The sequence below is a fragment of the Budorcas taxicolor genome, chromosome 11 (assembly GCF_023091745.1).
Source record: "Budorcas taxicolor isolate Tak-1 chromosome 11, Takin1.1, whole genome shotgun sequence".
Lineage (NCBI taxonomy): Eukaryota > Metazoa > Chordata > Mammalia > Artiodactyla > Bovidae > Budorcas > Budorcas taxicolor.
This window is the reverse complement of record NC_068920.1, coordinates 162,649,388-162,788,767: the sequence shown is the minus strand read 5'-3', so window position 1 is coordinate 162,788,767 and position 139,380 is coordinate 162,649,388. Positions and strand designations below refer to the sequence as shown.

At 58.0% G+C, this 139,380-nt stretch overlaps 2 protein-coding genes across 3 annotated transcripts; both read left to right on the top strand.

Annotated features, from left to right (window-relative positions):
* The first annotated feature begins 27,302 nt into the window (after window positions 1–27,302).
* On the top strand, window positions 27,303–31,429 carry TMEM250 (transmembrane protein 250). 2 transcript variants are annotated; one of them, XM_052648547.1, is made up of 2 exons: window positions 27,303–27,397; window positions 29,156–31,429. In XM_052648547.1, exon 2 carries the CDS (start codon window positions 29,274–29,276, stop codon window positions 29,691–29,693), a length of 420 nt encoding a protein of 139 aa, XP_052504507.1. In that variant the 5' UTR covers window positions 27,303–27,397; window positions 29,156–29,273; the 3' UTR covers window positions 29,694–31,429. The 2 variants fall into 2 exon arrangements, with proteins under 2 accessions (XP_052504507.1, XP_052504506.1); XM_052648546.1 differs by lacking the exon at window positions 27,303–27,397 and adding an exon at window positions 27,579–27,790.
* Window positions 31,430–48,261: 16,832 nt separating this feature from the next.
* NACC2 (NACC family member 2) lies at window positions 48,262–129,111 on the top strand. Its single transcript, XM_052648776.1, has 6 exons — window positions 48,262–48,350; window positions 90,501–91,443; window positions 120,180–120,344; window positions 122,529–122,634; window positions 122,911–123,008; window positions 124,177–129,111. The coding sequence occupies exons 2-6, from the start codon at window positions 90,561–90,563 to the stop codon at window positions 124,680–124,682; spliced, it is 1,758 nt and encodes a 585-aa protein (XP_052504736.1). The 5' UTR covers window positions 48,262–48,350; window positions 90,501–90,560; the 3' UTR covers window positions 124,683–129,111.
* The last annotated feature ends 10,269 nt before the right edge of the window (window positions 129,112–139,380 follow it).

The window sequence follows — 139,380 nt, the reverse complement described above, 5'->3', positions numbered from 1 at the left end:
GAGGAAGGCGCTGCCTCCCGTCATAAGCAGAGCTAGGCAGGGACCCCTCACGGTTGAAGGACAGTGGAGCTGAGTCCATGGGGCTCCAAGAGTGACCAGGGTGTCCAGAGAGTAGGTCCGGGTGCCCCCGGTCAGTCCTCACCCCTCAGTCCTCTCTCAGGGCCTCACGTGGTCAGGGCCCCCCTGCTGAGTCAGCTCCGGGGACAGCCCACTGCTCCACCCGAGACGGGGCCTGGCTGAGGACAGCTGCCCTGACCCTCAGGGGAGCCTGGTGGTGGTGGTGGTTTCAGCTGTCTCAGTCATGTCTGACTCTTTGTGACCCCACGGACTGTAACCCTCCAGGCTCCTCTGTCCACGGGATTCTCCAGGCAAGAATACTAGAGTAGCTATTACCTTTTTCAGGAAATTTTTCCGACCCCAGGATCGAACCCGGGTCTCTTACATCTCCTGCGTTGGCAGCCGGGTTCTTAACCACGAGTGCCACCTGGGACGCGTCAGGGGAGCCCCTGCCCCTCTAATCCAGACGTGCCGGGCCCTGAGCCCACGGGGTCTAGCATGGCTTTGGCCCCATGGAGGATGGACCAGGAGGCTGAGAGCAGCCCAGAAGGCAGGGGCCCTTCTGTCCCGACCTCCCAGGGGCCCTTCTGTCCTGACCTCCCAGGGGCCCTTCTGTCCCGACCTCCCAGGGTCCCTTCTGTCCCGACCTCCCAGAAGGGAGTCTCCTCCACGGCTCCCAGTGTGAGGGATGCGCTGTATGTTGGACGAGGGGGACTCTTGCATTCCAGATTCTTGGGGAAACGGGGAAGTCAGGGGATGATCCATCTGTCACCTTCACGGGGACTAAATTCCCCTTTCTCTGGAAGGCTGGGAAACCTCTAGTGTTTAAAAGAAAAATCAATAATAACTCCTGCTAAAACCCAGAGCAGGACAGAGATGCTGAAGGGAAGTGACGCGGGGCCCACGCTCGTCGCCTCCCTCAGACACTGTCTCTGCAGCTCCTCCTGGCGCGGGCATCCTGCGTGCCGCAATCTATTCCGAGTGCGCACTTGGAAATTAAATTCCCTTTAGCCGAGGCGAGCCTGGCTTCAATCAGCCCAGGCACGTTTTCCGTCCCCAGCCGGCCCCTCCCCACCCGTAGCATCTTTTAAGTATGCAAATAGGGACACCTTGCTAAATGGCCAGCAGATTGATCCTGCTGTTTCATCAGGGAAATGAAATTAAAGTGGAACCGGGAGGCTGCCGGGCCGCCCCACGCGCCCTGCCCTTCAGCGGCGCGGATATTCGTCTGGACATGGCTCTCAGAGACCCGCCTGGCCCCTGACCCCAGCTGCCCGCCGAAGGCGAGAGGGGAACGTGGTCGTCAGCAGATGGTCCTGACCTTGAGAACTTCCGCAGGGTGTAGGGTAGGGGGGCATGCCTGCTGCAGGGCCCCCCGCTGGGTCAATCCCACCAGCACCCCTGCCCTAGCATGGGAATGGAGGCCCCTTGAAGGGTCCCCTCCTGTGGCCCGTGGCCCCGATTGGACTGGCCGGTGAATGTGATAGGAATTCAGGCCCTAGATCCCAGGATGATCCTGGAATGGGGTAGGGGGATTCTGGGGGCCCAGTGCCCGCCCCCTGAGCATCCTTTCTAACCTACGCACCCATGTCATTCCGTGGACGCCCAGGGCTCCTGTCCAAGCCTGTACCCCACCCTGAGCCAACCAGATTGTGGCTTCCCCAAGAAAGGCCTCCAGGGAGGGTGGGGGGGACGGCTTCAGGACCCACCAGGATGGCTCTGAGGTGGGATTTCAGGCTGGGGAACCGGGGTGGGGGCACTTGAGGGCGAAGCTTCTGCCCAGGGGCCCTGCCAGCCACCCAGGGCTCAGGGCAGAGATGGCTCAGGACCCAGTGGCCACCGGTCCCAAGCCAGAGCAGGCCTCAGGGGTTCGTCTGGGGTCATGACCTCACGCCTCCCTGCATGGCCCGCCAGCCAGGGTGCAGCTGCTTCTGCAGGCTGGGGAAGAGGGTGGCTTCTGAGGACATGGCCAGCCTTTTCTGAGCCACTCTGGGTATCCCGTCCCCACTCAGGCCGCCTGGGGAGGCTAGACCGCACAGGCCCAGAGCCACCGGGGGGCCACAGCGACAAGGCCCCGAGATGAGAGGCAGAGGGTGGAGGTGCGGTGAGCCCGTGCTCGCTGGGGCTGGGCCAGGGGGCAGGATGATGGCGGCCCACCCCACAGGGCTCAGTGCAGCCAGCCTCTCAGCCCAGCCGCCCTGGCCTCCCTGGTGCCTCCCGTCTCCACCTCAGTGCCTTTGCACCCGTCACTTCCCTCCCCCGGGGCCTCGTGTGACACATTCCTTCCTGCCACTCAGGAATCAGCTCACAGGCTACTTCCCAGGTGGCGACAGGACCAGCTCCTTGGCCTCCATCACGACACCCCGGACTCTCCCAAGAGTGTTTTGCTTGTCTGCCTGCCCCACTGGATATCAGCTCTGTGAAGCCAGGACTTTGCTGAGAAGCTGCCTTTGTGTTTCTCAGACCCTCCCACCGGCCCCTTGGGCTCGCCCCACCCCCATCTCATTTCATAGGCCATCCCCTCTAGTAAGGGCTGAACTGGGCCCAAGGCCCGGCTCGCCAGCCCAGGGGATGGACTAAGGCATCTTGCTGCCTGAGGCCCCATTTCCCCCAAAAGGGACTCACGGGGAGACCGGGAGCCGAGTGCCGGGGGTTCTGGGTCTCCCAGGAGCCCCTCTGTGCCTCCCATGCCAGGGTGGGGAGCAGGAAGGTGCCCCCGTCTTTGATTTAGAGCTGTAATGTTAATTACGAAGCGTGATTCTCACCGCAATTAACCTGATTCATTCCCAACAATCAAGGCTACACTGCATAATATATTTAATTAGCCAGATTTCCTATGCACGTCGGCGGGACAGAACTGGCAAGTTCTCTGTGTAATACACTTAATTCTGAGATAAATCATTGTTTGGAGAGACGCTCGCACGGTCCACCCTACCCAGGGGACTGGGGGCATCTGGGGAGGGCTCGCCGGCCCAGAGGCTGGAGTGGTGGGCAATCTGGGGGCACACGGGGTCTGGAAGTCCTACCTGGAGGGTGTGGGTGCGGTGAGTGAGGGGGCGGGTCCTGGGGCCGGGGGCGGGGTGGAGGGGGCGGAGTGAGGCTGACAGACACCTGGCGACTCCTCTGAGGGGCTGTCATTTCAACAGACCTGAGAGCCGGAAGGGCCACCTTGGGACGTGGACAGACAGGCGTCTGGGGGAATATCTGAGCCCTATGACCTAGGAGCCCCCGCCATGGGCTCTGGCCTGAGACTCTGGGGACAAGGGTGCCCCTGCTGTCCTCGGGGACCATCCCTCCAGCACGCCCACCTCCCCTCTCCCTCTCCTGGGCAGCGCCTCCACTCCTGTAACCAGACGGACTTCCACGTTTGGAGTTTCAACGAAAGGCAGGTCTTGCCAGGCTCTAGGACAGCTGAGTGCGAGCCCCTGGCCCCAGGTCCTCTGGGCTCTGTGTCATCCCCTGCTGCAGCCCAGCCCTGGCTGCCCAGCTCAGGCCTGAGACCCCCCGGCCTCCCACCCGCTTCCCCATCAGAGCTCCGTGAGGACCAGGCCCCCACCCACCAGATCCACAGAGAGACTGGGGCTCAAAGACGCAGTGCCTGGGCACAGGCTGCTGGCTCTGTCCCTCACGGTGAGTTCCCAGGCGCCAGGCGCAGCCTGTGTGCCTCCCTTGCCCTCCGACAATCGCTCCCCCTTCCTGCCCCCGCCCCCCTGGCTCTGGTTACTGTGGGCACCTCCATCTGCCACTTGCAGGCCGGGCCTCGTGCATAATTCAGGCACCTTGGAGAGGCCCCAGCAAATGCGCGCAGAGGAGGCCCCGCCAGCCCGATCGGATGTCGACACTGGACACACGAGGAGCAGGACGACTGTCCTTTGCCCTGTTTGTGCCTCGGTGACCATGGGCAGGGAGCAGGGCCAGGGGTCTCTCAGGTGTGGGGGCTGTGCTGCTCCAGGGGCGGGCAGTGGTGGGCTCAGATCCCAGCCCCGCCCCTCCCCTGCTGGTGGCCTTGATTAGGTGACCACACCCCAGCCCTCAGGCCTCACTTTCTTCATCTATGAAATGGACCCAGGGCAGCACCTGCCATGTGGGGGTGGTGAGGCGTGAGGATGACCACCGAGTAAGGGCTGCCCCCAGGCAAGGCCAGCTGTGGCCCCTGGAGGCCCAGTGGCCAGCTCAGCTCGGGGCCGGAGTCCTGGAGACCGGGCCTGAACCTGGGCAGCTGCTGCAGCTCCGAGGATGTCCCCTCTACCTCCCAGGCAGTGCCTTCTTGCTCAATGAAACTGGAGACATGGTTCCCGCCTCTCACATCTGACTCCAAAATGAGATCTCAGACGTCGGTCTGCAGCACCCAGAACCCCTAACCCCTGACGTGGGCCACACAGCATCTCCAAGGGGCAGGCGGCTGCGGCCACCGAGCTGAGTCCCGAAGCCTGTGGGCTCCCCTGGAAGTCTGGGCTTCGGGGCTCTTCATCCCGGCCTTGCCAAGGGCCACTAGGGGACGGGCCAGCTCACTGCCTCCCTCTCCAGGGAGGATATGGGGCAGGGCTGACCCCCAAACGGCCTTCCCGGCCTGAAGCTCTGGTCTGATCACCTCAAGGAGCTCTAGGCCTGGACAGAGGGTCGGGTTGGGGCACGCTTGCTCCGCACGTCCCCCCATCTGCAGCTGGCCAATTCCAGCAGGACCTTGACCTGGCCACACGATCCCAGGACCCCCAGGCTACAGAGGTCCTCCAGGACCACAAAGCCGCCCTGATTGCATCCCCACTAGACACTCGGTCCCAGGGGAGCGCGGCCAAGCAGAGCAGAGGGAGAGAAGGGGGTTATTGTAGTGTGACCACCACCAGGACCCCTGCCCCCTATCTCTTGGCAGGGTTCCCCTTGGACAGACCTTGTGCGGGGGCTCACTCAGGACCCCAGGAAACCCTCCCAATCCTGCCTGGGGCCTGAGCAGCTATTCCTAGGACGCTGTGCCGCAACCCACCACCCGCACCCCCCTTCCCGGCCCCCCCGCACATCACAGCCCAGGGCTCAGCTCCTCCCAGGACTGCCCTAGGTAACCTGAGCCCGCTTTCTGCTGCTGCTGCTTTTTTAAGAAAAGAGGGAGCACTCTCCTTCAATAATTGATGCGAGGTGTTAACAATCGGCCTGGAGAGCATCTGGTAGGCGGAGGGCTTTTCACGCTGGTGGCTGCCGTGTCAGATTCAACTGACTTTGCAGAGGGAGGGGTGCCAGCCGGGTGGGGGCGGGCCCTGAGCTGTGCCCCCTCGCCGCCCCCACCTCGTCCCCACGACAGGGACAGCCCCTGTGCCACGTGGGGCTTCCTGGAGCAGGGGCATCCCTCAGTGAAGGGGGCTGCTGGGTGCCTGGGCTCAGACAGGTGCTAGTGCTGCCCACACTCCCACCCGCCCCACGTGCACACACTCCAGTGTCTCATACACACACGTGCACAGTCATACACGCAGACATACCCCGTGTACACTCATGCACCGTGCATAACACACACATGCACACTGGCACGCATGGGCACACACGTTCCGTGAGCACACTGCAGGGTGTGTGTGCACGAGCTTGCTTGCACACATGCGTGCACTTACCCCGAGGCACACGTACGTGTACCACAGACACGTGCATGGTTCCTCCTGAGGGCGACCTGCCACCTCGGCTGGCTCCGGGGGCGGCAGGGACCACTTCCAGCTCAAGGGGAAGGTTCTTCCTGACCCCAGCCTGGAGCTGGGAGAGGGGACCAGCGGTCCTGCTTGGGAAGCGGTCCTGGCAGACCCACCGGGCAGCCTCTTTCCTGCGGAGGGGACCACAGGAGCGGGTGGGTGGCTTGGACACAGCCCTGGGTTGGGGAGAGCTGGGGGGCCCGGTGGCTGCAGGCAGCCAGACCTCTGGGGCCTGGGAGTGGGGTTGCAGCCCTCTGGTACCCAGGGAGGGCTTCACTCTCTCAGACCCATCAGAGTCCAACGTGGGGGCACACTCAGAATCCCCTCCCCCTGAAGTGGCTGTTCTCAGGACAGAACGAGCTGGCACCTGAGCCCTTTCCTCTCATTTCCCTTCATTTAATCCTCATGACTTGGCATCATCAGCCGATTTTACAGCTGAGGAGACTGAGGCCTGGGGTGGGGAAGAACTTGCTCAGTGCTGCCCGGATTCAAGGGAAGAAGACCCTCGAGAGTCCCTGGGACAGCACAGAGACCAAACCAGTCCAACCTAAAGGGAATTAACCCTGAATGTTCATTCGCAGGACTGATGCTGAAGCTGAAGCTCCAATACTTTGGCCACCTGATGCAAAGAGCCGACTCATGAAAAGACCCTGATTCTAGGAAAGATTGAAGGCAGGAGAAGGGGACAACAGAGGATGAGACGGTTGGATGGCATCACTAACTCAATGGACATGAGTCTGAGCAAATTCCGGGAGTTGGTGATGGACAGGGAGGCATGGCATGCTGCAGTCCATGGAGTCACAAAGAGTCGGACATGCCTGAGTGACTGAACAGCAACAACCCGGCTCCATCCCCGTGCCCACGGAGCCCCGGTGCCCCGGTGCCCAGCTGCCTGAGTCCTCATTCTTACCCCCCACTGCAGGCCCCCACCAGGTCACATGGGCTCCAGACAGCCCAGATGGCTGGCCCACAGGGCCGGTCTCCGCGTCCGGGCCCCCATGGAGCTCAGAGCTGCTTTCCTCCTGAACTGGTGCCAATCCCCCTTGAACTCTGCCCAGAGCCCACGGGCAGGGGCGCACCTGTGGGCTGAGACTGAGGTGAAAGGGCAGCTCCAGAACTTCCTGGACTCAGGTCCTAGGTCTGAGATGGAAGCACCACCCCCAGACTCAGGCACTCCCCTTGTTTGGGGAGAAGGAAGAACTGGAGGGGCTGGCGGAGCCAATTTGCATCCTCAGCCCAGGGACCAGGAATGGGTGGCTAGGAAAAACAGGCCAACCCCAAGCGGGAGCCTCGGCTGGCACCTCCATATTCCTCGCCACCCCAGGCCCAGCCCCACCCGGGGGGCACCTCTGACCCTGGGCCCTGCAGGACTTGCCCTCTAGCGGTAGTGGCCCCGCCCGCCGGCCCCCAGCGAGCACCCACCTCCCCACTCCACTCGAGTCAATGATTTCCTCATTACGGAAACATCCCTTAATTGTCCCTAAGTTACTGGACTTCAGAGGACATCTCCAGTCGATGTTTCTGCCAACCTTGCCCCCGGGCGGCAGGGCTGTCCGAGTAAGGGGGCCAAGCTGGCCAGGCTTCCCAAGGAAGCTGCCCCCTCCCCCAGGAACTGACTGAAGCCCCCCCAGGCGTGCGTCAGGATGGGGGTCCCCGACCGCACACCCTCCCTGGGTGGGGCCTCGCTCTCAGCCTCACCGGCAGGGGCAGAGCCAGGACTCCCTGTCCCCGTGTGCGTGATGGGGCCGTGGTCCCCCAAAGCCGCTGACAGAGTGAAACACACGAAACCCCTCCGTCTCCCCTGGTCATTTCTAAGGCTCTCCGACCATGTGTGCCCCGGGAGGGGCTTTCAGGTGCCACCTGGTCAAGATCGCTGAAGGCCCGGCCTGTTTGGCAGAGGAGCGTCTGGTCTGGGAGCTGAGGCCACTTGCCTGCCCTCGTCCATGCGTTAGCTCAGGACTGGGGTCCGAGTGCCCAGCCAGGCTGGCCGAATCTGCCTGCTCATGAAGAGGCGTCTGGACTGTAGTTCTGTAACCCCACGAAAGGGCTTACGGCAGGAGGTCTGGCGGGGCAGGGTAAGCTTTCCAGGGTCTCCTAGGGTGGGCACTCTGCATCCATGTGGCCCCGCGCCCCCTTCCTCAGAGCAGAGGTCTGCAGACCATGGGGCTGGGTGGGGAGCAGTGCCCCCCGGTGAGCCCACCCCAGACGGGACCTGTGACCCAGGGGCATCTTGGAACTGCCCGCCACCTAGAAGGGGCGGGGTGGGCTTCTGTGGGGGAGGGCACCACTGCCAAGGCCTGAGAAAGAGCCTCCACTCATAAACGCTCCGGGTCCCCAGACAGAGACTGGTGTTTTTGTTTGAACTCATCACTGCCCACCCCAATGGGGCAATCAGTGGATGGGCTAGGATTGGTGGGCAAAGAGTAGATGAGCCCCTAGCCCTGCACCCGTGGAGGGGTTGAGGGGAGCTGCCCTGGGGGAGAGGGGGTCCAACCTGGCTCCACACATTCCACCAGCCTCACCTGGTTCAGGGACTCTGATTTCCCGCTAACTGGTCCCAGCTGGGCCACAGTCTTTCCAAGTGATGCTTATGTGCGGTGGCGGTGGGAGCCAGTCCCAAGAAAGTCCCTCAGGCCTTGACCCAGATCTCTGGTGGGGAGGGACGAGGAGGTGCCCCCCCTGGGCCCCAGACGTGGAACAGGCCTGGCTGGGAGACCTCAGGGCAGAAGGGGGTCCTACCAGTCTCCCTCTGGCAGGGTTGGGGCAGAGGGGAGGCGGGGCCACTTCCTGCCAGGGGCCGTCTCTTCTCCTGCCCCTGGGTCTACCCCTCTGGCCGGGCTCCCTGCACATCTAAAAGGACACAGAACTGCAGAAGGGCGTGCCCACAGGACTGGAGGCCTGGGTGGGGGCCTCACTCCCAGCCTCACCGGCAGGGGCAGAGCCAGGACTCCCTGTCCAGCAACCCCTTCCAGCTTCCCCTTTCCAAGATGGACTGGAGACCCTGGGGTCTGAAAGGCAGCCTGGCTGCCTCCAGTCCAGGGGAGGGAGCAGTGGGAGGGGCCAGACCCAGAGCTGCAGGACCGCCACCCCCTCTTGCCCGGCCCATCAGCAAGGGTGACCCTGGAGTTTTCGGGAGGGCTTCCACCTCTTGGTGGCTCAGATGGTAAAGCATCCACTTGCAAAGCCAGAGACCCGGGTTCGATCCCTTGGTCAGGAAGATCCCCTGGAGGAGGGCATGGCAACCTACTCCAGTATTCTTGCCTGGAGAATCCCATGGACTGAGGAGCCTGGTAGGCTCCAGTCCATGGGGTCACACAGAGTTGGACACACCTGGGTGACTAATCCTTCTCCTTTCACTTCTCCACATCTGCGTCCACATGCTAGGGTTGGGGTGCCGGGCGCTGGCGCCCAGCAGAGAAAAACAAGGGTTCCCACCCTGCTCGGCCCCAAGAGAGACATCACCAGGGCCCCTCTTCCTCGGTGGCTGGCAGGCAGCCTCTCCCCAGACCCGGCCCAGCAGCCGCCCCAGCGAACCAGACTCAGAAGAGGCCCTCTCCTCCCTGGGCATCTGTGGCCTGGCCTGGCCTGGGCCAACTCGGTCCTTGGCCAGCCTCCAAGGTCACTGGGGGTGGAGGCCGCCTGGGACTCGTGGAAACATGAATAACAAGTTTAGGTTTTTTTCCAGTTTTACAACCTGGAGATAGGCTTTCAAATGGCCTCACCGCACAGAGGAGGTGGGGGTCTGGCTTTATGAGGGGAGCAGGGCTTCCCCAGGCACGCACACACGCCCTGCCCTCTCCCCAGGACTCCCTCCCCGGGGAGCCTCTGGCCATGAGCGATGATGCCGGGAGGCCCAGGGTCTGTCCCTTCGGCTCATAGAATAGTGATTCTGGCCTCCCTCATTGATCTCCCTGAGATTTTAAAGCAAATTTTATTTGTTTGGGGTTTCTAGTCATTAAGTTAAAACCAGTAAAATAGAACAAAATCAATACCTGTAGGGCGCAGCACAGCCCGTCTACAGGACGACGTAAAAGAGGCGGAATAAATTGCAGCCGGGATTTGAGCTGGGGGAGGGCCCGGGCACATGGGTGGACGGCGCACGCCCTGCGGGATCTTCCCCGACCTCAAAGGGGACTCGTGGGGTTGGCGGGCTGGGCTGGGCTGCAAGGCTGGGTGTCCTCAAGCCCTCTACTCACCGAAAATTCAGAAGCTGTGGAGTGTGAGAGCGTGACTCAGCTCCTAGGAAGCACTGAGCTTTGCAGACGGTGCCAACCACACAGGCTGCCCACTGCCTGGGTCCCTGAGGAGGACCCAGCCGGGACATGGCCCCGCCCTGTGCTGGTCTGACCTGCTGTTCACTGGGCACCACCCTCCAGGGCTTTATCCACTCGGGCGCCTGCCCTCACACCCCTGGGAGGAGGGCACCAACTTGGCTAAGTGCCTTGAAGTGGGCGCTGGGAGCTTGGCCAGAGCCCTGCGGGGGCAGGACTAAGCGTCAGAGAACAGAGATGACCACATGGCTGCTCCCCGCGCTGCAGGGCAGGGGCTGAGGGTCTCAGACGCCACGTGGGGTGGGTGGGGCCAAGGATGGCTGATGAGCTGTGCCGGGGCGGGACGGGGGAACAGGACACGGGTCCCAGCAGGGAGGAAAGCGTCTCACCCAGAGCCACACGTGTGCGTCTGTCCATAGGAAGTGGCTACAAAGCCCACAGCCCCCAGGGTCTAAAGCTCAGCAGCTTGCAGGACAGGAGGGAAGGTGGGCAGGTGGCCTGGACCCAACCTCTACTCATAATTCACATGCCGTACAATTCGCCCAGCTGGAGCACACAGGTCAATGGTTTTTAGTATATTCACCAAAGTGAGCAACCATAGCGTTACGGCTAAGTCACTTCAGTCGTGTCCAGCTCTTTGCAACCCCATGGACTGTAGCCCGCCAGGCTCCTCCGTCCATGGGGATTCTCCAGGCAAGAAGACTGGAGTGGGTGGTCGTGCCCTCAGGGGATCTTCCCGATCCAGGGATCAAACCATCGTCTCTTGTGTCTCTGCAATGGTAGGCGGATTCTTCACCACTCGCCCCAACGGGAAGCCCGTGCCACCATCAACGAAGTCAATTAGTGAATGCTTTGAATCATCTTGAAAAGAAACCCTGGCGCGGGTTCCAACGAGGATGGGCCCGGCAGGCACTGTGCTGAGTGAAAAGGCCGATGTGAAAAGATCAGTCCTGCGGGACCCACCCCTGTGAGGGCCTAGAGGAGTCAAACCCAGGGAGAGAGGAAGGAGACGGGGGTGGGGTGGGGTGGGCAGCGGGAGGGGAGGGGAGCAAGTGACTAGTGCGGACAGGGCTCCAGTCTGGGAAGATGCGTGACCAGAGACGGACGTGGTGATGGCCGCACCACGGTGCGTGCGTGTCTGAGAACCCTGAGCTGCGCGCTCGGAAGTGGCTGTGGAGGCGGATCTTACGTCGTGTGTACTGTACGACAATGTGAAAAATGAAAGAAGGAAAGAAGCCTCGCACCCCTTAGCCCTCACCCCAGTACCCCTTCCCTCCCAGCCCCTGGCAATCACTGGCCCACATTTCACACGAATGGGATCCCACAACACGCGGCCTTTCGTGTCTGGCTCCTCTCGCTCAGCGTCGTGCTTCCGAGGTCCATCTGCGTTGTAGGTCGGGGCCTCATCCCATTTCATCACCCAGTAACGTTCCCCCAGTGGATGGACACCGTTCTGTTTGTATCCGCTCATCACATGATGGACATTTGGGTTGTTTCTGCTCTGACCTTTAGACATGAAGCCGTTGAGGTCACTCGTGTGCAGGCTCCAGCGTGGACATGTGTTTGCAGTTCTCTCAGCTGTGGGCCCGAGAGGAACTGTTGGGGCAAACGCTCCATCCGCGCTCTAGTGTTGGAGGAACCCCCAGACTCTTCCAAGCCCGACCTCTATTTTTTTTTTTGGCTGCGCTGTGTCTTTGTTGCTGCACAGGGGCTTTCTCTAGCTGTGGGAGCTGGGGCCACTCTCTGGCGGGGGCACAGGGGCCTCGCATTGCGGAGGCTTCTGTTGCTGTGGAGACAGGTTCTAGGCTTGTGGGCTCTGGCCACTGCAGCACGTGGGTTCCAGAGTGCAGGCTCAGTAGTTGCAGGCTGGGGCTTAGCCACTCCACCGCACGCGGAATCTTCCCAGACTAGGGACTGAACCCTTGTCCCCTGCATTGGTGGGCAGGTTCTTAAGCACTGGACCATCAGGGAAGCCCTCCAACCTCTGTTTTTAAAAGGCAGTTTCAGGATTCATCCTGATTAGGGGGGAGCATTTCCGTTTATAATTGTTCTCACTGCCAGGAGGGCCAATGCGTATTGGACAGGAAGGTGACCAGAACTTCGAGGTGTTTAGACATGAGAGACGGCAGCCCCACACCCTGCCCGGGACGGTCCAGGAGTCTAACCTCACAGGTGAGCTGGGGGCCCACCACTCCTGTCTTCTCTCAGACCATGAATGGAGGGTTTTTTGCTGCAACACGACTGGTTATCTTGCCTCCCCTGCTCCCCTTGGCCATCAAGCCCCAGAGCCGCTATCAGCTGGCACTCTGCCCTCTGGGGGGGGGGGGTGCGAATCCTCACCGTGGGGGGGTCCCTGCAGGGCAGGCCCACTCCTCTCTCTAGCACTGGGAGAAAGCCTGGGGCAGCCGCTCCACCCAACTCAAGGCCCCACTGAGTCAGAGCACGTGTTGTCGTCTTCCGGGACCTCTGATGGAGACGCCCGCCCACCCTCCAGGCGGGCATGCAGAGGCCAGGGCCCCTGCTGCAGGGCTTCTAGAAACCCCGCGGGGCAGTGGGTGCGGGAAGCCGGGAATGCCCATCTTTCCCATTAGGAAAACCGCCTGATTGAGGGGAGCCCCCAGCTTGGATGGGAATCTTCCACTGACAAAACCTAAGTTGCGTGTTGCAGGGTGGAAAGGGGTGGGAGGAGGGTGGAGGGAGGGGGCAGCTCTCCAGGATGCTTTTCCTTTTCATCCGTCCAATTCCAACCCACCCTCCTCCCCGGAATTCGGGAGTGCACAGGATGGAAGTTTGGCACTTGGATTCCACAGAAAATTAAATCAATTACCAAGTCTAATAACGAACCCCAGGTTTTTAATTAAAGGAAGCTTAATTAAAGGGCGAGCCCAGCTCTGTCAATGCTCTGATCCGGCCCAGGGGGGGCTGGGAGCATCTGAGGAGCCCACGTTGGTGCTGCTCAGGGAGGGGGAGATGGACAGGCTGCCCGCGGCAGGCTGGGGTGGGGGCGTGGTGCTTCAGGACATCAGGTGTGATGCTGGAATGGTGTCACCCTGCAGAGGGTCAATGTCTCCTGGCCCAGCTGGAAAGACCTTGGAGTCGCCTGGCCATTTGACAGAGGAGCCGAGGCCTCCGAGAGCCAGCGGCAGCTTGAGGTTGCAGGGCAACCTCAATGCTGGGCCCAGGGCCCCCGGCGGCCGAGTCCAGCCCCGCTTCTGGAGGTGGCAGCGTCTCCTGGGTCTCACGGGCACCCACATCCAGCCTGGTCCTCTATGCCTACAGCTCCCCGCAGAGCCCCAGGCAGGGGCCCCCTTAACCCACTCACCGTCCCCTGCCCATCTGGGCTCCTCATGCCCTCCTGGCCCTGAGCCCAGCATCTTAGCCATCAGCAGAAGCAAAGTCCTGGCCTGGTCAGAGCTGTCATGCGCCCATAGAAGGTCTGTGTCAGAGTCTGGATGCTGGGTACCAGCCCCACGGGGCCTCAGACCGCTCTCTGCCCCGGCCCAGGCACTGAACTCCACTGAGGGAGCGGGAAGGGGTGGCTGCCTAGGTGGCAGAGGGCCAGCGGAACAGGCCTGAGGGCTTTGCAGGGGTGCAAGTGGAAGCTTTACTTTGGAGGCTAGGGAAGGGCCCTCGAGGGTCCTGGGCGGGGAGTAAACAGACTTGCATCCGGTCCCAGCCATCACAGAACTGTGCTTGTGACCTTTCGTCTCTTCTGTACAGCAGAGGTTTACCAGTGGTGTTTCCTGAGGTGGCCGGGCAGATCGAAGATCATCCTGGGCAGGCAATGGACGGGAACTCAAATCAAAGCAGCCAAGTTAACTAAGAGGTCCCAGGAGCACCCTTCCAGACCCTTCAGTCCCCGCCTCCCGGGCTCATGACCTCAGGAGGCGCATGCTGTTTTTGGTGAATGCCCACCCGCCGTGCCGGGCAGCCCCAGGGCCCGGAGCAAGCCCCTCACTCTGCACCCTTAGCACCAGCGGTCTGATTCCAGCTCAGTCCCAGCTGAAACGTCTAGAGGGAACCCAACCTCTCGCCCTGATGGCTCTGTGCATCCAGCTGTGGGACCCCTGCAGGAGTGGCCAGGCCACCTGGGTCCCTCCGGCTTCTCCCTTCCCCCGTGCAGCTCCCTGCCCCCCTCCCTGCCCCGTCCCTGGGCTCAGGAGCACCTCCCCACACCCCGCCCAGGTGCCCAGAACCTGATCGATGCTGACTCTCTGAGCTGGAAACGTCCTACCCTGGGCGTCAAGAACTAAACAGCACAATAAAAAAAAAAAGAACCTTCACTGCGATTGTCTGATCTAAATTTATTTCATAACATGCAGAATTAATAAGATACCGGCTTTAAGGCAACCATGGCAACCGAATGCAGAAAAGCTTGTCCTGGCAAATAGATGAATTCATAAATAACCCTGAAGTGCTGATATCAACAGTCGCGGGACCCTGCGGCAATGTTAATGGAGTGCCTTGCCCCTGTGCCCGCGTCCAGCCAGGGCTGGGCGGCACGCCTCCACCCCAGGGGGACGGTTCCCCAACTGTTACCACGAGCTGGCAGGAGGGGGTGAGGGCTCTGTGGCTGGTCAGATGCAGGGGGGGGCCTTGGCGGAGCTCTGGCTCCCTCGGGGACCCTGTCTGCAGATAAGTGGCCCTGGGGCGGGGCGGGGGGCACAGGTGAGCCACGCTGTCTCCCCACGGCTCTGACAGCCAGCTGGTGCCGCCGCTGGTCCTGACCCCCAGGGCAGCCGTCGTCGCACAGGAGAAAGCATTTGTTCATGCATGGAATCATTCATGCGCTCGACAAAAGAAAGCGGGTACAGCAGCAAGCGAGGCCAGCGAGGCAGGTGCGCCAGGGGCGCCACTGGTCACAAAATGCAGTCTGCCCACCTCCGAGCGGCCCGCTCAGCACTGCGTGACCCCTGCTGTAGGCTCTCCCACCTTGACCGAGAGCCAGCCGGGCACCTTGCCTCCCAGTGGCCTACAGTTCTCCCTGTCCTGGTTCTTCCATTTGGCTTTTTACAACCAACAGCTAGGATGGCCACGATCCAGCCCCACGGAGGGGCCCCTGTGCTGCCTGGCTGGCCGGCCAAAGGACGTGGCTAAGCCTTACTTCCCAGGAGTGGGTCCTCCGCGTGGAGGCTGGTGCTGCCTTCGGCACTGCGTGCCGAGGCCAGTGGTCAGTCTGTGCCTGGCTGGCCCGTCCTGGGGGTTCGTGTTCCTTCATCCCCGAAGCCACGTCTCGTCATCCCAAGTGTGTGAATCCTGGACCCAGCCTGGCCAGACTCCCAAAAGAGACTCCAGAAGGAAAGGAGAAAGCCGGGGATCAGCCAGGGTAAGGGGAGGGCTGAACAGGAGGAGCAAGGGAACTTTATGGCAGCGAACCTGTTCCGTGTGCTGCTCCAATGGTGGACACAGGACGTCATACTTGTCCAAGCCCTTAGAACGCACAACTCTGAGAGTGGACTCCACGACACCGCGGACTTTGGGTGATGCTGACTGTCAACACGGGCTCGTCAACTGTAATCAATGGATCGCTCCGGCGGGAGATAACAGGGGAGGCCGTGCCCATGGTGGGGGGGGCATGTGGGCCATCTCTGTACCTCCCTCTCAATTTTTGCCATGACCCTGTAACTGCTCCAAAATGATGGTCTACATATACATACCTAAGTGACCCCATGAGGGGTCACCGTCATTTTTAACTGAAGTGCTTTGGCAGAACTATGTATGAGCAGCCTTTCTTAGCTGGTCCGGGGCTGCCCCAGACCTAATGGAGCTACCCTTCTCAGGCGCCAGGTCTGCAGGTCTCCCCTGTGCCTGGAAGACTCCTCTGCCCAAGAGATGTGTGTCTCACGCCCGAGGAGCTTTCCAGACACAGTGGGCAGAGGTGGCGCTGCCTGGGGTGGGGGCAGACGCAGGCTATGCCCCGAACTCCCAGAGGGAGCAGGAGTCACTTAACCCAAGCTGGGAGACCACTCACCAGACACCTGGGCCGGGATTTCTGTGGTGTGCTCCAGCAAGGCTGATGGCAAGGCTGATGGCCCCCACCCCTCAACATTCTCAGCAGCCCTACAACGTCCCCAGCCTCCAGTGCCCAGACTAGCGTGGGAGCAACGCCATTTGCCCCCTTTAATAGGGGGGCTCATAATGCCCATCCCCTGGAGGGGGGGCGCCTCCACCCTGGCAGGAGGGGACTAGTTGATCAGCTTCCTGGAGCCAGGACCCCAGCCCCGCCTTACCCGTCCTGGACCTGTGCAGTCAGGCTTCTTCCCTCGTCCCTTCTCTGCCTGTGCGTGTCTGTCTGTCTCTTCTCTCCGCACACAAGCCCAGGCCTCTGTTGGGGGTCACTCCCCATCAGGGGTGTCCCTGTCCCCACCCCCCACGCCCCACCTGATGACGGCTCATTCTGTTTCAGGAGGAAGGCCGCGGGGGTGGGAGGCTCTCCGCGCTGAAGGTGGGGCTGCGGCGCGAGCCCGCCCACCCCCGCTCCCGCGGATCCGGAGAACCAGGGGTCCCAGGAGCCGGTGGAAAGGGAGAGGCCGCCCCCTAGCGCCGCCGGAGGAGCGCGGTTCTCGGCGGGAGGGAGACACGCCTCCCCCTCTCCCCGCGTCGAGGGAGTGGGTCAGTCCAGGGAGGTCTCTCGGCCGGTCAGAAGAGCGGGTGGGGACCCCGGAGTGGGCGGGTCAGGACGCATAGCTCTCCTCTTGGCTCTGCCTCCGCCCCCCACCTCCGGGTGCCCCCCAACTTGCCCTGCACCCGGGGTCCTCATGTACGGGGGGATACGAGTTCCTCCTGGGATCAGCGCTCTGTTCACCGCCCCCCACCCCCACAAAGCCTGGGCTCCAGGTGCTGCTGCCCTCGACTCTCAGCAGCGCGTGCCTCCTCTAGCTGACGCCCTAGGGCCCGGGAAAGAGACCCGCAACGAGGAGCGCAAGCGACGCCCGGCGCCGGGGTTCGCCAGCGTGCTCCCGGGGCGCGCGGGGTGCGCAGGGGTCCCCGGGGCCCTCCGCGATCAGCGGTGGTGGGCAGGGGTGCCCGGCGCCCACGCGGTCTCGGGGAGACCTCGGCCGCCGCCCGAGCGCGCATCCCGGCCCCGGGGCGCTCCCTGCCGGCCGCCGCGCGCACCAGCCAGGCTGAGCCCGGGCAGCTGGGCTGGGGGCGCCTCTGCCCCTCGACCCCCGGGGTGGGCCAGGCTTCCTGTGCGGCAGCTCCATCACCCACGCCCTCCGGGCTGAGCTGCCTCACTGCGCAGGCGCGGAGGTGCGCCCCTGCTCCTTTGAGACGCTCACCTGTCCTTGTTCTCACCGGCAGGAGGGTGAGTGTTTGGCAGTATGTTTTCTTTCGCTGCCGGTTATAAAACGATGGTGGACCTCGGTTCACGCACTCTTAGGTCTGTAACAGTGGGTCGCTGCCCTGTAATGAGAGTTGATGCTATGATTGTCTCTATTAAATGAAGGGAACCAGCGCGGGGACCACCAGCCCATAAGGGAAAGGGCCCTTGCCAGCCACTTGCTCTTAACTCCTCCTGGGCGCGGGCAGGGAGGGCTGCGGGAGGCCGTCCCTTCAGACCCAGACCATGGGAGAGGGGAGCCCCGCTGAGTATGCCCGGCAGCAGCAACACACAAGGCGAGTGCAGAAGAGCCAGTTTGTGGCCACCTTCAGGACACGCTCGATCCAGCCACCTGCATCCTGGGCCTGAGACCCTGAGCATTCCCAGGCAGCTCGGCTCTCAGGGCCCTTGGACAGGGGGGTGGAGGTGATGGAGGGAGGTGCCCTGGTCCGCCTGTGTCAGCCTCCCCTGACGGAGGAGGGTGCTCCATGGGTGCTGAGACCCCAGAGATGCAGCCAGGACAGGAAGTCCCCGAGGGCGCTCTGGGCCCTCCAGTGCTTGGTGAATGGGCTCAGGAGTGTCCCTTCATGCGGGACACTGTTCCTGGGACCCAGGAGCAGCTTCTGGGTGGCGGGGGGCAGGAGGGGGGCACACAGCTTTTGTTGTTCTTCCCGGAGGGTCAACAGCCAGTCCCTAGGACCCTTTCACTGCTCACAGCGCCTCCATGCTGGAATGTGAGAGTCCAGGAGAATTGCGTCTCCACGGAGCAGGGACTCCACGAGAACCCTGGCCAGGTGAGCACCACCAGGCTGGGGCTGCTGTCTCTGCCAGCCAGGAAGCTGGATGGGGCCGGCATCCCCCAGCACAGGCCTGCCTCCAGGGGCAGGTGTTGACGGAAGTTTCTGTCCCTCCCCAGGTTCATTTTAGTTTATTTCCTTGCGCTAAACTCTCAAACCCCAGCAGGGCTGGAGGGTCTAGGACCCTTGACCAGGCTGGAGAGCAGAAAGAAGCTCAGAGTCCCAGCGGAGACAGCTGCAGGAGTGCGCTGGAAACGTCCGGAGGGATATCTGGTGTGATAGGGAGGGACAGGTCAGTTTCAAAGGCAATAACCCGGCAGGGATGCATGCACACATCGGTGGACATCCACACAAGGCCACCCACTCAGACTGTGTGAGGGCTGAGACGTCAGGCCTGAAGCCCGCCATCCACACAGGGACAGCCCCTGCAGCCTTTTTACTCTTCCCGTGCCTCTTAGGCAAACTCAAGCACTTAGAAATATATGGTTTTTATCCCCTCTGTTTTTCTTTTCCTTTTTATTGTGATAAAATATATACAACACAGGAGAATTCCCTAGCAGTCAAGTGGTTAGGACTCTGAGCTTCCGCTGCAGGGGGAGCCGGTTCAGTCCCTGGTTGGGCAACTAAGATCCCACATGCCCGAAAAACCCCCAAGGAAACCAGGACAAGGACATCCATCGCATAACATAGTTACTAACTGAAAAAAAAACCTAGATCCATATGGGATAAGTTAAATTATCAAAAATACATAAATTAAGATAAAAATTTATGATCTTAACCATTTTTTTAAGTGCACAGTTCAATGGCGTTAAGTCCATTCTCATTGTGTTCCACCATCACCACTGTCCATTTCCAGAATTTTCTCAAACTGACACTCTGTCCCTGTTATATCCTCACGGCCCCTCTCCTCCCCCAGCCCTGGCCCCGCCACCTACTTCTGTCTCTATCAGGTTTGACTCCTTGTGTGTGTGCCTGTGTGCTAAGTCAGTTCAGTCATGTCAGACTCTTTGTGACCCTATGGACTGTAGCCTGCCAGGCTCCTCGGTCCATGGGACCCTCCAGGCAAGAATCCTGGTGTGGGTTGCCGTGCCCTCCTCCAGAGATCTTTCCCAACCCAGGGACCAGTCCCAGTCTCATGACTCCTGCACTGGCAGGCCGATTCTTCGCCGCCTTGCCCTCCCACGAGTGGGATCACACAGACCTTGCCTGCCGTGCTGACTCATTCCACTGAGCGCAGTGTTCTCCAGGGTCCCCGTCTTTTGCTGAGTGAGTTCAGTGCCCTATGGGCAGACCGTCCAGGAGGCACCCTGTTCTTTGACCTCAGTGGCCCTCAGTGAATTTCCTGAGACCATCCTGAGCTCAGACACTGTGTTCCAAATAAGTGTCCCCCTCTGCTGTGTCTCAGACCACCACCCTTTGTGCTTCTACGGAAGCCCACTCCTCTGAAGCCCCCAGGACAAGCAGCTTGCAGCTTTCCCCCGAGGCATGGACACTCGGGGCTTTGTGGTAAAGAATCTGGCTGAAATGTAGGAGACTCAGATTCCATCCCTGGGTGGGAAAGACGCTCTGGAGAAGGTAATGGCAACCCCCTCCAGTATTCTGGCCTGGGAAATCCCATCAACAGAGGAGCCTGGCGGGCTTCAGTCCAGCAGGTCGCAGAGTCGGACACTACTGAGTGACTAGATAGCAACAAACATGACCCCATCCCCAGGGCCTGCGTCTGTATCGGCAAGGGCAGGTGAGGCGTGGCAAAGGCAGAACCTCAGGTGGGGAGCGCCCGCCAGCAGCCCAGAGCCTCGCCCCTCACTCTTCTGCGGCTGCAGAGACAGTAGGGGTCCAGCCACGACAATTGTCAGGGGCCCTAAGAAGTTGGCCAGCATCCGCGCTCCAGCCCAGGGGAAGATGAAATGGATGTGCACCCAGCTTTACATGCCAGGGTGTCCATCATGGAACCGTGTACGATACCAAAACACTGGGGTCAGTGCCCGTGTCCGGTCAGAGAGGAACGATGAGGTAAGTGACAGGACGTCATGTGCTGGAATACGCAGGGCCCCAGATCTGTGAAGAGTGGCCGCTGCCGTGGAACACGTTCCTTATGAAAGGCCAAGCGGGAGAGCTGTTGTCACTCTGTCGTGTCTGACTCTTTGCAGCCCCCATGGACGGCAGCATGCCAAGCTTCCTTGTCCTTCATCGTCTCCCAGAGTTGGTGATGCCATCCAGCCATCTCATCCTCTGTCATTCCCTTCTCCTCCTGCCTTCAATCTTTTCCAGCACCAGGGTCTTTTTTTAAGGAGTCAGTTCTTGGCATCATGTGGCCGAAGTATTGGAGCTTCAGCTTCAGCCTCAGTCCTGCCAATTCACATTCACTCGATTTCCTTTAGGACGGACTGGTAGCAGGATGCAAACCCAGGTATCCAACAGAATCCCACTTTTGAAAAATAAAATACTAGAGCACTTTGCCAGTGGAAAGCAGGTGCCAGGGAACATAGCGTGTCTTCCTGTGTCCCAGGGCAGAGCCAGGCTGGTCCCCAAGAAGTCCCCAAGAAACCGAACAGGGCAGCCAGGGAAGCAAGGAAGGCAGAGAGTGTGCTGATGGTTAAGAGAGGCCCTCTGCCAAAACGTGGGGCTCTGGGGTGAGGTGGGGGTCCCCAGGTGGGGTACCGAGATCCAGGCATCAGTCAGGAGCTCAGACTGAAGCCCCGAGTGGCCCACTCATCCCTGTTCAGCTCCACAGGTGCACACCAGCCTCCCTCTCTCTCCGTGTTTCTGTGTGCTTTCCTGTCTCATCTGCTAGAATTACACAAGAAGCAGGTGTGGTTCTTGTTGAAACAGACTCACCAGATTTTACAAGAAAGAAACAAAGACCCTCCACAAAGACACGGTCCTCCCTTAAAGCACAAAGCTTTGTGAAGGTCTCCTTGGTGACTTCTCCAGTCTGGATGGTCTTGTTGAATGAGACGGTCTCCTGCAGGGACCAGGAGAAATGGGCACACAGCTCCATCAGATGGGAAGCAAAGTGATGGGGAGACTGGACGGCCAGGGTCCGCTCTGCATGGCGCACTTGGCGAGCTCAGCTCCGTGCCTGCCTTGGGTCAGGCCTCGAGCAGAGGACACCTCCTCCCTCTCCAGGCCTTGGCCCAGGGCACAGGTTCACCCCCACCTGACGGCCTGCCGCCACCCTCCCCCACGAAATGGATGAAACATTTAATTCAAAAATCTTCATTTAATCAAGAATCAGAGGGAGGAATGGGCAGACCCTGAGAGAACCATTCCCAGTCCGTCCCACTTCCCTTTGTTCTAGTAAAGACCAAGAAGGAGCTGGCACCCACACTGATGACGTGAGCGCCAGGGCTTCTGGAGCCAGGCCAGACCAGAGTGGGCGTGGTTCCTGGTGCTGACTTCCAGGCCCGGCCATCCAGGTGACACATGTGAAGGCCACCACTGCAGCCCTAGGGCAGCAGCTAACGGGGGTGCGAGCAGAGGGCCTGGCTGACGGGCTTGGCCCCCAAGATGGGGGTGGGAAAGGCCGCCCAGTGGGAGAGGCGGGCCTTGACCTCCCAGTCCTGTCCAGGCTAGCTCTGCCCTGCTCCCCGGGGCGTGCCCGCACAGCCATCCATCATTTCTGGGCCTCCAGATTATTCTGGAGCTGATTAAATTAGCAAATGCAATCACAATCTGAAGCAAGTTAATTGAGAGAATTTATTTGGGCCTGACAGTTTTATGCATGTTTGATGAAGTATTATAAGGTTTATTTTTGATTTTGCATAATTTACCTTTAAATCCTGCACTGGGGGGCCCATCAACCATTAACGACCAAAATAAACCTCTTTGAAGATGCATCTATTTATGATTTATTTCTGAATGCAATATCCTCCAGATTTTTTTGGTGCTGTTGCCAAACTGACAAATATGTTAAAAGTAACATTTTGAGCCATTGCATTCACCCTATAAATCTTCTGGAATGTATACAATTCATTAAAAGTTTTGAACGAAGTACAAGTTAGCATTTATATTGCAACAAGTGACATATAAATGCCTGTGTTTGTCTTCCGGGCCCACCATAAAACATATCCACCCCGCTGGGGCTCCTCCGAGCCAGACAAATCGCCCACGCTCTGGGGGATGATAACTCTGCCACCAATCTTCCCTCCTGTCAGCACAAAACTGTTCAATCAACAGGAGTGTGAGCTGTGTCTTTTGTGAAATTAGCACAGGAGGAAATACAACCTGGGCCGGGGACTGGGGCCGTGGGTGCAGGAAGGGGCCACTGTGAGCGATGACCTTGAACACGCGCCTTCCCTGCCAGCTTATCGGCCTGAGTCTGGGTCTTAGGAGGGCACATCCGTGAGACGGCAAGCATGCTGCCCAGGAGGAAACCAAGGCCAAGACGCAGGGCTGTGTGGTCTCCTCCTTCCCATGGTGAGAGGCTGAGTCCCCCCAGTCTGGGAGCTCAGACCCTGGCAGCACCGCGTGGACTCTGCACCCTGAGGTCCTCACTTACAGCCACTGAGGATGAGACCTCCAGCTCACAGGTGGAGGCTGGACACCTAGGGAGGTTATGTAGATTAGCCCACCCACCGAGGAGCCTGGGGGAGGTGGGCAGGGGTGCTGGACACACTTCTGAAATCAGGGCAAGACTGTCACCGATAAACTATAATCCAGGCGCCGTTCCCGCCTGCCCCCTCGCCACCCCCAAGCCCGTAGCCAGTGTCCAGCTCGATCTGCTTTCCCTCCAATGCCCCTTACCCCTGCACTGGGCACCCAGGGGGGCCAGACTGGAGCTGGGCAAGCTGATGCCCATGGATGTCACTGGGCGATGCCAGGCTGAGGCCACTCCCCCCCACCTGTATCCCCAGTTCTGAATGCCCAGTACAGGGCAGGCACGTCATCAACCAACCAACCAACCAACCAACGCAAGCAGCCCTGGGCCTGTGGTGGGCCAGACACGGGCTACAGGGGGCGGAATGGGGGGTGGGCAAGGGAAGCCTCCCTGCCAGGCACCGCCATGCTGAGACCGAGTGGCCAGCTCATGCCAGCCTTGGACTTAGAAGAATGGAGGACAGCCAGCTGGTGGGGGAGTCAGGAGGAGGGGAGGCCAAGGCGGGAGAGGGTCCCTGCGCCCCTCCCCAGCTGCCTCAGAGACACAGGCCAGAGGCAAAGGGACAGAGGACTTTGCCCAGTTAGAAACTGGTGGACCAGAGCTGAAGCAGGCAGGATGGGGCCGCAGCAGCACACGATCTGACTCCACACTGCCCTCTGCAAATGCCGTCCACTGGGTCTGTGGCTCAGTGGTGAAAAAATCTGCCGGCCAATGCAGGAGACGCAGGTTCAATCCCTAGGTCGGGAAGATCCCCTGGAGAAGGGAATGGCAACCCCTTGTATTCTTGCCTGGAGAATCCCATGGACAGAAGAGCCTGGCGGGCTACAGTCCATGGGGTCGCAAAGAGTCACACGTAACTGAGGGCACACGCCTGCACACACGAGTCTGTGGTGACCTGTGGGGGCTCAGCTGGCTCTCATGACACACCGGCCAGAGTCCATCTGGAGGAGAGGGGTGTCCTCTCCGGGTTCACGGGGTTAAAGGAGGAGTCACATCAGGGATGAGAGATGCCACCCAGATAGGCTGGGATTCCGTAACCAAGGACCAGCAAGGGAGTGAGACCAGCGCCAATCAACAGTGATGTCTGCAGGGATTCTGGAGGAGATTGGCCACTACGCGTGCCACGTATTAGCCACGGGTGGTGTGGGTGGTGGGTTCACCCAGGTTTGGGAGTCAGGCCTGACTTGGACAAAAAACTCTCTTCCCTCATCTGTAAAAGTGGAGGCAAGACGACTTCCCTTGAAGGTGGTGATGAAGATTTGAAATGACATATTCGCTCAAACCACTGGGGGATGTGACCAACCTCCCTACCCTGATGCTGTAAAACAGCATCCGTTTCGTTGCACTCACAGGGCCCAGACAGGGCTTCCAGGCTCTGCACCACCTGGGGGCTCAGCTGGGCAGTCTCAAGTGGATGAGTGACCCAAAGGGCTGCGGTCAAAATCCCCCAGAGTCACCCACTCATGAGTCTGATGCCTGCGAGGGGATGCCCCAAGGCTGGGCTCGGCGGGGCCGCCCATCACAGGCTGGCCCGGGGACCCACGTGGACCTGCATCTCAGGGCGCCATGACTGGGGCTTCCAAGAGCATTCCCGAGGCTGAGGACGAGGCTGCACGGCCCTGGACTCACACAGTGTCACTTGACCTCAGGATCTATTCACTAAGGCAGCTCAGAGCCAAGGGGAGGGAATTAATCAACTCCAACTCTTTTTTTTTTTTTTTGGTCGTGGTGGTTTTTAGTTGTACTCCCTTGAGCACAAAATCATTTTCACACATTCTTTTCTTTTAATATTCTTTTTTAAAATATTCTGTTCCATGATGATTCATCATCGGATACTGACTACAGTTCTCCGTCCTGTACAGGAGGACCTTGCTGTCTAGCCACTCTCTATAGGAGCGTCCATCTGCTGGCCCCAAGCCCCGCTCCGGCCATCTCCCAACACCCTCCCCCTTGGCAACCGCCAGCCTGTTCCCTGTGCGGCTGAGTCCGCTCCTGTTTCACAGACAGGTTCGTTTGTGCCATATTTCAGCTTCCACATCTTCTGGTACTTGTTTCTCTGTCTGACCTTCAGTGTGATCATCTCTAGGTCCATCCACGTTGCTCCAAATGGCACGTCGTTCCTTTTTGTGGCCGAGTATATATACACCACGTTTTCCGTATCCATTCCTCTGTCGATGGACGTTTAGTTGTTTCCATGTCTCGGCTACTGTGAGTAGGGCTGCTATGAACACTGGCGTGCAGGTATCTTTTTGAATTAAGAGTTTTCTCTGCCCATATGCCCAGGAATGGCATTGCTGGGTCACATGGAAGTCCGTCTCTTGATGGCGAGGTGACTGTAGGACCGCTCACAAGGACTAAGCAATCGCTGAAGGCTAACATGCCTGACTACGCTGTTGAGACCCTCGTGAGGATTAAACCCACCGTCACAGGGTGGGAGGTCACACCGGCCCTGCCTGAGGACTGGACAGTTGGAACATGACTGCAGAGAGGTCAGTCCCTCCCCACACCCAAACCTGCAGGGCAGCCTGATGTCAGGGGTCACTCAGCCTCTACTGTCCTGGGTGGCAAAGAGTCATTCCATGTCTGGCCCCTGAAGCGACCGGATCCTTGCTCCCCAGCAAGCACAGGGACAGTGGAGGGTGGGGGTGGCTAAGACTGTCCCAACCTGGCGGTCTGCCCGTTTACCATTCTGTGAGCCATGTGATAAATGCTTGTTTAAAGCAGGGGTGAACTAGGTTTTTGCAAAGGCAGAGAGTAGAGGGTTTGCGGGCTAATGGGCCTCTGCAGCAGAGGCTACTCAGCTCCACTGTAGCTCCACAGACAACCAGGAGCTGCTGGGACTCGGCCCGCGGTGCCCTGGTTTACGGCTCAAAGCGCCAATGGACTCAGGCCCTTCTTGGACCCTTCACTCGTCTCAGGCCTGGCTCTGGGACACCTCGTGCACTGTTCCAGCAGGTGGCGCCCAGCCACCGCCCACATCACAGATGTCCTCCTGACGTGGGGGCGGGGGAGTGGGGAGAGAGGGGTGCCTGCGAGGATGGCAACATGAGGGAGCCCTCGCTGGACAGCGCCCCCCACCCCTGCCAGGGGCAGCCTGCAAAAAATCGCAGCACACGCCAGGGGTCTCCCCCGGCCCTGCCACTGAGCTGGCCCTGAGGACATAGCCTCGTCTTCGTCCTCGTGCCTCTGGACCTGGCGGTGGTCGGGCTGCAGATGTGGCTTCCAGCCCGTCTACTGAATGAAACAACAGAACATAGCAGAGTGTGTGGTCAGGAGAAGTGCAGTCTGTGAAGCTTCTGGAGTTGTTTAATCGTGTGCATGTATGGACTAGATCATGGTGTAGAGAGACATCTATCTTACCGTGTGGCCTGTGGTAAGGAAAACTGAGCCAGTGGGAGAGGCTGATCCGTCAACGGATCTTTGAGCTTTTGAGGTGGAGAAAGGGTATGGTTGAGATCAGTCAGAACCACTAACTCCCACCAAGGCGGGGGTGGCCAGGGAAGGGATGGCACACAGTTGGAGGCAGTCTCCTGGAGGTGGGCATAGTGACTGGGGTTTTAAAGGGTGACTAGGAGCTCACTGGGTGGAGGAGAGGCAGAGGGACAGAAAAAGCTAGTGTGAAGGGACAAGGACGGGAGCAACGGGGCCTCCTCACAGGGCTGAGGAGGGGGCCTGGATAGGGCGTCTCCAAGGGACAGGGCTGGATCCAGATCTGGGGAAGAAAACCAGCACCCTCGGTTAGGGTACAAAGCAGGGATCAACTGCAGAGGCCCAGCCACAAAGAAGATGCAGTTTAAGAATCCCTTCTTACAATACCCTTCTTCTCTCCCATCCTCTCCTGCGGCCCCCTGACCTGATCTGGGCCCCTTCCTCCCCTCTCCACCATGACGCGGTCAGACTCTCCTCACCAGCAGAGCAGCAGCTACAGGGATAGAACCACCATGCGTGTCCCCAAGCACCGCGCTCCACCCCTAGGACAGGGCGGGGCGAGGGCTGGCTGGGGTCAGGACGTGCACGCCTGGTGCTGGCAGGTAGGGGCTCCAGCCCTGGGGCGTCAGCCAAGGGGAGGTGAACGCCCAACTGTCTTCTGTAAAGGATGCCCGAGGAACTGGCCTCTACTAGAGCAACCGATGGGAAAAACAACGACCAAGTCCAGGACCCCAGGCACTGGGGGTGCAACCAGCTTCTTCCACGTGTGGGATTCTCCATACCCGACAGAACTCAGGTAGGTGGAACTTGCCAATTACATCCAAGGAGCGTTAAGTTTCCCCTACCCTGACCTCGACCGGATTAAAATACTTAAACACGTCTACACCGACGTCCTCTCTCCCAGGGCTCTGTGGATCCCTACATGGGATCTTGACATCTGCGGGTGGTGTCAACCAGTCCGTCCTGACTCCCTACATTTGGGGACCTTGGGTGGTGTCCCCAACCCGCTCCAGACTCGCCGGACGGCAGACACGCAGGACCGGGGCCGACACCAGCTGCACCACGATTGAGGGAGCTTTACAGACCGCAGGACGATCACTGAGCCAAGCGCGCGCGCCTGCGCACTGCCCACAGCCTGGGGCACAGAGGCGCATGCGCAGAGGAGCTGCCTGGGGGTGGGGGGGACGCCGTTGGGCAGATCCTCATCTGCGCCTGCGCAGGACGGGCCGAGGCGCCGACCGGGTACCTGTCCGGGGGTACGTCACGGGCCGCGCGCCGGGCGCGTACGCACGCACGCACGCACGCACTTACGCTCAGAGGGCAAGCGCCGAGTTCCGGGCGCTCCGGGTCTACGCCGAGAAGGGGGAAGGGAGGCGCTGTCCGTTTCGGCGCGGGCGGAGGGTGGGTGGGGGGGGGGGGTGTGAGGAAAGTCCTACGGTGGCCGCAGAGGGACGGCGCTACGGCTCCCACGCTGGGCCAAACGCCGCCGGCCGCCGGGCGCGGGAGACCCTGTCCCTTCGGGGCGGCCCCGGGCCGGGACGCTTGAGGGTCCGGGCTGCGCCGTCGGCACCATGCGGCCGCCCTGCTCCTGGAGTCCCGAGGGACAGGGGGCCGCGCGGCTCGGGACGCCGGCGCGGAGAGGGCAGCCGGTGAGCAGGCGGCGGTGCCCGGGCGGGGCGGGGCGGCTCCCAGGGGCGCCACGGGTCGGCCCTGCCTCTGGGGGTCGAGGGCCTAGCACTGAGCGGGCGGGGGTTGGGGGAGCGCGTGGGTGTCGCCCCGGCCCCCCACCGGGAAGCCCGTGGCGCAGACCCTTTGCCCGCGGCGAGGTGGGCAACGGGAGGATGGCTAGCAGCCCGCCCCCGGCTGCGACCCCGCAGGAGCACCAACGTCTAAGTGCCATCAGATGCTGTCAGACCTGGTTCTGGCCGCAGCCTGCGGGCAGGGCTGGGCCTATGAGCAGGGGAGGGTGGACGCGGCCGGCCTCCCCTTTCCTCCCGCTCTGGCCAGAGCAGCACGTGGGCGGCCGGAGTGGGAGCTAGCTAGCACCAGCCCCTCTGCAGGCCCCCGGCTGCACGCCACGTGACGGGAGGCCAATGCCCTAGGCAGCGCCTCCCCTGGGCCTGTCGTCAACTTTGCCGCTCCGATTTTACGCATCCTGTACTTCCAGTACTGTTTTCCATCCGCGACCCAGGCACAGCTATAAACGGCAGTTGCTAGGCAAAGCCACAGGGCCACTTGGTATTTTCTCCTCTCCGGTGGTCCAGTCCCATGACCTGCGATGACACCACTGGGCAGCCCTGGGCTGCCATCTCCTCCTCTGCCAGGCATGGGCAGCCTTTGCCCAGTAATGCTTGCTTCCTACAGCACCCATGGAAGCCCAGTGCTGCTGGCATCCCCATGGTGCAGAGCAGGAATAGTCTCTCAGAGGGTGAGGTGACCTGCCTAAGGTTACCCTCCTGGTGAAGGACAGCACCGGGGTTCAGGCACCACGGGGGGAGCCCAGAACCCTGCGCCAGCTGCCTGATCCCCAGCACTTGGCCTGTCAAGTTGCTAAAGAGAGTGACCTAGTCAGCTCAGTGGGCACACACTCCCTCTTCCTGTCCTGTGCTGGTTGCCACCCAGGGGCTTATTCTCCCTGGATAAAGCAGCCACAGAAGTGAAGGCAGCCTTGGGCATCCCAGTTAAAAGCCAGACGCTGAGTCCACTGCAGGGGACTCTCCAAGCCTCTGGGGAGGAGGAGGTTAGCCGGGGTTTCTCTTGACCCTTTCTCTCCTTTTAGCATTGACTGCACTGGGGGGGTGGGGGGCAGGTCTGCGCCCTCTGTCCTGACCCTTCTTCCTGGTGTCACTGATGGAATTTTGGTTCCCACGTGATTGTGGGTCCCTTCGGAGTGTCCTCAGCCTTTTGAAAACGATAACTCAGTGGCTCTCCAGTCCCAGATTCCGTCTCCCGGCAGCCCTAGGCTGGCGGTGTCCTGGCTGACCCGGCTCCCCTTCGTGTCCCTCTCCCTGCAGGCCCCAGCCTCCCCCGGTGCTCAGCCTCGGCCGCCCAGGCCCAGGCTCCCACGACGCCTATGCTGACCGCCGCCGGGACTCTGCCACCGCCTCGAGCTAGCGCCGCCGCCTGGACCCGATGCCGGTCATGCCCATCCCCCGGCGGGTGCGCTCCTTCCACGGCCCGCACACCACCTGCTTGCACGCCGCCTGCGGCCCGGCGCGCGCCTCCCGCCTGGCCCGCACCAAGTACAACAACTTCGACGTGTACGTCCGGGCGCGCTGGCTCTACGGCTTCATCCGCTTCCTGCTGTACTTCAGCTGCAGCCTCTTCACGGCCGCGCTGTGGGGCGCACTGGCCGCCCTCTTCTGCCTGCAGTATCTGGGCGTCCGCGTCCTGCTGCGCTTCCAGCTCAAGCTGTCGGCGCTGCTGCTGCTGCTGGGCCGCCGGCGCGTGGACTTCCGCCTCCTCAACGAGCTGCTGGTCTACGGCATCCACGTGACCATGCTGCTGGTCGGGGGCCTGGGCTGGTGCTTCATGGTCTTCGTGGACATGTGAGGGTGCCGCGGGCTCCTCTGGGGGCGGCTGATGGCGACCTGGCTGTAGCTGCACCTGCGAGGGGTGCTCTTCTTGCCGGGATCGGTCAGGGCCCCTTCTGCCCCGTCCCAGAGGAGCGACCTCCGGAGTGGAAAGAGCGGAGACTTTTCTGTGAAGGGGACGCTGGCGCCCTCGCTCCTGCTGGTCTTTGCTTCAGCCCTTCTCTGTGTGCTTTCGGTGCAGCATCCCCCAGGCCACCTGCTTGTGGTTCCACCTGCGCTTTCCCAGCAATTCCAGAGGGGACCCATCGGTCCAGTCTGTACTTGGAGAGCCCGAGTCCCTGTCCCTCTCCAGGACACCGGCATCACCAGTGTTGGTGTGAGAGGCCCCTGGGAAGGGTGTGGTATGCTGGTGCAGACCTGGAGGGGGCTTCTCCCAGCTGCCCTGTCCCCTCCTGTGCACCCCCAGCCCCTGCGCCAGCCTTAGGGAAGCGTCAGGCTCCACCAGCTGACGCCCTGCACTGCCACCAAGCTCTTCACTCCGCCCTGGGCCACCAAGTGCTGGCTCAACCCACAGACTGTCCTCCATATGTTACCCTGTGAGGTGTCCTGAGTTCCAGACCGGGCTTCCGTGTCACCTGGGTTCACTTGGCAGGTTGCTAGATCAGGAGAGGGCGTGCTGGTTCCAGGGCATGCCTGTCTTCCTCCTGGGCAGGTCTGCTGAGAATGTCGGCCAGATGACATCTCTTCAAGTGTGACTTTCTGAGGCGGGCACCTCAGTGTATTTGGGGCTTTGGGGGTGGGGGTGGGGGTTTCAGCCTCTTCCCTGGAGAGAACGTCCAGGATTGAGGCGTGTGTGTTGCGAGCAGATGTCAGAGGTGGACCGAGTGCTGCGCGTAAGAATCACCTCTTGCAGTCATGGGCACACCAGGCTGGGCCGCCAGGTGAGGGACTCGGTGGCCCTTGCTCCTGCCTCGGCGGCTGTTACAGCAGCTGGGAGTGCAGAGCAAGGGTGAATGTGGGCCAGGAAGGAACCAGTGGGCCAGAGTGGTTCTGATTGCAGAGAGGACATACCAAAGGGCTCAAGCCTCGCCCCTCCCCTCCCCCGCCTCCATCAGATGAGGTCAGGGTGGCCTTGGGCCTCGTAGGCAGGTGAGGGGCACTCTGATTCAGCTGGGACAACAGCCAGAGGCAGGACTTAGGGCTTCCGACGGGCGACTTGCAGGCTCATGCTGCTCCACCCCGAGTTGTCCCCACAGCCCCAGGCGCGGGCAGTGGCCCCTTCAGCCCGCTCTGTCCAGGCTGCCTAGTGGCCAGGGGGGCTGTCAGGGCAGTTGTGTGCCGCTGGAAGAAAAACCCAAATCAGGTAAAGAAAGCAAAAAATAACTTGGCTGCAAGCCATGCTTTTTTATCTGTAGCCAGCTTCTGTCAGGCGATTGTCCACTCAAGGTCAGCGGTGGGCTCCTCGGAGGGAGTGGGGAGCGAGTCCGAATTACCTGGACGGCAGGCGAGGACCCGATCAGCGTGGACCCCACTTCTCAGCGCTGCAGAGAATCTTTTGCACTAAGTCATGCTGTTTCCTGAAAGCTTTGTTTCGTGTCAGTTGACTCCTGTTAACTCTGAGGCCCCCCCTCCCCAGGTGGGCAAGTGCCCATGGGGCTGGGGGGGGTCACAGTGGTGCGGACACGCTGCTTGGTGTCCTCAGTGCCTGTGAAATTCTTTATGAAATGAGCCACCTGCATTAAACTTATTTTTTTAACATGTTGATGGCGTGACTGTTTAAGGCTCAGAAGGTTTATACCTTTTTGTAGAGGATATAACAAGCCAGAAACACCACAGATGCCGTTTTTTTCATAAGTACAGTGGGAAGCTTTTAAAAGCGGCCATTACCAAGCTGGAGAAGGAGTCACTGCTGGACCGTGGTGGGCCCTCTGTGCCCGGAGGCCAGGGGTTCCACTGCTGGCACTTGTCCTTGGGGTTTGGCAGGGGTGGCCGAGAGACTTGGTCAGTGCTGGGCGAGGAGAGCCAGTGAGGGTCGTGAGGCTGAATTCACCAACCAAGTGCATACGGTCCTTATAAGACAGGACGTGCCCTCTCAGGCCGGAATGGCCGTGTGCAAGCAGTGTGCACCCAGTTTCAGAGAAGACACCTGCAGGAGAAATGCTGGCGGAAAACCCAAGGTACGGTTCTTGTTTAGCCAAAAAACAATTGGAAAAATGAGACGCACGTTCTTATCTATCGGGTGAAGGCTTCCCTGACTCCCGTGATGAGGAGGGTCATGTCCTCTCCTGCAGCTGAGGTGGCCGGAAAGCGCCCCTGGAAGGGCAGCTGCAGGTCTGCAACAGGGCGGCCTCGCTGCTGACCCTGGAATTGTGTGGGGCTTGATGTATCAGTGGGAACCAACCCGAGTCCTCTAGGGGTTTAACTGCTTCTGATGGCAGAGTCGGTAGACTTCACAGAAGCCTTGGCCCTCGAAACATAACAGAGGACCCTCGGGAGGTGCAGTTTGTTGGATACAGCCTGGCTGAGGCTCGGGTGGGGCAATGCTCTCTGGCCAGGAGGGAGAACCCTCTTGGGCATGCCAGCTTCACAGGGAGCCAGTGCCAGTGGGCAGCACCGTCCCAGGTTCGTCCTCACCACACCCGAGCCTTGGGGAGGCCCACCTTCCGTGGCTTCCACAGGCCGCCGGGCCTGGCCTCCCTCCCTGCTTTCTGGGCAGGTTGGCCTGTTGGTGGTGGAGACGGTGGGCCTTGATTGTGGGAATCAGGGAGGCCTGAGGGGAGCAGGCAGGCACAGTGACCACGAAGAAGGAAGCTGGCCAGGGGAGGGGAGGAGCAGTGCCAGAGGGCGAGCTGGGGAGGGGCAGGGGCAGGGGGCGAGGCCTCCCAGGCAGCGGTCGGCGCCCAAGCGTGGGAGACTCCGGACACTGGGGGCCTGTGGCCTGCGAAGAGAGGGCAGTCAGATTCCGGGGCGGTGATCCCTGGGCAGGGAGGGCAGCAGGTCAAGGCTGGGGCAGAAGCCGGGGGAGGCGCTCCCCTGGAACACAGAGCAGGGCCTGAGGGCTGGGTGGTGGCCTCCCTGGCCAGGTGCTGGGGCTCTCTTGGCCGGCCACCCACGGAGCTGTCCCTCCGGGGAGTACCCCGGCCCGCAGGGTGGGAGGGGCTGCCTGTGGGAAGTGAGGCAACCAAGGAGAGGGGTCATGTCATGAAGGGAATTTCTAGAAACCAGAAGTTTATCTGAGGAAGTCAGCCCCCAGGTAAGGGGGCGGACGAGGCGCCCTCAGAGATGCCCTCTTGGCTCCAGAGTCGCTTCTGGCGGCCCCGGGAGGGAGACCACACTCAGACCGTCGTGTCCTCCCACCGCCCTGACCTCCTGAGCGCACAGCCCATGGGGAGGGACGCAGCCCCCGCCGGGAGGGTGGCTGGGGCACGTGGCCAACCCCCCCGCCCCGCTGCCCTGCTCTGGAGGAGCGTGCCCCCACTGTGGTGGTGGCGGAGGAAGGGCGGTCTACTGGGACGCCCGCGGGTATTGACGTCCGCTGACCTTGAGAGTCCCTGTCCCCTCCGGCGCCTGATTGGCAGAGAGAGGCCTGCTCGGTGCTGACTCAGCGCTTCCTTCCCGCCGCTCAGGCCGCTCGGTCGTCTCCCTTCTCCCTTTTTGGTGTTGTTTGGAAAGGGCCTGTCTTCCGGGAAGGCCCTTCCTCTCATTCCCACCCCATCCGCCCCCGCCGCCCCTCCAGGCCTGGCTCCTGCAGGAGCCATTTTCCAGAAAATCCCCAGCCATCTGACAGCTCCCCCCAACCTCACCAGCATCCCTGCCCGGGCGGGGACGCGACCACGCGGGGGCAGCTGACTCAGCACCCGTGGGCCTGCCCCTCCCCCAGCGCCGCCGGGCAGCGTGCCCAGGCAGGCTGGCAGCTGTGCCACATGGGGCCTCCGGCAGAGTTGCTGTGGCTCTCGCTGTGTGGCCCGCACTGCGCCTGAGGGGGTGGCAGACGGATGCCGGGAGGGCCTGAGCAGGCGGGTTGCCAGGCACCCCTAGTCCAGGCACGTCCACGGCCCGAGGCAGAAGAGGAGGGTGCTCAGGCACCGCCACCAGGGCCCCAGAGTCAGCTCGTCCTCCTAAGCCAAGAAATGGCAAGTGCACTTCCCCGGCCACAGGCAAGCTCACAGGAGTACCAGTTGGGCAGAGCTCTCCCACCCCGGCTGGCCCAATTGTGGGCACCTGCCACCCTGGCCCTAGTGACCCAGAGCCCTGGGGCAGGCACAAGCTGAAAGGGGCGGGTGCTGCCACCTGTGGGGACTGGCCCCGGGCCAGAGTGGGGCAGGGCTTAAGCCAGGACCCCCAAGGTCCCGGAGTGCCAGGCGGCCTGGCTAGATGCTAGGGCAGGCAGGTGTTGCTCTGTGGGTCCCAAAAGTGACACCAAAGATGCCGGGCCTTCCTCAGTATCCTCAGTACAGAGAGGGCCATGAATGCAGGGCGAGCATCCTGCGAAGAGGGGATGCGAGGCCTGAAGGGCCATGTGGTCAGAGTGGGAGGGGCCTGGGGCAGCCCCCACCTGTTGCCCTCTCTGGACCCTGTACTTCTGTGCTACCTGCCTGCCTGCAGTTGGTCGGTGGGTCGATTAGACAGCGTCTTCAGAAAAAGCCCCGGAGGCTGATGCAAGTGTCGGCGAGGCCCAGGCCACGTCCCCATCAGCGCGTGTGACCCCCGTTCACACAGGAGAACCCGAAGCGGCTCCATTTTGCTTTCTCGGAATATTAACGACTAGCCCTGGCTGAAATGCCACATGAATATTCATAGAGAATCAATGGTCCAGCAGAGGTGGCCAGGGGAGGGGACGGTGACATCGGCCCGGAGCCCAGGAGGCCAGGGCGGGGCTACCGAGCAGAGTTGGCTGTCCTGCTGTGGCGGCCCCCTCCCCAGGCAGTAAGCAGTGACCTTCCTGGCCTCACTGAGCTCAGGAGCCCGACACCAGCTGTCTGAGGCCGAGATGGTGAGACGGATGGTCTGGCCCAGGGCCGGGTGTAGCCAGGTGTGTGGGGAGCCCCCCAATACAATCTGGGGCCCCTGCTGGTAGGAATGGTGCTGCTCACCCTGACCACCGGCCGCCCCTGTGAATGGGGCTCACGTGACTAGAGAACGGGTTTCCAGATCTTTCCAGCAGCCCCCAGCACCCTCTCCCCTCTCTTTGCTGTGCTGCCCCCTGGGCTGGTGGCACTGGGTGTCTCTCTGACCTGGAGGATCCCTGCCCCCTCTGCCCACTGCCCAGCCCTGGGCTCCTCCAGGCCTGCACTGCTGCCCGATGCCCACCTGTGGACTTTGCTTTCCAGAACTAAGGGGGCCTCTGCTGCCTGTGGGGAGGGTGGTGGGTAGCTGCTCTTTGATGATATGCCCCTAGGTTTTAGGTGTGAATTCATCGTTTACAACACTGTGACATAATGGGAACATGAATTATTTGTATGCTTTTCAAATTGTACTTCCATGACCCTGTTTCCCCGGCTCCGTGCATGAAAGTGCCCCAACGAACACGATTATCCTCCCTAATCCACACCCTGGGGCTGACTCAGCCTGCGCTGGACACCCACCGGTGTCCCGAGCGGACGGGTCACTGAGGAACATTTCAGAGCGGCTGCAGCCCTGTGTGACCCCCCCCCCACCCCTCCCCCTTGCCATGCGGCTGACCGGCACACGCATGTGTGTGCACATGTGCACGCGATGCAGACATGTGTGCATACCAGTGTCCTCGGTTTGGAGCAGGGGCAGCTCCAAGCTGGGAGGCAAGCGTCCCGGCTCCGTTTGCCTTTCCGGCTTCCTCTGGCCGCTGTCTTCAGAGCTGGTTCGCGTGGGGATGGGTCTTAGTCCCGACCCTGTGCTGGGAGGAGGGGTCGCTTCTCTCTACCACTAGCTCCTCCTGCGAGAGAGGGGAGAGGAAATGGGTGGGGGGCAGTCTGGACTCACCACCCAGAGTGGATGGGTCTGCTGGACACAGCTCCTCCCAGGGGCTGGGAGGGGTGCTGGGGAGCGCAGCTCAAGGCCAGCATTTCCTTCTGGGTGGGGGCTGCAGGGAGGAGGGCGCAGCGGGCTCCAGTGGCCCTTGCAACCCAGAGGGACCAGGTCCCCTGCTCCAGGAAGCTGCTGGCAACCGGGGCGACAGCTGCAGGGCCTGCCTGGGGGCAGATCAGCCGCCCTGGTCTTGACCTCAGGGACACGACCTGAGGGAACAACCACTAGAAGGACCTTCTCAAGGAGACCTGGCCCTCTGTCGAATGATGAGCGAGTGAATGAACAGGACTGTCCTATCTCAGCCCTTTCGAGACAGAACATCACAGATCTGGTGGCCCATAAACAGCAAACATCTGCGTCTCCCGAAAAGTGAAAGTGCTAGTCACTTAGTCGTGTCCGACTCTTTGTGACCCCGTGGGCTGTAGCCCGCCAGGCTCCTCTGTTCATGGGATTTTCTAGGCAAGAATACTGGAGTGGGTAGCTATTCCCTTCTCCAGGGGATCTTCCTGTCTGTTTCTCCTAGTTGGGGCTGGAAGTCCAAGGTCTCGGGGCCAGCAGAGTGGGTATCTGGCAAGGGCAGCTTCCAGGATCCCAGACACCATGGAAAGGGTGGAAAGGGCATGAGGTCTCTGGGTCTTCGTCTATAATCCCATTCTTGAGGGTGGGGCTCCCCAAAGCCCCACCTCCTAATACCTTCTCCTGGAGTCTCGGATTTAACATGTAAACTGGGGGACAGGCACACACTCACCAGAGATGCCCCATGTCCCTGGAGCTGGCACTCAGTAGCCCCTCCGCCTTCTTAATGACTGTGTCCAGGGTCACTCAAGGCCTCCGTCCGCTGGGTCTCAGGGTCGGGAGGTCTCCCACCAGAAGTGCCCATGGGCATGGGTGCTTGCCTTTTGCTGAGTTATCCCTGGAAAATCAGCCCCACTCTTTAGGACCTGACCCCCAGAAGTCCTTCTGCTTGTCTCACCTGGGTGTCTCTAGCTGCAGCTGCCAAAACCTTTCCCAAGTCCTGTCTCCATCCTGTCTGTCTCCTCCCTGGGGAACCTGTGCCCAGCTCTCTCCTGCATCCCCAAGAGGTACTGACTGTCCCCTACGCTGCCATATCTACCCTGTCCAGACCCTGCTATCCCTCCTGGGAGAAGGTGAGTCATGCGGCCGCCTGGCCCCTTGGCCTTCTCAGGAGCAGGCAGAAGCAGCTGCTTAACAGCTGCACTAGATGTTGGAGGGAAATTTAGGACAAAAGAGGAAGCAGATTGAGCATCCAATTTAAACCGAGGGGAGGTATCCAGAAACCAAAACGGCGCTGCCCTAATTCACGTGCAGAGCAAGCCACGGGTTTGCAGCCTCTGACAAGAAACCGAAAGGCTCACCCAGTTTCCTTCTGTGCAAGGGATCCAAACTTGCCCAACAGGCGCCTGCAGATGGCCCCGGCCTCAGCACTTCAGGCCCCTTGCGCTGGCCGGTGTGTCTGCCCGGCAGGGCAGGCTGAGGCCAGGAGTAGGGGTGGTCAGGAGTCAGAAGGGCAGACAGCTACCCCAGGCCAGCTCCAGCCCAAGGCCACGCGGGCCCTGGAGACGGCGCCTCACACCCCAGCGGTGGCTGTGCTCTCAGACCCAGCTCCCAGCTGGAGAAGGTGGTCCAGTGGACGTGGGGGCTGCCCCCAGTGAAGGGCTTCTGGGAGGGGTCTGGGGCCAAGGGAGTAAGCCTCAATCCCAGAGCTGCCCTCATCATCCACCAACCCCTACGAATGAGGCCCCGCCCTCGGCGGAACCGCTAGGTGGCTGTGGGGCGGGCAGCGGGGGTGGGGGGTTGATCTGTATGAGAGCATGCGGGCAGGGGTGGGCCTCAGGCCCCCTTCCCCCCAGGGACCCAGCCCCGAGCTCAGGAGCCTCCAGTTCTCAAAGCCAGTGCTTGCCTAGGTCGGGAGCCAGGAGGGGGAACCCAAAGGGGCGGGCGTTCAGCCTGGTCCCTAAGGTGAAGGAACACCAGGAAATCAACACGCTCTGCCTGGGTTTGGAAGGGAAGTGGATTCTGTGATAAAAGGTGCTGCACCCGGCACCTGTTCAGCCCTCCAGCTGTGAGCAACACGCCCGGGACAGGAGCCCTCCCCTGGTGGAGATGAAAGAGAGGGCAGCCTGGTCGGTCATCAGGAAGAGAGACGCCATCCCCAGGTGTCGGGGCCTGCTGCCGCCCGCCCAGAGGCAGGTGACCCCCACCCAGGAGAAGCCCGCGGCTCACTCAGGTGGGTGGGGGTGGTGAGAGGAGCACGGCAGGTCCGCTGTGGATATGGGGCGCAGCAGCCATGCCCTGCACCCTCAGCCTCCGCCTGCTGTGGCACTCAGTCAGTCCGGCTCCTCCCTTCCCGATGCCCCTCTCATCGTTTGGTGTTCAGTTGTTAAGTCAAGTCCGACTCTCTGACCCCAGGGACTGCAGCACACCAGGCTTCCCTGTACTTGACTATCTCCCGGAGTTTGCTCAAACTCATGTCCATTGCGGAGAAGGCAATGGCACCCCACTCCAGTACTCTTGCCTGGAAAATCCCATGAATGGAGGTGCCTGGAAGGCTGCAGTCTATGGGGTCGCTGAGGGTCAGACACGACTGAGTGACTTCACTTTCACTTTTCACTTTCATGCATTGGAGAAGGAAATGGCAACCCACTCCAGTGTTATTGCCTGGAGAATCCCAGGGACGGGGGAGCCTGGTTGGCTGCCGTCTATGGGGCCGCACAGAGTCGGACACGACTGAAGCGACTTAGCAGCAGCAGCAGCAGGTCCACTGAGTCGGTGACGCCATCCAACCATCTCATCTTCTGTCGTCCCCTTCTCCTCCCGCCTTTAATCTTCCCCAGCATCAGGGTTTGTTTTTTTTTTTTCCCAATGAGTCGGCCCTTCGCATCAGGTGGCCAAAGTATTGGAGTTTCAGCTTCAGCATCAGTCCTTCTAATGAACATTCAGAACTGATTTCTTTTAGGATTGAATGGTTTGACCTCCCTGCTGCCCAAGGGACTCTCAAGAGTCTTCTCCAGCATCACAGTTCAAACCCTCCCATAGTTTGCAGGCACCTAATTCCCTGGATGGGCTCTTCCTGCACAGAAGTGCCCAGAGGACCTGTGTCCTGGACCCAGAGATGCCCAGCCTTGAGGTGGGAGCCCCCTGGTGAGGATTGGCCTCCAGGGGCGATGGGACCGCGGATGGATGGGGACATAGATGTTAGCACAAAGCCCAGGCCTGAGCTAAGGCCGCATCTGGTGACTAAAAGGCCCATTCTGTCCCTCCCTGGGCTGGGTGCCTCACTGGGGCAGCCTGGATCTGAGCCACCAGGTCCCTGCTCAGAACTTCCAGGGAAAAGAAAGATGACAAGGTGATGGCCAGGGCCAGCAGGGACCGGGGCTGCGGCACCAAAGGGCAGGGCTGGATTCGGTCCGCACTGCCGCCCCAGAGCCCCGGGCGTGGACTGCTGGAGCCACGGTGGGGTATTAGGAGCCTAGTGAAACCACCGCACCGGGGGTGGGGGGACCCTGCTGTGGCCGGAGATGGCCATGGGGCCTTCATCTGTTATCAAGCCCGACGACTCCCTATGGAGAAGGTGAGGGTGCCCTTGGGGAGGCCCAGGAGGTGCCAGGCCCACCTGTAGCCCCAGGCACGGGAGTGACGGTCCAGCAGGGCTGGGGGTCAAGAGGGCACAGCGATCACATCACTCGTCCCCCAAGGAGGCCCCAGGCTGGGGCAGCCTCCGGGTAGCTGGCCAGGAGAGGGCTGATGCCCGAGCTCCTGGGGTGTGAGCCCCGCCACTGCCGCGTGGGGAGGGCTCTGCTGACGGCCGCGCCCTGCGGGCCTCCCTTGGGTCACCGTGTAGACCCCGCCACTCCTGCAGAAGGGATGGTCTTTAGTTCCGTGTGCCGTGGACTCCAGGCACCTGTTGCTCCTCACAGGACCACCAGACCCGGGTCTGAGTCTGTGGGGCCCTTCCTGCTGACCTCAGTAGACACCCCCGGGATGTGAGAGCAGACCCCAGACTCGGTGTCCCTGCCTGCGGTCTGAGCTGCCAGAGCATTTCCTTACCGCCCCCCCAACATCCATCCCCAGGGTCCCCCGGGCCCCCAGCTGGCAGGGTCTGCGAGTCTCAGGCAGGAGCCTGGGTCCTGCAGGCAGAGGGCAGGCCGGGCCGGGCCGGGCCCGAGGACACTGCCCGCAGATCCCAGTGTGGACCAGCGCGCCAGTCACCGGGGCATCTGCACTCCGCAAGTTGTGCCTCAGAGCCTGGGGGTGGATCAGAGTGGGTGGCGCGGGGCGTAAGGGTCCCAGGACAGCAGTGTGGCTCGGGGGAGCCACTAGAAGGTGTTTGGAGGAGGACAGAGGGTCGGCTGTGTGGCCAGATGCTGAGAGGGGAGGATGAGACCAGGACAGACCGTGTGACCACTGCTGACAGCGAGCCCGCTACCCCCGAGCCTCTAACCCCAGCCGAGTCCGGTCTGACTCCCAGGGCCTTGACCCTGGAGCAGCAAGTGCCACTTGTCATTTCCCAGGGGGGCTTGATCCCCCAAACTGTGCCCCCACTGCCCCGTCTGAGGAAACGGCCCTCATGGACCACCATCCTAGCGACGGTCCAAATGCTGCCTCCCTGACCCTTTCATCCTCTGGGCTCACCATCCGGACCCAGTCCATGCCCCTCAGCCTTCCCTGGGCCCCAGGAGAGGCCCCAGCGTGTCTAACAGAACATTCTCCTCACCTCCACTGGGTCAGAACAAGGCAGCCCTGGCCCCGCCCCTTGCCACAGGCCCCACCCCCAAGCCTGGTCCTCCTGGCTCCAGGGCCCTCCTGGCTCCAGGGCCCTCCTGGCTCCAGGGCCCCTGCTCCCTCAGCCCTGCCCACCTGCCTCCTCTTCACCCCTAGGTCTCCCCTTGGCCAACAGCCTCCTCCTCTCAGTGCCCGGCATGGTACTTCGTTTTTCCTTGCAGAAAATATGAGTAACATAAAATCCACCATCTTAATCTTTTATTTGTTTGTGTTTGGCTGTGCTGGGTCTTTGTCGCTGCACAGGCTTTCTCTAGTTGCAGCAAGTGGGCTCAGCTGGTTAAAAAAAAATAATCTGCCTGCAATGCAGGAGGCCCCAGTTCGATTCCTGGGTCAGGAAGATCCCCTGGAGAAGGGCATGGCAACCCACAACAGCCGTTCATGGGTTTTCCTGGTGGCTCAGATGGTAAAAAACCCACCTGCATTGTGGGTGACCTGGGTTTGATCCCTGGGTTGGGAAGATCCCCTGGAGGAGGGCACGGCAACCCACTCCAGTTTTCTTGCCTGGAGAATCCCTGTGGACCGAAGAGCCCGGTGGGCTACAGTCCGTGGGGCTGCAAAGAGTCGGACGCGACCGAGCAACTAAGCACAGCACAGCAGTGCCGGGTTGTTGTCGCTGCACGGGCTTTCTCTAGTCGCAGCGAGCGGGGACTACCCTTGGCTGCGGTGCACGGGCGTCTTACTGCGCTGGCTTCTCTTGTTGCAGAGCGCAGGCTCTAGGGCCCACGGGCTCAGTAGCTGTGGTGCACAGGCTCAGCTGCCCCGTGGCATGTTGGATCTTCGCAGACCAGAGACTGAACCCGTGTCCCCCACATGGGCAGGGGGACTCTTATGCACTGGGCCACCAGGGAAGCCCCATCGTAACAAAAACACAGGGCAAGGGCATGAAGCTCACTCACATCGCTGTGCAAGCATCGGCACGCCCATCTCCAGGACGCTGTCGCCTTCCCAGCTTGACCCTCTGTCCCCACTAGTCGCTCACGCCCCTCCTCCAGCGCCGGGCCCTCACCTTCTATTTTCTGTCTCTCTGCGTTTGGCTCCTCGAGGGACCTCCTGTAAGTGGATCCTACAGGGTTTGTCCTGCGGTCTTGGGCTCATTTCACCAAGCACGATGTCCTCCAGGCTCATCTACGCCGCAGCCTGTGTCAGAATTTCCTTCCTTTTTAAGGCCGAACAACATACTATCGAACGTGTTCACTACATATTGTTCAACCCTCTGCAGACACCTGGGCTGTTTTCAGGTTTGACTGTTATGAACAGGTGCACACATTTCTGGTAGACCCTGTTTTCAGTTCTTTGAAGTGTACACCCAGGAGTGCGATTGCTGGATCGCACGGCAGTTCTACGTTTAATATTTTGAAGGACAGCACACTGTTCTCCGTGGCACCTCACCATTTACATTTCTATCAGCATTGCATGAGGGTGCCAATTTCCCCACATCCTCCACAGCACCGGTTATTTCCTGTTTTTTATCTTCTCGTCATCGTAATGGATGAAGTGGTATCTCCTTGTGTGCATGGCACTTTTCAGTCTGATTTTGTTTTTAACCATCTGTCTGGGACAGCAGCCCCAGGGGAGCAGCCCGGCCTGTCGTGTTCTCCACTGACCGCCGGGGCAGAGTCCCAGGCCTGGCACAGAGCAGGACTTCGAGCAGGACCTGATATCTGTAGCAAGCGTGCTGCCCGACCCCCCCACCCCGCCGAGCGTGGGGACTGCCTTACCTGCAGACTCCCCAGGCTGTTGCAGCCTCTGTCCGCAGTCCCCGCCTCTGAGCAAGACCTGTCTCCTCTTCCCGGGGCTTGATTAAACCATCTGCTCACAAGCGTAGAGCTCAGTTGTATGTGAGCCAAAAGGAGAGGGCCCAGCAGTGTGAGAGCCAGCGTGGGGAGGGGTCAGGATGGCTTCCCTTGAAAGCCCAAGTGGACGACCTCGGCCTGAAGGGTGAACCAACCAGAGCTCACTTGCCAGCATAGAGGAGGAGGTTTCCCAAGCAGGGCACTAGCAGGTGCAAAGGCCCTGTGGCAGCAGGGACGGGGGATGTGACCAGCACAGACAGGCAGCTTGGGTGCTTCAAGGACAGCATGGGTGGGTGGGGAGAGGACCGAGGCCAGCCCCTCAGTCCTGGGGGGACGTCACTGAATGAGGCCCTGCCAGCCCTTCTGGGCACGCCACCCACTCCTCCCCAACTCCACCCGCCCCTTCCCCACTCCCTGCACCTCGCCCTTGGGCATCACCCTAGTCCCCAGCTCACATGGCTACAGGATGGCCAGGCTTTCCCATCAGATGCTCAGAAGTTTCACAGTCCCCCCCAACATGGGGTCCAGCTGCCACTCACAGCGGCACGTGGGCTGGCTGGGGAGCTGGAGCCCTGCAGTCTGTCCCCAGATTCACTGCAGGGCAAGCTTGAGCCCAGGTCTGAGGTAGGTGGACGTCCCCTGGGCAGGCCTTGCAGGGGGTGACGGGCACCTGCCATGCAGAGCCAGGTGCCACTGGGCCCTGCAGGTCATGGTGGGCTTCGGAGCAAACTCAGCCACGACCACAGAAAGAGCCAGGAGTGCCCACGGGAGTGCCCCGTGGCCCAGCACGACCCTTGAGATGAGCGCGAGGTCATCTGGAGGGCGGAGGGGTGGCCCTTCCCTGTGGGAGGCAGGTCTCACTAACTCTCCAGTGAGAATACTGCCAGGAAAATAGCAGTGGCAGTGGGAGGAGGCGGCCAAGGGACCAGGAGGGTCTTGTCTCCAGGAGGCTGGCTGCCAGCCCCTTTGTGGGAGGGTCTGGGGTGGGTGGGCCTTGCAGACTCATCTCCCCACCATCCTGCCCAGCGCCCGGAAGCTGCAGGCAACGCACCCTGATAGGCGAAGGGGAACTCCAGGCTCTGCCGGGAACAAAGGCAGAGGCAGTCTCCTTGGAGGGCAGGCTGGGGTCTCCTGGGAGAGATGCCAGGCCGGAGGGCCTGTGCTGGGCTTTGGCTGGAGGGTGGCCTGGGCCCTGGGTGGCCAGGGAGGTAGGTCCCTACCCACTGTCCTAGGCTGTCGTCGCCCAGAGAGGCCGTGACAGTGAGCAGCCCCCTGCTGCCCTCCAGCCCTGGGCGGGAGCCACCCTGGGGGGCTGGCAGACTTCCCAGGGGGTGGGGGACTCGTCGGGTAGGCTGTAGGATTGGGAGGGGACTGTTCCAGTATTAAAAGTGGGGGTGAACTCGATGAACCCTGACCTTGGGACAAGGTGGGCACAAACCCAGCTAAACTGGAAGGCCTGACTTCTGCGGGTCTGGGGGAGGGCGGGGACCCTGCTCAAAGCCAGCCTGTGAGTGGCTGGCCTGGTTGGCACGGAGTGGGGGCCCAACAAAGAGGCACTTTGTGGACTGCTGGCACACGGCCGCTAACAGGGCGGCCAGGGCCCCGCTCGGAGCCGGAAAGGGAGCCGCACGGCTATCCTGACAGCCGCCTGGTCTGGGGAGGGGTCTTTGCTGCCTGTGCCTCCGCTGGGAATGCTGCTCTGAGAGTTGCAGGAAAACCCTCCACAGGCCCCTCCCTATGAAGGCCTGGGAAGCCCCTAGGTGGGGGCAGCTTCCAAGGAGGGACTGGACAGGAAGTCAGGTGGCCCCCCTGCCACAGACCTGGAGGCTCCCCTGAGAAGGCACACACTGGCCGTGCCAGCCGGGGCTCCTCCATGTCCTGCTGACAAAGGTCAGGCAGGAGGCAGATAGGCCTTTCTCCGCTCCCTGCCTGGCCTGGACCGGGCGCTGTCATGGCTGCGGCTCCCACGCAAGACAGCCGACAGGACCTGCTTCCTCACTCTGCTGATTACGATGCTGGAGTCTGTGCTCAGCCCCGCGGTTCCCAGCCAAAGGTCCGGCCTGGCGTCCCCGCCTGCTGCTTCCTTTGCTGCTGACTGGGTGCCCTGGACCCTCTGAGGACAGGAAAGCGGCGCCAAGAACTCAGGCAGGTGGCGGGGTGGGGGGGGGGTGTCCAGTCCCTCGTCAGCGAGCACAGAGCACCCCTCAGGCTCCCACACCTCACAGATGGCCTTGGGCACCTGGTCCGTGCCGGGTACCCCGCAGGTCAGGGCCAGGGCCGTGGACAAGACAGGGAGCCTGTGCCCAAGCGGGGAGACAGGGCCTCTGAACCTCAGAGTGGATTCGTACAGGGTCAGGTCAGGGAGAGCTGGCTGGCAAAGGCCCAACTGGCTGCTTCATACAGGAGGGTCAGGAGCACCCACGGTCCAGGGACATCCGGGCAGAGACCCAGAGGGAGCTGTAGCTCAAGCCTCAGAGACACTGGGGGAAGAAGGTGCAGGCAGTGGGAACAGCAGTTGCAAAGGCCCTGGGGCAGGAGGGTGCCAACATGAGGAGGCCCCACGCAGGAGCCAGTGTGGCTAGAACTGGAGAGCGACCGAGTTGAGGGGGTGTGGGGTGAGGAGCCAGGTCCCGGCCACTGCAAGGACTCAGGCTTGCGTTCTGAGCGAGAAGTGAGATGCGGGCACACAGGGAGCTGAGTAGGGGGTGCCGTGATCTGACCTGTGTAGAAGCATCTCCGTGCTGCCATGTGGGAGCAGAGGCTCAAGGCGGGGATGGGGGGGCCGGGCAAGGGCTCGAGGGGGAATGGGGGGGCCGGGCAGGGGCTCGAGGGGGGAATGGGGGGACGGGCAGAGGCTCGAGGGGGGGATGGGGGGCCGGGCAGGGGCTTGAGGGGCTGGGCGGGGAGGCCGGGCAGGGGGCTGCTGCAGGGACCTGAGGGGCGGGGCAGGGTAGATGGAGGGTGGGGAGCTGGAGCGGGAGGGGTAAGAGGCGGTCGGAGTTCTGACACAGCCCGGCGGCAGAGCTGTAAGCACTGGGCTCTGGACAGATGGAGCTTCTGGAAGGAAGCGCTGCCACGTGCTGAGGTGGGGGGGACAGGGCACAGAGATGGGCACAGTCAGGCCGCGTCACACCGAGATGTCCATCGGCCACCTGAGGGGACAGGGCAGGGAGGCGCCTGGCTGTCGGTCTCGGGCTTGATGTGCTTGATGGACCTTAATCTTCTTTGAGATGAGCCTTGATGGAGGACACAAGCCTCTTTCCAGAGCTGATGTGGCAATGCCTGCAGACCCGCCCATTAGTATTGGCTTTCAGGGGTCCCCAGGGCGGGGAGCCCCAGGCTGCACAGGGCCCAGGACAACAGCAGAGTGGGCAGAGGCCTCAGCTAACTGGGCTGGACTTGGGGAGCACGAGGGAGGAAGGCGTCCCTCCACTACGGGAGCCGGCTCCACCCCGCCGCCCGGCACTCGGCCACCTGCAGGACCACCGGAGCGGCACCTGGCCAGCTGCCAAACGTGTCCACTGTCCAGGGAAGGACAGTCAGCGGACAGGCCTTGCCCCCTAGTGCGCCCGGAGCCCCCACCCCTGAGACCCTGCTCATCAGTCTGTCTGTAGGTTCACCTCTGTGACTATTCTCTCTCCCCAGCCTGACACTTTCTGGATAAAAGGCAGGAAGCGAAGCTATAGACCAAGAAAGCTCAGGATGGGAGGCCAAGCCAGGCCTCCCTGAGCTGAGAAACCCCTTGCTGGCATCTCAGACGGACTGCGGCGCTAATCAGATCCCTCATGAGGGGACTGTGGCTGCCCAGCCTGCATATCAGCCAGCCCAGTTTGACCCTTCTTAAAGTCTACAAGTCCTAGTGATCAGACGGAGGGACCCCACCCCGCCCTGCCTGTTGGGGGACCGGGAGTGAGGAGGAATCCCAGGCTGGCTGCATTTTCTTCCTAAGCTGCCTTTTTCTCCTTAGTGAAACAGGACGAGAGAACCAGCTTTAAAGAACTGCTGTGAAAATCGAGTTAGACAACTCGTAGGACACGTAGCGCAGGCCTGGATTCTCACAGGTGTTCAGCCTTAGTGTTTAAAATGTGCAGGTGTGGATTGCACACACACACACCCCCACATGCACACAGAAGCTGCACCGAAGCTGCTCCTCACACCTGGAGACAGGCTTGTGGGTTATCTGTTGTCTTCTAAAAACTTTTCAATATTTTCCAAACGTCCGTTTTTAAAGAAGAATCTCTTTCATGTTTAGAAAATACAAGTGATAAAAACAACTGGAATGTTCAAAGGTGTGACCAGCTCCCTGGGTGAGTGACTGAAACAGCCAGCACCCCGCCCCATCTTTACCTGGGGCCCGTGATGTGGCCACACCTGTAGACCCCATCCACACAGCGACCCAAGCCACCGGCATGAGGTGGGGGGGCTTTGGAGCCTGGTGGATGGCTTCTCCCATCCTGACCCCTTGCCTGAAAGTGGCTATAGAGGTCCCTCTGGGCTCAGAGGTGTCGTCTGCAGAAGCCCCAGTTTCCCAGGGCCCTGGGGCGTTTGCACAGCTGAGGTTCTAATAACACTGAGGAGCCAGTGGCAAGCTGGGGCTGCAAAGCTGCTCTAGGCCAGGGCATGGCTTCCCTCCCCCGCCATACCCCGCCCCCCCAGCCTCTACCGGTCCTGTGCTGAGCAGGAGGCAGTTACCTGTCAGGACCACATGCCAAGCCACGTGACTGTGTCTCCAACTGATAAGAGTGCCCTCAGGACAGTCAGACTGCCCTGCAGGCAGTCTGCGCTGGGCTGGGAGGATGTGGGGCCTGGGACAAGCTTAGGTCTAAGTGGGGCTCTGGGGGTGTACCCAGAGCATCCTTAAGGCTTCATACCCATGCCCCCTGAGGCAAGGCAGGAGTGAGCTGATGGGAGGAGGCTTTCTCTGCAGACCTCGAGATGGGGTCATGGGTCAGTCCATGAACAAAGTCAAGGACTTATCATGAGACTGGGGACAGTACTCAGACCAGCTTCCGACCACTGTCCTAGGAATGACCTTGGCTAACTGTCCTGCAGGGCTTCAGCCCCAGGCTCTGACCCCCACGGGGCCCAGAATGTACTCTGGGGGTGAAACTGAGGGTGGGGACCCCGTTCTTCACACCAAGACCCTCCTCCCAGTGGCCCTCTGCTCAGGACCACTGACCTGGTGCCGCCCCATTTTTCTGCAAGGACCCCGCGGCGCTGAGCGAGCCAGGAGGTCTCTGGCCTAGCAGGGCTACATCAGCCTGTCCCGACCCCAGGCCTCAGGATAGTGTGGGGGCGACTGAGGGGGACTTTTGAGGGTTCTTTCAGCTTTGTGGCTGATTTTATTTGTCCGCCCTTGTTTTAAAACATCACCTCTGTCCACAGGAGGGGGGCCTCGAGCAAACCGGGAGCCGCTGGGGTCGGGAGGAGTCACTAACAGCCAGTGCGCCCGGATCACGCCGGGCCTGAAAGCAGACCCGGCCGCATCCACGCAGCGAGCAGTTACCCGGCTCAGCGCAGGAGGCGCCGGCCACCGCCGCTGCTTCCGCAGCCCGGCTCTCCGGCCTCCGGGCCGTCTGTAGCAGCCAAGGCCGCGCACCTGCTCCCGCTGGCGGCCCCACGCGGCGCGGCATCCTGGTGCTGGCGCGGCCGCCGCGGGGAGGGGGCGCCCCAGGACCGGGGGTTCCACACCTCCAGAGTGTGTGGGTCGGCGCCCCGGTCCTGCCCGCGCCCAGCCCCAGCTTCGGGCCCCGCGCAGGGTCCCAGGCCAGGAGCCGGGGAGGAGGCGCGCGGAGGGGGTGCGGGCCGGCCGCCCCCTGCCCCGGCAGCCGCCCCCGCTCCGTCCTCGCCCCTCCCCGGGCGCCCACCTGGCGCGGGGCGGCGCGCCCCGGGGCGGCGAGTGCGCGCACGCGGCCGGCGCGCTGTCCCTTTAAACGGCCCGCGGCGCCTCCCCCGCGCGCCCCGCCCGCCGCGGTGCGGCCCGGTGCTGGGCGCGGCCGGAGAAAGTCCATGCGAGCCGGAGCGCCGGACCGCCGGAGCACTTCCTGCCGCAGGCCGGACCGGGCCGGCGCCCGCAGGTACCCCAACTTCGCGCCGCCCGCGGGCCCCGCCGCCGCACTTCCCGCGAACTCCGCGGCGCGCCCGCCCTCGCCTGCCGCAGTGCCCAAGTTCGCGCCGCGCGCCGCCCGCCGCGCTGGCCGGCGGCGCCCGGGCCTGGGGAGGCGCTCGCCCCGGCCGGGCCGCACCCCGCCCGCCCCGCCGAGCGGGGACCCGGGCTCCGGGCGCCTCCTCTCCCGCCGGGCTTCTCGGGACACTCGGCCTCCCGCGACCGGACGGACGGATCCCAGCCCTTCGGGGCGGGAAACGCGCGCGGGCTCGGCGGGGGGACACGGCCCTGGGGACACGCCCCTCCCTCTGAGGCCGGGGTCCGAGGCCGGCCGCGCGGCTGCGCATCAGCCCGCCCTGCGTCTCCCTTCGCTGGACGCCCCCCCCCCCCCCCACGCCCTCCGGGCCATCACTGCCCTCTGGGCGCCCTCGTGCACCCCCTACCTGGGAGAGCCTGGGGGACGGCTGCACTGGGGCGCGGGAATCCCACCTGTCTTCGCTGCGTTGCCTGCGGTGCTGAGGTCTTGGGGCCCCGAGCCCCTTCTCCAAGAAGCTCAGAGGTGAGCTCTGAGCCTGCTGCCCTTCCCCACCTCCGCCAGGGCCGGGGTGGGGGTGCGGGGGGTGCGGTACTCAAGCCCTTCCGACGTAGACCTGGTTGGTGGGGGGGGGGGGTGGTCATGAGGTCAGAGGTCACCTCCGGGTCCCCTCTTCCAGGCTTCTCAGAAGTTTGGTCTTGGCACTGGTAATGGCCACCTCTCTGCTGGTGGCCCTTAAACCTGTGGATTTGCGGTGGGTCGGTCCTGGATCTGGGCAGTTGCCCACTATGATGGAGTCTTCCTCCTTCTCCAGACCTGGGTCTGAAAGGTTTTGCCCGTGGGAGCAGTTGGGCTCTTTCTTTCTAGTGGTTTTTCTGAGGACCGCTTGGGCACCCAGCTGTGAGTTCCCTGGCCATAGGTTCTAGCTGAGCCTGTGGTGGCTGGCGGGCGGGGGGAAAACAGGCTGCATGGGCTGGCCATCTGGCAGAGCTGGTCTTCTGAGCACTCTGAACACACACCGCTGTGCTCGCTGGGTCTGGTCTGGTCTGGTCTGGTCTGGGTCTCTCCAGGTCTCCACTTCCCCACCTTCCCTTCGTCCTCTCCACTGAACTCCGGGCCCCTCTCCCCTTCCTCCCTCGACAAAGGATGTGGGTCTGGTATTCAGCACAAGTGCTTCTCAGCGCTCCATGTGGAGTGTCGTCTAAGCCCCCCAAGGACCCTAGGGGAGGCATCTCTGAGGACCGGCTCCATTTTAGAGGCGAGGAGTGAAGGGTCAGCAGCCAGCGCTGTCGTCCACCTTCCAACACTCCCCTTCCCCTCCTCCCCGTGGCCCTCTGTGGTGCCCCCCCTCCCAGGAGGCCCACTGGCATCCTCCCGTTGGTCATGCCACCGTTGGGTGGCACCTCGGCTGGAGCCTGAGTGAAGGAGCTGGGAGGGGCGAGGCCCAGGGTGGCTGGCCCCCGCTGCTTCGGTGAGCTGGTGGGAAGGGGCATCGCAGGAGGACCGTGTCACTTCTCCGCTCGCAGTGGCAGAGGTGGGTGCTTGGTGGTCACACCTGGCGGGGTGGGCGCCGGCTGTGGCGTCTGATAGGCTGCTGACTCTGAGCCGGCTCCGTCCAGCCCCTGCGCTGCAGCCGTTCGAGGCGCCTGCAGAATCTTGGCCCAGGAGAAAACGCTTGTGCGTTTTCGGAGAGTGACACGGGCCACCCTGGCTGCCCGGGAGTGCCTCTGGGTTCCTTGTCAGGGATGTGGTGGGGCGCTCAGAAGGGCCTTTTCCGGGAGGTGGGCTCGTGGGTGACTTTTTACAGAGCCCTTAAAGCGCCCCTCTGTTTTCCAGCTAAAACGTGAGCTGCATTATTCATGTCAGAGAGACAGTGGTGATGGCAAGTGCTGAGCTGGCATTCACAGCCGGGGCTCCGCTGGCACCTCTGCCTCTAGCTAGGGCTTTGCGGGCCTGACTTGCAGCCTGGGCCAGGGTGGGCCTGGAACCCCTCCTGGGACAGAAGGTAGGCACTGTGACTTCCACCCTTTCAAGGGTGTTCCCAGGGCTCCACCCCACGCCCCTCCTCTGAGGACTGTGCTCCCGGGACTGCAGAGCCTGAATGGGCTGCAGCAGACAGGGTCTCCCTGCTGGCCCCGGGCCCTCCTGGTACGGCCCACAGCACTCACCCTCCGTGCAGCGGGAAGCCTCAGCCACCTGAGGTCTCATTCCTTCCACCTGGGGATGCGAGCCCGGCCTCCACAGCCCATCTGCCCCCTTCCGTGTCACCCTGTCCTGTCTCGCCTGGGCTCTGCTCCAGCCTGGTCCCCCCCTCCGCCCTGCCCCAAGTTCTCTTGTCCTGCTGGGGTGTGGGGGTCGGGTGAGCCCCTAGCTGGGGGCAGCGTGGTGAACGTCTGCTGAGCCCTTCGAGCGTAAACTGCAGCCCAGATGACAGCCTCTAGCTCCCAGTTCTCCGGCCTGGTTCTCCCGAGACCCGGTGCCTCCTGCAGACCCCTGAGTACAAGCGCACTTGGGAGCTTGACCCAGGCTGGGTTCTCGGGACGAGACAAGCCGCCTTCTAGCTGAGGATCTGTCGTGTTAGCTGACTGGGGCCTGGCTCCTTCGCGCGGCCAGGGTCCCCAAGGGATGCCCCAGGCCCAGGAACTTGGTCTTTCAGTCCAGTCTTTTGCCTGCAGTATGGTGGAGTTGGGGGGCACTTCCCTGCACAGGGAGGGGCCCCTCGGTCCCTGGCTGGACCCAGAGCTGTTCCTGGCTGTGGGCAGCCCCACTTTGGGAGCTGGGAGAGTCTGGTTGGGTCTGGGTCTGCCTGGGGGCTGGGGAGGGGCTTCAGGGCCTCTCACTGGCCCCAGCCAGGCCGGCCTGCACGTGTGCAAGGAGCACTGCTGACCACTCCGTGGTCTGGGCGCTGCCCCGGCCTTTGCCGGTGCCTCATCCGCGTCTGGCTCACTTGCCTGGACAACCCCTCGGTCCTCCCCGAGGCGAGCTGTCTGGCCCTCGGGTACTTCCAGGTGGGGCCCGAATTTAGGATTAGAGCCAGCATCTCCATTCATGTCTGCACCCCAATTCAAGACACGAACGTCTCCTCACCCTGTACCGCTGGCTGTGGCCCGTGTGTCCCCCACTGCCCTCCACCCCTCCTCACCCGGGCCCCCTCTCTGGGAAGCGTTCCCCCTTAGCAAGGCCCGAGGCTCCACTGCCACCCGCCCTGCCTCCCGAGCAGGCAGGGATCCTGGCGACCTCTGTTTCTCTTTTAGCAAATCCTTGCTCTCACCAGGCCTGGCTCTCAATGAGATCATTTGCAAAATATGCTTCCCGGCTGGCTGGGGGCCTCCACATTGTGTCACCTGCAGCTGCTTGGAGCTGAGAGCTGGGCTTCCTGTGCCCTGGCCTCTGGCCTTTGTCATTTAAAGTGCAGGTTTTGGAAGCAGGCGCTCCCCCCTCACATGGGCGAGGGTCTTGTGGGTGAGGATCTCAGCAGACCTCTGGCGTGGCAGGCGTGGAGCAAGTTGGGCTCCCTGGTGGCCGCCTTTGGGGTTGGCATCCTCAGAGCCCCCCCTGAGAACAAGGATGGTGGGGAGCACTCCCCCCTGCCCGGTCTGGGAGCAAGTCTGAGCAGGAGGAACCGAGGGGGGATCTGATGTGGCCCTGGACTCTCCGGGGCTGCCCCCAACTTCCACTGTCTGGACCTGAGTCCAGGCAAGGAGGCACGCGGGAGCAGGACCTCTCGGGCCTCTCACTGAGTCCCCGGCTGTGTGACCTGGGGTGGGTAACTTGTCCTCTCTGAGCCCCGCCCAGGCCAGTGTGTAGTGCTGCTCCTGCTGGGAGTCTGCAGGTGAGCAGGCCCAGCCTGAGGGCCGACTGGAGATGCCCCGTCCCTAGAGCCAGCAGGGCAGGGGGGGTGGTTCATGCCTCTTTAAGGAAAGCCTGCTTCTCTGTCTGCAGGGAGGGTCTGCGGGGAGGGTGGAGGCGTACTTTTCTCTGAGGTGTTGGTCTCTGTCCCATGGGGAGGAGAGGCTGGCTCCTTTGGGGCTCTGAAGAAATCTTCCCCCTCTCCCTCCCCCTTGGCCCTGGGCCCTGGCGTCCAGGAGGGCACATGGCCATGGATGGGCCCGAGCTCTCGGTGGGGCCCCGCCCCATGCCTGCCCGTGTGCCGGGGGAAGCAGGCAGGGCCGGGGGCGGGGACCGCCGGGGCCCAAAAGTGCCCATATATAGTCACCGGGGTGAGCAGTGAGCCTGGCTAGCGGGGCTGCATCCCAGGCCCAGGGCTGGCCCGGCCCCCCAGGTCCTTGAGGGTGGGCTGGCCCTGGAGCAGGAGGAGGAGGGGCTTGTGTGCTGAAAGCAGCTGGATTTGGAGCAAAGCGTCACATATAGCAGCAGGCACAGGTTTGGTGCTCTAGGAGTGTTTGTTGATTGACAACAAAAGTCTCAGGGACACTCAGTAGTCAGGGCCGAGTGTATTTCCTGAGACACCGCTTCTGAAAGTTGGAGGCTGTAACCTGGCTGCTCTCTTGGCCTGAGCCACCCAAGGGCCCCTGGCTGTGGGCTGGGGGCAGGGTGCCTGCAGCCTTCGCCCCAGAAAATGCCCCCCTTCATTCTGGTGACACCCCTAGTTGTCCCTACCCCATCCGCACAGTACCAGGAGCTTCTGCTCTGATGGATGGCATTTTCTGGAAGATGCGTGCCCCACTCCCCCCCCCCCCCCCCCCCCCGCCGTGCCCCGCCTCTCCCCCACCTCCTGGACGCTGCTTGGAGTTCAGCTGGTGGGGAGGGGGCAGCACTGCCCTCTGGCTGCTGGTGGTCTTTGCGGGAAGTCTGCTCCTGGACCGCTCGGGGCCTGCCCACCCTCACCCTCAGCGTCTGTCCCGAGGTCTCTGCGCCAAGAAGGGAGAAGCAGCCCGCCTCTGCTGCATTCCGACTGTAGCGCTGTTAAAAAATCAGTGTTAACACAGAGCGCTCCTTTAATTTAGTTTCCATTGCACTGCTAAGCGCCTTTGTTAAATTTTGTATATTAATACTTTTTGTTGTTGTCAGCAGTTTTTTTCTTCTTTTTTGGGGGGGATATAAAGCCATTAGGGTGAGAGAAGATTAAAAAGATACATTACAATTAAAATGTTAATGAAATCTGCATCATACAACTTTTGAAACCCTTTAGGCATTAATCTTGCCTGTGTCACGTCCATTAACTTGGGCTATTCTTATTCCACACTGACCCCTGCTGAGAGATTTGTGCTATAATTGGATTTTTTTTTTCTTAATAAAAAAGAAAAGAAAGCTTTTAAGAAAATAGAGATTGAGTGGTGGCCCCGGGTCCCACATGAAGAGAAAGGGAGGGAAGGGTCTCCCCTTGGGGGTGGCCGTGGGCCCCTCCTGGGCCGTCAGCCCTCTTTCCTGCCCCGTGGAAGGCCAGCAGTTCTGGACACGCGGGCTCAGCCCCTGCTGCTCCCCCAGGGGACCCGGCGTGGCCATGTGCTCAGACCCATGTCCTTGCCAGGCCCAGCTCACCTGTGGCAGGAGGGTGTCCCATGGCCGCAGTCAGGGTGCAAGTGTCCAGGGCTCAAGGATCTCACCTTCCAGGGGTGGGTCCCCAAGTCCGGGCGCTGGGTGAGTGGCTGCAAGGGGGATGTTCCGGAAGGACCGATGGTTTTGGTTTTGAGTTTTCAGGATCCCTCGTCCCCCAGGAGATGCGCACCTGGAAGTCTGGTGTCCTGGGCACTGGGGGCTCCAGCACAAGGCAGGGCTGGAGTTGGGGGGTGGGGAGCTCCCCCACTGTCTATGCCCAGGGGAGCCGGGACCCCCCCCACCGCCCCTGCCGAGGGTGGGACCCCCCTGGTGCTCCGTGAACTTGTCTGCACAGACTCACCCTTGACCGTGGCTGGAGCCTGTGGTGGTTCCCGTCCAGACAGCACCCCTGACTGGGGTGAGGCTCAGGCCGGGTGGGGACACGGGCCTAGCCTGGGGCGCCTGAGTCTAGCTGGCCCTGAGCAGTAGATGGTCACAGCCATGGCTCTGGGAAGCTGGTCAGGTGGTTGGCAGGGGGCTGCAACAGACAGATTTCGTGTCTGTGTGTTTTTGCAACACCTTTCTATAAAGGGAAACATAATTTAAAATATGATTACTTAGTGTTGTAACAGCCGCCTTAGCGCTCCATGCTATGCCGAGATCATTATCAGAGGCTGATATTAACTTGCAAAGAATATTATGCAAATTGCCCGCTGGCTCCTCCGGGAGCCCTCCCCCCAGGATGGAGATGTGCGTGGGGAGTGGGTGGGGAGCGGGCAGGTCCCTTTCCGGAGTTGGGGGAGGTGACAGCCCGCATCCCGGGCCCCCCAGCTGTCAGTTCCTGGCTGTGCCTGCGGACACCGGGCAGGGCCTGTCTCCTTTCTCCGTACCCGGCCTGGCTCCTGTGGGCAGGGTGAAGGCGGGATGCTCACGCCCCCAGGCTCACGCCCCGGGCTCTGTGCTGTCTGTGCAGTGAGTGCGGTCTCTGTGGCAGGCCCTGGGTGGCACCTGGCGGCCTTCATGAAGCGGCCAGTTCGCCCACTGGTAATGGTGGCCTGTGACTGGCTCTAGCAGCAGCTGGACCTGGGGGCCCACGAACCCCAAGTGCTTGTCGCTGCTGAAGGGATTGGAGTCGCAGATGGGGCACCCCCACCCCCGGGTGCAGCAGGCCTTCCTGTTGCCTGACTCAGCTGCGCTTGGTGTTCCCCAGGGGCTCAGGGCAGCCCCCAGGGGAAGGCGATGGGCGACTTGGCGTGTGGCTCCGACCATCCCCTCACACCTGCCTCCTCCTCGAGTCTGAAGGTGGCTCCCTGCCTTACCAGGGCCAGAGCATCCCTCACCCCGACTTTGTGAACACTGCTGTGGGGGTTCCCTGTGGGGTCTCCCAGCTCCAGGAGGGCAGTGATGCTTGTTTGCCTGTGGAGAGGGCACGTCGGAAGGGACGTGAGCCTCGCGGTCACCCTGGAGTGTAATTGGGGTCACTGGGTGGGGTAGGGTCACTTTCCTGGGCCCGGGTAGCAAATCGTCATAAACTTGGAGGCTTAAAGCAACAGAGACTTACTCTCTCCCAGTCTAGAGACACAGCGGCAGGATCAAGGAGCCGCCAGGGCTGGTTTCTCCTGGGGGCTCTGGGGAGAATCCTTGCCTCTTCCAGGGCCAGGGGTGCTGACAATCCTTGGGCCTATGGACACATCCCTCCCATCTCAGGATCTTACTAATTATGCCAGCAAAGACCCTGTTTGCAGACAAGGTCACATTCTGAGATTCTTAATGAACCCTAGTCAACCAGTGTGGCAGGCTGGCTGCAAAAACCCTTCAGTGCCTAGAGGAAAGGGGAGGGTCTGGCTAGCCCAATGGCTCAGCGCTGCGCTTGCCCAGGAGGGTGGGCGGGCGGCCAGACACACAGACAGTAGCCACCGCTCACATGAGCCACTGGATGTTGGGTGGGAAGGGCCAGCACACGCAGACTAGGAAGTCTGGAAGGACCTTTGGTTCAGGAGCTAAGCCCTAGTCGAGGGCGGGAAATGGGGCCACCGATGGAGGAGGGTTTTCCTGAGACAGTGTCTACGGTTATGTAAGTTTGGGGACAGGAGGCAGAATTTGTGTTAATTGTCATAACCCAGTTTAGTGGGCCAGTCCTTGTCCCGGGAAGCGGCCTGGAAAGGAGAGGGAGGGAGGTCTCCGTGGAGCCCTCGGGGCTGGACCCCGAGCTGCAGCGCAGACTCGGGCCCCGAGACCTTCCCGTCCCTTCCTTCGTGCATCTCTTCCATCCCTCGGAAGAAAACCAAGGTCGCGAAGTGGGAGTGAAATAGTGGAGAAGTCGAGGCAGACAGGCAAAGTAAGAGCAGAGATGCCGTGAGGACGTGGGGCCTGGGCGGGCCAGAGGGGACCCTGGTGTCCAGGCGGTGGGGCGGGGACCTGGGACTTTGGGCCCAGATGAGCCCAGACCCGGGGGCCCTGAGGTTCCTGGGCCTCAACCATGCCTTCAGGCAGCCGTGGAAGGCCTGGGAGTGGACACGTGATCCGAGGGCCTGTGGCAGAGCCTCAGGTCCTCTTCCTGCCTACCTCTCCAAGTCCAGAGCCCCAGGCTTTGTTCCAGTGCAGGTGACCACCTGGCCAGGTGAGGGCCTTGGAGGCTAGGAGGCTGCAGGCAGTTTGGGGCTGGGCCTTCCGTGTGATTCCTGATAACCCAGGAAAGTGGGAAGCACCCCCCTCCCCCACCAGCCGCATCCATAGGTGTCAGCCCCCAGCTCTACTTGGGAGGTCTCTGGGGTATCTGGGGGCTCCTGTCCCTTCCCCACCCCACCCCCAGCTGCCTGGCGGCGGGGTGGGGGGCTTCTCTCCCCAGAGGACACACTGCATGCTTCCTCAACTCAAGCTCAGAAGGAGGATTCTGGCCACAGTCAGAGGTGCTCTTCTGAGGGGATTTAGGATGTCTGGCCAGGACGTGGGGTGGACCCCGGCACGTGGGGGCTCCCAGGACCAGGCGCCCCTTCTCCAAGGCGGGGGCGTGCTGACTCGGCCTCCCCCGCCTCCTGGCCCCGCCGTGCCTGTCTCAGGTCTGAGCGTGGCGGGCAGGGCCCCCTGCCCCCACCCGGCCCCGGCCGCGGAGGACACTGGTCCTGGTGACTCAGGAGGGGGTGGAGGGTGAACAGTATTAAACTCACCGAGAAGCTGCACGTACTGAACGCAGAACTGTTTCTGAGTCAGCGACCCCTGCTGCAGTGCGACCCACTGAAACGAGAGCGGCCCGCTACCCCGCCTGGCCGAAGCCCCAGGGCCGCTGGAGAGTCTCCCCGGCCCCCAGCCCAGGCCCCTGTACAGCCAGAGGGTCTTTGTGGAATCGTGTTCCAGGCGGTCCCCAGCCCAGGCCCCTGTACAGCCAGAGGGTCTTTGTGGAATCACCGTTCCAGGCACCTGTCGGGTGTGCTTTTAAAATTTTAATTCGAAGCATTCTAGTTACTTATACATAAAATCTACCATCGTAACCACTTTTGAGTGTAGAGCTCGGGGGCATTAAGTTCATTCACATTGCTGTGACAGCCATCACCACGTCCATTTCCAGAACTTTCTCATCTTCCCAAACTGACACTCTGTCCCCATCCAACCCTCCCTCTCCCGGCCTCCGGCCCCACCGTCCACTTCCTGTCTCTGGGTTTGACTGCTCCGGGGCCTCATATGGGTGGAATTCACACGGCCTTTGTCCTCTGCCTCTGGCCTTTGGTCAGCAGCATGTCTTTAAGGCTCATCTGTGTGTGGCCTGTGTCGGGACCCCCTTCCTTTTTAAGGCTGAGCCTGGTCCACTGTGCGGATGGCCCTCCCTGGGTTTATCCGTGGTCTCTCCGAGGACGTGGCTGTCTCCATGGTCTCCAATCGTAAACATGTGATCGCGGGTGTGCTCATGTCTGTCCGAGCCTTGCTGTGTCTCTCAGGCTCCTTTGGTCCAGAAAACCTGAGGTCTTCTCTTGGCTTCTCATGACGTTGACCCCAGAGTCCAGGCCAGTTCTGCAGAATCGCCCCCAGTCTGGGTGCATCTCAGACCGTGTTAACTGGGGCCGTGCCACTGTCCTGCTGGCTGGAGGCGGCACGTGGCAGATTTTGTCCAGTTCCCTTGGGGAATTTGTCTGGTGTGTGTATTTCTAAAGCAACCCCAGCATTGGGGGAGAGGGGTCGCGGCCATGGGTATGTTAGGGGCAGGGTTGAGCAGCTGGCCACTCGCTGGACACGTGCTGGGGGAGGGAGAAGGGGATGGGTGGGGGGACGGAGTTGGGTCTTTGGAGGCTCTTGAGCGCGGAAGGGTGCCAGGTCCGCTCAGCACCAGCTGCTCTTGGAAAGGTAGGTCCCATCCGCCCAGTGTCCCCTGTGGACGAGCTCTGAGCCAGGCGCTGGGCGGCTGCTCTCTCAGCCCGGCCCTCTCTTCCTCTGGGCCGTGGGTCTGCGAGGAGGGGGTAGGAGGTGCACCGTGAGCCGAGTCGGGATGAGCAGCTCCCCAGCCCCGCTCACCAAGTGGCCTCCGTCTTCCGACCCAGAGCTGCTCTGCAGCTGCCTTGGTCCTTGGTGGACCTCGTCCCGGTTGAGCAGATCTGTCCGAAACCTGGAGGTCCTGTTCTCTCAGGTCCTGGGGCCGGGTCCTTGTTGCGGGGCCTGGGGGTCGTGAGTTTCCTTGTCGGGCTCCTGAACCTCAGCATCACAGACCTAGCCCCCTGAGCCTTCCGAGGCCAGAAGCCCCCCGGTGCCGGCGTGGCGGGGCAGGGCTCCCTGCTGCCTCTCGCAGCTCTGGGCCGCACGGCTTCTCTCTGTGTCCAGATTCCTCTCTTCCTGGGACACCAGTCATTGGCCTCAGGGCCCATCCTGGGTGCCCAAGACCTCATTTGACCAGTTGCACCTGCGGAGACCCTAGTTTGCTTACGGTCACATTCTGAGGTCCCAGGCAGACATGAATTTGGGGGACCCTGTTCAGCCCTGTAGAGGGGTCAAGGTCAAATTGTCCACGTGCCTCTGTGCCCACCTCTCCACCCCAGTCTTGGAAGGAATAGCCATCTTGTTCCCGTGTCTCCTGATCGTGGATTCCAGCCTGGCCCTCTGATCTCCTGTCCAGGCTTCTCTAGAACCCCCAGCCCAGCTGTTTTGGGCTCTGGCTCCTCTCTTTTGGGGGCAGGTGGGGTGCCCACCTGAGAGGCCTCCGGTCTGGCAGGATGGCCCCCTTTCTACAGCTGAGAGGCTCATGAGGTTTCCAGCTTGGTGCCAGAGTGGTTCCTTGCCCGCATAGAGGTCTCCGTCGGAGAGGGGGATGGGAGGTTTGGTCTGAAGGATTAGGAGTTCCTGCAGCCTCAAAACACACCGGATCACCCCTCTCGCTCCGGAGTTTAACAGAACTGAGGCTGTCGGCATGAAACCCTGGTCAGAAGTGGTCCACACGGGAAGGTTAAGTTACCAAAATAAAGTCACCTCTTATGGAAAGCATGTCTTTTTCATTTTGGGGAGAAGGATGGGAGCGAACCCCAGAGCTTGGGTGTGGCCAGTGGGGCTGTTCTGGCGGTGAGACGGCCTCACCTGTGGTGGCTGGCTGGCCACTGATGGGTGTTGGTTGGATGTGGCAGCTCAGGACCGCCCGCCCGCCTGTCTCTGGCGCTCTGGGCAGGGCCAGACCTTCCTCCCACCTGGGGCTGCAACAGGGGGTGGGGGGTGGGGGTCTGGTGCCAGCAGGGGCACCGTCTGGGGAGCAGGTGGGGTTTTGGCACCCACAGAAGGGTTGCTCCACAGGCTCCCTTTTGTGTTGCTGGGCGTGACCCCGAGGGCCCGCCCCGTGATTTATGGGCAAGGGCACACCCTGCCACCCAGGAAGAGGCAGGTTCAGCCGCTGGCTCAAGACCCCAAGGCAGAGCCTTGGGGTGACCTGTTGGCTGTTCCCTTTCATCAGAGCCCCCCACCAGCCCACCACCACTGCCCTCTTGGGGGAACCACACCCCACGCCCTGCAGGGAGCCCCTGGCAGGCATGGTCTTGCCTGGGTGATGAGCTGCCCAGAGCAGTTATCAGGTCACGTCAGGGCCAACGGGTCTTTGGAGAGTGTCTCATGCTTGCTTGTTTCATGGAAGGAAATGGACCCGGGGGTGAGTCAGAGCAGACCCAGGGGTGGAAAACTCTGCCCACTCTTGGGATTCTTAGGGGTCCAGGGTGCTGCCCTTGGCAGGCGGGGCGAGATAAAGTTACCTGGATTCCCCAGGGCAGCAGTGGCTACCTGGCCCAGGTCATCAGGTGGGCTGATCGTGGGTCAGGATGGCTGCACAGGGGACCAGTAGGAAGGGGCAAGCGTGTCCTTGTCCTGGGCGAGGGTGGGACCGCCACCCTCTGGGCTCTCGGATATTCCTCAAGGTTTCGGTTCCTCCTCACTATTTCTTAACTGCGATTTCGTAATAATTATAACCACACGGAGCCCCCGAGCGGGCTTGTTCCGAGCCCCGGCAGCTGTGATTACACTGCAGCCACTGATTTCCAAGAAACCTCACGAGGGAATTCATTAGAGCCGCAGTGGAAGCGGGCGCCGGGCACCGCCTCCCTGCATGGCCTGGTGCAGGGGGAGCGCCTGCCTGGCCTGACGAGAGGAGGGGCCGGGGCTGGCCTGTCGCCCTGGCCTGGCCGGCCCAGGCTGCCTGGGGAATGGTGCGTGCAGGGCGTTGGTTCACATGGTGGGCCAGGTTAGCCCGTGGGCAGCTGGCCAGCCTGTGTCCACCTGGCTGCCCTTCCCTCTGGGTTTTTCCAGTGGCCTGGGAGCCTGGCGGGTCCCATGGTGGCCCTCCCGGTTCCGAGTTTGGTTTGGTCTTTCTCCTTGGGAACTCATCCCCACGTCCCTCCTAAGTTCCAAAACATCTGAAGTTCACTTCATACGAACAGTTTCTTCTCCCTGAGACTAGGGGACATCCTTGGCCCTGGGCTGCTGTGTTTCTGGATCGGCTTCTTCCTCCGGCCCCCTGTCTCCTTAGGGCGGCTGGAGGGGCAGTGGGCAGGCTCCTGCCCCCGTTTGTGTGGAGGGGACCTTCCTGGGACCACGGTCAGGGCTGCTTGTGATGGAGACAGACCAGCAGATCCTCTGGTGCTGTCGTCACGGTGATGGACAGCACAGGTGTGGGTCCTGCTGCTGCTGCTGCTGCTGAGTCGCTTCAGTCATGTCCACCTCTGTGCGACCCCATAGACGGCAGCCCACCAGGCTCCCCCATCCCTGGGATTCTCCAGGCAAGAACACTGGAGTGGGTTGCCATTTCCTTCTCCAATGCATGAAAGTGAAAAGTGAAAGTGAAGTCACTCAGTTGACTCTTCTCGACCCCATGGACTGCAGCCTACCAGGCTCCTCCGCCCATGGGATTTTCCAGGCAAGAGTACTGGAGTGGGGTGCCATCGTTTATTAAATGTAAAGTCATCTTAACGCTCATGCTGGGAACTGGTCTGTTTCTCTCACTCACTGGCTTGGCGGGTCCCAGGCGGGGCTGGCCTGGGTCTGTGCCTCCCACAGGCCACCTGCTCAGACAGCGAGCTGGGGTCCTTTCCCTAGCCCTTCCTGCCTGGGGTATTGATGTTCACCCCCTACCAGGTGTCTGGAGAGGAGATTCTCCCCCCTGCCCCCGCCACCTATGGCACCTCCCAAAATAAGATGAGAGGGTGCCAGTATCCTTCGTTGGCTGTCTGCGTGCAGTCTGGGCCGAGCACCTCTGTGCTGTCTGGCATTAACAGCACTTCCCTGGTAACTCAGGCGGTAAAAGGTCTGCCCACAATGCGGGAGACTCAGGCTCAGTCCCCGGGTTGGGAAGATCCCCTGGAGAAGGGAATGGCAACCCACTCCAGTATTCTTGCCTAGAGAATTCCACGGACAGGGGAGCTGTGGTTGGCTATGGTCCATGGGGATCATGAAGAGTTGGATACAACTGAGCGACTAACACTTTCCCTAAGACCCCAGTCAGTGGGTTGACCCATGGGCCCCTGTAAAGAGCCTACAAGGCTGGAGACAGAGGCGACAAGGGGCGGACCTGGGGTCCCATGGTCACGGGCTGGGCCCTGCCTCCAGGCTGTGCTTAGACATAGTCAGGGACCGAGGAACCAGGGAGTTGGGCTCTCCCAAGGGTCCTGGGCTGCTGTGGGCCTGCAGACCCTGCCCACCTGCCTCAGGCCCCTTGCAGAGAGAGCGTCCTCTGCCTCGAAGCTGAGGGGCAGCCCCCCAGCCGATGCCGCTGGGCTGGGCCTCCGGGGCTCGGGTCCCCGCTGCAGCTCACATTTGGCGATTCGACGGGTGGGCCTCCCTCCTGCCCCCTTGGCCCCTGCATGTGCCAGGTCCCCCTTGCCCAGCCTGGGAGGCTCGGACACACGCATGAGTAGTTTTCAGGTTCTGTGCCCTAAATTAATATAGCGTGCACTTCGTTCTAAAAAGCCATGATTGAAGTCAAATTACCGTATTTACCTTCAGTGCTCCCAGGGGAGGCGTGAGGGAATTGCAGAGGTGCGGGGGTGGCTTCCGTGTGTGGCGACGTGACGGCTGTTGGCGGGTGGCACTCGGCTCTTGGGACCTCCTGGGGCAGGCGGGCCTCTCGAGCGCTGGCCCCCAGCCTCCCCTGCACCTCCCCCGACACGTGCAGGGGCCTTGGGCAGGGGTGGGGGCGGGGCACTTCTCCCTGGAGCAGGCAGAGGAGACTGGGCAGTGGGCTGTGCTATGGCCCCGAGGACTCAGACCCACTCACCCCACCCAGCTTGGCGGCTCTTTCCCCTGGGCTTTGCTCAGCCGCTGTGGGCAACACCCGGGGCCTGATCCTTGGCCTTCGGCCCAGGAGCATTTTGTCCCGAGTCTTGTCTGTGGATGCAGAGGCCTCATGTCCACTCCCAAGATCCAGGGTCCAGGTCTCAAGCCACGTGGGCAAGTTCCTTCCCCACTCAGAGCCACAGTTTCCCCATCTGTAAAATGGGGTGATGGTATTTCTCCTAACCTTGAATTCAAAGAGGACATAGGACCTGGGAATTTAGGCCGTTGAAACAAAGCCTGGGGTGGTTGAGGGAGCCTCTTGCACACACAGACACGTCTGCTTTTCTCGTGGAAACTGGGTACTGAGCTCAGAGGGCCTGAGGTTTGCTGGATTAGGGCTTGTGGGAGCCAGGGTCCTGGGGGGCCCCGGGCTGCCCCACTGCAGGGTGGGGTGTGCCTGGTCCGTGGGCCTGTGGACACATGATCTGCGGGCAGGCATTGCCCCCTCCCCAGCACTATATGTTTTAAAAGTTGTACATGGGTTTTTATTTGCAGTGCTGAAAGCTTTATGAGCAAAAAACTGTTAATAGAGTGATTGTATTTATCTGATTTTCTCCTTTAAAAAGCACACCTTCGTGTAATGAGTACAAAGCAATATTTAAGCTCCTCGTTCAGTTCTCAAACTGCTTCCACTCATCTTGTATTACCATTTACGTGGGTGTTTTATGCACACTTGGCCAGGCCGCCTAAGAAAGCACACCCATCTCAAGTGCACAGCGTGATGTGTTTTTATGCAGCCAGCACACCTGTGTGACGAGGATGATGGTGAAGCCTCAGCTCCCAGGCCCCCACCCAGACCTCGAACCTCTAGCACTCGGAAGAGCTTTGTTTGTCGTTCAGCTGCTAAGTCCTGTCTGATTCTTTGTGACCCATGGACTAAGCACTCTAGGCTCCTCTGTCATCCACTGTCTTCTGGAGTTTGCTCAGATTCATGTCCATTGAGTCGGTGATGCCATCCGACCATCTCATCCACTGCCGCCCCCTTCTCCTCTTGCCTTCGATCTTTCCTAGCATCAGGGTCTTTTCCAAGGAGTCAGCTCTTTGCATCACATGACGGGAGAGCTCACTGTTCTTGAACCTCCTGTAGAGAGAGGGCTCGGCTTCTGCTCAGCGTAAAGACTGAGACGTGTCCCTTGGGCACAGGTCTGGAGGGTTCCTGGTAGATGATGTCTCAGGGGGCTCGTCCACAATTTCAGTATCTAATCTCCTGAGAGCCCGGCATCTTTTTCGCTTCGGGGCTGTTATGGACACCCTCTGCTAGGGAGGTCCCAGGTGTGAGTGCTGGGTGAACACCTGGGGGGGGAGGGGAGGTGCCTGGACGCAGGTGTTTGTAGCTGACCCCGCCCAGCACAGGTGCGCAGCGCTGCCTGGGTCTGTTTGCACCCCTGAGAGAGGTGCCCTGCCCGCTTGCTGTGTTCTCTTTGTGAGCCCCATTCAGGTCTTTGCTTCCCTCCCCCTTCCTGAGCCTCCCTTTCTTTGATTGACTTACAGAATTTTTAGATATTCTGAGCACACAGCCTCTGTGTTAAAAGCATTGCAAATACCTCCTCCCTGTGGCCTTTTCGCTCTCAACGGTGGACCTTTTGAATTCTCGATTTGAATGAAATACAGTTTATCAACAGATTCCCTTCTTTTTTAAGTGAGAGTTAAGTGTTCGTTGCTCAGTCGTGTCTGACTCTGCAACCCCGTGGACTATAGCCTGCCAGGCTCCTCTGTCCATGGAATTGTCCAGGCAAAAATACTGGAGTGGGTAGCCATTCCCTTCTCCAGAGGATATTCCCGACCCAAGGATCGAACCTGGGTCCCCTTAAGGCGGAGTAATATTTCTTCATGGTTTGAGCAGGAAAGCTTGCCCAAAGAGCATTTGAGGAACTGTGTGTATTTATAGTCCCCGAGGAAAGAATATTGCACTCAGACTGTTCAGTTAGTTACGCAATTGCTGAGGGTCCCCCAGACAAGGACTCCCGCCCCTTGGGACTCTCTCTGCTCCTGGGCAGAGCTCACCAGCTGCGTGTCTCTGGGGCACCACCTTGTTGAAGAGTTAGCACGTCACAGGGTCTGGGATGCAGGCAGTGTGAGCTAGTAACCCGGCGGAGGGACCTCAGTCCCCTGGAGAATGAAATAAGCCTGGAGGCCTCCTGTGACATGGAAAGGTCACAGTCACTCTTTACCGCATTTCCAAGCTTTCGACAATTGTTCAGCCCCTGCTTTGTGATCATAATTTCCAAGTATAGTTTTTAGAAGTGGGTTTCGTGTTCTGATTCATAACACGCCGTGGTTAAGAGGAGCCGCAGAGCGGCTGGGCTCTGGGCAACCACTGAAGCTACTCGATTTCTCTGCGTTTCACAAGGAAGCTCTGATCCATTTTCAGGAACCTCACTCACTGCAGAGGTGGGTTTTTGTTCTTGCGATCGCCAGCAGCCCCCCATCCTGGAGCTCGGGAGCCCATCATGCATTTTGCCAGTGTGGCCTTCGGGTTAGGCTCAGCCGCCCAGCTCCATCAGGGAGTGAAAGAGGCCAGATTCCCATGGAACTGCTGCCAATAGCTACATTGCCATGAAAGGTAAAGGGACTCTGGAAAAGTATTTGTTTCTGAATTCTGAAGCCTCGGGGAGAGGGCACAGGGTGTCCAGAACGTTTTGTGTAGTCTGTAGAAGTGAATCTGCTGCGTGGAGGGCCCCAGCCGCATCGGGGCAGAAGAGGAGGGTTTTCTTCCCCGACATTCCCAGACCAGCCCCGCGTTAGAGCTCGCTCACTGTGGGTCTTGGTCAGCAGCCTGTCCCTTGTGGACCTCGTGGTGTCTGGAGACCTCCCGCTTCGCTGGTGGGGTGACGGCTGTCTAAGGGCAAGCAGTGCAGGGCGCCTCCGTGGGAGATGACTGCGGGCAAGCCTCATTTTGTGGACAACCCTCTTCTGGCCTGCAGCTTCCAGGGGGCAGAAGCTACCTGTGGATGACCGGAAGGGGTCAGCTCCTCTCATGGGGCAGCCAGCAGGGTCAGCCTGGGGGAAGGGACACTGCATGGCCACTGAGCGGAACCGTAGTATGAGGCTTTGATCGCTGTTTCCCTGAGTAAGAGCGTAAGTGGACGGTGAGGACAGATACTGGTGTCGAGCTCCTGGAAGGGAGCGTGAGGATTCTGTTCCCGTAGGTGCACCGGTTGGGCCAAGCTGAGCCCGGGATGATCGCTCTGGATTCGATGCCTCTTCTGTGCACTTCTTCCTGGGGATTGAGAATCCCAGGGCATACCACGTCAAACATTTCCCTGTTCATCGGCTAAAAACATGCTTGTGATGGACTCTGGGAAACTGCAGACGTAAAATCTGACTTCATTTATTTCGGGGTCCGATTTGGGGGAAATGAAGTTGGTTTCGTTATCAGAAGAGACGTGGACATTTGATCAAGTGGGTCAAGGCATGGCTTTAGCCTGGTTGCCTGTTAATCGAAAGGATGATACATTTAGAAAAATAATGTTAGAAATCAGTAACACCTTTATAAGGATCCCTAACTGCTTTGGGAGTGGAGATTGTTAATTTTAAAAAAATGTCGTGGCTGGTGCAAAGTACTGGCAGTTACGCTGGGGCGACTTGGACCAGCAGTCAGGGCGGTGGTGAACCCCCCTTCCCGGTCACCTCGTCTTGCAGGGTGGTGGATCCTAACACCAGCACCAGCTGCCAGCTTCACTCAACACCTAGGAATAAGCCCATCAAAGCCAAGCAAATCGTGCCCAGATTTTAACATCTCATGGCTTCTTTTCAGGCTCATCCTGTCCAGGTATTATGTGTGTGTTAGTCACTCAGTCGTGTCCGACTCTTTGCGACCCCATGGACGATAGCCCGCCAGGCTCCTCTGTCCATGGGATTTCCCAGGCAAGAATGCTGGAGGGTTGCCATTTCCTTCTCCAGGGGATCTTCCCAACCTAGAGACTGAACCCAGGTCTTCTGCCATTGCAGGCAGATTCTTTACCATCTGAGCCACCTGGGCATTCTAAATGCAGGAAATGCTATTCTCTGTGGATCTCCCACAGCGCTCCCTGTACTCATCTTTGTTTTTATCTGTCCCCTTTCACTTGCTGGAGCAACCAGACATTTCACTTTTGGGCAGAATGACACACCCTTCAATGTGCCCCCAGCTTCTTGGCCACGGCAGTGCCTGCTAATGAGGTCACTCAGTCATGTCCAACTCTTTGCAACCCCATGGACCATAGCCTACCAGGCTCCTCCGTCCATGGGGTTTTTCAGGCAAGAGTCCTGGAGTGAGTTACGGGATCTTCCCAACCCAGGGATCGAACCCGGGTCTCCCGCATTGCAGGCAGACACTTTACCATCTGAGCCACCAAGGAAGTGCCTGCAGGTAGCCCCCTTAAAAAAAAAAAGTTTAATTGTTTACTTATTTGACTGCCGGGGGTCTTAATTGCTGCAGGCAGACCCTTAGGTGTGGCAAATGGGCTCTAGTTCCCTGACCAGGGATGGAACCCAGGCCCCCTGCATGGGGAGCATGGAATCTCAGCCATTGGGCCACCAGGGGAGCCCCAAGTTGCACCTTTTAACTCTCTTCTTGATGGAGAGGACTGCAGGTGACGGGAGGGGCATGACGGGGACCTGTGTGTCTTGCACAAATGTCTTAGCACATTGGGCAAACCCAGAGCATGCCTGTCAGCACCCCCCAACACACACACACGCATACACACACACGTGTGCCTTTCACACCTTGTTAGAATGGCCAGATACGTGGGCAGGGGATCTGATGAACACACGTAAGAAGCAGAGTGTGTCTTAAAGCCCGGCTTATTGACCACGGTTTGGATCCTGTACTTACAAATTATCCCAACTATTGAATCATCAGTAGTTAATTCAATTTAATGTCAGTATGGGGTGTTCGCTGCTGGCTCGGCAGTAAAGAATCCACCTGCAATGCGGGGGTCCACAGGAGACACGTGTTCAGTCTCTGGGTCGGGATGATCCCCTGGAGGAGGGCATGGCAGCTCACTCCAGAATTCTTGCCTGGAGAATCCTGTGGACAGAGGAGCCTGGCAGACTGCAGTTCATGGGGTCGCAGAGAAACAGACATGCCTGAGCGACTAACACTCTCACTTTTCACTTTCATCCGTGACTTTAGCCAGTTTTTAATTTTTTTTCAGCACATGTGTATGTATTGTTGCTCTGTCGCGAAGCCCTGTCTGACTCTTTGTGACCCCGTGGACTGCAACATGGCAGGCTTCCCGGTCCTCCACCAGCTCCTAGAGTTTGCTCAAACTCATGTCCCGTGAGTCAGTGATGCCATCCAACCCCCTCATCCTCTGTCGCCCCCTTCTCCTTCTGCCCTCAGTCTTTCCCAGCATCAGGGTCTTTTCCAGTGAGTCGGCTCTTCGCATCAGGTGGCCAAAGTATTGCAGTTTCAGCTTCAGCATCAGTCCTTCCAATGAGTTTTCGGGGCTGATTTCCTTTAGGATGGACTGGTTGGATCTCCTAGCTGTCCAAGGTGTGTATATGTATACCATTTATTTTGAAAACTGCGTTCTGAGCACACATTTGGTTTTACACTTTGATGTCTTCACGTAACATACTTTTCTTTCATGTTATCAGTATTCTTCTGTGATTTTTCTTTAATTGAAGTATAAGTTGATTTATGATACTGTGCTAGGTCCTGATGTACAGCACAGTGTTACACATATTATTTTTCCACTGTGGTTTATTATAAGACACTGTAATACATTCTTTCCTCATATTCTCTTCCTTTACGGTTTATTATAAGATACTGGATATAGTTCCCTGTGCTATGCAGTAAGAACTTGGTGTTCATCTGTTTTGTATATAGTGATTTGTGCTCGCTGGTTCCATACTCCCAATCCAACCCTCCCCAGACCCCCTCCCTCCTGACATCCACCAGTATTTTCTTTCTGTTTTGAAAATAAGTTTATTTATTCCGAACATAAATATCATATTTTAGATTCCACGAGCGATGTCATATAACACTGTCTTCCCCTGAGTGCCTTACTTCAGTTTGATCAGCTCTAGGTCGATCCATGTTGCTGCACACAGCACTCCTTTCTTTCTTTCTGTGGCTGAGCCGTATTCCGTTGTGTGTGTGCACCACGTCTTCTTTATCCAGTCCTCTGTTGATGGACGTTTAGGTTGCTTCCATGTCTCGGCTGCTGTGAATAGTGCTTCTGTGAACATTGGAGTGCACGTATCTTTTCGAGTTAGAGTTTTGTCTGGGTATATGCCCAGGAGTGGGCTTGCTGGATCACGTGGAAACTCTTTTAGTTTTTTAAGAAACGTTCTTACTGTTTTCCATCATCGGCTATACCAGTTTATATTTGCACCAATGGTGTAAGGGGGTTTCCTTTTCTCCACACCCTCTCCAGATTTGTGTGTAGATTTTTTGATGATAGCCATTCTTACTGGAGACTAGTGGAGGGCAAGCATATCAAACCAGTCCCTCCTAAAGGAAATCAGTCCTGAATATTCATTGGAAGGACTGATGCTGAAGCTGAAACTCCAAAACTTTGGCCACCTGATGCGAAGAGCTGACTCACTGGAAAAGACCTTGATGCTGGGAAAGCCTGAGGGCAGAAGGAGAAGGGGGCAACAGAGGATGAGATGGTTGGATGGCATCACTGACTCGATGGACATGAGTTTGAGCAAGGTCCAGGAGTTGGTATGGACAGGGAAGCCTGGCGTGCTCCAGTCCATGGGGTTGCAAAGAGTCAGACATGACCGAGCAGCTGAACTGAACTGATTCTGACTGGTGTGAGGTGATACCTCCTTGTAGCTTTGACTTGCATTGCTCATAGTTAGTGATGTTGGGCATCTTTTCATGTGTCTGTTCGCCATCTGTATTTCTTCTTTGGAAAATGTCTACTTAGGTCCGCTACCCACTTTTTGATTGTTCTTTCTTGTTGTTGTTACTGAGTTGCAGGAACTGTTTGTATATTTTGGAACTTAACCCCTTGTAGGTAGCATCATTTGCAGATGTTTTCTCCCATTCTGTAGGTTGTCTTTCCATTTTGTTTATGGTTTCTTTTGCTGTGCAAAAGCTTTTGAATTTGATTAGGTCCCATTTGCTTATTTTTGCTATTATGGAGAGACTGACATAATAAAATATGGCTATGATTTATGTCAGAGAATGTTTTGCCTGTGTCCTCGTCTGTGTCTTATATTTTTGTATATGATGTGAGTATGTTCTAACTTCACTGACTTACATGTGGCTGTCCAGCTTTCTGGGCTTCCCAGGTGGCTCAGTGGTCAAGGATCCACCTGCAGTGCAGAAAACACAGGAGACCTGGGTTCAATCCCTGGGCCGGGAAGATCCCCTGGAGGAGAAAATGACAACCCACTCCAGTATTCTTGCCTGGAACACCTCATGGAAAGAGAAGCCTGGTGGGCTACAGTCCATGGGGTCACAAAGAGTCTGACATAACTGAGTGACTGAGCTTGCAAGCACATCCAGCTTTCCCAGCACCTCTTATTGAAGAGACTGTCTTTTTCTTATTTTACATTCTTTTTTTTCCCCATTGTCCATTCTTGTCTCCTTTGTCATAGGTTAATTGACTATGGTGGCTTAGTTGCTAAGTCATGTCCGACTCTTGCAATCCCATGGACTGTAGCCCGCCAGGCTCCTCTGTCCATGGGATTTTCCAGGCAAGAATCCTGGAGTAGGTTGCCATTTCCTTCTCCAGGGGAGTCTTCTGGACCCAGGAGTCAAACCTGGGTCTCCTGCATTGCAGACAGATTCTTTACCAGCTGAGCTTATTGATTATTTGATTACTATTTGAGCTTATTTGATTTCCTTGCTTTGTAGGATTGTCTGAAGTCTGTAACGGTTATGCCTCCAGCTTTGTTCTTTTTCCTCAGGACTGCTTTGGCAGTTCTGGGTCTTTTATGGTTCCATATAAATTGTAGGATTATTTCTTGTAGTTTCATGAAAAATATTATGGTTGATTTGATAGGAATCACATGAAGGCCGTAGATTGGAGAGTATGGCCATTTTAACAATATTAATTCTTCCAATCCAAGAGCGTGGGAGCGTGGGATATTTCCCCATCCCTGAATCATCTTTGATCTCCCTTATCAGTGTTTTACAGTTCTTAGCGAGTAAGTGTTTTACTTTCTTGGTCAGGTTTATTCCCAAGTAGTATTTTTTAGGTGCAATTTTTAAAGTGGTTCTGTTTTGTTTCTGTTTTTACTTTTTCTTTCTGATCTTACATTGTCAGTATAAAGAAATGCAAGAGATTTCTGTATTTTAATCTTATATCCGCCTGCCTTGCTGAATTTGTTAGTCATTTCTAGCACTTTTTTGTGTTGAGTCTTAGGATTTTCTGTATGGAAAACCACGTGTAGTATAATGTTGTCTGCGTATAGTGACAGTTTTGCTTCCTTCCTTCCAGTTTTGATGCCTTTTATTTCTCTTGTCCTGACTGCTGAGGCCAGGACTTCCAGTACCATGTTGAATAGAAGCAGTGAGAGTGTGCATCCTTGTCTTGGTCCATATTGTTGGTTTTTTGTTTTTTTTTTTAAACATTCTCGCAATGAGGGGTTCCAAGCAGAAGTTTTAAATTTGGGTCAGGTAGTCAAGTTTATCAGTTTTGCGTTACAGAAAAAGTATTTGCATTGTCCTGGATCCCAAAGATCCTCTCCTGTGCTCTCTTCTAGTTTTAAGTTATGCATTTAGGCTCTGATCTGTCCTGGATTAATTTTTGTGTCAGTATGAGGTTTAGGTTGAGGGTCACTTTTTTTTTTTTTTTTTTGGCCTCTGGTGAGGTGTTGCTCCACCACCACTTGCTGAGAGGTTGTCTGTCCTTCACTGATTGGTCTGAGTCTTTGTAAAACATCAGTGGGGCATGTTTGTGGGTCTGTCTTGGGGTTTCTCCATTCTGCTTGTTGGCCTATCTCGCCTCATACAGTCTTGATTGCTGTAGCTATATAGTAAGCCTTAAAATCAGATAGACTGATTCCTCCCACGTAATTCTTTTCCAAAATGGTCCTAGCTATTCCACCTCTGTTGCCTTTCTATATGACTTTTAGAATTATCTTGTCTATGGTTACAAAAAAATGTTACTCGGATTTTGAAAGGAATTGTGTTAAACCTGCATATCAGTTTGGGGAGAGCTGACATCTTTACTGTGTTGAGTCTTTCAATCCGTGAAAATGGTATGTCTCTCCGTGTATGTAGACCTAGGTTTCTTTCATCAGGAATTTGTGGTTTTCAGCGTGTAAGTCCTGTACGTGTTTTGTTAGATTTACATGTAGGCATATTTTTCTGTGTGTGATTGTAGGTGGTATTGCATTCTTAATTTTAGTGATTGCTGGTACGTGGACTTGCAGTTTATCCTGTATCCTGTGACTTCGATAGTCTCACTTATTTGTTCTAGGAGTTTTTGGTAGATTCCCTGGGGTTGTCTACCAAGACATCCCTGTCGTCTGCAAACAGGGCCAAGGCTATGTCTTCCTTCCAATCTGTGTGCATTTTCTGGCCTCATCTCACTGTGTCGAGTACGAGTGGCGAGCAGGCATCCTCGCTGTGTTCCCCGTCTTGAGGAGCAAGCGTTAACTGTAAGATTTTTGTAGATGTTCTGTGTCGAGTTCAGGAAGTTCTCTGAGAGATTTTATCATGGATGGATGCTGAGTATTTTCACAGCTTTCTTATGTATTGAATGATATTTTCATGTGGTTTCACTGATTTTCAGATATTGGAGCAGCTTGCATCCCACTTGATTGGGATATATAATGCCTCTCACATGTTGCTAATCTCTATTTGTTAATACTTGGTTGAGGAGGGCTTCCCTCATAGCCCAGTTGGTAAAGAATCCGCCTGCAGCGCGGGAGACCCCAGTTCTATTCTTGGGTCAGGGAGAGCCGCTGGAGAAGGGGTACACTGCCCACTCCAGCATTCTTGGGCTTCCCTGGTGCCTCAGCTGGTAAAGAATCCGTCTGCAATGTAGGAGGCCTGGTTTCGACCCCTGGGCTGGGAAGATCCCCAGGAGAAGGGAAAGGCCATCCACTCCAGTATTCTGACCTGGAGAATTCCATGGACTGTATGGTCCATGGGGTCGCGAAGAGTCACACACACCTGAGGACCTTCACTTTCACTTTGGAGCTGTATCATGAAGGACACTGGCCAGCAGTTTTCTCTCTTTGTACAGAGTTTGGTTTTGGTATCAGGGTAATTCATAAAATGAATTGGAAATCTCCTTTCTCTATTTTCTGGAAAAGATTGTATATATGATGCTAATTCTCCTTTAAATGCTTGGTAGAATTCTCCAGGGAATCTGGGCTTAGAGATTGCTTTTTTGAGAGTTTTTAAATTAAAATTTTGATTTTTCAAATAGTTACAGGCTATTTGCATGCTCTGTTTCATTGCGGTAGTTGCCCCAGCCCCCCTTAAGAATTGGCTCACTTAATTTAGATTGTCAAGTTTATGCGTTAAAGCTGTCCCTGTTATTACCTTATTATTCCTTTGACATCTCCACGGTCTGTAATGATATCACCTGAAACATTTCTTATATTGGTGATTTGTCTTTTTTCTCTTTTTTCTTTGTCAGTTTTGCTAGAGGCTTTTCAATTTGATTGATCTTTTCAGAGAACCAGCTCTTTATTTCATTGATTTTTTTTCTCCTCCCCTCTATTGATTTTCTGTTTTCAGTTTCATTGATTTCTATTTTTATCATTATTTTTCTTCCTTCTGCTTGTTTTGGGTTTGTTTTGTTCTTTTTTTGAGTTCTTGAGATGAGAGCTTATTGATTTCAAACTTTTCCTTCTTTCTAGTACATGAACTTAGTGCTATAAATTCTCCTCATAGCTCTTAAGTGGCGTCCCACAGGTTTGGGTATATTATATTTTCGTTTTCTTTTAATGTGATTTCCTTGAGAGTTCCTCTCTGACATCGGATGACTTGAGGGAATGTTGCTGCTTTCCAAGTGTATGGAGAGTTCCCTATTGCTTTTCTGTTACTGAGTTCCTGTTTGAGCCCATTGTAGTTGGAGAGCACATTCTGTATGGTTCCAGTTCTTTTCAGTTTCTTGAAGTTGTTTTTCCTGGCCCAGAATATGGACTATCTTGGTGTAAGTTTCATAGGTACTTGAAGAGAATGTGTATTCTGCTATTTTGGGGTGGATAGTTCTGTAAAGGTTGATTAGATCCTATTAGTTGATGTTTAGTTCTCTGTATCTTTGTGGATTAATCATCTAGGTCTATCATGGAGGAACCTAGCAGGCTCAGTCCATGGGGTTGCAAAGAGTCGGACACGACTGGGTGACTCTGCTGATCTGATGACGATCAGTTGTCCAAGCGAGTTTTGAAGTCCTCAACTCTCATTATGGATTTGTCCTTTTTTTTCCCCCCAGTTCTACCTGTTTGCACTTCATATATTTTGCTGTTGTGTTGTCTGGTACACAAGTAAGACTGCTATGTAATCTCAGAGATTAATAATCCCTTGACCACTGTGAAATGTCCCTTTATGGGTCTCTGATAATTTTCTTTGTTCTGGAATCTGTTTTATTGGGTATCGACATAGCACCTTTGGGAGGTGCACGGGGAGGCATGCCACGAAGTGTGTGGGATGTTAGCTCCCCAGTTAGGGATCAGACTGGTGCGCCCTGCAGTGGAAGCGCAGAGTCTTAACCCCTGGCCCACCAGGGGATTCCTGATCTTTGTTTTCTCTTAGGCTGGCATGATTTGTCTTTTTCTCTCCCTTTTTCTTTTTTAACATTCCGACTTGTGTTGAAAGCCAGGTGATCATCAGCGTTGCACTAGTTTCAGGTATACGGCAGAGTTATCTGCTTATTTTTGATGGTTCTGGGTCTTCGTGCTGTGCACGGACTACTTTCTAACTGCGACACGGGCTTCTCATTGCAGTGCTTTCTCTTGTGGAGCCCAGGCTCTCCAGCACGGGCTCAGCCATTGTGGCACGTGGGGGTCGTTGCCCCAGACGCGTGGGATCTTCCTGAACCGGGGATTGATTCTCCGCATTGGCAGGCGAATTCCTAACCACTGGACCACCAGGAAGTCCCTATATATGCTTTTCAAACTTGCCTTTATCATTATACTTGAAGTGAGTTTCTTGTTGACAGCATATTATTGAATCTAAAAAAAAAAAAGTCTGCTCAATCTCTGTCTTTTAATTGGTCTATTTAGGTCGTTTACATTTAATGGAATTACTGATATGTCAGGGCTTAAATCTGCTTTTTTATTTTTTGATTCTGTTTGTTTCTCTGTTTGATCCTGTTTGTTTCTTATTTCTCTGTTATTTCTCTTGCCTTCCAGTGGGTCACTTGAATGTTTTATAAAATTTTATATTGATGTATCTGTGTTTTAGTAACAGCTCTATTGAGATATAATTCCATACCGTGTAAAATTCAGTGGTTTCTAGTCTGTTAAGAGTTGTGTAACCATACCCACGATCAATTTTAGAACATTTTCATCACTCCAGAAAGAAACCTCATCCTTTCATCAGTCACTCGCATTTCCTCCATCTCTCTCTGACCTTTGCTGCTCCTAGTTCTTGGCAAACACTGGTCTACTTTATGTCTCTATAAACTGCCTGTTCTGGACACTTCATATAAATGGAATCGTATAACATGCAACCTTTTTTGTCTAGTTTTCTCACTTACCATCATCTTTTTAAGGTTCACCAGTGTTTCATGCGTTGGAGAAGGAAATGGCAACCCACTCGATTGTTCTTGCCTGGAGAATCCCAGGGACTGGGGAGCCTGGTGGGCTGCCGTCTGTGGGGCTGCACAGAGTCAGACACGACTGAAGCGACTTAGCAGCAGCAGCAGCAGCATGTTGTATCATGAATCAGTACTTCATTCTTTTCCATGGTGAGCAGTGTATCATGGTATTGGGAGACCACATTTTGTTTATCCGTTTTCCCATTGATGGACATTTTGTGGTGTTTGCAGTTTTGGGCTGTTGTGAATAATGGTGCTGTGAGCATTCATGCATAAGTTTTTGCATGAACATTTGTATTCACTTCTTCTGGGTAGATAGCTAGGAGTGAAATTGCTTGGTCACGTGTTAACTCTGTGTTCAACCTTTCGAAGAACTGGCAGACTGTTTTCTGGAAACGGCTGTGCCGTTTTACAATCCCAGCACATCATCACCAGTTTTCATCTGCCTTTTCTGTTGTAGCCGTTCCAGGGGGTGTGCGGTGCTATTTCATGTGGTTTTAATTTGCATTTCTGTAACGGCTAACGATGTTCAGTGCCTTTTCATGTGCATATTGGACGTTTATATATCTCTTTGGAGAAGTGTCTCTTTAGACGCTTTGCCCATTTTAAGATTCAGTTATCTGTCTCGTAATTGTCGAGCTGTCAGTTCTTTAGATATTCCAGATACAAGTCTCTGGCCAGAAATGTGACTTACTGATATCCCTTCCTGTTCTTTGTCTTTCCACTTTCTTGATGGGATTCTTTGAAGCACAAAATTGTTAAATGTTTATGAAATCTAATTTATCTCTTTTTTTCCCTTGGGCTTTTTGTGTCGTATCTCAGATTCCACTTGTCGCAGACATTTACCCCGGAATTTTCTTAAGTGTTTTATAGTTTTGGCTATACTTTGCCATTTAGGTCTTTGACTCCTTTTAAGTTTTGTATATGGTGTGAGGTAAGGGTCCAGCTTCATTCTTTTACATCTGACTATCCATGGGCCTTGCACTCTATTTTGAAACCGTCCCCCCTGCCCCGACAGTTGGCACCCTTGCTGGAAAGTCAGTTGGCCATAGATGCATGGGTTTATTTCTAGACTCTCAGACTCTAGTTCTGTTCCACTGATCTGTATGTCAATACCAATACGTGAACCGTGAACTCCCTGATGTTCAAGCTGGATTTAGAAAAGTCAGAGGAACCAGGGATCAAATTGCCAACATCCGCTGGATCATCGAAAAAGCAAGTGAGTTCTAGAAAAACATCTATTTCTGCTTTATTGACTATGCCAAAGCCTTTGACTGTGTGGATCACAATAAACTGTTGAAAATTCTGAAAGAGATGGGAATACCAGACCACCTGACCTGCCTCTTGAGAAACCTGTATGCAGGTCAGGAAGCAACAGTTAGAACTGAACATGGAACAACAGGCTGGTTCCAAATAGGAAAAGGAGTATATCAAGGCTATATCTCGTCACCCTGCTTATTTAACTTATATGCAAAGTGTATCATGAGAAACGCTGGGCTGGAAGAAACACAAGCTGGAATCAAGATTGCCGGGAGAAATATCAATAAGCTCAGATATGCAGATGACACCACCCTTATGGCAGAAAGTGAAGAGGAACTAAAAAGCCTCTTGATGAAAGTGAAAGAGGAGAGTGGAAAAGTTGGCTTAAAGCTCAATGTTCAGAAAACTAAGATGATGGCATCTGGTCCCATCACTTCATGGCAAATAGATGGGGAAACAGTGGAAACAGTGGCTGACTTTATTTTTCTGGGCTCCAAAATCACTGCAGGTGGTGATTGCAGCCATGAAGTTAAAAGACACTTACTCCTTGGAAGGAAAGTTATGACCAACCTAGACGGCATATTAAAAAGCAGAGACATTACTTTGCCAACAAAGGTCCATCTAATCAAGGCTATGGTTTTTCCAGTAGTCATGTATGGATGTGAGAGTTGGACTGTGAAGAAGGCTGAGCGCTGAAGAATTGATGCTTTTGAAGTGTGGTGTTGGAGAAGACTCTTGAGAGTCCCTTGGACTGCAAGGAGATCCAACCAGTCCATCCTAAAGGAGATCAGTCCTGGGTGTTCATTGGAAGGATTGATGTTGAAGCTGAAACTCCAGTACTTTGGCCACCTAATGCGAAGAGCTAACTCATTTGAAAAGACCCTGATGCTGGGAAAGATTGAGGGCAGGAGGAGAAGGGGACGACCGAGGATGAGATGGTTGGATGGCATCACCAAACTCAATGGACATGGGTTTGGGTGGCCTCCGGGAGTTGGTGTGCTGCGGTTCATGGGGTCGCAAAGAGTCGGACACAACTGAGCGACTGAACTGAACCAATATCACACTTCCTTGATTACTGTAGCTTTGTAGTAAGTTGTGAAATTGGGAGGTATGAGTGCTCTAACTTTGTTCCTCCTTTACAAGTTATTTTGGCTGTTCTGGGTCCCTTGCATTTCCATGTCAATTTTAGAATTAACTTGTCAGTTTCTACAGAGATGTCAGCTAGGATATTGATTAGGAGGGCATTGACTTTGTCGATCAATTGGGGGAGTATTGCCATCTTAGCAATGTTACATCTAATCCAGGAACTTGAATACCTTTCCATTTATTTAAATCTGTAGTTTCTTTCAAAGTTTTGCAGTTTTCAAAGTGTAAGTTTTATACTGAAGTGAAGTAAAGTGAAAGTTGGTCACTCATGTCCAGCTCTTTGCAACTCTTTCCAATTCTCTAGGCCAGAATACCAGAGCGGGTTGCTTTTCCCTTCTCCAGGGAACCTTTCCAACCCAGGGATTGAACCCAGGTCTCCCGCATTGCAGGTGGATTCTTTACCAGCTGAGCCACGAAGGAAGCCCAAGAATACTGGAGTGGGTAGCCTATCCCTTCTCTAGCGGATCTTCCTGACCTAGGAATTGAACCAGAGTCTCTTGCAGATTCTTCAGGCAGGCAGATTCTTTACCAACTGAGCTATGAGGGAAGTTTCATACTTCTTCTGTTGAATTTATTCTTAAATCATTTACGCTTTTGATATCATTATGTATGGCATTTCTTACTGAATTTCATTTCGAGATTGTTCACTGTAGATACATACAAATGCATTTGATTTTTTAGTCTATTGACCTTATATGCTGCAACCTTGCTGAACCTGTTTCTCAGTTCTGATAGTCTTTTGGTTGATTCCTTAGCATTGTCTTTGTAGAAGACCATGTTGTCTATGAACTGAGATAAGTTTTCTTTCCCCTTTCTAACTGTATGTCGGTCATTTCATCGTCTTGCCTGACTTCTCTCAGTTGGACGTGGAGCTTGTACAGTGTTGGCCTGCTTCCCTTGTTCTTATGTTAGGGGGGAGGATGCAGTGTTTCGCCTTGGGGTATGACGTCACCTTTAGGTTTTCCACGCATGTCCTCCATCAGATGGAGTGCCTCCCTTCCTAGCTGGTTGAATATTTTTCAGGTGCTGAGTGTTTTCACGTGTTGTTTATCTCTTAAGAGTTTTCAGATGACAGATGTTAGAATTGTCTGACAGAGGGTTTCTTTTTGTTTTGTTTTTGGGTTGTTATTGTTTTTATCTGTCAGAGGTTTTAAAGCAACACCGCAGTATTCCAGTATTACATATTCAAAACTAACATTGATGCCTGTTTGTCAGAATTCTGCAGTGTAGTTGACTTTATCACTTTAGGATTTTCGTGATCTTGAGTATCACGTAGAAGTGATGCTAGCTTCTCTGGTTGAAACAGTATATGGAGTTTAGGAAATTCAGAGTAACTACTTCTCTCATGAAAAAACATCCAGATCATGAAAGTGAAATATGCACTGGATTTATAAATCAGGACAAAGACATCGTGTCGTCTTTTTAACCCGTTATCAAAGCAGTCTAATTTTCCCAGGATTCCCCTTGATTGCAGAAATTTGGGGTATTACATGGAGATGCTTTTTGAGCTGTTGGTTTCTCTGAAAAGTGTCCCCTCCCCCTTACACGCTAGCCTCTTTAAAATATTAGAAGTTTCTTTATGTTCCAGGAATTCTGAAAACATTTGGCTTATAAAACTGCTCATTCTCTATTAGCAAGTAAGGATACAGCTCTTTAAGAGAGTCTGTAATTCTTGGATACCTTTCAGAGGTAGGAAAAAGTTCTGCCTTCAGTGTGAGGACAGGGCTTCCCTCGAGACTGGGGAGGCCACTGCTTCAGCCACAGAAGTAAACACTGTCCCCGATGCAGAAAAGGGACATGGCCCAAACCACACATTAGGACACCGGCAGACTGAGGGACTTTGCCAGCAACCCGCTCAACCTGCTTCTGCAGGTGAGTCCACCTGGGCACCTGTCACATGTAGCTGTTTAAAGACGGTAGACAGGATCCTTGTACAGATGCTGACTTGCTTCACAGTATGTGGGATCCCCCTGGTTCAGGGATAGAACCCGTGTGTCCTGCATCAGCAGGCGAATTCTTTACCACCGAGCCACCAGGGAAGCCCAGGGGTATCTTTCCTATGGAGAAAAGTCTTTGAAATCTTTCCTGGACAAAAAAATGAACGAGTGTGCGCATAGCTGGGCACAGCCTGGGAGGAATGCAAGCAGGCGGGTGATTCTCCTGGACGGTGGGGGTCCTTGTCCTGGGACAATCCCCTGGATGGCCCCTGTGATGGTGAAGGGTCAAGCATTCAACATTGTGCTTAATTTCGAAGCTTTTGATAATTCTCTGAACAGTCTGCCGTCCACTTGAAATTGATGTTCATGTATCCCCGTGGGCTCGCCCCTCACCCGCTGCCTGCCCGTCACGGGGCTGGCACAGCCTCACCATCTGGCCTTTCCTGACTGGGTGGCATTGGGGCCGGGGGCTGGGGTGGTCTTACAGGAGCAGGTGCGGCAGGGACTCTGCCCTTCCTGCTACCTCCAGCCTCTCCTGCAGGCTGAGGTGACACCTCCATGGCCTGCCCACCGCCCATGAATGTCAGCCTCTTGCTCTGTAGGGCGGATAAGATCGAGGGAGGCGAGCTCCCAGTAGCTGGGGATGTCAGCTGCAGGCCCTTCTGTGGTCCTGGAGATGGGGGGGGACACGTGGCCCACTCCAGTTCCAGCTGCCCGCCCCCACCCCTGCAGCAGGAGGCCGCCTGGCGTCGGGCAGGATGTGAGCGTGGCTTCCAGGGCCATCGGGGGCAGGCGGGGCTGGGGCGGGGCCGAGCCACTGGGGCCGCTTCCTCCCCCTGGCCCCCATGGGAGGGTCTGTCCCATCCCGGAACATGGTGGGACCGGCGGGCCTTTTCCCCACCGTGTGTCAGCTCAGAATGCACGGGGTGACCTCAGGCAGGGGGATCTGGGGATGTCTCTGTGTCTTTCTGCCTCTCTCACACTCATGCACACATACACACGCACACACATACATGTACTTACATGCCTGCACACACATTCACACATGCTTATGCACACACATGCACACAACACAAACACATGCACACTCGCTCACACACATGCATTACTCACACGCACACAGGCACATACACACACGTGCACACATACAATCACGTACTTGGCTTACACGTGTACTTGCATCACATACATGTGTGCACATATACACACATTCACACACACACGCGCGCACACGCACAGGCACACACCTCCCCATCCGCGGCTCCCCTTCCACCTGTGCAGACCCCCAGCCCCTAGTCTCTTGGCACCCACTGTATCAGGATGCAGAGGGGGAGGCTCTGGTGAAGGGCTGGCTGGAGAGCGGACACCTGGCCACCTGGCCGGTGGAGCGAGCAGGGGAGGGGGCCCCAGAGGCCTGCGGGCTGGGAGGACAGGCCCCGGGGCTCCTGGGGGTCTGCAGAGGCTTGGTGCCCAGCTGTGCCTTTGATGTGTTTTCCTCAGGAGCCGTCTAGCCGTGTGTCCTGACAACTTTAGGCGCGGATAAGCCAGTAAGCCTGCGGGACGACTCTCGACCTTGGAGGCCAGCAGGCCTGGGGCTCTCTGCCCCTCACCTCGGCCAGCCAGCTTGTCCTGGGGCCCTGGCCTCACCTCAGGGAGAGAACGTGCCGTCTTGACATGCTATCGGTCGTGACTGGTGATCTGCGTTCCCGGGCCATACAGTCGGGTATTTGTATTTGTTGCCTTTATTTTTCGTAGAGGTAATTGCCTTTTGCAGCCCTGCCCTGGGCTGCGGCCCGGGCCTGCAGCCCCAGGTGCGCTGGACTGCCCTCCTCACGCAGGATGCACCTGCATCCCCGGAGCACCTTGGGGAGATCTGGTTTGTGGTTGAGATTCTCATGCTGGAGTAGGAGGAGCTGGAGCTGACTGTTCAGCTTTTATTTGCCCCCCAGGATTCTGACTGCATTATCCGTATTTCCTTTAATTTGTGGGATTTCTAGTAAATGGGCTTAAAAATAGGTCTGGGCATGATGCCAGGCAGATGCGGGCAGCAGGCGTCTCTGCATCTCGCTAAAGGCAGTGGGGTAACCCCCGTGTCATCCGGGCCTGGGCGTCCTGCAGGCTCCTCGGGTGGCCTTCCCATCATGCTGCAGGATGGGCAGGGGTGCGCAGCCTGGGGCCCCGACTCCAGGCTGCCTTTTGGGGGCCCGGGACTGGGCTGAAGTTGTGCTGAGTGCCAGTCTGTCCCCTGGGGCTTCCCAGAAAGCTGGGGGCCAGGGTGAGGGGTGGGAGGCAGATGCCTGCCCTGATGGAGGCTGGGTCACCTGCCTCTGGCCCTGCTCCTCCTGGGCTCCCCCATCCAGGTGACCCTACTGTCCCAGTTGCAGAGACCCTGAGATCTGGTGTCAGGGCCACCCGTGGGGGTCCTGGACGCCCCTCTGGTGCCCACCCGTGGTGGCAGGGGCTGACAGGCTCTGAATGGCCCTGGGCATCTACTCTGAAGCCCTGCTCTGCGTCTCCCGCAGATGGGACTGGGCCCAGGGGGCAGCGCCACGGCCGCCCCAGGCCTCTCCTGCCCGTGCAGGGCTGGGGCCCCCCAGGGCTCAGGGGATCCGCTGTCCCCTCCAGCCCTGTCCCCATGCCCTTCCATGGCTTGATGCTCTGCCTGCGATTCCCGGCTGCCCAGTTCCGTTCCCCCGAGCAGGCCTCGCCCGGGGCCGGGACACACAGACTGACTCCTCTGCCACGGAGTCAGGTTTTTCTGTAGAGCTGGTAGGGTGTGGAGGCAGGGGGAGCCCGGGATTGAGGGGTCGTGGGCCCTGTGTGGGGTGTGGGGCCAGGGGGCCTCAGGTGTGGGGGTACAGGGAGGCTCGTTACCAGAACCCCTCAGTGGGACAGGCTGGCCGGCCTTGGGGCAGGGCTGGGGAGGGGGGGAGTCCCTAAGGTGCCACGGGCATGTCCCCGGCCCCCTCGCTGTCTCTCTGCTTTAGGGCCACGTGGGTGAGCCTGGCTCAGGAGTGGCCTTGGACGCCGCTGCCTAGCTCCAAGCCGGGGGCAGGCCTGGACCCCTGGTACCCCTGCAGCCACCCAGCCGGGAGGGTGGAGGTGGGGTGCATGCTCCGTGGCCCCCATCTCAGTGTAATTGCTGCCCCCTGCCCCCCACCAGTGGCTGATTTAGTATTTCTGTGTCGGTCTGATTTACATTAGATTTTTAAGCATGATTAGAAATGCAGGGGAGCTTTGTGTCTTACCTCGACTATTTATGGCATGATATGCAGATGAAGAGAGCCATGAATATTAAAGACCGGAGTGTGTATGGAGGCGCTGTTGTTAATGAGCTGGGCGACCGGCCGGCCTGGCGTGCTTGCCCCCCACCCGCCCGCCGCCCGCCACCCAGACCTGGCCGAGGGGACGTCGAGGTGCTGTGGGGACCATGGGGGGCGGCCACAGCCTGAGGCCCGGCTCCCCATGCCAGGCAGCCCTTGCTCTCAGTCCGCGCCACCCCTCCGACCCTGCCCTGTGCCCTCGAGCCTGGGCACCTGGGGAGACCCTGCTTCAGCCCACAAGGGAGGAGAAGGTGCCGTCTGCAGGCGCAGAGCCGGCTTTCTAAGTTATTAAACGATGCCCGAGGGGGACACTCTTCAAGCTTATGGTATTTAAATTACAAATACGGGTGGGAGAGATTGTCAGCTCTGTTCTAAACACTGCTTCATTCTTCACAAGCCTTCTGGACCCGTCGGTGGCTAGTGAGTGCTCGGTGGAACACAGGCGTCCAGGTGAGCTCCTGGCCAGGTGGCCCGCGTCCTCCTGCTGGGCGCCATTGCTGTTTCTTTAGGTTCACGCCCTGTTTGTTTGGCTCCCAACCCCCGACCTGCACCAAAGTCGAAATGTCCGGCGGAGGGTCAGAGGTTGGCCTGTTGGTGGCAGGAAGTCACCCTCCCAGTGGCATGTAGGATGGAGCTGGGCCACCAGACCCCTAGTCTGGACCCTGGTCAGAGCCCAGCGCATACGCCACCTGCTGTGTGGCGCAGGGCCCTGCGGCCCACCCAACGGTGCGTCCACCCCGTCCCTGCCTGGCCCCCGGGGTCCCACAGCCAGTGGGGCCGATGAGGCCCCGGCTGTGGGTGCCCAGTCCGGTGCCCTGGGCCCCCAGGGGACTAGGGATCATTCCGGAGGGCCGGCCAACTGCGCCTGCCCCTCTCTCTGAGGGCCGGCCCTGCCTCCTGGGGCGGCAGGGGAAGGGCTGGGAAGCACATTTCTGAATTTGCGGATTCTGGCAGGCTGCCCTTCTCTGTTTGAGAAAAAAAGCTTCCAGGCAAACATTTGTTAGTGCAGTTAAAACCGGCTTTTATGCTTGATGCCGGTCCAGGCTGTGGTCTGGGCGGAGGCTGCCCAGGTGCCTGGCGGAACCCAGGAGGCCTCTCGCCTCTGCCTATAGGGCTGGGGTGCGGTGACCTGGGGTGGGGGTGTGTTGGAGGTGGAGCCACAGCCGGGGACCCACATGAGTCTGAGGTTTTGGAGGCCTGTGCACCCCCTCCCCTGGGCACCGGGGACTCTCAGACTGCCAGGCACAGAGGCTGAGGTCAGAGTCTCTGCTCTGCAGCAGAGTCCTGGGGACTAGGGGCAAGTCCAGGCCTCGGTGCCGTCTCTGCCCAGCAGGGTCAGCCCCTTCCCACCCCTGCCCAATGACCTAAGTTGCCCAGGATGAGGGGTTTTGAAAGCAGACAGCTGGTGGGTGGGTGATCAAGTGTAGTCCTGGCCGGAGGCCTGGGCAGGAAGGTCACCCTTTGAGTGCCCCGGCTTCCTCACCCGCACCCACCTGGAGGAAATAGGGCTGGGAGCCGAGCACACAGGTGGAGACCAGGGGGAGAGGCTCCTGGCAGCTGACACCCCACCCGGAGCTTTGCTGCCCTGCCCCGGCCCTTCCATTAGCAGCCCCGTGGTGGCCCAGCCCTGCCTGGGGAGGTGTTAAAAGTTTAATGCAAACCTGAGGCTCACACTGAGTGGGCCCTCGCCCACCTCTTGGGGGGCTGGCATGCCTGACTGGGCAGCCTTGCTTCACCCGGGCACCTGGGCCTCCCAAGGGTCAGCCCCCAGGCCGCTTCCCCCTTGCCCCTCTGAGAAGCAGAGCATCAGCCAGGGACTGGAGCTGGAGTGTCAGAGAGCTGGCTGTCTGGAGACTGGGCTGCAACGGGGAAGCCAGGCCGTTGCTCCAATGCCAGCTGGCCGGGGGAGCCCTCCCCTGCCCCCCACGCTCTCCTGTGGCCTCTGAGTGGAGACCTGAGTGTATTCCTGGGGCCCTGATGTGCCCACGTGTGTTTGTGCTGACTTAGGAACCTGCCCACCGCCCTGCAGGACAGACGTGGTCCTGGCGGACATGGTCACTGGGGCCTGGCCCTGACTCTGCAGTGCCCTGCCTTCCGGTCGCCAGGCCGGCTGCCGCCGCACCCCCCGCCGAGGTCCTGAGGTGCAGGGCCTGGAGGCTGGGCAGTAGGGCTGCCAAGGGGATGGGCCCTGGGCTGGGGGCCGGAGGTGCTCCTTTTACTGCTTCCAGAATGTTCCTGGCACACCTGCCCCCCCCTCCCCTGCAGTGGGTGCCTTTAATGGCTGTGCATTTGCCAAGGTCCAGACCTCTGATTAGATTGGTAAAATTAAATCCTGCAAAATAATTTTTATTTAATGTAATTTATCTCGCCTCCCTTTCCCTCACTGGTAGCGATCCTGCAGAAATGAAACGGTGCGTTCCTCCACCGTGCCCCTGCTGCGGGAGGCTCTTTGGGATCTGGGGTGGGTGGACTCCGACACCCCCGCCCCTGGATACCCCTTCGGCCCCCGTGTGCGTGTGTGTCTGCACTCTTGGGGTCCGTACCCCCGCGTCCTTCTCTCGTCCATCTGGGGGCCTGCAGGGTGCCTGGTTGTGCTCTGGTGGACAAGCCGTCATCCCAGGCCCAGCTCTCAGCCGAACCTGAGGGAGGGCTCACAGAAGAGAATCCCCCCGCCCCCCGCTTCTTCCTTGGGAGCTCTTGGGGTCTGTGTGGAGTGGGACCGCCCCCCCAATACTGGCACAGCTGCATGGGCTGGACTCTGGCTCTGTGGTGTCAGCTGGGGTTTCCCAAAGCAAGTTCCATTCTGAAGGGCATTATGAGGGGGAGGGCTCCATGGCGCAGTGGCTTTGAGGGCGGCCGGGATGAGCGAAGTTAGGGGTCTCGGATGTTCCCTCCACGTCTTCAGAACCTTCTGTAAGTAGCCAGCCCAGGAGTCCGGCTGTGAAGGGAAGAGAAGAGGAGGGGAAGCTGAGGCTCAGAAGGAAGAGGCAGTCGCGTGAGGGTGGGAAGGGGAAGGCCGCCCGGGTCCCCCGCCTCTCTCTTTTCTGCCGCTGCCCGTGGGGTGGCCCTGAGCTCGTCCTGCTTTCTTGGCCTGGGTGTGTAAACCAAGCCATTATTTTATTCTTTTCTCCTAAAGTTCAGCTTTGTTCTCGCTCTGGCCGAGGCTTCTAAGAAAGCAACCTGAAACCAGCTCGGGCTGGGCTGTCTGTCCCGGGCTGGGCGGCTGGGGCAGCCGCCTCACCCTCGCAGGTGGCCTGAGGACACGGCAACAGCAGGGCTGGCTATCCCCGTCCCCGGGGACCAGGCGGCCTGTCACCTCACAGGGGAGAGCGGTGGCCCCTCTCTGGGCAAATGGTCTGGCCGCAGCCCCCGGGGGAGGCCCGCGCAGCAGGGCTGGGGTGGCGGGGGTGGTCCCAGCAGGGAGCATCACCAGATGGATTTTACACGTCGCTTGTGCCAGGCTCCAGCTGGGCACTTGCTAATAACGTCGTCTCCCTCGACCCCACGGCCGCCTTAGGAGGGTGATCCACCCCCAGCCCGGGTGGGCATCCTTTGCTAGATAGAGGCCACGGGACCTGCGTTCGAGGTGGCCGGGCCCACGGGGCAGTGCCCAGTGGAACCGGGACATGCCCTTGAAGGGGATAGCTCCTTAGGCTGCACCCCGGCGCCTGCTCTCAGCTGGGGATCTGGCTGCTCCCTGCCCAGCCCTGGGCAGTTGAGACCCTCTGGGGCTAGTGCCCACTGTGCCTCTGCAGCCTCTGCCCACCCCCGCCAGGCTAGGTCACCCCTCCCCTCTCACGGCACAAGAGCCCCATCTAGCTCAAGAGACCCCACCATGGTCTTTGGGAGTCTCCCAGCAGTGGGTGCAGGGGGCCATGTGGGGGGCCCGTCCCCACTGCGGTGTGTGTTCCTGGGCAGCACAGCCCGTCCCTTACTTAGCCCTCCCTGACCATTCCCAGCACGGGGTTAAATGCCCATCAGGTGTCGGGCAGACCCACCCCAGCGTCACCAAGCTCCTGTGTGGCACCTGGAGGACTTCCCTGGGGACGTGGCACCTGCAGGTGGCAGGGGAGAGCTCGTGGAGGGCGTGCCTCTCTGCGCTTCCCTGCCCATCACGGGTCCTGCTGTTCTTTGACCTGAGTTTCCCCCTGTTGCCCCAGGTTGGCTTCCTCTGTGCCCAGTCTGCCCCGCTATCTGTGGCTGGGTGGGTGCAGGGGGCCGTGCCTGTGACCCCTCACTTGAGGCCCCAGCCCTGTATCTTGGGGCCGGTGGACTTCACCTAGGCCGCAGCGAAGGGGGACCACCAGGAGGACACCGGGAGCCCAGTCCGGGGGCGCCTGGCGATGCTATGGGCGGGGGGACACGTGAGCGGAGGTGTGCAGACATGGGTGTCTGTGTGGACCCGCGATATGGCTGCGGCCCAGATGCAGAGGCCGCCAAGGGGGCTGACCGCGCGGGGAAGAAGGGTCCTCAATGCCTCGCCAGGATGCGGCCGCCCCACTTGAGCCTCGAGCTAGGGGAGGCCCGGCCGGACCCCGCTGTCCTCGGCCCACGTGGCCCCCAGGTCCCCAGAGCGCCAAGCGGGCGCCGTTTCTGTGAACGATGCCCACACGGGCCTGCGTCGCCCTCACCCTGGAGTTGTCACAGGCCTCACACAGGATGCACAAAGCCGCCTCTGCGGCCGCTGCTCCCTGGGCGGGCTCCCCGCACCTGGACTTCCTCCCGCTCTCCATTCGGCGGCTTTTCCTGCGGTCTTTCTCTCTTGGAAGCCGAGCCCCATGGTGTGTGAATGGAGAGGCGCCAGATGGCCGTCTCCTCCTCTCCGGATGCCGCGGAGGGGACCATGCGGGATGCCGCCCTGATGGCCGTGATGCTGGGCGCTGCGGGGACCAGGCCTGCCTTGGCCGTCTCCCGTCTCAGCGCAGCCCCTGCCTGCAGGCGGCCGCCCCGTGGGTGGCAGGCCAGTGGTCTGCCCCTGGGCCCACCAATCCAGCCATGCGGCGGGGTGGGCTGGGGGGCACTGTCCTCTCTTTAGCAGGGCAGGCAGCGTGCCAGGGACAGGCTTAGCAGTCTGTGGACAGTGTGGGGCCACACGGGTGACCTGCCGCCTCCCCGTGCCAAGTCCACCAGGGACCAGGGCAGGTTCTTCAGGGGGCTCCTGCCTGCTGTCCATAGCGGGCCTGGCCCCAGCTGCCAGCACAAAGTTGCACCACTCTAAGAGCTGTCCTGGCCAAGGCGGCGGGAGTTGGGGTGCCGAGTGCCTCCCTGGGTGGGTGAGTGGGATGGGGGTGTTGGGGCTGGACCATCACGGCTCCCGAGACCCCAGGAAGTGGGGAGGGGGGCACTGGGGGCCGCCGCCACCTCCTCCTGGCTCCTCTCTCTCTCTCCCCTTTCTGCTCTTTCCCTTCTTTCCCTCCCCTTCTGGGCTCCCCTCTCTCACCAGCTTCTGCTCTCTGTCGGACCCCCTGGCCTCCCTGCCCCCTTGGCCGCCCCAGACACCCCCCACCTCTTCCCAGGAGTCAGGCGGCTCTGCCAGCCCAGCAGACTGTTTGGAATAGTTTAAATGCTTTGACACTCTGGCTGTACTGGGTGGCAGGGTGGCAGTTTACTGGGTAATTCATATGCAAAACTGCACTATAAATTTCCAGGCTGTCTCAGTTGCCGTGGCACCACGAAGCGTCTCCCCGCGTACAGTACAGTATTTCTGCCATCTTTGTTTGCATTGCAGTGAGTCATCAAAAGTCTGTCTTGTACCAACACCCGGAGCCGTGCATTCCTCTGGCACCAGCACTCCACTGTTTTTTAAAGCCGGGGCTGGGAGCTGGCATTTACTTCGGCTCCCAAATCAAAGGCGGCTATTCATTCCCGAGAGCTGCCTGAATGTCCGTCTGCATCCGGCCTCTTCATTTGGATGCTGCGCGCTGCCCCGGAGAGCCGGGCTGGGTGCAGCTGAGCCGCGGCCCAGCCCCGCGCCGAGACTCGCGCCCCCCCGCCCCCCTCCTCCTCCTCCTCTCCCGGCTCCTCTCGCCTTCCCCACCCCAAGGGCTCCCGCTCCGTTTGCTGCATTCCCGGAGCAGCTGGTGGCTGCGGGCGGCCGGGCGTGCGGGCGAGCCTGCCCCTGCCAGGCTGAGTGGGCAGTGCTGGGGCCACGGCGGCAGCGGCCAAAGGTAGGTCTTCCCTGCCGCGGGTGCCACCGGCCGGGCCAGCAACTTCTCTGCAGCCGGGGGTGCGGTGGGGGCGGGGGGGGGAGGTACTGCGGGCTCTCCCTGCCGCCCCCCCAGCAGCCGCCCACCTGCCCAACTCCTGTCTCCGCGCTCCGCCCTCCTTCGCCGGATGCCCGCACTTTCCTCCCGCGGGACAGAGCGGCCCTTTGTACGGGCTCTGACTGCGCGGAGTTGGGCCGGCCCTTCTCCGGCCCATCGGGCCGGCGGAGTCTGGCTCCAGACCCCGGGGGCTGGCAGCACACCCCTGGCGGCATCTGAGCCCTGGCCGGGCCCTCCTCTGTCTCCCCCAGGACCCCTCTAGTCACCTGGGCTGGGAGCGAGCCAGCAGGGATTGGCTGGCAGCAGGAACCGGCGGGGTGGGGGTGGGGGGCCCGGGAGGGCACGCAGGTGGGGCTGCGACAGGCTCCCAACTCCTGCACTGGCCGCCCCGATCCCCAGGCAACTCGGGTCGGGGGAGCTGGGTCCCGGAGTCGGACTTGCAGCTCGGGTCGGGGAGCCCGCAGTCTCCTTTGCTCGGAGGGAAGCAGAGACGGCGGAGCGACTGAGTTCTCCCTGCCCCAGCTCCCTTCTCTGGGCGCCCCCCCACCCCTGCCTGCCTCTCCAGGGGGTTGAGGGGGGCTGCTTCTCACCCTGCAGGGGCAGGACTTCCCCCTCACCCCCGGCGGGCTCTCTGCATGGCTGCTCTAAGAGAAAAGGAAAGAGCAAACCGAAACCAAAGCCTCCGAGAGGACCCCCCCCACCCCCGATCGCCCGGTGCCGTGCTCTGGGTTCTGGCCCCTCCCTTTGCTGCTAACTTTCCTGGGAGAAGAGTTGTGCGGACAGACAGAGGCCCGCGCCCTTGCCCCTCCGGCGCTGTGGCTGGCCGGCCTGTCCTGCCCTTCTGTGTGCCCTGTCGTCTCTCTCCAGGCCTCTCCTCCTGGGCCCCGCCAGGACGGGGTGTCTCCGCACCTCAGGGGCTCTTGCGCTCTGCCCTGGGGTGGCATGGGGGCACCCACACAGACACCTGGCTGGGAACCCAGCTGGGCTCCTGGGCAGCGCTGAGAGCTCTGCCAGGGTCCTGCTGCTGCTGGGTCTGCGGCCAGACCTGGTCTGGCGCGTCGTGGCTGGGGCAAGGCTGGGGTGCCCCGGAGCAGGGGACAGGGGAGGCGGGCGCTGGGGCAGAGCCGGGTGGCGTGGAGCGTGGCCCGGCCGCTGGACGTCCCGGAGCCCGACCCTGACCCCCGCGTACATGCCCTGTCTCCCGCAGATGCGCCCCACCCGGCGGCTCCCCCGCTGAGAGTCTGAGGCCGCCCCCTCGCCTCCCGCCATGTCGCAGATGCTGCACATCGAGATCCCCAACTTCGGGAACACGGTGCTTGGCTGCCTCAACGAGCAGCGTCTGCTGGGCCTCTACTGCGATGTGTCCATCGTGGTCAAGGGCCAGGCCTTCAAGGCCCACCGGGCCGTCCTGGCCGCCAGCAGCCTCTACTTCCGCGACCTGTTCAGCGGCAACAGCAAGAGCGCCTTCGAGCTGCCGGGCACAGTGCCGCCCGCCTGCTTCCAGCAGATCCTGTCCTTCTGCTACACGGGCAGGCTGACCATGGCGGCCAGCGAGCAGCTCGTGGTCATGTACACGGCCGGCTTCCTGCAGATCCAGCACATCGTGGAGCGCGGCACCGACCTCATGTTCAAGGTGAGCTCGCCCCACTGCGACTCGCAGACCACCATGATCGAGGACGCCAGCTCCGAGCCCCAGAGCCCCTGCAACCAGCTGCAGCCGGCTGCCGCGCCTCCCTACGTCGTGTCCCCCTCCGTGCCCATCCCGCTGCTGACCCGCGTCAAGCACGAAGCCCTCGAGCTGCCTCTGGCCGCCGGCCCGGGCCTGGCCCCCAAGCGCCCTCTGGAGACGGGGCCCCGGGATGGCGCAGCGGTGGCCGCCGGCCCGGCAGTGGCTGCGGGCACGGCCCCTCTCAAGCTGCCCCGCGTCTCCTACTACGGGGTGCCCAGCCTGGCCACCCTCATCCCCAGCATCCAGCAGGCGCCGTACTCCCAGGGGGAGCGGACCAGCCCCGGGGCCAGCAGCCTGCCCACCACGGACAGCCCCACCTCCTACCACAACGAGGAGGATGAGGAGGACGACGAGGCCTACGACACCATGGTGGAGGAGCAGTACGGCCAGATGTACATCAAGGCCACGGGCAGCTATGCAGGTAACGCGTGGCGGGCCTGGCCCCCACCACCACTGTGGCCTCCCGCCCACGGGCATGGCCGGGGCCCTCCAGGCACCTCCCGTGTGGGCACTGAGGCTGACCAGGCCTTACCCGTGGCCTCACAGCCTGGCGGGGAGACGGGCACGTCCCAGGGCTGGGACACCTCAGGGCGGCCACTGTGCCTGAGGCGTGCAGGGGTCAGTCCCAGCTCAGACCGGACGAGCTGGCGGGAGCTGACCCTGAAGCACCAGCAGGAATTGGGTCCCTCTTGCAAGGCGTTAGCTGAGGACTTTGTATAAAGTCGACCCTGGGTGGGATGGGAGGCCCTGAAAAAGTTTAGCTGCAGCGGAGCTCGTGGGCCAGGACCCGGACTCTCTCTGGACAGATGAAAAAGACTCTGGGCCTTGGTGGACCAGGGACCTGCCCGAGGGCTCACAGGGCACCATACAGCCCTGCCTGGCCCCTCGCCTGATTGAGGCCTCAGTGGCCCTGTCAGTGAGGTGGCCCCCTCAGATCCATCTCTGTCACCTTTGACCTCCACCCTTTGCCCCTCCCACGTGCTTTCGCCTCGCAGTCGTGGCCAGCACCCCAGGGCAGGTCAGGAAGTGCCCCCTGAGTGCAACGAGTGCCTCCCCGCTCTTGTCTCGGAAGGACTCCCGCCTTTGGGATCATAAAGCCGGCACACCCTAACTTGAGACTCCTGTGCTGCCTGTAAACTCCTCACGGACCCTGGAGAGGGTTCAGGGTTCGTGGGTGGAGGGCCCCAACATCGAGGCCCTGGTGTGTCCCCCTCTGCCTTCCGCGTTCCCCGAAGACCGGCTGTGTGCCTGGCCCGCCGCCTGGCCTGATTTGCATGCGGGGCCCGAGTCCAGTGACTGGCTGGCCGGAAACTTGGTGCCAGTGGGGAGGCACCTCCCAGAGCTGGGCCCGGGGGCACTTTGGAGACTCTCTCCTCCCCTGAGACTGCCCGTGCCCTTGCGCCCCGATGGGGCCAATGCTGTCCGCTCCCCCTCCTCCCCGCCTGCCGCCTTCCACTCCTCCACCTCCAGGCAGGCGCAGGTCCGTCAGTCCTGGGGGAATGGGTTCGGGGAGCCAGGTGCGCCGGCCAACTCAGGCCCTTGGGACAGCCGGTCCTCAGCGGCCGAGGACGGGGTGGCTGGGTCTCGGCTCTGGTCTGGCCCACCTGGGCCCCTCCCGGGGTCTTTTTCAGAACTGCGGGGGTGGCGGTGCCCTGGACAGCTTCCGTGGGCTCGGGTGTCGTCTTTCCTGGAGGGCAGTACTTTATTTGAACACGTTTTTGTCACGTGTGTGTGAGTTCTGCAGGATCCAGCGCACAGACCACCTCTATCTGGACAGGGCTTTCCTCTTCGTGGTGGAGGGAAGGGCTTGGTGTTCCTGACCCCAGGAAACCCACAAGCTCAGGTGTGGGTCAGGCCTGGGCACCTCCCTCTGCCCACTCCCGCCCCAGCAGCCCCCAGGTGGTGCCCAGAGGGAGCTGGGGTGGCTCCCAAGCCCCTTCCCTGGGATGTGCAGCCTCTAAGGACCACAACACACACGCACACACACACCCCGCACACACCACACACACACACACCACACACACACACACACACACACCCCACACACACCCCGCACACACACACCCCGCACACACACACACACACACACCCCGCACACACCACACACACACACACACCACACACACACACACACACCCTGCACACACACACACACACCCCGCGCACGCACACACACACACACACACACACCCCGGCAGCAGGACAGGGCTCAGCAGAGGGGTCAGGGCCAAACCTGCTGAGGGCCCAGGGGCGAGGTTGCCCGCCTGTGGTCCTTGGAGGTGCGATGCCAAACCAACAAGGGCCCTGGTACAGCTGCCTCCCCAGGGTCTTCCCTGCTCAGCCCGCCCTGCTGTGCAGCCTCAGGCATTGACGAGTCGGAGACGGGGAGAGACGGGGCAGGGTGCTGAGGGTGGTGCTGGTGTGCGGGCAGGGCAGTAGCTCGTCTGGGGGCACCTGCTGCTCTGGGTGCACAAGCCTGGCCATCTCCTGTGATCTGGGATTTTCTGAGAGGCCAAGGGACAGTGGCCGTGGACAGCCCGGGGAGGGCTTGGGAGACCGAGCTGCCCCACAGCCTTGACTGTGCCTGGGCCCTCTCCCCAGCCCCTCTTCCCCTGAGACCACATGCCGAGTCCTCCGGGGCAGGCACGGCTCAGCAAGTCCTGCATGCCTGTGTTCCGCGGTCCCTGGATCCCCTTACCCCACGCCCCTGGGGTGTTGGAGGCGGACAGGGTGGTGATGGCAAGCTGGGAGACTGGAGGGACAGTGGGCCTGGGAGCGGCCCTGCCTCCAGCTGACCTGCGAGGCTCCGGTCTGGGTGTTCTCCTCAGTGAGCCCATAAGTGGGGCAGGGAGGGGAGGGTGTGATTTCTTGGTTAAAAATCTAGGTTATTGGCAGTGACGTGGCTGGCATTGCTGGGTGCCAGGTGTGCTGGGAAGAGGGTTGTGGGGCCGGGCAGGCGGAGAGGGCCCATCCCCAGTGGCGGGCTGCTCCTTGGGTGCTGGCTCCCCGGACCCCAGGCCCCCACTGTGCACTGGCTGAATCTGGGCGAGCGACGTCCTCACACCCTCCACGGGCCTCTCGATAGCCAGGTGCCCCTCTCCTGGCACCCGGACAAAGGCAGGGCAGGGCTCCAAGCTGGTGGAATCTGGAGTGTTTGAAGGTGGACTTCTGGAGCTTTTGGGCTCTCTGGAGTCCCTTCTCCTTCTTGGCCAAGGGAGAGGGTGTCCTGAGTGACCTTCAGGGGTCTTCTGACCAGCACCCTACGTGCAGGGCCGTGAAGGAGCCAGAGACCGAAGCCCCAGCCTCATCCCCTGAAGAGCCGCTGGCAGCCCCTGCTCGCTGGGCCCCTGCTTTTAGAAATCGAGGAATGGACCGTTACAGATGAGCAAATGCATCTCAGTTCCCCAACAGCCCCCTCTGGGTTCCTGTTCCCAGCCTGTGTGTCTCCTCCATTCCGGGCAGGTCCGGCACTGCCATCTATCAGGGAGATGCCCTGGTTGATTCATCCACATCCCCGTCGGACACGGAGGGGTCGGGGGATGAGCCACAGAGTGGGGACCCACGCTGCCCCGGGCCCCTCCCCTGTTCTCTGTGGTCTGACCACCTTCTGGCCTGCAGGCCTGCCCTGCCCTCACTGTGCAGGTGTTGGGTCAGCAGGCAGGTGTGCTCCCCGTGGGCATCTGAGACCTGGGCGCCTGGGTATTTACACACCAACCACATATTTCCATGTTAATCCTTTCCCGGGCAGGGACCGCCTCAGGGTGTCCTGCGGATGCGTGTGGACGCTGCTAGTGGCCCAGCATGGCTCTGCTCCTCCTCCGAGTCTGCCCGCCGTCCCCACACCTGGACGCAGGGTGGACTTGGCGGTGCTCAGGAGCAGGTGCTGGCACGCGGCTCCACGTCTGTTCCCAGGTTCCGCCCGCTCCGATCAGAGGCTGCACATGGTGTCTGCGTGCAGGAGGACCGAGCCCTGCCCCTGCCCAGCATGACCTGTGAGGTCAATGTGGCCGCTGACCCATCTTGACGGCTGGGGGGCCAAGCCTACAATATCTACCCCTCTACACAGCGGGGCGTCTCTCCAGCAGGCCCCCGGGCTGCCTGGCAATCACTGCTCCCACCCACAGCTCAGAGCCCACGGGAGCTCGCTTGGGGGTCCCGCTGAGAAGGGAGAAGATGGGGTTGGTTCTGCAGGCCCCCTGCCGACCCCCCACACTGCCTCCTGGCCTAGGGGCAGGGGTATTACCCCATGAGAGTGCAGCAAAAACCTCAGCTTGTCTAGGGTGGGGGGCCCTGCCTGGGTCAGGGGGTCCTCTCTCTTTTGAGGTAGCATCCTGGCAGCTCAGGTGAGAGAGGGGCCAGCACCAGGGGTCTGTCCTGTTGTGCGCCCCAAAGGCTGCCCCGAGGGCCAGCCAGCACCCCTGGTGTCATCTGAGACTGCCCCTGAGGGCCTCCAGGGGTGGCCTCCCCGGCCCCCTGCAGTGTCCCATTTAACCCTCACCACCCAATGCCCTGAGATTTCTTCTTAAGCCAGTTTTATTGAGGTGTGACTTACATACCCCAGTGACACGGGTATGAGATGTACCCATTTGAGACCAGCTGTGGAGCCGTTAGCACAGTCAGAGAGGACGTGTCTCTCACCCTGGGGACACTCACACCTCTTTGTGGGTACCGCCCCCCCGCCAGCTGCAGGCAGCCTGGGATCTGTTTTCTGTCCTCTGGGGACATTTGTCCGTCACCTAAACCGTCAGGCTGTCCGCACTCCAGTCTAGCTGTAGCATCAGCAGAGAGACTCTGAGACTTGCCTGTGCTGGGCGGGCAGTTCTGCCTTACACTTCCCACCTTCTGTTTATGTAAGTGTTTACACGGAATAAAACGTGCCCGTTTCGAGTGCACAGGTGATGAGGTTGGTCACTGTGATTCGGCAAGCAGCACAGTCAAGTTTACGCGACAGTTTGCTCCCCTCAAAGTTGTCCCGGATCGCCCCTACCCCAGCCCCGGCCAGCACACACCAGCTTCCGGTCACCGTCACCGCTGCGCAAGGGGGGCTGCACAGAATGGCATCTCTTGCTCTTGCCTCCTTTCCCTTGCTGTGTCTTGAGGTCTGTTCATCCCTGTGGTTCCGAGCGAGGGTGCTGGGCCTCGTAGCCGCTGGGTCGCTCTCCCGTGCCGTGGACCTGCCACCAGCGCTGGTTGAGCGTGGCTCTTGCCATCGCGCTGCCGTGGACGCCCTTGTATAAGTGGGACTACGCTTCTGTCCGTCTGTTGAAGTGGTTGGGTTTTCGCATTAACTTATTGATGTGGTATATTGCATCAGTTAATTTTTAGATGTTGAGCCACCCTTGTATTCTGGGGATAAACCCCACTTGGTCATTATGTGTTATCGTTTTGTATATTGCTGTGTTTAACTTGCTAGTATTTTCGTAAGGAATTTTGCGTTTATGAAGGCTAATTATCCGCAGTCTGCCTGCAGTGTCTTTGCTGGTTTTGTAGGATGATACACTACTGTCCTTTCTCGTTTATTTTCTGTAAGAGTTGAAGGTTGATGTTGTTTCTGTCCTAAGCGTTCTTTCACCAGTGAATGCACTTGGGCCTGCAGTTTTCATACTCAGTTGGTAAAGAATCTGCCTGCTATGCAGGAGACCCTGCTTTGATTGCTGGGTTGGGAAGACCCCCTGGAGAAGGGAAAGGCCACCCACTCCAGTATTCTGGCCTGAAGAATTCCATGGACAGTCCATGGGGTGGCAGAGTCAGACACGACTGAGCAACCTTCACTTTCACTTCGCTTCTGTTAGTTGAGGTATAGAACTATTCAGATTTCTCTTTCATCCCCTTCAAGCCACGGTAATTTGTATCTTTCATGGAACTTATCCATTTCTGATCTATGTAAATATTAAAATAGCCACGCCAGACCTCTCAGGTTTAGTCCTGCTGTTGGCTCTTTCCGTCTTTTTACTGTTAATCTGTTGTTCAGGCGTTAAGTCACATCCGACTCTTTTGAGACCCCATGGAATGCAGCACTCCAGGCTTCGCTTTCCTTCACTATCTCAGTAACTCAGTGAGACTATGAACCATGCTGTGCAGGACCACCCAAGACAGACGGGTCATGGTGGAGAGTTCTGACACAGTGTGGTCCGCTGGAGAAGAGAATGGCAAACCGTTTCTGTATTCTTGCCTTGAGGGCCCCATGAACAGTATGAGAAGGCAAAAAGATACGACACTGTTAGTCTGCCTGTGTCTTTCTCATTTCACGTAGGTAGCACGTGATGGTGGTGGTGGTTCTTCAGTCACCAGGTCGTGTCTGGCTGCGACCCCGTGCACACCAGCCCTTCCTGTCCTTCATTCTCTCCCAGAGTTTGCTCAAACTCATGTCTGTTGGTCAGTGATGCTATTTAACTGTCTCATCCTCTGTTACCCTCTTCTCCTCTTGCCTTCAATCTTTCCCAGAATCAGGATCTTTTCCAGTGAGTCGGTTCTTCACATCAGGTGACCAAAGTATTGGAACTTCAGCGTCAGTCCTTCCAATAAATATTCAAGGTTGATTTCCTTTAGGATTGACTGGTTTGATCTTACAGTCCAAGGGACTCTCAAGAGTCTTCTTCAACACCACAGTTCAAAAGCATCAATTCTTTGGCGCTCAGCTTTCTTTACAGTCCAGCTTTCACATCTGTACGTGACTACTAGAAAAACCATAGCTTTGACTAGATGGACCTTTATCAGCAAAGTAATGTCTCTGCTTTTTAATATGCTGTCTAGATTTGTGATAGCTTTTCTTCCAAGGAGCAAGCGTCTTTTAATTTCATGGCTGCAATCACCATCTGCAGTGATTTTGGAGCCAAGAAAATAAAATCTGCCGCTGCTTCCTCTTTTCCCCCCTTCTATTTGCCATGAAGTGATGGGACTGGATGGATGTGAGAGTTGGACTGTGAAGAAGGCTGAGCGCCGAAGAATTGATGCTTTTGAACTGTGGTGTTGGAGAAGACTCTTGAGAGTCCCTTGGACTGCAAGGAGATCCAACCAGTCCATTCTAAAGGAGATCAGCCGTGAGTGTTCTTTGGAAGGACTGATGCTAAAGCTGAAACTCCAGTACTTTGGACACCTCATGCAAAGAGTTGACTCATTGGAAAAGACTCTGATGCTGCGAGGGATTGGGGGCAGGAGGAGAAGGGGACGACAGAGGATGAGATGGCTGGATGGCATCACTGACTCGATAGACATGAGTTTGGGTGAATTCTGGGAGTTGGTGATGGACAGGGAGGCCTGGCATGCTGCACTTCATGGGGTTGCAAAGAGTCAGACACGACTGAGCAACTGAACTGAACTGAATTGAATGGGACTGGATGGCATTATTTTAGTTTTTTTAATGTTGAGTTTCAAGCCAGCTTTTTCACTCTCCTCTTTCATCCTTATCAAGAGGCTCTTTAGTTCCTCTTTACTTTCTGCCATTAGAGTGGTACCATCCACATATCTGAGGTTGTTGATATTTCTCCTGGCAATCTGGATTCCAGCTAGTGATTCACCTAGCCCAGTTATTTCGCATGATATACAAGCGCACGGTTGAGATCTGCTTTTTTTCCAGTCTTAGCATCTTTTATTGGGAGTCTTTAGACCATTTACATTTAATGTAATTTTCAAGGGGGTTAAGGTCAGATCTGTTATCTCATTAGTTTTTTATTAGCCGTATTTTCTTTTTTCCTCTTTTCACCACTTCCTGATTGAATTTTCCCAGACTTCCTCTTCAGCTCTACCGACAGGTGCCGTCACCTTCCACTCCCGCCGTGCTTTTTTTGCCTAGAGCTGCTACACAAATCTTTGACTTATCCCATCGGCCTTCTCAGGTGTGTTGCCCCCTCCCATGGGGATACAATGGCAATTCACAACTCAGACTGTCCGTGCGTTTTTACCTGCTCTAGTTCTTTGCGAAATTGTAAGATATTTTACTTCTTCCTAGGCTGTTTTGAATCTTATCTTGTGCTCAGTCATGTCTGACTCTTCGCTACCTTTTGGACTGTAGCCTGCCAGGCTCCTCTGTCCACGGGGTTTTTCAGGTAAGAGTACTGAAGTGGGTTGCCATGCCCTCCTCCAGGGGATCTTCCTGACCCAAGAATCGAACCCTAGTCTCCTCCGTCTCCTGTACTGCGGGCGGATTCTTCACCTGCTGAGCCATCAGGGAAGCTTTATTAACGTTATTGTTTTTACTTGAAACAACCAGTTGTGTTTTTTCTACTTTCAGTCACACTTACAGTTTAGAGTAGAATTTCTTCTCTTGGGCACATTATTCTCTGAGCTTAAACAAATGCATACAGTCACGTGATCCCCTCCATAATCAAGACCCAGAGCAGTGTGACCTCACACATGTCATCATCCCCTGTGACCTCACACGTCACCATCCCCTGTGACCTCACACATGTCACCATCCCCGTGACCTCACACATGTCACCATCCCCTGTGACCTCACACATGTCACCATCCCTTGTGACCTCACACATGTCACCATCCCCTGTGACCTCACACATGTCACCATCCCCTGTGACCTCACACATGTCACCATCCCCTGTGACCTCACACATGTCACCATCCCCGTGAGGCCCCGCTGTTGTCTCCTTCCTCTCCCCCAGCTCCTGCAACCACCAGCCTGTTTTTGTCCCATCAATAGAATCACATTGTACGGTCTTTCGAGTCCGAATGCATTTGAGATTCACTCTTTTTGTGTGCATTCTCGGTTCATTTGTTGTTTGACTGCTGAGTAGTACTCCCACAGTGGGTTTAACATCTTACAGAAAGACGCAAATGAACTTTTTGGCCAGCCCAGTATTCGCCAGTTGAAGGACCTGTGGTTTTTTTCTGGGTTTTAGTGGTGATGAATTGAGCTGCTGCCAACATGCAAAAAGAAAAAGGTTTTTGCACACACTTCAGTTTTCACTTCTATTTGGTAAATTAGCCTAGGAGTGACATCATAGGTGGTATGGTAAGACGTATTTAACTTCATAACAAACTGCCCAGACACTTGTCTGAAATAGTCCTGTCACTTTGCATCACAGCCGGCAGAGCAAGAGTTCCTGTTGCTCTGTGTTCGCATTGGTGCTTGGTTTTGTCTTGTCTTTTTTTTTAAAGCCGTCCTCAAGGACGTGACTGTGACGCCACTGTGACTTCCCCGGTGGCGCAGATGGCAAAGCGTCTGCCTACAATGCGGGAGACCTGGGTTCGATCCCTGGGTCGGGAAGATCTCCTGGAGAAGGAAATGGCAACCCACTCCAGTACTTTTGCCTGGAAAGTCCCATGGACAGAGGAGCGTGGTAGGCTACAGTCCATGGGGTCGCAAAGAGTCTGACACAACTGAGCGACTTCACTTTCACTTTCAAGGTCAGTAATGGTGTCTCCCTGCAGCTATAATTTGTATTTCTCTGCTGTCTAATGATGGGGAACGTCCTTTGTGTGTTTGTGTGCCTTCTGTATACCCATTCTGCTCAGGTGTCTTTTTGAGCCTTTGTCCTCTTTTTATTGGGTGGTTTGAATAGTGAGTATCGTTGATATTGTGTATTCTTCATACCTTCCAGAGGAAAATCCTGTGTTGGATATGTGATTTCTAAACATTTTCCACCAGACTGTAGTTTGTCTTTTCTTTCTCTTAATAATGTCTTTCGTAGACATTTAAAATTTTTGATGACGTTTAAGTAGTTAATCATTTATCTTACAGACCATGCTTTTGGTGTTGGGTTTGAGTCTTTACCTAACAAAATTATAAAAAATGTTCCCGCTGTTTCCTTCTAGATGTTTTAGTCTGTGGCCCATTTTGAGTTAATTTTTGTACAAAGTGAGAGATACGGTCAAGGTTCTGAATATTTTTTTCATGTGGATGTCTCATTTACTTTTGAAGAAATTTAAAATATGAAAAAAACTATTATATTTGCCCACATATTTACCTTGTCCAGTTCTTCACACTTCATATAGATTCGTTTCTATCTGGTGTCATCTTCCTTCTGCTTAAAGAATTTCCTTTAACATTTCTTACAGTCCTAGTGATGGACTAGTGATGAATCCTCGAAAATTTACAAAGAGGTTTTTATATCGCCTTTTTAAAAATCTGCCTTACTGAAGTATAATTTGTATACAGTGAGATTAACTTTCGCTATACAGTCGTCACCTTCGTTTTTAAAGGGTGTTTTTGCTGGATATAGAATTCTAGGTTGACTATTACTTTCTGCTTTCAGTAGACATTCTCTTGTTTTCTGAAATGCAGTTTTTCCCCCCTCAGGAAATCAACGTCATTTTTCTCTGTGCGTCTCTTTACAAGTTGTGTCTTTTCTTTTTAGGCTGCTTTTATCTCTGCTTACAGTTTGTTGAGCTTTTTGGACGTGTGCATTTATACCATTATTCCTTCAATTATCTTGTGCCCCTCCCTACATAACTCCAGTTAAACATGCTTTTGCCCCTGAGATCCCAAGGCTTTGTTTATTTATTAGTGTAGAGCCTTTTTTCTCTTTAGGCTTCAGATGGAGGAGTTTCCATTGCTATTTCTTCATGGTCTCTGATCTTTCTCGTGGTTCCATTTTGTTCTTATTTGTATGTTACATTTCTCCGCTCATGAGTTCGGGCTTTGACATTTTAAAACTATTTTCTGATTGTGTTTCTAGGTGGTTTAAAGTCTTTGCCTGTTCGTGCCCTCCTCTTTGTCACTTCTTTGTCTGTTTCTACCTACCGATTTTTCTCCTCCTTAGGATCTCCATTTTGTGGTTCGTTTTTCTCTCTTTCTTTCTTTTTTAACTTGGCTTTGCTGGGTCTTATCTGCAGCATGTGGAATCTAGTTCCCTGACCAGAGGTCAGACCTGGGCCCCCTGCGTTGGGAGTGTGGAGTCTTAGCCTCTGGAGCACCAGGCGAGTCCCTTTTTCGTGGTTCTTCATGCTTCTGTTAATTCTGTAACAGATGCTGGACATCGTGAATGTTGAGCGCTGGCAGGCAGTCTGTTGTCCCGAATCTCTTACAGTGAAGTGGAATTTCCGTAAAGAGTAATGACTTTGAGCACTTTCTCATGCTTTCAGCAGTTCGGCCGTCTTCCTCTGTGAAGGGCCCATTTAAACTTTCTTTCCCACACGTTTGCAGAGCGAGTTGTCTGTTCTTTTCCCGCAGCTTTTCGGGAGCTCTGTGTACTCCGGAGTGTCCTCTTTTCTCAGTTTGAAAGTTCTAAATAGCTTCTCCCACTCTACAGCTTGTCTTGTCATCTTCTTAATGTAATGTTGATGTAGTAAGTTTATTAATTTTTTCATTTTCAATGGCAATTTTGATTTCATGTTTAAAGAAGTCTTCCTTTACCTCGTGGTCATTGTGGTATTCTCTGTGTACTTGTAAAAAAATGTTTTTTCTGATTTGAAGTCATTTTAAATTTAACAGAGACGTTTCAAGAAAAGTACTAAGAACTCCTGTATACATTTTCCACAGACTCATTAGCTGGTAAGAATTTGACATATTTGCTTTATCATTCTTACTTTTTCAGTTCAGTTCAGTCACTCAGTCGTGTCTGACTCTTTGTGACTCCATGGACTGCAGAACGCCAGGCTTCCTTATCCATCACCAACTCCCAGAGCTTGCTCAAACTCATGTCCATTGAGTTGGTGATGCCATCCAACCATCTCATTCTCTGTCACCCCCTTCTCCTCCTGCCTTCAGTCTTTCCCAGCATGAGGGTCTTTTCTATTGAGTCAGTTTTTCACATCAGGTGGCCAAAGTATTGGAGCTTCAGCTTCAGCATCAATCCTTCCAATGAATATTCAGGACTGATTTCCTTTAGGATGGACTGGTTGGATCTCCTTGCAGTCCAAGGGACTCTCAAAAGTTTTCTCCAACACAACAGTTCAAAAGCATCAGTTCTTCAGCACTGAGCTTTATTTATGGTCCAACTCTTACATCCATTCATGACCGCTGGAAAAACCATAACTTTGACTAGACGGACCTTTGTCGGCAAAGTAATGTCTCTGCTTTTTAATATGCTATCTAGGTTTGTCATAGCTTTTCTTCCAAGGAACAAACAGCTTTTAATTTCATAGCTGCAGTCACCATCTGCAGTGATTTTGGAGCCCAAGAAAAGAAAGTCTGTCACTGTTTCCCTTATTTCCCCATCTATTTGTCATGAAGTGATGGGATCAGATGCCATGATCTTAGTTTTCTGAATGTTGAGTTTTAAGCTGACTTTTTCACCCTCCTCTTTCACTTTCATCAAGAGGCTCTTTAGTTCTTCTTTTTCTGCCATAAGGGTGGTGTCATCTGCATATCTGAGTATTGATATTTCTCCCATCAATCTTGATTCCAGCTTGTGCTTCGTCCAGCCCGGCATTTCCCATGATGTATTCTACAAATAAGTTAAATAAGCAGGGTGACGATATATAGCCTTGACAATACTCCCTTCCCAATTTGGAACATGTCTGGTTCTAACTATTGCTTCTTGACCTGCATACAGATTTCTCATGAGGCAGGTAAGGTGGTCTAGTATTCCCATCTCTTTCAGAATGTTCCACAGTTTGTTGTGATCCACACAGTCAAAGGCTTTGGTGTAGTCATTAAAGCAGAAGTAGATGTTTTTCTGGAACTTTCTTGCTTTTTCTATGATCCAGCAGATGTTGGCAATTTGATCTCTGGTTCTTCTGCCTTTTCTAAATCCAGCTTGAACATCTGGAAATTCTTGGTTCACGTTCTGTTGAAGCCTCGCTTGGAGAATTTTCAGTATTGCTTCGCTAGCGTGTGAGATACTCCAGGAGTTGGTAATGGACAGGGAGTCCTGGTGTGCTGTGGTCCATGGGGTCACAAAGAGTCGGACATGACTGAGCGACTGAACTGAACTGAGATGAGTGCAGTTGTGCGGTAGTTTGAGCATTCTTTGGCATTGCCTTTCTTTGGGATTGGAATGGAAACTGACTTTTTCCAGTCCTGTGACCACTGCTGAGTTTTCCAAATTTGCTGGCATATTGAGTGCAGCACTTTCACAGCATCATCTTTCAGGATTTGAAATAGCTCAACTAGAATTCCATCACCTCCACTAGCTTTGTTTGTAGTGATGTTTACTAAGGCCCACCTGACTTCGCATTCCAGGATGTCTGGCTCTGGGTGAGTGATCACACCATCATGATTATCTTGGTCATGAAGATCTTTTTGTACAGTTCTTCTGTGTATTCTTGCCACCTCTTCTTAATATCTTCTGCTTCTGTTAGGTGTATACCGTTTCTGTCCTTTATCGAGCCCATCTTTGCATGAAATGTTCCCTTGGTATCTCTAATTTTCTTGAAGAGATCTCTAGTCTTTCCCATTCTATTGTTCTCCTCTATTTCTTTGCATTGATCACTGAGGAAGGCTTTCTTATCTCTCTTTGCTATTCTTTGGAACTCTACATTCAGATGCTTGTATCTTTCCTTTTCTCCTTTGCCTATAGCTTCTCTTCTTTTCTCAGCTATTTGTAAGGCCTCGTCAGACAACCATTTTGCTTTTTTGCATTTCTTTTCCATGGGGATGGTCTTGATCACTGCCTCCTGTACAGTGTCAAGAACTTCCATCCCTAGTTCTTCAGGCACTCTGTGTATTAGATCTAGGCCCTTGAATCTGTTTGTCACTTCCACTGTATAATTGTAAGGGATTTGATTTAGGTCATACCTGGTCTAGTGGTTTTCCCTGTTTTCTTCAATTTAAGTCTGTCTTTGGCAATAAGGAGCTCATGATCTGAGCCACAGTCAGCTCCCGGTCTTGTATTTGCTGACTGTAAAGAGCTTCTTCATCTTTGGCTGCAAAGAATATAATCAGTCTGATTTTGGTGTTGACTATCTGGTGATGTCTATGTGAAGAATCTTCTCTTGTGTTGTTGGAAGAGGGTGTTTGCTATGACCAGTGCATTCTCGCAGCAAAATTCTATTAGCTTTTGCCCTGGTTCATTCTGTACTCCGAGGCCAAACTTGCCTGTTACTCCAGGTATCTCTTGACTTCCTGCTTTTGCATTCCAGTCCCCTATAATGAAAAGGACATCATTTTTTGGTGTTAGTTCTGGAAGGTCTTGTAGGTCTTCATAGAACCGTTCGGCTTGAGCTTCTTCGGTATCAGTGGTCGGGGCATAGACTTGGATTACTGTGACAATTGAATGGTTTGCCTTGGAAATGAACAGAGCTCATTCTTCCATTTTTGAGACTGCACCAAAGTACTGCATTTTGGACTCTCTTGTTGACTCTGATGGCTACTCCATTTCTTCTAAGGGAATCTTGCCCACAGTAGTAGATATAATGGTCATCTGAATTAAATTCTCCCGTTCTGGTCCATTTTAGCTCGCTGATTCCTCAGATGTCGACGTTCACTCTTGCCGTCTCCTGTTTGACCACTTCCAATTTGCCTTGATTCACGGGCCTGACATCGCAGGTCCCTGCGCAGTGCTGCTCTTCACAGGATCGGACCTTGCTTCCATCCGCAGTCGCATCCAGAGCTGGGTGTTGCTTTTGCCTTGGCTCCGTCCCTTCATTCTCTCTGCAGCTCTTTCTCCTCTTCTCCAGGAGCCTGCTGGGCGCCTCCCGACCTCGCTCCTCTTTCAGCCTCCTGTCTCTTCGCCTTTTCACGCTGTTCATGTTTCACTTTTTGTGTGTAGTTGTGTGTTTGTTTGTTTTTTTTGTCCTGAACTGTTTCAGAACTGTTGAAGATCCTATGCTCTTTTACTCCAAAATACTGAGCGTTGTTTATCCAGGAGATATTCTCTTGCATAAACACAACACAGTGTTCACAACTCAGGACATTCAGTTTTGACATAGCACTGCTGTATAATCAACGGTCCATGCTAAGTCAGGTGTCTCCACGTTGTAGTATATCTGGAATTGTGTGTGTGTGGTTTTTTCAATGTGGGTGACATGGGGCTGAAGATTTACTTTTTTCTCGTATCACTTGCTCGCCGATCTACCACTTTCTTTTGAGAAGACCACCTCTTCCGCACCGACGCGACAGTTCCCCTGTGTTGACCCCAGATGTCTGTAAAGTGTGCGAATTCCCTCTGAACTTGGCCTGTCTCTGCCAGGCCCCAGCCTCCTGATGTCTATATAGTATAAATCTCCCAGGTTTTTGCTCCTTACTGCTGCCCTGCTTTGGTTCTTTTTTGCATTTGTTTATCCTTTCAGGACCAGTTTGTCAAATGTTGCACAATTCCTCTTGGAAGCTGGTGGATTTCATTGACCTTCCAGAGTAGTCTAAGGTGAACCACTGTCTATAAGATTGGGTGCGTCCCTCCATTTATCTACATTTTTTTTCCATTTTTCTTGGGAATATTTTGTAGTTTTTCAGTCCATCTTTCATTAGACTTATTCCTAGGAATTCACTTTTTTGGTCTTATCCACATGGTATTTACGTTTCTCTCTCTCTGTCTTTTTTTTCATTATTTGTTACTAGTATCTAGAAACAAATTGGTTTTGTGTTTGTTTTTTTTTTTTAAATCTGGCCACCTAGCTAAATTCACTTATTTATTCTAACAGTTTGCTTGCAGATTCTTTTGGATTTTCTCTGTGTACAGTCATGTCATCTGCTAAAAATGACCACTTTATTTATTTATTCCTGTTCTTCCCCTTTTAATTTTCTTTCTTGCCTGACTGTACTGGCCAGGGTTTCTCATTCATTCTTGTCTCCTTTCCAAACTCTGGAGAAGCTATCAATATTTCATCGTTAAGTAGGATATTTGCTCAAGGCTTTTGTGTGTATATGATACACTTTATCAGATGAAGAAAGTTTTCTTTCCTAGGTTGAGTATTTTTTTTTTTTCATAAATAAGTGTCCATTTGAACAAAAGCTTTTCCAGACTTCCCTGGTGGCTCAGTTATTGAGACTCTCTGCTTCCGCTACAGGCGATGCAGGTTCAATTCCTGGTCTAGGAACTAAGATCCCACATGCTGTGCAGCATGGCCAAAAAAAAAAAAAAGATTTAAAAAGCCTTTTCTTTAAATATTGAAATGGTCATATAGTTTTCCTCTTCTGCTTTGTTAATGTTATGACTTGCTTTTGAATATTAAAAGAACTTGTGTTCCTGGAATAAGTTAAACCTTGTGACGTAGAATCCTTTTTCATTACCCCTGGATTCAAGTGCCTAATATTTTTGCCCCTTTGAGAGAGGTTTTCCAGACCTGGAACATCCTCCTCAGTGTTCATCTGCTAGAAGGATGCCGCAGGTAGGAGAGACAGGTGAGATGTCAGGTGTCTGCTGCTGCTGCTGCTAAGTCGCTTCAGTCATGTCCAACTCTGTGTGACCCCAGAGACGGCAGCCCGCCAGGCTCCCCCATCCCTGGGATTCTCCAGGCAAGAACACTGGAGTGGGTTGCCATTTCCTTCTCCAAGGCATGAAAGAGAAAAGTGAAAGTGAAGTCGCTCAGTCATGTCCCACTCTTCCTGACCACATGGACTGCAGCCCACCAGGCTCCTCCATCCACGGGATTTTCCAGGCAAGAGGACTGGAGTGGGGTGTCTAGCAGTTGCTAAATCAAGGGAGCCACCCCTCTGCAGCCAGACTCTGCACGTGGAGCCCCTGGCGTTGTGGAGGGTGCCCGCTGCCCCCTACAGTTGTCCCGTGCTCCAACCTGGAGCACTGGGAATCCTGTTAAATGCATACCCCCCACCCACACACAGCACAAGCACTGTGGGTGCTGGTGTGTGTGTGTGTGTGTGCGCGCACACGTGCACACGCTCAGTTGCTTCCGAGTCTGTGTGACCCCATGAACTGTAGCCCTCCAGTCTCCTCCGTCCATGGGATCCTCCAGGCAAGAATACTGGAGTAGGTTGCCATGCCCTCCTCCAGGGGCTCTTCCTGACCCAGGGATTGAACCCCTGTCTCTTGCATTGCAGGCGGATTCTTTTACCATCTGAGTCACCTGGGAAGCCCGGGTGCCAGTACAGGTTCCTCAAATCCACCTCAGAGGAGGCGAGAGTTTGGACCCAGTGCCTGGATCGCCAGCCATGTGGGACAAGCCCATGCTTTTCATATGGGCTCATATTTCCTTTAGGAGTTTTGTAACATATGGACAAGAGAAGAGGCCCTCTGATTTTCCTTTAAGGTCACGTTTTCCTTTTTGCTGGCAGAATTATCTGGCCTCATAAAATGAATTGAGAATCACCCCCGCCCCTTTTATAAAATGACCTGGCAGAGTCTGTATAAGATTAGCTGACTTCCTTCTTAAATATTTGAAGTAATACACAGGTGAAGCCGTGCAAGCCAGGAGGTTTTTGCAAGATGGTGTTTTTCAGACTCGTGTTTATTAGGTCCCGGCTCAGATTTCTGTCTCTTCTTGCGTCAGTGTTGGTTAAGTTACGTTTCTCTAGAAGCTTAAGGGCCTCATCTAATTTTCAAATTTATTGGCATGAATCTACTGCTAATATCCTCTTAACATCTTCCTAATGTTTGTGGAAGAAAGTGGCAAACTGGGACACAGACTGATCTGCCCCCTGGCCAGTGTAGCTACCGCCCCCACACAAAGGCTGCTGTTTATATTTTCAGAGAGAAGTTTAGAAGGAAAAAGGGGAAAACAAAGAAGGAGATGCAGCCGAAGGTAGCCCAAAAGACTGACCCTCTGACCCTCTGACCCTTTACAGTAAAAGTCTGCCAACCTCTGTTCTGTAGACTCTGCTGAGTCATGTTCATAGAACGGTAGCATTTAATATTGTTAATTAGGGTCTTTTCACCTCATTATCCTTCATTTAGGCTTGCTGGGGATTTTCCAACATATTAGTCATGAAAAAAAAAGTTAACGTGAATCATTTTTTAAAAGTCTTTATTGAATGTGTTACAGTACTGCTGCCGTTTAACGCTTTGGTTTTTTGGCCCCAAGGCACGTGGGATCTTGTTCCTCAAGCAGGGATCAAACCTGTACCCCCTGCACTGGAAGGTGAAGTCTTAACCCCTGGATCTCTAGGAAAGTTCCAACATACTAGTCTTTTCAAAGAGCCACCTTTTGGCTTTTTCTCTCTTAGGTATATGGTTGACCTTCAAACTGCATGGGTCCACTTATATATAGGTTCTTTGCAGTAAATGCAGTCCTTGTAAATAAATATGCATTTCTTTTCTACACTGTCTTTCCTTTTTTGATGTCTGGTACCATTGACATGTTAATACGTGCAGTGTTTCATGTCATATAGGACAATATAAATGAAGGTACTGACAAATAGGTGATTCACCTCGGAAACAGCGTAAACGTAAGGACATCAGTAAATACAGTCCAGTGCTGTAAATACATTCTCTTCCTTACGATTTTGTTAATAACGCTTACTTTTCTTCAGCTGAATTTAAGAATACAGTATAAATATATATAACATGCAAAATCTGTGTGAACTGACTAAGATGTAAGGCTTCTGGTCAACAGTAAATTATTAGTAGTTAGGTTTTGGGGAGACAAAAGTTTTACGTAGATTTTCAACTGCTCAGGGGGGTGGGTGCCCCAACCCTCACATTGTATAAGGGTCAACTGTGCTTTATATATATATAAAAACATATATAATTGTATATAAAATTTCAATTTATTATATGTGTTTTTATATATTCAATTATTAATTTTAAATTAAATATATATATATATATTTAATTTCAGTTTATTTCTGCTTTCTCTGAGTTAACCTGCTATTCTTGCCCTAGTTTTTGTGGTCAGTTGATTTCTCAGCCTTTTCAAATATAAACACTCAAGGACTGTCCATTTCCTGCTCATCATGGCTTCATTCTACTCAGCACATTTTGATATATTGTTATTTCCATTATTATTCAGTTAAAAATAAACCCCAGTGCTTTTGTTGCTTTTGGTGTTTTTTCTTGACCCTTGGGTTATCTAAGGGTGTCATGTGGGTTTAAAATTTCAATCCTGTTTTGGATTTCTGGTCATCCTTTTGTGGTTATCTCTGATTTGTTATTCCCCGTGGTCTCAGAGCCTCCTCCAAGCACTCCATTGCGCTGGCATCTGCCGAGACTCACTCTGTACCCCGGAACATGTTCTCCATGCACCGGCAAAAACTGCATCGTCCAGCCCGATAAACTGCACCGAAAGTGACATCGAGTCTTGCATACGCTTTCTGACTCGCTGTTTTCTTCTTACACGGGTTGGCTCCCCAGAGGGGCTGTCCGCGTCTCCAGGTATACGGTAGATGCGCCATTTCTCCTTTCAGCTCTGCCAGTTATGGTGAAGTTGTGATCTGGACCCCTGTTCTATCTTACCACTGGCTTGTTTTATCTTCTTGGCGAGCTGGCCTTCTTGGAAACACCCCGCAGCAGCAGGCAGGCGCCTTGCTTCGAAGTCTGCGTGGTCTCGCCTCGGCGCGGCTGCCCCGGGCCCTCCTCTTTGATGTTTACCTGCTCCATCTTGTCCCCGACCTTCTGCTTTCAGACTTTCTTTGGCCTTTTGTGTAAGGTTGTCTCCTGTTTTTTTTTTTGTTGTTGTGGTGGTTTGTTTATTTTTTCATGCAGTCTTTAACAGTTCTTCATTGGAGTGTTTAGTCCAACTACATTTCATGAACTGCTGGTGTTTGGGGGTTTCATCTCCTTTCTTTCCCCTGATCTACTGTGGTTTCTCCATTTTCCCTCTTTCGTTCAGGCCACTCAAGCACTTTAATCTGCTTATTTGCTTTTCTGTGTCTGTTTTAAATTTGCCTACTGGTCTCTTTAGCGCTTCCCTGGTGGCTCAATGTAAAGAATCCGCCTGCCAATGCAGGAAACAGAGCTATGATCCCTGGGTTGGAAAGATCCCCTGGAGAAGGAAATGACTGCCCACTGCAGTATTGTGCCTGCAGGATGCCCATGGACAGAGGAGTCTAATGGGCTGCAGTCCACACATGCGTGCTCAGCCGTGTCCGACTCTTTGCAGCCCTGTGCACTGTAGCCCGCCAGGCTCCTCTGTCCATGGGATTCTCCAGGCAAGAATACTGGAGTGGGTTGCCATCTCCTCTTTCAAGGGACCTTCCCAACTTCTGGGATTCAACCCATAGCTCCTGCCACGTGTCCAGCATTGGCAGGTGGGTTCTTTACCACTGAGCCACCTGGGAAATGCCATCACTTCATGGCAAATAGATGGGGAAACAGTGGAAACAGTGACAGACTTTCTTTTCTTGGGCTCCAGAATCACTGCAGATGGTGACTGCAGCCATGAAATTAAAAGACTTCTCCGTGGAAGGAAAGCTGTGACCAACCTAGACAGCATATTAAAAGGCAGAGACAGTACTTTGTTGACAAAGGTCTGTCTGATCAAAGCTATGGTTTTTCCAGTGGTCATGTATGGATATGAGAGTTGGACCATAAAGAAATCTGAACGCTGAAGAATGGATGCTTTTGGACTGTGGTGTTGGAGAAAACTCTTGAGAGTCCCTTGGACTGCAAGGAGATCCAACCAGTCAATCCTAGAGTAAATCAGTCCTGAATACTCATTGGAAGGACTGATGCTGAAGCTGAAACTCCAATACTTTGGCCACCTGATGTGAAGAACTGACTCACTGGAAAAGACCCTGATGCTGGGAAAGATAGAGGGCAGAAGGAGACGACAGAGGATGAGATGGTTGGATGGCATCACCGACTCGATGGATCTGAGTTTGAGTAAGCTCCTGGAGTTGGTGATGGACAGGGAGGCCTGGCGTGCTGCAGTCCACCGTCAGACACAACTGAGCAACTGAACTGAGCTGAACATCTGGGAAGTCCTTAGAGATTAGCAGACAGACTGCAGCCCATGGGGTCACAAAGAGTGAGGCGCAACTTAGCACATAAACAACAGCTGGTCTCTTAAGGGTTGGAGGTCATCTTGACTCAGAGCCTTCCTTCAGGGACCTTCCCCTCTAGTGCTTGCCAAGACCTCCACGACTTTAGCCTCCTTTGTGTCCCCCTGACGTACTGGGTAGGGGTGAGAGTGTTTGCATGTTTTTAGCTGCACCCTTTGTCGTTGTTTTAAATACCTGTGTTTATACTTATCTGCACATTTATTTTTTCCATGTCTTCCTGTGTTACCCTCTGTCTGGGATCAGTTTTTTTTGTTGTTGTTGTTGTTTTCTAATGTGGACCGTTTTTAAAAAGTCTTTATTGAATTTTTTACAACAGTGCTTCAGTTCTGTATTTTGGTTTTCTGACCGTGAGGCATGTGAGATCCTAGCTCCCCTGCCAGGGATTGAACCCCCGCTGCCTGCCCTGGAGGGTGAAGCCAACCGCTGGACCCCTGGGGAAGTTCCAAGGGTCACTGTCTTTCACGTGACTTCATGTCTTTGATCAGTTTGAAATTCTCGGTCACGGTACCTCCCCACATGCACCCACCCTCCTCCCGGGGCTCCCGGGACACGAGTGTCGTGCGTTCACCGCGTCCTGTGAATTCCACGTAACCTTTGTTCTGTTTCACGACTTTTCTATTCCTTTTTCCTGCTGCAGCTTCCATCTGGATGTTTTGGATTGAGTTACTTTCCAGCTCACCAATCTTCTCATCTGCCCTGTTTAATTTACTCCTGAACCAATCATCTTTCTAGCATTAGATTCTTTTTGCTGATTCTGGTTTTCTGGTGAAATTCTCTGTCTTGTCCATTCCTTGCACAAATGAAGAGAGGTTATTTGAAAGACAGAATCTGCCTGTATTCTGTTACAGATCGCCTGTGGGTCCGATCAGATGTCTTTTTCGTAGATGGTGAGTTTTTTCTTAATCACTCGTTTTTGACTGCGCCGGGTCTTTGTCGCCGCTCGTGGGCTTTCTCTAGTTGCAGTGGTGGCTTCTCAGGGGCTTCAGTAGTTGTGGCGCCGCAGCGTGTGGGATTTCTTGGATCAGAGATTGAACCTGCGTCTCCTGCATTGGCAGGCGGGATCTTAACCACTGGACCACCATGAAGTCCCCCTGGTGATTTTTTATTGAATGCTTCACGATGTGTGAATACATTTTGGAAGCTCTAAGCAGAGCTGCTCCTCAGAGGATGTGGGACCTGTCTTTAGAGTCCTTCGCGAGAGACCCTCGGGTTTGTCAGGAAGTGATGTGACCTGCTGGAGCAAGTCAGGCGGGGTGCTCCTGGCCGCGCTGCTCGTGGGCCCTGGCTGTCCCCGGGCCTTGGTGAAGTCCTTGGTGTTCCCCCGAGCACCGCCTTCTCTGCAGGCCCTCAGATCCGATGCTTGTCTAGCTCACACGTGGGACACCACATTCCCGGCTTAAGTTGTTTTTCCGTTTCTCGGCAACAGCTTTTCTGCCTCTGGTCCTGCACGCGTGCTACTTAGCGGTCGGCAGATACATCGAAGAGAACTTGGGAAGCTGTGTCCAGGTGCCGGCTCCCGGCCGGGACCCTGCAGGCTCTCGACCCCTCTGTCTGTCTGCCCGGCCCCCGCTGCTGGCCCCCTCCTTGGGCTTGCTGCTCCCAGCAGTTCCCCCCCACCCCACCCCGCAGGGCAGCCACTGTCCTCCGTCCGATTTGTAATGTTATGTCAGTTTCCAGTGCGCGGCTGAGTGATTCATTGCACAACACACGGGTGTCTGTTCTTTTTCAAAAGCTTTTCCCACTTTAGCTCATTACAGAACTCTGAGTAGAGTTCCCTCTCCTATGTAGTAGGTCCTGGTTGTTTATCTGCTTTGTATATAGAACTGTATATATGTTAATCCCAAACGCCTGATGTATCCCTCCCCTCTGTAACCACAAGCTTGTGTTCTGTGTCTGTGAGTCTGTTTATGTGTGTCAGTAAGTCCGTTTGTGTGGTTTTTTAAGATTCTGCGTGTAAATGATGTCATCTGATATCTGTCTTTGTCTGACTGACTTAGTGTGACCATCTCTACCAGGCAGCTTCCTCTGTGTGCTTCTTGGCCGTGCTGTGCGGCGTGCAGAATCTTAGTTCCCAATCAGGGATAGGACCCGGGCCCCCAGCACTGGGAGCCGCTGGACCACTGGGGGAGTGCCTGTGCTGGCTCCCTTGAGGAGGGCAGAACGGTCACGCAGTGGAAAGCCACCCACCCTCAGGGCCCTGCGCCTCCCACTGTGGTCCCCAGCAGCGTCCCCAGGCGGCCTGGCGTCCACGGGCGGGCAGCGGGCCTGCGAGCCTCTCTAGGTCAGCACTGGATGGAAGGATGGGGAACAGAAGAGGCACACGGTCACAGTGGTGATGGGAGAAGCTGCTGGACTCTCTCGGGGTGGGGTGGGAGGCCAGACGGGACCGCTGGGGTCTCCCAGGGCCAGACTCGGACACAGGGCGCAAAAAACAACAAACGGAACCCAGGTCTGAGGGGGGCGGGCCAAGTAGGGTGTGGAGCTGCCCAGGGGGAGTGTCAGGGTTCCGAGCTGTCCCAGAGGGGCCAGTCGCCAGGCCAGGGACAGGCCTCTGCAACCCCCACGTCTTCCCAGCAGCTGAGCCCAGAACTTCCTGAGCACAGGGCCCCCGAGACCCACATGGGTCCCTTTGTGACCCCGCTTCCGGGGGTCTGCTGGCCAGGGTTTGCACATAGGTCCTCCCCAGCCTTGGCCTCGAATTTCTGTTTCCACCTTTATTTTTCTTTCTTTCTAGACTCTTGCTACTTTTTTTTACCCCATGTGCCAAATTGCGCTGGTTCTTGGATGCATCCTCCCCCCGAAGTTTTAAATCCAAGAAATAAGATGCGTCTTACTGTCTGTGGTGCGTCACGGTTACGTAGGAGGCACGTAAAGGCAGGACGATGGCTGCGGATGGTCACCCACCTGCCCTGTTCCGAGGAGGCTGACAGGGCTGTCCAGCGCACAATGTCCATCACAGGTGTGGCCCTTTCAAAACTGCAGGTCTAGTTGGCACCGAGCTGGCAGCTGCAGGGACAAGCCAGATTGCCCACCTGTGGTGTGTTTGTCGTGAGTGGAAGCCACCTGGAGCTGAGCAGAGGGGGCTGGGCGGCCTCCTGGGCACCGGGTGGTGTGATCTGAGCGTCCACCACCCAGAAGAGCTCCGTCAACCAGCCTCCAGGGCCCCAGGGCTCGCCCACGCTGCTCTGATGACCACCCCGACCCCACGGCCTGGCAGCCCCTCTCCTCTGTTCACCCCGGTGTTGGCTGTGTCTTTGGCCGTGTCCTCCACGTGGACCCACCCTGGAGATAACCCTGGACACTGCTTCTCCACTGGGCGCAGCAAGCCTGGGATCCATCCAAACTGTGCACCCACCACTGGTACCTCGTGGCCCCGTGGTGACCGTCATGTGGACGGCTCCCCGGCTGCCCCTTCCCCTGATGCGGGATGTTGGGTGTTTCCAGTTGGCGTCTGTGGACAGAGCTGTGCGGGCATTACTGCACAGGCTTGCGCTCATCTCTCTCTCTTCTCCTGGGTAAACACCTGGAAGCGGAGTGCTGGCTCAGCACCGCACACGTCTAACTTTGTAGCAAATGGCTTCGTGGTTCCCCGCGGCCTGTGCCATCTTGTTCCCGTGGACGGGCAGGCGGGTGCGTGACTGTGCCAGGGGCCCTGGGTCCTTGCTGGGTGCGCTGTGCTTGGGTCCTGCCAAGCTGTCCGAACCTCGAGGAGTGTTGTCTCAGCGTGGCTTTAATTTCCGTTTTTCTAAGGGCTCGTGATGAGCGTCTTTTCTTGTGCTGATTTGCTGTCTGTGTGCTCTCTGCTAACGTATCTGTTCAGCTCTTCTGCCCGTTTTTAAACTTGGATTGTTCACCCTGCTCCGGTTGAGTTTCCCTTGTCTTCCCTAGGTTTTTCTCTGTCAGGCACGTGCTTTGCAGATCTTGCCTTGGTCATAGACAACAAGTTTTGTTTCATTGTAATGGTGTTTAGTTTCTTATTTAACTTCTTTTAGTGATTGTGCTTTTGGGGTTCTGTCTAGGCTTTTAGCTAAACCCAAGATCGCAGATTTGCTGCTGAAAGTTCTGTAGGTTTGTGTTTATGTTTAGGTCTGCAGCCCACTTGGGTTCAGCTTCACACATGGTGCTGGTTGGGCCTGTGGGCGTTCGGCTTGGCTTCGCCTGTGTGTGACTCGCGCGTGGCCCTTGTTGGGAGCCTGTCGCCTCCCCACCGGACCCCTGTGCACCGCTGTCACGGATTGGCTGAGCGCGCTCGCGTGGGTCTGGCTCTGGGCCACGCTGTGTCTGGCAGGCTTGGTCACCGCCAGCATAGTGTCATATAGGGCTGTGTTCTTTCCGTTTGGTTTTCAGCTGTATTTTTCTGTATCAGGAAGGACTAGGGGCTCAGTTTCTTATTCTGCCATCTGAACAAATGGCATACACTTTTGTGGAGCGGGCATCACCTTCTCTGCCCCCTCCCCACCCTGCCCCACCTCAACAAGGTCCCCAGTGGCGGGACCAGGGCAGCCTGGGCACCTGCCGGTGGTCACGGTGTTGGAGGGGCTCCGATGGTGACGCCCGGATGCACCCACGCTTGGGGACGAGAACGGGGCCCCGCTGAGCCTCCTGGACATGATGGCACCCTGGGGGCGGGCGCCTTGCTGTGTGTTGCCCGTGCAGAGGGCCCAGCGTGTGCTTCAGGTTCCATGCCCGTGACCCGCAGGAGGTGGAGGACGTTTGGGGCTGCGGGCAGCGTGACGCTCCCAGTTCCCTCCTTCCATTCATTCCTTTGAAACAGTGTCTTTATTGTGGTAGAGTGTACCTAAGAGGAGATTTACTGTTGGGACCACTTCTGAGTGCACAGAGCCAAGTGCGTTCACGTGTGTGACCATCGCCGCCTTCTTCACAAGCCAAAGCTCTGTCCCCACTGGACACCCACCCCTTCCCCTCCCTCAGCCCCAGGGCCTCACACGAGTGCGTCATGCAGGCTCTGCCGTCCGTGTCACCTCGCTCGCGTGACCTCTCTCCCCGCTTTGGGTTTAGGCAGTGTCCTGGGCAGGTGGGCAGCAGAGTCTTGAAGGCACCGCAGGGACCCCTCTTCCCCCCGCAGGGTCCCCCGCCCACCCCATGGACACACTGGTGTTCTCTCCAGCCCCAAGGCCTCGATTCTGCTGCCCGTTTGCCCAGGTGAGCTTCTGTTCCAGATCATTCCATCGAGACCTGTATGACCATGACTCACCCGCTCACCTCCCCATGCAAGTGGCTAATGGTTTTCACATGCTTCCCACCAGATTTCACAGGGCTAAATATTTGGAGCCCATGACCCTAGAAAGCAGCATCATAAAGGGGTGGACACGGGGCCACTGACGCTGCAGGCGGCTGCCCGGGTCTTGGGGCAGCAGGAGGCCGGCAGGTTCCCCCACCCCAGTGCAGGGGGAGCCTGGGTGTGACCCCTGCACACAGCCCACTGAGGCATCTCCCACTGCTGTTGCCAGTCAGGCACTGTATGACCCGCCAAAGGCCACCAGGGGTGCTCGAGGGGCCTCGTCACTGAGCCCCAGTGCACAGGCTCTCCTGGGTTCCTGGAGCCTCTCTGTGACTCGACACCCCCTCCCAGGACGGAGGCTGCTAGAGGCTCAGCTCCGACCCGGCAGAGGGTAGTTTAGGGCCAGGGGCGTGCGGAGCAATCGGAGCACCTTTCCAGATGCGCCGCCGCTCAGGGGGGTATTTTTAGCTGGCGCAGTATCCGGCACGTGCCAGAGCAGAAATAGAAGAGGCTCTTTTGGTTGTTCTGGATCTGACAGCCTCTGGCTCTTGGGGAGCCGGGCTGGGGTGGTGGGGGGGAGCGTGCGGAGCACAAACAACTTCTGCTGTTTGGAGAAACATCGAGGCCGAGGGTTGTGGATGGGATTATTTCTGCTGGCGAGCGCTCTTTATGTAAATGCCGCGGCGCCAGCGCTGGCACTCTGCTCCGAGTCTGTGAGCGTAATCACAGCGGGCTGGGGTGGGGGGTGGCGGGCTGAGTAATTATGTTTTAAAATATCATCCGGGTTGTTTTTCCTGTGCTCCCCGAGCCCCTGGGTAATTCCAGGTTTGGAAGATTCTGACGGCTCTCTGCCGTTCTGCCTGACACACCAAGCCCCGCCCCCCCCCCCACCCCGCCCAGCATTCCCCAAACATGCCAGGTGGGAGATGCTGCCCGACCCCCAGAGTGGCCACCCTTCTGGCTTCTGCCCTGATCTGAGCTCCTGGGAGGCTCCCTCCTTCGTCCTGGAGTTGGCCCCTTCCGGGCCGAAGGCACTGGGTACCATGCTCACCCTGTGCACGTTGTCAGGCGCCTCCCCAGGAAGGGCTGAGCTCTGTGGGGACAGGGTAGAGGGGCCCCCGGGGGACCCTGCTGGAAATGGAGGGTGACTCCAGCGCGAGTGATCCCAGACCCTGGGTGAGGCAGCGAGAGCAGCAGGTGGGTCCCAGCCCATCCTCAGGGGTGGGACTGACCACCCTACCTTACCCCGTGGGACTCGCCCTGTGGTTGGCAGAATGCTGGTTCCCCAGGGCCTGGGGCGCCCTGACCCTTCCCGCACGGGAGCTTGGTGCGGAGATGACCGGGGGCTCACGCACACTCACCTGCTCCAGCCCTGGGGCTGCCACCCTTCCTTGCCACCACCCCTCCCAAAGCCCCTTTACAGCAGCCCCCGTGTGGCTTCCAGGTCCTCCTCCCAGCCCCACTTGGTCTCCCCCCTCCCCAGGCTCAGGTGTCCATGCTGAATTGCCCTGTGACCCCAAGGGGGTGTCACAGTACAGAGGGCAGGGGGCACTGGCCAGCCCAAGGGGCTGCCTCTGACCCTCTGGGAGTGGTCGTCGCACCTCCCCAACAGACTCCGCCCCTGAGCCCCTACCTGGAGGAGAGCATCCAGCCAGGCCTCGCCCCCTAGTGTCCTTGACCCCCACCCCCCGGCTGTCCAAGTCCTGGTGGGTCTGAGAAGCTGTGTCCTCCTGCCCTGCCCAGGGCTCATCAAGGCTGCTGACGAGAGCCACTGCTCTCAGCAGGGAAGACCCACCCGGCGTCCATCAGAGCAGCCTGGGGCCCTGTCCAACCTGCAGACATTGTCTGGGTGCCGGGTGGGTGAGGGGTTGGGCCCTGGGCTCCCCTGCAGGCCGTGCTGCGTGGCCAGGTGTGTGGCGGCCCGCCCCAGAGCGGCTGGGGTTCTCACCCACACAGCTGCCGGGGCAGTGGCCCTCCCGGGAGTGACCGGGTGCACCCGTGTGCACAGACGAGGCAGGCACTGGCCCTGCCCTGTCTGGCCAGGGCAGCAGGGTGAAGAGGGTAGGCTGATGGCCGATTGCAAGCGTGAGCCGGGGTGAAGGTGCCAGTCTGCAGGTCTGGGTGGAGGCTTGCTGGGTACAGGCCTCTCACTGATCCTGCTGAGAGGCGTGGGCCTGCATTGCTGCGCGGGGGAATTGGTGCCAGGCAGGAAAATGGGGCAGGAGCATTGCAGAGAAGGGGGACATGGGGGAGAGGGGGACGGGCAGGGGGCAAGAACTGGGGGCCTGCTTGAAGGGTGCTGGGGCATGGAGCCTGGCGAGGGGGGGTCCTGTCCATAGTGGAGTCCTCCATGTGGGCTCTGCCCTCAGCCTCCCAAAACCTCGTGGGGCACAGGGGTGTGCTGGGTGCCCACCAAGTGCCTGAAGGACCCACTCCTCCATCCCGAGCACTAGAGGAAACCCCACCCAGGCCTCAGGAGACCCTGCAGGGGACGGGGGAGTAGGGGGTGGTTGGGAGGCTGGCCTGGCATGGGGGCAGGGCGTGCTTGAGCTCAGGGTGGGGTTCAAGCAGGGGAGCGTCGGGGGGCCTCCCCCACGCCTGCCGCCCCATCACGGCTGCAGTTCTGGCACAACTGGGGGTCCCTGAGTACCCCCCGAGTGGTGATCTGTCAGGAACATTCCCTGAAGGCTCAGAGGTTTGGAGCCGGCTGTGGAGACACGGCGTCTGCCCTGCCTGGCTCTGCCACCCCTGGCTTCGCTGCTGGATGGTACTGATGGAGCCACTCTTGGCCAGGAGTAGAGGGCGCAGTGCCCACTGGCAGAGGGGCTGTGTGGCATGGGGCTGCTGTGAGGAGCGGCTGGGTGGAGGGCTGACAGGACGAGGTCTGTCCCCTCCCCGAGCCTTTGCTCCCCCAGCAGAGGCGGCCGCTCCGCCTCAACTGGGCTGTCCCCCGAGGCCTGGTGGACACCCCCCTGGCCCGGAAGCCTCCTGGGCCGGACTGGGCATCCCCCCACCTGCTCTGTCTACTCTCTTGGGTTCTCCCGCAGGGGCAGCAGCTGGTGGGTGGGGAGGATGAGCGCAGAGCAGCCCTCACGCGGGCCTGGGTGGAGGAGGGCCGATCTCCCGGTCCGTGGCCCCAGGGCTCGGCCAGGACGCCCCTGACCGGGCGGTCCTGTGTCCACAGTGCAAGAGAAGCCGGAGCCGGTGCCGCTGGAGAGCCGCTCCTGCGTCCTGATCCGCCGCGACCTGGTGGCCCTGCCCGCCAGCCTCATCAGCCAGATCGGGTACCGCTGCCACCCCAAGCTCTACTCCGAGGGGGACCCTGGCGAGAAGCTGGAGCTGGTGGCAGGTGAGGCCCCGCCCCACCGCGTCTGTTGTGTGCAGAGGCCCTCCCCTTTTGTTTTTTCTTCGGAGCTGTGAACAATACTCATCACCAATCAGTCAAAAACAAACAAACAAAAAGAACATCTTAAATTTCCTCTTAATTTCCTTTTAGAAGACTGTGTCACGAAGAGGAGTTATTCAATTGAATTAATTTAGCATTTTAATTGAATCCCCTGGGCTGGTCGAGCTTCTGATTGGCAGGGGCCGCAATCGTGATTGTGTTTTAATTTAGGTCGTGGCTAAAACCAAGTCCCGTACAGTTTGCCACCCCCACCGTCCCCAGCTCCCCTGAGCGTCCAGATGCCATGTTCAAGGGGCAGAGTCGCCAGCTTCCATACAGCGGCTCCTAAATGGACTCGCTTCTTCTATAAAAACAAACAACACAGTGGGGTCCAAAGCCCATTAGGGCTGGTGCCTGTTGGAAATATTTATCTTCTCATTGTTGGAATTCACTGGGCCTCACAGCTCCTTGTAGATTCCACCGCCCCCCGCCCCCCGCCCCCGGCCAAGCCACAAGTCTTGTAGGATCTTAGTTTCCTGACTATGGAGCTCAGAGTCCTAACCAGTGGATGGCCAGGGACATCCCTCCTTGCAGATGTTTAAGGCTGTCCAGCAGAGATGAGAATTCATGGGCCACTGGGCCCCCACTCCTGTCCAGCACCCTGCCTGCCGCTCCTGGGCAGCTTTGTGGGGCTTTTCTGCCCGAGACGTCCTTACTGCTCGAACCCCAGCTCAGCAGGCCGCCTGGCCTTTTTAGCCGACAGGAGAGTCACCAGGAGGTGTTGGCTGGTCTGTACGGGCCTGGGTGGGGTGAGGGTGCCCCCGGCCATACCCCACGCGCCCTGCCCCCATGCCCATTGTTACCGTTCCAGCAAGGGCCCAGCTCCTGAGTTCCAGGACTGTCAGCATTGGACTGGGATGGATTCTGAGAGTGGGCAGGTTCCTCAGAGCCCTGGGGGTGGGCATGGTCCCCAGGGAGGCCTGTTTGGGCTGGGGAGGGGTGCGGGCCGCCACCTTCCCTGGCTGTGTCCCACCCCAGCCCCAAGCCTCCTGCTGGTCCCCTCTTTACAGATGTCCCTGCTGCGAGGCGGCTGTCCGGCCCATGTGGCTCAGGGTGACCCGTCTTGCTGTTGGGTTTGAGGCTCTGCAGACCTTGGGGGTGGTGAGGCCCTTGGGGACACTTGCTGTGTCTTGGCCTGGGCGCCCACTGGAGGTCTGCATGCAGCATCAGCCACATGCTTCTTGGCCCCGTGGCTGCGGGCGTCCCTGGAGACCTGGCTCGTAGTGGGGACAAAGCGTGAAGCCAGGGAAGGCCCCCCCACCCCCCGAGCTGGCGTGTCGCGTCTCCCCAGGGTGTCCTCGCGCCTTCCGCTCCACCCCCGCAGAAGGGAGTGCTGCCTTTTTCCTGCTTTTCACTAAGGTGCTTCAGTGCGTGCTCTGTAGAGTCAGATCGTAGACAAAGGCCCGAGGAGGCCCTGGAGGCTGCCTGCACCCCGTGCCCCGAGCTCCCCTGCCCTTCTGCGTTCTTCACACCTGCGGCTCCCAGCTGGGGACACTGCCTCTGACCTAAGCTCCTTTCTCCTCGGGCAGCATCCGGGGTGAACCATCCGGGGTGAACCATCCGGGGTGAACCCGGGCTCCGGCGGCCCGAGCCTGCACTCATCCCTGCCCTTCGGTGGCCGAGCCCTGGGCGGGCCCAGTCTGACCGGGCTCCGTGGGGCGAACAGCACGGCAGGGTGTGTGGTCCTGCCTCTGCGCTGGGCCGGGGGGAGGGTCAGTGCTGGGCCGGGGAGCCCCTCCCTGAGCTCCAAGACTCCACCTCCCACCCCTGCCCGCAGCTCTTTGATCGGGGAGCAACTGAGAGGTGAGACAGGGGTTTACCCAAACCCACACCCAGGGCAGTTCCCCTGAGGGCCGGAAGGCAGTTTGGGGACCGCCCCGTGGAAGCGAGTGACCAAGGCGGCCTCCTCCTGGAGACAGGGCCCCGAGGGAGCAGGGACAGCCTGGCGCACCCTGGGGTCCCCGAGCCTGGAGGGGGGTTGCTGTCAGTGTCGGGAGGGCCGCGCCCGCCCCCACCTGCCCCCTCAGCTGTGGCCTACAGCCCTGGGTCTGGGCTGAGGGCCTCTCTGTCTGTGCCCGCCGGCCGCAGGCTCTGGCGTCTACATCACGCGCGGGCAGCTGATGAACTGCCACCTGTGCGCGGGAGTGAAGCACAAGGTCCTCCTGCGCCGCCTCCTCGCCACCTTCTTCGACAGGTAGGCCCCACGGGCGGGCGGGCGCAGAAGCCTCATCCCGCTTGGCGCGGCTGTGCGCGGCCCTGCACCTTCCCAGCCCCATGCCAGTGTTAGCCCGGGGCCCGGGGAGGGCTTGTGGACCACCCCCCACGTGAAGAAGCATGCTGGCTGATGTCACGGGGACACCCCGACCCCCCGGGAAGATCAGCAGGCCGTGGGTGGGGCGTGCAGGCAGGTGGGCGGGTGTCCCCTCCCGCTGCCGCCTCATTCTGCCTCCCCTGCCCACCCCTCCGCCAGGAACACGCTGGCCAACAGCTGTGGCACAGGCATCCGTTCGTCCACCAGCGACCCGAGCCGCAAGCCGCTGGACAGCCGCGTCCTGAACGCTGTGAAACGTAAGAGGAGGGCTGGGGGTCACTGGGGGAATGCTGGGGGGTGGGGCGCATCTCCAGGAGGCGCCAGACCCCTGGATCTCAGCCTGGAAAAGGCAGTTTCTCCCAGAGGGAGCTGGTCTTGGGGTCGACGGGGAGAAAAGAACAGCTCGCAGGAGCCCGGGCTCGAGGTGTGAACGTTCTTGGTAGGTTTCCAAGCATGATGAATTCAGCTGCGAAACTATTTTAATATGTGAAATAGATCTAATTTTCCTTTTTGAACAAAACCCCTTATTTACATTTGGGGGTTATTTTGAGCCTTTGCCATCTGCTCGGCCTGCTTCTGCCTCCCGCTCCTGGGTGCGTGGGGGCGGAACCGGGTCCATCTTGGTGGCAGACCGCCGCCCCCCCATCCCCGAAACCCCCTACCCGCCCACTCACCCCTGCCCTGGGACAGGGAAGAAGCCACCCATGCTCGGCCCAGGCCAGACTAGCCGATCCCGTCTTCCAGAAACACTGTCTTAGTTTTCTTGCTTAAAAGAATCTCTCCCATGAGGCTAATTCTGTTTAGAGCAAAGAGGGGCCTTTGCAGCCCATAATTGCATCCCAGAGCGTGCGGTGCTGGCAGGGCTCTGAGAGGAGGCATGTGGGGTGGGGCTGGCCCGCCCCGCAGCGGGGCTCACAGTGGCGGGGGGCTCACTCTGGAGGACCCGCCTCCAAGTTCCCTGCTGTTTGTGGAGAGCTGGGTCTCCTGGCTTCTGGAGCAGAGAGGAGGAGAGGGCGGGTTGTTACTGTCAAACACGATGCTGCTGAAAGCAGACATGAGCCAGTCCCCTCATCACTCCATGCTGGCCCTTCAGTCCATCTCGGGCCCAGAGAGACCCACCCCACCCCCAGAGGAGTGGGACGGGGCCTCCAGCAGGAAGAAGGGTGACCGACCGACCGACCGCTGGTCTTCAAACTGCCCCAGGAGAGGCCTGAGTGGCCACGTGGCCTCCTTTGCTGGAGGGACAGGGTGGAGGAGGATACGCCCCCTCCACTGGCCCCAGAGTGGCTGCTCCAGCCCAGAGCACCGCCCCCACCCCCAAGGCGGGTCTCAGGCCCATGGCCCCTGTGGAGGCGGAGGGTGGGGTCCTGGGCTTCCTGCGGGTGGGTGGCCGCTCACGCCTGCCCCTACGCCCTGTCCTTGCAGTGTACTGTCAGAACTTCGCCCCCAGCTTCAAGGAGAGCGAGATGAACGTCATCGCCGCGGACATGTGTACCAACGCCCGCCGCGTGCGCAAGCGCTGGCTGCCCAAGATCAAGTCCATGCTGCCGGAGGGCGTGGAGATGTACCGCACGGTCATGGGTTCCTCGGCGGCCAGCGCGCCCCTGGACCCCGAGTTCCCGCCCGCCGCCGCGCACGTGTTCGAGCAGCGCATCTACGCCGAGCGGCGCGGCGAGGCCGCCGCCATCGTGGCCCTGAGAACTGACGCCGTGAGCGTCGACCTGGCCGCCTCCGCCAACCCCGCCTTCGAGGCCGGCGAGGAGGCCGACGGGGCCGGCTCGGTCATCCAGGAGGTGGCCGCGCCCGAGCCGCTGCCCGCCGACGGCCAGAGCCCCCCGCAGCCCTTCGAGCAGGGCAGCGCCAGCAGCAGCCGGCCCGCCACGCCGGCCCCGGGGAGGAGACCGGAAGGCCCGTACGCAGGGCCCTTGTAGGGAGGAGCCCCAGGCGGACCGGCGCCCAGGCGGGTACGGAAGCTGCTTGCATGCGTTACTAATACAGACAAATGTGATCAAGCCACTTACCTACTGAACTGCTACTGTTGCCTGAAAAAAATGTGATTTTTATTCTGCTTGTATTTAAAATTTATGAAGGAAACAAATGCATTCGTTATACTGTAAAACGATTAGGCCACTGGCGACCTAGTTGCGAGAAAGGTCCCAGGGGCTCCTTTTTGATATTCGAGAGGTTAGTCTCCAAGTTGTAGCTCCCCCTCTCCTGCGTGGGGAGGGGGCGAGAGGCCCCCAGGCCCCGGTGCCTGGCTCTGCTGGCCTCCCACCCCCCCGCCCCTCGCTCCCCCTGCCCGGGATGAGGCCGGGGGCCTGTGGGGCGGGAACACGCGCTTTGGGGTCCTTGGTCCTCACCCCTGGGGGCGGGGACCCACCCCCACCCCTCTGGGGCCACGGGCCAAGGCTGGGCCCCCAGGGGCCAAATCCTTGTTTTACCTTCTTCCTGAGACTCGGGGGTCAGGCCTGCCAGGTCCGCCGTGCATATGGGGTGTGGGTGTGTGTGTGCAGAGTGTGTGTGTGTGTGTGAGCGTGTGCAAGGGCGGTGGTGACGGCTTGGCAGTGGGCCGTGCCAGTCCGTGTGTGTGTGAGAGGAAGTGATCTTGGCTGTGTCTGCTCTCCTGCCCCGTGCCTGGGGGGTCCGCCTGACCCCCGTGGCTCCACGGACCCTCAGTCCACCTGGGACCCAGGGCCCAGGCCGCCCAGCACCCCCTGGTTCCCGCCTGGCCCCCTCCGCCTGGCCGCCCGCCGCCCCGTGGGGTGGGGCCACCACCCCTGGTGCAGCCCACGCAGCCCTCAGCCACGCTGGGTTTATGTTCGCTTGTTTATTCGTTTTCATCGTAATTCAGATCTATTTCATATTTGGTTTGGAAACTTTCAGCCCCAAAAGAGCAAAAAAAAATTGAGAGGCTGGGGTGTCCCTGCCCCGACCCACTACGGCTCTGTGGGGTCCATGTCCCAGACCCCAGGCTGGGCCCCACTCACCCCTGTGGAAGGGCAGTGAGGGTGAGCAGGAAGGGAACTGGGGGCCAGGCGGGCACTGGGCTCCCGACATGTGCACGGAGCCCTAGGGTGCGCGGGCCTCTGAGGCTGTGGGTAGGTGGGCGCTGGGCACAGGCCTGAGCAGAGGCGGTTTGCAGGCACAGAGGTTCTGGAATGCGTCAGGGCAGGGGGTGTTGATGGGGGTCAGGGGGCAAGGGCTTTGTTGGTTTGAGGCTGGAATGCTCACTGTGAAGTTTCATTGCTGTTTGAGGGAAGGGGCACATGCTGTCCCAAGTGCTCCCATCCAGATGCCAAGGGGCCGCCCCCCACCCAGTCCCAGGCGGCCCCCAGGCATGGCCAGAGGCCCCCACCCCAGCCCTACTCCCTGCAGTCTGCCTTCCCTTCCCCCCGACCCCCGCCGCGCAGGCGTGACCCACCCACACCGCCAACCCACAAAGCTGAGCCACCAGGTCCCAGCTGGGAGGGGGGCATTATGGGAGGGGGGCTTCGGCACTGACCCCCACCCCCCCAGGCTCCTCATCCTGCTGACTGCCGCGCTTCCTCGTGGAGGGCCCTTGGAGGAGACCTTGGTGGTGGGGGGGCGAGGGGTGCTTCTTCCAGCTAGGCCAGACAGGTGGCCTGCCCTCTGCAGAGGTCTGATGGCCACGGGCTGGGCTAGGAGGACCCTGGGTGGGCACATGAGAGCTGACCTCAGCCCCTTCACCTGCCTGTCCCTGCCCCAGGGGCTGCGGCTCCTTCCTGCTGGGGCTTCAGGCCTCTTCCGTCTCAGGCCCAGGGGGGCGAGCTGGCACAGCCCAGGGCCCACAGCCCACCAGGGACCAGGACCAAGTCTTCCTGGAGTTGGGAGGAGGCCACAGCCCCTAGGTGGGGGTGGGGGTGGGTGAGGCGGACCCCACCAGCTCCCCTGTGGAGCCCCCCTCGTCGGGGCCGACACCCCATGTTTGCACTTTTATCCGACTAGCCCCTGGGGACCCTCGGGGGCTGGCTGCCCACCCTGGCTGTGGACAGAAGGGCTTTGCTCTCTCCTCTTGACCCCCACTCCAACGTGGGCCCGGCGGCCCTCCCCGGCTCCGAGGCCAGGACACGGAGGGGCGCCGGCCTCCCAGAGAAGGCCTGACTGCGCTGCTCAGGCCAGCACAATGTTCCATGACCTCTGTCCTTTAATTGTTTATAGTCGCCGTCTGTTTCGTTGTTCTGGGTAAGGAAGGCTAGAGCTGCAGGTGAAACTTTAATAAGAATCTAATGTGAATGGCTGCTGAACTCTTCCTGCGCTCCGGACGGGCCAGGCCGAGCGTTTTGCACTAATGTGTCCCACGGTGGACGTGGGGCGGAGTGTTTGCAGACGGGCGTGGCTGATGATTGTATCTGCCGGGGTGCTCCCCCCCCTGCCGTGTCCGGAATGTTCCGCGGGGCGGGCGGCGGCGGGCCTGGGCTCAGGGGGGCCTTCCAGAGTGCCTTAGCATCTTTTGATCATTTTTCCCAAGGAAAACCAATTAGAACCAGACCCTCCCCTCCTCTGTTTACAAGATGACTAATTCCTGTCCCCTGAGCGTGACCCTCCACACCCGACCCCTGTAGACCGAGAGACAAGCCACTCAGTATTTATGAGATAACCGCACCTTTATCCCTAAGCTTGACTATTAGCAATACGCATATACTACATAGAGTCTACATAGAGCTAAGTCTATCGGCGCCTTTCGGAGAGAGAAGGACTGGGCCCGTCCCAGCGGCCGTGGCGGGCGGCCCGCCTGGGCTCCGCGGCCGCCCCCCACCCCTGCCCTCCCCGGTGGCCGGGCTGGGCCCCGGGAGGCAGTTGGGACGAGTGCAGAGGTCCAGGAGACGGGACCGCAATGTGACAGATACTGTGAGCTTGGTGGGGCTGCCTGCCCGGCCGGCCGGCCGGCCGGTGGCCTCCGTACTTGAAACCTGTCTTGCTTTCTGCACTGTCTGGTCTCACCCAGAGTTCTCTGTGGTTGCTTAACCTTGCACTTGATGCGATCGTCTTACCCTGCCCTTGAATGTGGACCAGAGGCAAGGGGAGAAGCCTCTGGGCGTGCGGCCTGCGGCCCCAAAACCGCTGTCCGGGTGCTGGGGCCCCGGGAGCCGGGCGTGTTTCTCCTCCATGAAAACTCATTCCTCGGCGGCCTTTCTGCTGGGAGGAAGGAGGAAAGCAGGGGCTCAGCCTGGGAGCGGCCTGCTCGGTTCCGGCCCTGATTCTGTCCCCATGTGATGGCCGGAACCTCCCAGCGTGGGCTGGGTGCATGCCACCCCCCTGCCGTGGATGGCTTAGATTCCCCTCCACCGGGTTATCTTTATGGAAATACTCTGCTGCAAGTCAAAAAAGGCCTATGGCCCATTAACCACCTGAAAACTCAGAGAAAACCTCTGCCTGCCTCTCTGCCAGCAGTAAATCCTAAACGCAGAATTGAGAGCTCAGAGCCGTCTTGAGCTTTAACTACTGTTTCTGAATGTTGCTGCTGCATACATTTGTGTTTATGTCAGCCAGCCAGCTCCGGGCGTGTCACCCGCCAGCGGCCAGAGGCCATGGGGGGGGTGGTGCAAGGTGTTTCTAACCTGGCAAGGGTTTTTGGTTTTTGTTTGTTTTGTTCTGTTTCTTTGAGAAAACAAAAAGGAATCTGAAGCAGCGCCCATCTAAAGCATTCAGGTTGGACAGCCCGCTTGGATTCTGATCGATGCTTCTTCGTTAGCGTTTCGCACATGGTTGTCATTTTTATGTCAAAAGAAGCCAAAACTTGCAATACTATTTTTAGCAGACAAAAAATAATAAAAACTAAATATAAACCGTATAAATATTTTTGACTTGAACATTTGAACGGCATTGGGTGCAAATAGACCATTCATCCTTTGGACGGACTGTTTTGGGGAAAGAAAAGAGACTTTTGAAAAGGAGATGGTTGTTGTTAAAGAGTCCGTGGAGGGGTTAAGTAGTACTGTAACTCACGACTGTTAAAAATCAATAAATAAATTGTCCTGTGCTGTATAGGAGGCCTGTTTCACAGTAACACTGAGTTCCATTTCAGCCTCAGAAGAGACTGGCTTTTTTTTTTCTTCTTTTTTTTTTTTAAAGAAGGAGGAAACCTCTGTTTGTTCCTCCTGCGCCTCCCTCTCTTTCGTGCTGCTACTTGGCAGAATTCAGACTGTTGCTTTTTCGCCACGGCTGACACCCTATCATAACTCAGAGGACACAACGTCCACCAGCGACCAGGAACCAGAAGGCTTGCAGTGTGCTCAGAGCCGATCCAGGAAGTGGAAATCCGTTACAAACAAAAGGATGTGATCGTTCATTGTAAAGCGCTTTGTAAAATTCACATTTACAGAATAATAAAGTCAGTTCAAACCCAGGTTGCCTGCACTTGGCTCCTCTGTGGGGTTGGGAGAAGCCAGGGAGGGCATGGGTTTGTTGGAGGCAGGGCGATCCACCGTCCCAGGAGGGGCCACCCTCAGGACCCGGGAGCCCTGGGTGGGAGAAGGGGCCCTCCCCAGGCTCGCTGCTCATTGTCCACACCTGGTCCGCTCACCTCTCCCTGCCCCCAGTGTCTTAGACGGGAAGGGGGCTGGTAGGCAGGATGTCGGTGGGGGGTCGGGGTGTCCCGTGCCTGGGGTGGGGAGGCACCTGAGCTCCCGGTGAATTGAGGGGGCTCTCCCTTTCATTGTCTGCAAACTGGGGCACCTGGCTCACCTGCCTGCCCCTCCAGGCGTGCAGCTGCCTCCCACCCCGCCCTTCCCTCCTCTGCTCCTGGGCCAGGTCCGCCCCCAGGTGGACAAGGCAGGAATTGCAAGTGGGCGGGGCAGGTCACTGGTCCAAGAGCCCCTGGCTCCATCCCCTGACCATCTCTGGAGACATCCCTCCAGGTTCCCCGGGGCTGGTTCACAGATTCAGACGAGGCAGCTCTGTCCGCCCTTGACTCCACTTCTGTACCCACAAGGACCTTTTTGGGCTCCAGCGGGCAAGGTTGTGCATCCGTTTGTCCCATGGACGTCAATCAGTTCTCAGGTTCTCACGTGGAACTCATGCTCAGACAGGGGGGCTCCTCACTTCCTCTGTCCTTGCAGGGTCTTGTCCAGAGGGGCCACGGCTGACTTTCTAAAGGCACCCCTGTCCTCTCCCCTTTCTCAGGCTTTGTAGCAATTGTTCTGCCCAAGCTGCTGCTGTTTCGCCACTCAGTCATGTCCAACTCTTTTCAACCCCAAGGACTGTAGCCCCCAGGCTCCTCTGCCCAGAGTGAGTTGCCATTTCCTCCTCCAGGGGATATTCTCCACGGATTAAACCTGCTTCTCTTGCATTGCAGGCAGATTCTTCACCACTGAGCCACCTGGGAAGCCCTGCCATGGTATTTACTCATCTGTTTATCTGGAAACTGACCCCCAACACAGGGTGGGGGTCGGAGAGTAGGGGTCTGGAGGAGGCAGGGGTCTGTAAGTCTACTTGGAGTGGCATTCCCCAAAGGGGGCGGGGTCCCCTGGAGCCATGGCCAGGGTGCAGCAGGCACAAGGTCTAACGTGGGTGGACGTGGTTCCCAGATGGGCCTCTCGGAGGGGCCACCCTGCAGCCCTCTCATCAATGCCCAGGAGCCTGGTCAGAGACAGGCCCAGGAGGAGCCGGCATGCCCGTCCCACCCCACACCCAGCCCTGGTGGGTGAGCCCTTCTGTGGGGTCTGGTTTTCAGCTCTGCTCACCCATCAGCTTGGCTGCCACAAGCCCCTGCCCCTCCTGCCCAAGACCTCAAAACTGAGGGATTGGCCAATTCCAGGTCACCCACCTGGGCTTGCTGACGGAGACACCTGATCTCTGGGCCACGGACTGCACCCCTCGAAGGCCCCCACTCGGGCAGCCCCAGGCCCCTGGTGGCAGGGACAGCGGAGACCAGGGCTGGGGGTGGTACTGTGAGAAAGGACTCTGCTCTGAACCCAGGAGTTCTGCCCTGCCCCGGGTGAGCCTCCAGGTTCCCCGCAGGACGGGATCCAGCACCTGCCGGCCGAGCTCTGTCTTCCCCAGCCTCCGTCCTTCAACCGGCCTCCCTGCCCTTGCAGCCTCCACAGAAACTGGCTGAGGCATCAGAACCTTTGCATCCCACCCCTTTGTCCTGTCCTGGAAGTGGGTGCAGCGTCAGCAGGACCCGGAACTCAGCCAGGAGTCCTTTGTCCTCCGGAACAAAGGGTCGGAGCCTGGGGGTGGGGGTGGGGGTGGGGGGTGGGGGTAAGCCGTGAGGGAGGGGCACCCTGGTCCACGCCACTGCACAGGGGTGACCAGCCCGCTCCCAATCTGGGTGGACACTGCCGGTGTGTCCTTCCTGGCCCTGTATGAGCATCACCGCTCCCTCGGCATCCCAGCGGTGTGGGAGGGTGTCCAGGCCTGTCTGCTGTGGCTGAGGAGGCCTGGGTGGTCAGTTGTGGTTCTGTGTTGGGTCCATTCCATCTGGCCAGAGGGTCCACTGGGAAGTGGACGCAGATGGCTGTCAAGGGACCGCTGGGGGTCTTCGCCTGTAAAGGGAAGGAGAGCGGGGCGGGCAGATGAGAGAGGGTTAGCGCCCAGGTCAGGACGGGAGGGCAGGGAGGGCAGGAGGGATGCTGCCCGGGGGCACCCAGCTCCAAGACCTTTTGTGCCACACAGGTCGGGCACACGGGGCTGGGGGACAAGCGGAAGGTGGGTCTGGGGACACGGTGCAGACAGGACTCCTGCTGTGACGGGGGGGCCACAGGACCATCTCCCCTGGGGCTTCCCTGGGGTGTCTGTAGCCAGCCTCAGAGCTGGGGCTGGGAGGGGGCCTGAGGAGTCTGGGGTCGGGGTGGGGATGACCTTCACTCCAGATGGCCCCACAAGGCCAGAGCTGGAGGGACCTCCACCCTGGTCTGTCTGTCCTTCAGAGCTCGGCCTGGGGGAGGGGCTCAGGGACAGCGGAGGCTGAAGGAGGCTGTTCTGGGTGGGCCAGGGTGGATGTAGGCTCTTCTTGATCGCAGGTCCCCGCCCCGCCAGCCCCAGGGCCCCTTGCAGAGGCGGGCCCCCCTGCAAGTGTGAGATTGGGGCGCACCGAGAGGAGTGAGAGCAGGGCGGGGGAGCGGCCATGGGCGCTGGCTCCGGACGCCCACCCCGCCCTCGGGACGCAGGCCTCGCCCAGCAGAGAAGCTGCCCGGCCTCCCGGGACCCTAATTGACTAACAGCCCCAGACAGACTGGGAGCTGGGAGGCGGATGGCACATTGCCTCTCAGGGAGGGCAGAGAGGCCCTGATTTCCAGGAAAAGCGGGCTGATTCTTGGGGAGGGGAGGGAGGAGTCAGGAGTGGGGGCGTTGAGAGGGAGGCCTTGATGAGGGTCTGGGGCAGAGCCTGCCTGCCCTGGGCCTCATCCCCCCCGCTCCATGAGGGGAGCCCCCAGGTGGTCGCTCTGTCCCGGTGCCATCAGGTAAGGACAGAGTGGCCCTGGGGAGGGGCCACGTCTGCCCCTCTGGCTTCCCGAGGGTAGGCAGTTTCCAGACCACACTGGGCCCCACAAGAAGGGCAGCTGGGGTGCCAGGAGGCAGCTCTCCTGACCCAGAAAGTTCTGGAGTGCCCCGCACCAGTGCCCCAAACAGGCCATGCCTGCTGGAAGCCCCGCTCCCCCAACTAGGGGCATCCGGCTCTGTGGCCCTCACCCCACTCAGACCCCTGGCAGCCCTTCCCCAGAGCAGGGGCAGGGGCAGGGGCAGAGTTCATGTGCCCAGCTGGGAGGCTGCTCTTGGGGTGGGGGTAGGAGGTCACCCCAGTGGCAGGTGCTCAAGTCAGCCTCTGGGCAGGAGTTCCTGGGCAGCCTCCCTGGGGACAGTGCAGGAGTGGGGCTCTTGACCCCCGAGGACCTGCAGTCTGGGTCGCCTTCCTGAGCTGTCTGTCCAGCATGCCTCACTGACCCCAGCTGACCTCTGCCAGCCAGTGTCCACCCAGGGCCTCACAGGAGTCCCACCACGGTCCTGGGAGATGATCCAACTACAGCCCCATTTTTCAGATGGGGAAACCGAGGCACAGAGAAGTTTAGGAAGTCACCTGGGCACAGCTGGCAGGGTATGAACCAGACCCCTGCCTGGCGCTGGCCTCCCTGCCCCTGCCACTGGGGCAGCCCCCCTAGCCGAGTAGAGGGAGTGTTTCAGGGCTCGAAGTTTGGATGGGCTCAGCCAGGACTCACAGAGGGTGGTCCGGCTCCTCGCACCACCAGGTGCCCCCATCCATCCATCCATCTCTCCAATCAGTCAGAGGCGTGCATGGCCCGAATCTCACCCCCACCACAAAGGGGGTCCTTGGCCTTCCAGGATTGGAGTGGAAGCCCCAGGGAAGGCACCTGGGGCCTTGGCCAAGGGTCAGGATGGAGGAAGTGTGGTGGGCAGGGGTGTTTGGAGGCAACACAACCTCCGTTACAGAACCGTGGACCCTGAGGCTCCCTCTGGCGGGTTGGGGAAGGACAGGAGCCCAAGACCCCCGCCACCCTGCCCCCAGGGCCCCATCACTTCCAGGAGGTCCCTAACTCAAGAGCACCCATCCCTGCTGAGGAGCATGGGATGGGGAGCTGGGCGGGAGGGGCGCCCCCAGGCCAAAGCAGACTCTAATCTTGTGTGGGGGAGGGGCTCTGGGCCTTGGATGGGCTCTGGGCCTTGGATGGGCTTGCCACCCAAGTGGGGGTGAAATCAGACCCTTGAAGGCACAAGGTGAGGAAGAGGACAGGTGGGAGGCAGGAGGTGGAAGGTGAAACCAGACACCCCCCCCCCCGCCCCCCCGCCCCCGCCCCGCCCCTGGGGCATTGCTGATAAGGCTCCCTCTGGGCTCAGAGACTGGCTGCAGGGGTCCCGGGGCTGCAGAGGTGAGCAGAGCTCTGTGCTGGGGGTCCATGTCCACCCAGGCCCTGGGCAGTCACTGGGCATCAGGACCCCCACCTGCCCCATCCAGGGCTCCTGCAGGAAGCTCTCAGCCCCCTGGCCTCCTTCCCCAGGTTGTGGGGAGGGGGCTCCAGGCTCCACATCTACCCTGGTGTAGGGCCTAGAGAGGGGCCTCTGAGACGGAGAAGCGGCGGGGAAGCTGGCCATCGGTGTGGAAGCGAGTGCCCGGCAGCTGGCAGCGCAGAGCGAGGACTGGGCCTCTGCAAGGCGGCCCGCCTGCGAGAAAAAGCGGATCACTCCAACCCGCCCGACCGGTGGTGCTGAAATTCAGATAAGCCGGACGCGTGATCCAGCCGGCTTTGCGGCAGACCCACCCCAAGCGGGAACACAGAAGTGATTAGACCTAAAAGCTCGGGCCATTTAGCTTTTATTCGATTGGCAGCGAGGCCCGGGGTGCCCTCTGCTTCTGCCGTTTGATTATACATCTGTGCTCAAAATACTGTTCCTGGAACGGAGGGGCCGCAGGCTGCCTTGGAATGGAAATCAATTTGATTAGAGAGCAGTCAATTACCGTGAGGACCAGGCTGCCGTCCACCTCCGCACAGGCCACTTTCCGAGGAAATGCCAGCTTGCTCCGCGCGGGCGGGGGCGGGGCAGACCCGGTGTGGGCGGGGCAGACTCGATGTGGGCGGGACGGGAAGGCCTGGTGTGGGCGGGGATGGGGCGGGGCAAACCAGGGTGGGCCGGGCGGGCGGGCTGACCGGAAGGGGCGAGGTGGGTGGGGCAGGCCTGCACCCCTGCTTCCCTCCCTCTGAGAGGCTGCTCTGTGCCGCCCTTCCCCCGAGATTCCTCGTGCAGAGGCTGGGCTACTATGTGTCTGGACCGCTCTGGGGGCCCTGACCAGGGAGGCAGGCCTGGATCTGGTCGCCACCTACTCCTGCATCAGAAACAAGCTGTGTCATGTCACCAATGTGGGAGCCCCCCCCCCCAGCAGGACTGGAGCGGGGTGGTGCCCCCAGTACCTGTTCAGTCCTCCGCTAGAACTCGCAGCACCTCTGTGCTGAACTCAGGGTGCCCGGCGAGGGGACAGAATGGGGACTGGGGATTTACCCCTTCCGTCCTCCTGGCTGGACACCCTCACGCAGTGAGCCACCTGCAGACTGGAGCACTCCAGCCCTGCACTCAAGAGTCAGGTGGGCCTGTAACAAAGTCGCAACTCCATCCTCTGGCTGGGGGACTTTTGAAGTCACCTGGGTTAGATTTTGTAAAATAGAGATAAAATTTCTGTCTTGCTGGGGTGTCATGGAAACCAGAGATCACCCCTGCACTCAGTGTTTCTAGAGCATCTACTCTGTGTACCAAGCGCAGTGACTGATGCATCGCCGTCACCCCCAAAAAGGAGCTCTGATGCTCATGGTTCCGTTGGCCAAGGGGGGCCCCAGGCTGGCAGGTCCAAGGAGAGGCTTGCACGCTGCTGGCGCACAGGGTCTGTGGCCTCTGCATCAGGGCCATGTGCGGAAGGCCTTCCAGGCGGTGGACACACCTCCCTTCCTCTCCCTTCCTCACACGCCCTAGAGAGAGAGGCGATGGTTCCCATGAAATGCACGGGGAAGTCGAAGGCTGCCAGGGCCTGGCTCAAATCTCATGGCCCATGACGCTGAAGTGGTGCAGCCTCTTTGGAAAACAGCCTGGCAGTTTCTCAAAAAACTGAACGCAGAATCGCCATCCACTCAGAGGCTTGCACCCCAAAGACTTGAAGACAGACGTTTAAACAACATTGTACACCTGTGTCCTCTGCAGCAGGTGCGCAGTGACCAAAAGCAGAAACAACCCCCATTCCCATCAATAGATAAAGGACAGCAAGATGGGGCCCACCCGCACGAGGAATGTTCAACCCAGAAGGATGAAGGGCTGCCTCAGGCTGCCCCACGGACGAACCTTGAAAACACGATGCTGAGCAAAGGAAGCCAGACACCATATTGTTCACTTCCATTTATATGAAATGTCCGGAACAGGCCAAAGCAGGCCGGTGGTTGCTAGGGGCCAGGGGAGGGAAGGAGGGTGGAGAGTGATGGGTAGAGGGTCTCAGGCTGGGGGGACTAGTTACGAAGCAACAGTGGTGTTCATTGCACAGCATCATGAGGAATGTACTTAGTGCCACTGAACTGTTCACTTTGCAGTGATCGGAATGGCATATTTTATGTTTTATGTATTACACCACAGTGAAAAAAACAACCCCAAACCCTCATGTCCAGTGAGTGATGGGGCTGAGTGGGAAGCCGAGTCAGGTCGGCCTGGGCCATCACCCTCCACCCAGTGCACCCCAGAACAGGGGCTTGATGCAGAGGGGCCCAGTTCTCAGGCAGGACACCTCCCGTTGTGGGTGGGAGTCCCACCACCCCGGAATCTGTGTGCTGTGAGCAGGGGGTGCAGCAGGTTACTCTGCCTCCCAAGGGGGTACCCCGGTGGAGGCGAGATGTCCTTCTGCAGTAATTGAGCTCTTGTCTGATGGGAGGTCTGCCCCTGCCAGAGCTTCAAGGTCAAAACAAAGGACTGAAGAGGCGGGTGCTGCAGACTGGATCCGGCCCGGGGAGCGCTCTGGTCCCTGAAGGGTCTGCCTGACTCGCTTCCAGACCAAAGGAAGCTTCTAGAAACCTGGGGGACAGGCAAGGCAGCAGGGGAGGGAAGAGCCTCACCCCCAGCCCATGTGTCCCTGTGAAGCCTAGCCCCCCAGATTGTGAGAGGAAGGGGCCCCCATCCTCTCAAGCCCCTCAACCACCAGGGAGGTGAGTGTCTTGTCCCCTTACAGAGAGGTCTAAGCCACCAAGGAGAAGCAAAGACCTGACCCAGGGCTCCGAGTCCAGGGCTTACAGGCACCCATAACAAGGACCAGGGACACCTGGCCACGTGGGAGGGAGGAAGGGGGGAAGAAGGAAGGGAGGCAGGGTCGGTGGGTGCTTTGGGCAGCGGTCAGGGGTCAGGAAGGGCTTCCTGCTGAGGTGTCCCAGAGCAGCCGGGAGAGCAGAGGCCGAGTCTGAGCCACAGACGGGCCCGGAGCCTCAGCCCCAGTGAGGCGCGGACACTCCTGTGGCCTCGAGTGCCCGGCCTGCGACACCCCTCCGTCCCTCCGCCCCTCCCCCTCACCAGGCCCCTCTGCGCCTCTGGGCCTGGGCCAGCTCCAGCCCTGGGCAGGAGGAGAGGCGGCCCCAGCGGAGACAGCTGTACGTCAGTCCCGCACGTTGGTTCCCGACGCGGCTCTGAGTCATCTGGTCCCTGCGTTCGTCCACAGAGTGGGGCAGATGGCGGTGCAGTAACACTTTAAATTAAGGTTCCAAAAGCACATTAAATCTAGATGGAATAAGACAGTTATTGTGTGGAAATGGAAGGCCCACTGGTTCTTCTCTGAGTATCGAGGTCCAGTGGCTCCTCGTCCAATCTCTTCTCGCCTTGATTGCGAGGGTGGCTCATGAGTGCACCCGGGGAAGTGGGGCAGGGCTTTCCCGTACCAGCCCCCCAGGGACCCCCACCACGCACAGACCTCAGTTTCTGAAACCCTGTCCCCCTGGCCTTGCTCCGGAGCTGACCACAGTTCCCTTGCTGGAGGCCGATGAGGGCTGGGTGCCACCCTCAGGCCGGCCTGGGGGTCTCTCATGGAATCCTCCAGAAGCTGGAGGCTCAGAGAGGGGAAGGGACTTGTTCCAGGACTCTCTGCCAGGGTGGGGGTCGTGGGGCGAGGGGAGGGGCACTCAGGGGTCTGGGAGGGGTCCTGCCGGAGGTGGCCGGGTGGACACGGAGCCTGGTGAGCCAAACTTTGCTGAGCAAGGGCGGCGGGGGGAACAGCTCACTCCCAAGCCCTGCCCTGCTCCTCCCCCACCATCCTATCTCCCCCAGTGCAAGAGGGAGGGCCCCTGGGAAGGGGCAATTCCAGGAGCACTGCCCCGCCAGGTCTCCTCAGACCAGGGCTGGAAGCTGCTAAGTGCCTGATGAGTTCTTATGGTCACAGTAAATCTGGTCACTTTGTCCTTCCAGAGAGGCCCCGAGCCTCCAGGCGGAGGAAACCCGCTCCCCGACCTCAAGCAGGTGAACGCCTGCCCGTCGTGGCAGTTCCTGTAACTGGCAGCCGTGCTATTAATAATCAATCTGTTGGCCCTAAAAGCTTCAGGGGGAGCGGAGAGGCCTCTGTGGGGGCCTGGCAGGGAGGGCGTCTGCACGCGGCCCGGAGCCTGGGCGGGAGGCTGGGGGCATGGGGACCTACCTGGAATCGCAGCCGGCCCACTAGGTCTGCTGAGAGACACCTGGAACCCGGCCTCTGTCCCCAGAGTTAGGTCCAGGACCCCTGAGCGGGGGCGGGATGTGGGCTGGGGGCCTGCCCTCAGCCAGGTGGGCACCGCTGGCCAGGCGGCCAGATTCATTAACTGAAGACCCACAGTGAAAGTGAAGACAGTCGCTCACTCGTGTCCGACTCTGCGACCCCACGGACTGTAGCTCGCCAGACTCCTCTGTCCATGGCATTCTCCACTCCAGGGTTACTGGCGAGGGTCCCTATTTCCTCCTCCAGGGGATCTTCCCAACCCAGGGATCGGACCCAGGTCTCCCGCATTGCAGGTGGATTCCTTACCGTCTGAGCCACCAGGGACACTCATCCTTCTTCAGACCAAACTTCACAATCACAAGGAATAACTTTTTAGTTCAAGGACTTCCCATGCAGTCTGGGGACATATCATTGTTTGAAATTCTGATTCAGCTGGATTGTCTGTATTTTATCTGGCAAGCCCCCACCCTTGCAGGCTCCTCCTTCCCTGGAACCCGGGCTCTGTACGGCTCTGGGGTCTCTCTCTGTGCTCTGGCCTCCCTGCCTCCCCTCCATCTCTGCCTCAGGGCCTCCGGAGCGTCTCTTCTTCCTGACGGCTCTCTCACAGGTCTGTATGGACCTGTGCCTTGGGTCCCTGTCTTCCCACCATCCTTGAGCATCCAGCTCCAGATGGGGCCCCGCACTGTTCCAGGGGTGCCCTGCCCACCATGGCCACGGCCTAGTCCTTCGCAGCCTCCTCTCCTCGTTTGTGAAGGTGGGATGTCTGGTTCCTGTGGCGATAGCAGAAGTCACCCTGCCCGCTTTTCTGGGGTGCGCGGGACCCGCAAAGCCACGAGGAAGATGAGGGGAGGGGCCGAGGAGAGGCTGGAAGGAGCCAGCCCCCTGCCCCCTGGGAAAGCGCAAGGGGAAGGGGAAGGGCCCTGCATCCAGCTAGAGGTGCACACCCCAGAGAGGTCCCCAGAACACAACAGGCACCCCAGAACTGGAAGGACAAGGAGAGGGGCAGGGGTCAGCGTGTGGCCGTCCCTGACAGCCTGACCTCCAAGGGGAGGGAGCGCAGCCCATCCCCCTCAGAGGAGGCCCCGGGGCTGGGCTCCTTGGACGCCACTCTGAACCCCGCCACCCCCCGCCAGGCCAGGGCCGATGTGTACGTGGCAGCATTACTTACCCTGCACAGCAGCTCCTTGTGGCTGATTTCTGTTTTCTTTAATGAAAGGTAGTGACAACTAACGATGACAGCAGTTGTTTCTTGAGCCCTTGCTGTGCCAGGGATGGGCAAGCACCTGCTTTGTTTGTGGGGGCGCCCACACACTCCTGGAGCCCCACCCCAGGGCTCTCTCATCCCGCAGGGTCCCCACACAACCCCCCAGGGACCCCACACTCTCTCCTGAGCTAACATGTCCCTGGGTCCCTGAGCTATGTGGGTTCCAGTCTCCTGTGGGTCCAGGGGATCT

What these genes read in the sequence shown, in the direction of transcription:
- TMEM250 (XM_052648547.1), top strand. Translation starts at nt 29,274, where the DNA reads ATGCCGGTCATGCCCATCCCCCGGCGGGTGCGCTCCTTCCACGGCCCG.
- NACC2 (XM_052648776.1), top strand. Translation starts at nt 90,561, where the DNA reads ATGTCGCAGATGCTGCACATCGAGATCCCCAACTTCGGGAACACGGTG. An exon ending in GGCCACGGGCAGCTATGCAG is followed by an intron (nt 91,444 to 120,179) that starts GTAACGCGTGGC and finishes CTGTGTCCACAG; the next exon opens with TGCAAGAGAAGCCGGAGCCG. An exon ending in GAAGCTGGAGCTGGTGGCAG is followed by an intron (nt 120,345 to 122,528) that starts GTGAGGCCCCGC and finishes CGCCGGCCGCAG; the next exon opens with GCTCTGGCGTCTACATCACG.